The following is a 141,778-nucleotide window of genomic DNA, read 5'->3' as shown; positions in this document are numbered from 1 at the left end:
ATATAATAACAAACATTAGTAATTGTTAAATAATTAATTATAATTTTGAAAACATTATATAGAAATTCTTACCTTAAAGGCCCAAACAAAGCCTGACAAAGTGTATTTCGACCCATCGCCCCGCAAACTTTTGCGGTCATCAAAGGCAGACGACAACTTAGTCCAGGTAGCTTTCCATATATACGAACCCCACGGAAACAGATTCCATGCATTTAGGTCCTCTACCAATAATATTAGCTCATGAGGAATAGGTTGTCTGGCCTCTCTGCCTAAAAAGTCGGCATACAAAAGTAGTAGAAGGCATACTCGGACAACATCGACGTCATTCATCCGAGTAAAACCATCTTTCTTATTAAACAATTTCTTCATGTCGTCGACGTGTAAGTTCGGCTTCTCTATTGACTCATCAGGAAAAACCCTGGATAACCATGATGGGCGGGTGATATGACGAGTGTACCGGCCTACATCATCGTGTCCGAATCGTAGACCAGTGATTAAGCAGAACTCCTTCCGCCCAAAACAAGTATCCGCCGGTGGAAAATGAAACCATATCTCTTCCTCACCACGTTGTATACTGTCGGGTAGATCGCTAGTCATGGTCTGAAGCCACAAATGGGTCAAACTAGCATCTCCACCCGGATGCTGTACTCTCAGCCATGGCCCGAAGCAGGTTTCTTCAAACAATTTTCTCTGTGCAGGTGAAAGCTTCGAAGCAATTGTAGTGGCTAGGCTAACTTTATTCCTTAATGTCAATGAAGCCGAAAAAAATTTCTACAAAAAAACAATAAACATACCAAGTTAGATATACCAAAAACTACACTGTCAAGATATACCAAAAACAATAAACATAAATAGTAGTTATTCTTGAAACTAAAATTTGCAACACTGTTTTGTCTTTTGGTTGAAATGAAAATCGCAACGAGATAATGAGAATCGCAACGCGGAAATGACTATCGCAACGAGAGAATTGCAACGCGAAATGACTATCAGGACGAGAGAATCGCAACGCGAAATGAAAATCGCAATACGATTTTTGTTTCGCGTTGCGTTTTTTATTTCGCATTGCGATTCTCTCGTTGCGATAGTTATTTCCGCGTTGCGATTTTCATTCTCGAAACTATTCTTCTTCTGCATTACTTCAACCAAAAGACAAAACAAAGACAAATACTAACTTCACAGGCTAAACAGTTTAGCAGTATTGGCAGCAATCGAATGAATTTAATAAGAAATCTAAGTGAAATGGTTAATCTATTATTGAAATTACCAGTAAACTTATCATCAATCTCAATATTAAAAACCTAAAATAATGCAAAAATTTCAAAATAAAAATAAAAAACTAACCCTCGGAGGTTGATTTTCCATTTCTGAATGATTGTGAGGGATTTTTGACTGTGAATGGTTGTGAGAGATTTCGCCGGCGATGGGGACGGAAATCTTCGGAGATGGGGACGGATTTCGCCGTAGAGAGTGAGAGATGGAGATGGGACTGAGTATTGTGATTTAGGGTTTGAGGTTATGAGTTGCGATTACTGTGGACGGTTCAGTTTCCGATTTATTAAGAAGAAATTCGTGTTTGGAATTTGAAAAAAAAAATACGCGTTAGTACGAATGGCGCTATGTAAATCGCGTTGCGAAAGTCAGAATCGCGTTGCGAAAGTCAGTATCTCGTTGCGATTTTGTATTATCGCATTGCGATAGTAAGTATTGCATTGCGATAGTCAGTATCGCATTGCGATTTTTCCAATTCGCGTTGCGATTTACTTATTCGCATTGCGAATTGGGAAAATCGCAACGACACTGTAGACCATCGCAACGCGATTTCCAACTATCGCAACGCGAAATGCAACGCGAATTTGCGATAATGGAGATCGCGTTGCGAATTAGCGATCGCATTGCGATTTTGTTGGTCATTTTGGCAAATCCGGAAAAAGTTGGTTAAAATCGTATATTATAAGGCATTTTTTGTCACTGAGACGATTTTCTCTTATTTTAAACCTTTTTTGGAATTATGTATTCTCCAAACCCAATAATAAAATTATAATTAATATATCTATATAATTATGAATATAATCGAATTTATAATATATAAATAGATGAAGTGGTAATAGTAATAAATTTAGAATAAAGCTATTTTGTGTTGGTATGGAAAACCGAAAGAGATCAAACATAAAAGAACAAATAAATAAAATTGATTTGCATGCATGCGTATATATAAAAAGTTGGATTATCTGAGAAAAATAACTGTCAAAAGACAAATCAGTGTAAGGAGTTTCAGTTTTTTAAAAATAGTTTTGGCACTATTTGTCAACATGTTGTATATAAATGAATAATTCATTGACCAAATGTATTACTGCAACGAGTATTGGTATGAGATTTATAAATTTAAGTTTATAAAGTTAAGTTTGAATCTTATCATTATTAATTTTAGTGAGTAATCTGTAAATTTTTAGATAAATTCTAATTGAATCTTAAGTATCTCTATCCTCGGACTTTCTGGAAAAAAAAATATATCACTACTTTTGCAGTCTTTATTTGATTTGCATGAACAAGACTATTTTATGTACCCAAAAAAATTATATATATATATATATCTATACATTTGCGGTTGAGTGGAAAATTTTCAATTTAAAATACAAACCTAACCTCAATTATTTCAAAAAAATAACATGATTTTAATTTTGTTAACACGTGGAATTAGTATATCTATAGAAGATTATTTTTATCATTTATTTTCGAATAAACATTTTAAACTTCTTACGTATGTGAAAACCTCAAAACCTAATTTTATTTTTTAAGAGGGAGAAGGGTAATTATTTTTTTTAATTTTAATGTTATTATTAAATTGTCACAATAATTTTTTTATTTTATAAATTCTAAATTTTAAATTCTAAATCTAATCCTAGTCCTATGGGGAGAAGAATAAAAGACTTTAAGGGAAGAACGAGAAATACTCATAATAAGTCTAAAATCTATGACCTAAAAAAATATAAAAAAATAAAAATAAATAATTTGACAAACGGATTAAATGTCCTAACTCAACTGTCACAACATTTAATTATTAATGAATAAGTGATAATTGAATCTTAATCTCACAATTAAGTGACAAGATGAGTAACTACCACATAAAATCTCATTATTTATATACACATAATAAAGTTTATAATATTGTGATATATATATCAAAACTGCTCAATTATTAATAAAATTCATATATAAAGTGCATGTGCATGCACAGTGATAAGAGAAAGAAGAAAAATAAAAAAAAAGTCGAAGATTTGAAAAGAGACAAAAAGACAAGGGTTGAAGATACAGGTTGGGATTTCCAAGATTATATACTACCAATATTTTCCCACAAAATTACACTCTCGTCCTTTTCCCTTCAATTTCTTTTAATAAAAAACAATCACAATCTGACAATAATACAAGAAATTATAGCTTTAGCATTCGAATTCAAACTTCTATTCATATAAATATTGCTTTACCATTTGCAGCTTTTATTCAAACTTTTGAACCCTGGTTCTCTTCTCTCTCTGCTTCATTGCTTTAAACGAATTTCTGTATCATTTTGCTTTCTCCATTGCTTTGCTTTCAGTTTCAGAACTTAAAGCTTTCTCGGGTCTCTCATGGCTTAAGGTTCTTCATTTCCTTTTTAAGGTAAGCTAGCTTTCTTCTTCATTCTCTCTTTTGAAAAAAAGCAATAAAGTTTTGATTTTTGGATCCAGTTATGAACCATGCAATGGATAGTTCATTTTTATAATGTCCCTGAGATTTAAGACCCATCATTCCTTTCCATTTTGATTGTTTCCTTTGCTATGCTTACATGAAAATAGGTTGTAAAAACTGGGTTCAACTTCAACTTCAACTTGTAGCTCCATATATATATATATAAAGATCTGATCCAAAGAGTTGTTCTTTTAGCTAACAATTTATGGCTTCTGCTGTAAAATGCTTTGAAGTTTATTCCTTTTTTATGATTATTTTTATTAAGAAATGCAGTTTTCAAACTGGGTTTTTTTATATAAAATGTTTGAATTAATTCTTTGGAATTTGATCTGGTTTCAAATTCTTCTAATTTGCAGACTAAGAACCTTGTATGATTGTCTGCATAATAAGCCAAAAAAAATTTCAAGCCTAATACTTTGGAATATTTTATTTTGCATTTGCTTCACCTCACCACCACGCTCACGGTGGCGCGTGACATTTTGACTCAGGAATCCTTACATTAGACGAGGGCAACGCATGCATGCCTGGCTTCCCTTTAATCATACATCACCTTCCTCGAATTACAAAAATACCCTTGGAAATTTCATATTTTCTAATGTCTATTTATATTTTTCATGATTAAGAAATTGTCCATTGTGTAAAAATGGCTTTTGCACTGCCCCAGAAAAGGCATGGAAACCAGCAAAGAAATATATAAGGAATCAAAGGCATAGGGTATTGGGAAAGTGAACTATTTTTGGAACTTCTGTTTACATTTTTAGTGGATATGTTTCTTGTTTGATAGTGCTTTGATTATATGTGGTTTGTTTTGACTATCAGCAGGACTTTCTACTTTCATCTCTGTAAAAAAAATATCTGCAGAAGATTACAAACTCTGCTGGTTACAAGTTTTTTGAGTAATTAGTTCCTTTTCAATCACAAACTCTTCCAAGTTCGAGTGCCAAAAATGCCGAGATCAAGGTGAGAAATCTAATCTGCCATGAACGATGAATGTTGTTCTTGTTCATGCTTGTAAGTAGAATAATGTTGGTTTGTGTTGCATGTTTACCTGTTCTGATTTGTATGTAATTTCTTTTTATGAGGACTAGGAGCTCAGAGATGCCACAAAGGCAATCTCCTCAAGGCACGCATCAGGTTAGGTCGTCGAGTTCTGATTCTGACCCTCTGCATCATCGACTGATTACTGGTCGGAGTAGTCCCAAGGTTGGAGATCGTCGTTCCCCTAGAGGTGCTCCCCAGTCGGATCCATTGAACCAGAAGAAGTTTGGCACTCGCATTGCGGATTTGGAATCTCAACTGGGGCAGGCACAAGAAGAGCTGAAGAATCTGAAAGACCAGTTGGCTTCAGCTGAAGCTGCAAAGAAAGAAGCACAAGAAAAGCTGGAAAATAAAACCAAGAAGCCGAAAGCTCCACAACCTGTTGAACCTAATGAAAATATTTCTCCGAAAAAAGCTCGAAATTTGAAGAAATCCGACTGCAGCGTTAGAGATGAAGTTTCTGAAGACAATCAACGAGAAACTGATGTTTTTGAAGTCCCGGTGGAAAAGGCAGCGATTGAGCCTAAGGTGGAAGTTGAAGAAGTCGATCAAGCAGAAGAGAAAACCAAAGCAATAGAGATATCAACCGCATCACCAGCAGTATCCGAGCCGGAGAAACCATCTTTGTATGAATTGGCTTTGAAAAATGATGAGATAAATAATCTGAAATCCAAGCTAGAAGAGAAAGAAAGGGAGCTTAGTGTGTTTACTCAAGAAAACGAGGACCTGAAAAAGCAGCTCAATGAAGCGACCTTGAACATTTCGAGTGCTAAAGCCAAGGAGGAAGAAATTACTTTGAAGTTGAGCCAAGTAGGGGAGGAACTAGGAGCAAGTAAAACAGACGCAGCTCAATTGAAGGAAAAGCTCCAATCAGCTGAAGAGCAAAAGGAAGCATTGGAAGCCGAGATGAAGAAGCTAAGGGTACAGACTGAACAGTGGAGAAAAGCAGCGGATGCAGCAGCAGCTATTCTCTCTGGGGGCATGGAGATGAATGGGAGGATTTCGAACCGGTGTAGCTCAATGGACAAGCATTTCGGTGGCGTGTTCGTGACTCCAGCTGGTGGTGGTTTTGCAGGTTATGTCGGATCACCAGGCTTAGGCGACGATATGGATGACGGTTTTGGAAGTGGAAAGCGCAAAGGCTCTGGGATCAAAATGTTTGGCGACTTATGGAAAAAGAAGAGCCAGAAATAAAAGTCCGCAGTGCACCTCCTAAGTACTTTTGAGGATCATATGTTTTAACTGCAACTCATATTATCATTCTGAAATTGTTGCTTACCATTTCGGTTTTTGTCGGTCATGTGCTTCCCATTTCGGTTTTTGTCGGTCATGTGCTTCGAACGTCGCAGCAGGTCTGGCTGCCATATCTCATGCTCAGTATGTAGTATTGCTCCTGTGAAGTAATATAAAATCTAAAACTACCAAGGATGATCTTTAATATGTTGTTGTGTTATTAATTAGGTATGGGGACATATGGTATTTGAGGGACATTTATTCTAAATTTGGCCATGTTTCACTTATGTTGCAGAGTTTTTTCGTATATTTGTGATGATTGTAGGGTATCCGAATACGTGTCGGTACAGAAGTATATCATGAGAAATTGTAACTAAAGATTAAAATAAAGCAAATACAAGCATTAGATTGAAAACTTAAGATTAAAGCAGCAAAATAATACACAATTTCACATACTGCAATGTTGCAGCAAACCTAAGGCAATATGTCTAAAAACTTGTTGAGCAATGAACACAAACCATATCCTACACCAAATGACAACCACCTATAAGTGATTTAAATGGAGACCTGCTATAGGAATAGTAATTGTTATATAACGGTAAAGGTATCTTCCGAAACTATTATTGTATGACCACAACCGCAATAACCGTTGTATAACGGTAAGTAATAGCCATTATAGGTAAAGGTGTTGTCCGAAACTATTATTGTACGACCACAATACCCGGAATAACCGTTATATAATGCGTATGTTACATCCGCAATCGCTTTAAATATAAGACAACCAACGAAAAAAACGCTGCAACCTATGCATCTTGAGACTTGTAAAATTCCAACATCCATTTGGCGTGTTCCATTACCAACTCATTCCTGTCCAAAAACAGCTCCAACTCAGCAATCTGCAATTTCCTCCATTTCTCCTCCAAAGCTGCTCTCTTTTCTTCCCCAGCCATATCCAATCCTTGCTTCAAAACTTCATCTTCTAAGCTACCGACACCGGATTTCTTATCAAACAAGCTACCCGAAGTCTTAGACAACTTGATATTCACCTCCACTGGCTCCCCATCATCCACTTTCTCGTCAGCTGAAGCAACCGGTTCTGCTTTCAATGCATCCAATGCCTTGCCGTTCCCCTTTGGTTTTGCAGCTGAAGAATCGATTTTACTAATGATCCCTTCTTTACCCCAAATCCTTTTGGACAATTCAAAGCTTTGCTGTTCATGGGATTTAGAAAACGTCCGATCCTCACCGTCCTTACTCCTCCTAGCATTGTTCTCAAATTTCTTCCTCAACCTCCTAACCTTATACATCAACTGAGCTTTCGAAACATCAGTATGAATCGAATCCTTAACAAAATCATGAAAGGCATTCGTATCAGCAAAAGGGTCAACCCCTTTTTTGTCCAGGAAATCTAACAAACCTTTCAACACGGCAATTTCGTCTTCGTCGCTGAACAGTCGTTGGAAAAGCTGCTTCTTTTCATCTTCTCCGATCTTCTTCTCCTCCTCCTCCTCTTCCTCAACAACATCAGCAGAACCGGACCCTTCTTCGCCGGCTTTCTTCTTGGACCGTTTCAATTCCTTGGTTTGTTCTTTCTCGGACACGCTGGGACGTTTCGTTGAGGCAGCCTTAACAGGAGAAGACGAGGGTTTGGATCTGGGTTTTTTGGCCTTTGAGATTCCTTCCATGGGTTTTGTGGCATTTGGCTTGACACTGAGAGTAGAGTTTTTCTGGGATTGTGGGGTTTGGGTTGAAGTCTCCTCTGAGGAAGACGAAGAAGAAGATGAAGCAGTGGGTGGATCGTCAATGGGATCATTCGAGCTTTTTTTAGCCATTGAATTGAAAAAAGTAAGCAGTTTTTTTCAGAGCTGAAAAGTGAATGCATTAGCAGCCTGTATTACGTTAAGTACAAAACCAAGTCGTAGCCCACCGGCAGAGGCCCAACTGTGTTTTGGATTCTTAACTATTGGCGTCTCCTGCATCTCTTGATTGGATGATAAATTTATTACATAGAATGGTAAATATAGATGTAAATGAACCAAACTTAAACAAATAAGATAATATTCGTATTCGTTCGTTTATAAAATAAATAAATATATTTTATTAATATTAATTTATTTAACTTAATAAATGAATATAAACGAACATTGATCAATTCTTTGAATACTCTATTTATTTACACCCTAATGATAAAGGTTAAGTGAAGGAAGGCGTGCTTGGCCAATAAGGCTCTCTCATGTGTGTAATAATTTTATTTTATTTATTTTTTACTTTTTCGGTTATATTATCATTAAACTATAAATTTAGTTCATTTTCTTCGATTGTTTTAAGTTTTTTTAATTAATTATATTATCATTATATTATTTAGGACGGACCCAAATTTTAAAATTTTTTAAAAAAAAGTTAATGATAAAAAATGTATCTTTTTAATCGAATCACACCTTCCATCCTTTAAATTTTTGGTCAAATTTCTCACTAATTTATGTTCTATGTATATTTAATCCATATATTTTAACCTTTTAAATTTAACCATATATATTTTTTAATTTTAAATTTTTGATATAAAACGGTACAGGTATAACATGATTAAATTAAAATAACTTAAAATAATCACCTTGAAGAAAAGGAACTAAATTTTCAACTTACTAATAATACTATAAATATAACTACTTAAAAAAATTAATAATTATATTTGGACAATGACAAAAATGTAGCCATATTGTCTACATAACGTTTAAGTTAAAATTATAAATATAAAAAACTATAAGAACACAAATTATAATTAATCAAATTAAAATACATATATTACATATACAAAGCATAAAAAATAATAACATAATTCAATCAAAAATTGAAAATGAGAAAAACACAAAGGTTTGATAGAGGAAAAGTGTTGTTAATCAAGCACACCTTTTTCTACAGAAAAATTCTAAAAAAATTACATATATTTATGTTTAATATCAAAATGGCGTCGTATTGGTAATATTTTAAAAATGTTTATTTTTTATATTACAACTTATATTATATGTATCTCTTAAATTAAAAAGAATAATATATATATATATATATATCCCACACTCACTGCACACGGTTTCAGTACAATGAAATGATTGTTATTGAAAAAGAAATGTCTAAGATGATGGAATAGTCTATATCTAATTATTGAAAAAACTTTGGTAGCAAATTTGACCTAAACTCGCTGCACACGGTTTTCACCTGGGCCGCGTGTAACAATTCAAAGGCTGTGTTTTTCGTGTCAGAACTTAGTTATAAAGTTTAAAAAGATAACTTAAAATTAAAAAAAAAATAGAGATTTAAATTAAAATTTTTGAAAATTTTAAAAGGTTCAATTTACACTTTTTTTCAAAAAAAATTAAGATCTAACTAAAGTTATTGAAATTTTTAGAGGTTTAATGAGAATTTTTAAAAATTATGGGAGGAGTTTAATTTAAAATTAACTGATCTTTATTTTCATATGTAATGGGGTAAGAGAAGGTATGATAGTAAAGTGTCATCAACGCCAGGTTGAGAGTAGCTTCCGTAGGAGACCTCCGACCGTAAGACTCGATCCCACGATCCCAAGGTTAAGAACATTGTGTTCTACCAACTGAGCTGGACGGTTTAAATTTTGGAGCCAAATTAACTATTTTAAAAGTTTTAAAGGTTCAAATTATAATGTTTCAAATTTTGGGCATTGACATCCCTAGCCACCATTGTGTTCCGCCATTGAATGTTTTCGTATCTAGTGATGGATTGAGGGATGTTAAAGTAATCGTATTTTCTAAAAATTTATTTTTTTTATAAAATATAAATATTTTTTGCACTCCTAACACAGAATCATTGTATGGTATTTAGGATGGGAATGGCATTTGTACAATATGGAGGAGAAGGATGGTTACAGTGAGTAGAAACAAAGAAGAAAAGAAGTAGCAAAAGAGATGACACAATTGTTTCCTGCTATAGGAAATGTTTTGTACTATAATCCTATTTCTTATGAAGCAGCAGTCTTTTCAAAGTGGATGAGCCTGTTATCTGCCAACCTCGAGTTGTAAGCAGATTTCTTGTACTCAAACCATGTAAACTCTTTGTACAAGCTTTGCTGGTCACCTCTCATCAGAGATGGCAAAGGTGCTATCTTCTCACTCAATGGTGGTCCACCAAAATAAATCATTGAAAGCCTAGATTTCTCACTGTTGGTCACCACCCTGTGCTTTACACTTTTAAACCTCCCATTCGTCATCACCTGAAATCATCACCAACCCATTAGAGAAGAATTCATTTGATGGTCTCGATGTTATTCTTCTTGAAAGATTCGAGAGTACGTGCTTTATTAAATCAATGAAATAGAGACTTTTCAGGTAAGAAAAAATGCAGTCATGTTTTGCTTTTTTTACCTGTAAGGAGTCGCCAACATTGATGAAAAATGAGTTCTGGTCAGGTGGAACTGAAATCCAGGTTCCATCTCTAAGAGAGATTTGGAGACCAGAAGTGTTGTTGGATCTTAGCACTGAGATAATCTGTGGGTCAGTGTGTTCTCCAAATCCAATCACATCACCATTGCTATTACTGTCATTAGCATTCACAGGTTGAACATGTGGGCATGGTGGGTAATGGTTAACCCTGAAAATGGAGTCGCTCTCTTCATCCATTAACAGCTTACTCAACACATTTCTGGGTTGAATCTTCAACCCATCAGCCATTGTTTCAAGTATCTCACAAGCCATTTTCTTCACTGATTTCATGTAGTTACTCAAAGCCAATCTGAAAAGGAAAAAAAACAACAACACTCGAATTAAATACAATAACAAGAACAAAGAACTCCCATTTCGCAGTGTGTCTGATAAACTGACATACCTGAAACCTTGGAATCTATGGAGATTGGGGTCTTGACTGGTTGTCAAGAGAAGATACTCAACCCAACCAACATCTCCATGTTCACCGATCCTTCTGTTACCGTAACCATAAGGTTCAGGCTGTCCTGTTTTCTGTTTCTCACAAAGTGGTAAACCGAAGAACCTGGTGGCTTCAGATTCCAGCAGGGACATGGATTCCATTGGAACACCATGGTTGATAACCTTGAAGAATCCCAACTCCTCACAGGCTTTGATTATCTGGTGCTTTGAATCGGGCTTTGAGAGGTCTACAAGAGGGATTTGAGTGAACAATGTAGAGGTTGGCTTGTTGTTTCTGGTGTAAGAGAACTGTTCAATTGCTGGTTTTGACAACACCACCATTGTTTCTGTCAGTTGATGTTACTTTTTCTTCTTTTTTATTAAATTGGGTTTTTATGAAAATTAAGAAACAAAATGGAAATTATTGAAAATCTTTGTAATGGGATTTTCTTTTGAATGGATTTGAGTTTGATGAGAGGTTTGCAGGGAGGGGTACATGAACAAATGGCATTGGGGTTTGCTTGGATATTTATAGGAAAATAGGAAGTGGGGGGAATTTTCAAAATGCATATAAGAAACAAATATTTTATATATTAAATAAAAATACAAATATTTTATTAAAAAATAAAGATAATTATAGGTAAGATACATTGTCCTTTGACATTTATTTTTACTTCATAACATGCACAGGTCGGCCATAAGGAGCCTTCACACACAAACAGTGTAGTCAACACCTATGAGTCTAATTGCAGTGTGATTGTTATTTTTTCAAGTTAGAAAAAATATATATTAGAGGTTATCGTATTATGTCAAAATGAAACATTATTAAATTTTTAAATATTTTAAAATTATTGTTAAATTTATTGAATTATTATAAAATAAATTATGTGACTTTATAAATAGTTATAAATTTAAGGATCATTTTATAATAATTCAATAAGTTTAATGATCATTCTATAACTTTTGATAATTTTTAGTGATCATTTTATAATTATTTTAAAATTTTAATGATTATTTTATAATATTTAAAATTTGATTAATTAAAATATTATTTTAACATAATTTAATCACCTTAATAAATTCTAGATTTTAATATATTAGTATAGTAATAAGACCATTTATCTCCTCTGTTGTTTGTTATGGTCATGAATGTGTTATCCAATCTCCTTAATAAAACAGCTAACAGAGGAATTTTTAGCTTCCATCCTAAGTGCAAGAAAATAGGCCTCACTCACCTTACTTTTGTCGATGACCTCTTAATTTTCTGCAAAGGTAACCTTGATTCTGTCATGGGTGTTGTTTCTGTTCTGGACTATTTCTATGAGCTTTATGGGCTTAAACTTAATGCTCTAAAGTGTGAGATCTTCACGGCTGGCATCTTTGTTCCCTCTATTGAAAATCTCATTAATTCTTCTGGTTTTCAACATGGGCACCTGCCTGTTAGATACTTAGGTATCCCCTTGGTCACCAGGAAGCTCTCTATTAAAGACTGCCAGCCTCTTATCGACAAGATTCAAGGCAAACTTCACAAATGGTCTAGGATTAAACTAAGTTACGCGAGTAGGCTTGAACTTATTAAATCCGTCCTCTTCAGTGTTGCTAATTACTGGTGTAGACAACTTGTGTTGCCTCAATCCATTATCAACAAAATTGAGCAAGTGTGTTCTAGATTTTGGAAAGGGTCGGATATTCTAGCTACTGGTGCTCGGGTTAGTTGGGACACGATTTGTACTCCTAAGTCTAAAGGAGGTTTAGGCCTTAAAGACATTAAAACCTAGAATAGAGTGTGCTTGATCCTCCTTATCAAGAAAATCCTTGCCGGGGATGGCTCTCTATGGGTCGCATGGATACAATGTTATATTATAAAGCATTCAAACTTTTGGTTCATGGATGAACGTTCTTCTTGCAGCTGGAGTCTAAGGAAAATTTTGAAGCTTCAAAGTATCGCTTATCCTCTACTAATTACAGGAGTTACTAGTTCTAAGAATATTTGGGAGCAGGTTCGTAGGAAATAAAGCAGGGTTCACTACAGCAAAACAGAGTTTTAACGGCGTTTTTTTAGTCCTATAGCGGCATTTTTAAGCGCCGCTAAAAGTACTTGCGGCGATAGGAAAAACGCCGCAAGAAGCGCCGGTCATACCAGCGCCGCTAAAGTTAGCGACGTTTGAGAACAAAAAACGCCGCAATAGGTCAATATCTATTGCGGCGTTATTGAACAAACGCCACAAAAGGTCGAGATCTATAGCGGCGTTTGTTCAAAAAACGCAATAAAAAGTCAAGATCTATAGCGGCATTTTTGCAACAAACGTCGCAAAAGGTCAGATCTATAGCGGCGTTTTTGTATACAAACACCGCAAAATGTCAGATCTATAACGGTATTTTTGTATACGAACGCCGTAAAAGGTCAGATTTATAGCGGCGTTTTTGGATACAAACGCCACAAAAGGTCATATCTATAGCGGTATTTTGATAAAAACGCCGCTAATTTCAATTCTTTAGCTAAGATTAATTGATATTTTGCATATTTCATTTCTTTACTACATCACCTGAATTTAATATCATGTAACTTTATATAAATAACAACAACCATAAATTTTAGTAACAAAATAAATTAAAATTTATAAATATTAAAATTAAATGTAATGTAGTTTGACATTGTTCTCTAAAACAATAACATCACTTGTAAACCTTTAGATACTTCATAAACATTCTACATTTTCTTTACAGACTTGAGAGAAACAATTTTATTGAAGCTACTCAGACTTACACTCCTCCAATACGGGTCTGGAATAAGATCTCTCCAGTTTAAAAGCGTTCATTTGACAGTGTAAACCGGCCCACAGCTGGAACCTCCAGTGATGCTCGAGTATCTTTCGACAGTTTGGTTTTATAATCAATGGCAACGTAGCATAAATTCTATATTTATCAGCGTGAAGGTCTGGAGGCTCCAAAGGTCAACGAGGCATTGATTCAAAAAGGGAGCAAAAACACCAAAGTAAATTTATCAATTTTAAACACCTTTGACACTACTCAAACCATATAAAGGAAATAACATTAACCCCAAGTTGCAGAGGATTACAACATACCTCTTTCAGTGTCTGCACAGTGTACAACGATTCAAAGGTAATGTTGTTCTGCTGCAAGAATTCCCTGAGGTATCCTGTTAGTTTCAATGCTCCCAGTCCAATAATTTCAACACCCACCTTATGCATAACTTTCCCTTTTAAAACTATAAAACACATAGAGTAACCAATACAAATCATAAACCGTATCCTTTCATCTAAGGATACACAAATCATAAGCTTGTATCAAATTGAATAATCAACCCATTTGACTTGTCAAGAAGTATCCCGAAAAATGAAATTGGAAGTAAACTCCTCAAGAAGTATATTATTAGTAAATACAATTAAAAAACTACTACAAGTAAGAGAAAATAGCAGAGAAAGACGGGGAAGAAGTTAAAAACATTATCTTATGAACCTCAGTTTCAACCTAAGAACAAGAATAGTTAAGCAGCAAGTGAGGTACTTTTAATTACAAAAGACATAAATCAATCCTCACTGGAATGAAAAAAATATAGATGGAGGCAGATCATGCATTTAGATATGAAAAAAATAAAGGGTGGATTAGAGAGTTCATAGGGAAAACCCTAATAGTTTGAATCATTTCAAGATTGCTTCATGTGCCTTTTGATCCTATTCATGATCAGTAAAATAAACAAATGAATCAGGGAACATATATTTCCAGTTATAACTTTGTACTAAGAATTTTAGACGATAAAAAGAACTCAAAAAGTGAACTACTTACTCTTAGTAGTAAAGGAATGTGCCAAATATTTGGAACGTCATAGAGAGTGACAATATTTTCGGCCTAGAAAGAAGTCATATTTCTTAATAACAGTAGTTACTGATTTAGGATATGGAAGAGAAGCAAACAAATAGAATTCATGTTTCATTACCGGAACATGGCAAAACTGAGAGAACTTTAACTTGACATTATCATCAAGTGCCTATTGCAAAAAAGGGGCAAGTGAATGAATAAGAAATGTCAAATTAGCACTAGTAAATACAATTGAAAAAGATAAATAAGGGTAGAACCATTGTACTGCAACAAGCAAGAATATTTGGTCTCAAGCCAAGTCCTCTAAGTCCCCAAACACAGTGCTAACAATCATGTTCCCTTATTGCTTGATTCTTCTGAATTCCTTAAAACGAAGAATTATACCATTACTTGAAACCTATAAGGACTGTACATATACATAAAACAAAGAGATAACAAAGAAAATATATTATATCTAAGTTTGAGCTCCGCAGCTCCTAGAAAAGTATCAAATTATTAGAGTGAAGCTTTCAAAGAAAAACATAGACCAGAAAACTTTCGAGAGTTTGGTTATATTTTCTTCTTTTATTGCCAATGAAAGCTTGACCTCATTCTGTATAATACAAACAAAAATAAAAAATAAAAAGAATAATATATTCAAGGACTTACCTGCATTTGTTACTAGCATGTTTATTGGCCACGGGTTTAAAGTTTGAATTGATCGTCTTACTAGAACACTTCACCATGAAGTTGTTTTGCTATAAACAAAAAAAAATCTCTTTTAAGTATTTGCTTACCATGAACTCTTAAATTGGTAGTTTGAAATAAAAAATTATAAATAGAATGGGAGATTTATATTCTAGTCCAAATGAAGGTACATATACCCTAGTAAGGACTGTTAAAACGAACCAGAAAAACATTATATAAGCATGCCAGAGCTTGTCCCTACAAAAGAAAAGCAGCTTCATGGTTTCAAAACTTTATAAAACTCCGAGCTCAGAGAATTATGATGTACCACTCCAGTCACAATTGAATGATGAGTAAGCAAGAGAGAGTTCAACATGAATACACTTTATAAAATGATATTAAGGAACAGTTCCATATTAATTAGTTCTACACGAAGATTAAGACCCTTTAGTTAGATAGATCACTTGACAATTATGCGTCCAAACTTGAACCTAAATTGTAGGCACTTTACTTGTGATAAATCTAATTTTGAATAGAATTTCAGGAACTGAGCCTGCAAATGCACTACTTGTAAAGAATTAAAGAAATTGAAATATCAATTGCTTTAATGTTAAATTTGTGGACCTTGGATTTTAAAGTAATCATTACTTCAATAAACCCCAATTCTATAGACATCATAAAATTTTCAACGATAATTTTATTCACTCAGCTAAAATGTAAGAAAGCATCTCAATTTCACAGTTCACGACACCATCACCCAGTAACATATAAGTGATTTCTTAACTTTCCAATCATAGGCAAACGAAAACAAATTTAGCGAAAATTAGTTACGATAAGCATAATCCTGAGTAAACAAGTGTAGTAAATAGAGTCAGCGGATTAAACCTGAGTAAACTCATGTGGTATGTCTCTATGTCTTGTAAGTTTCTGGGTTACCGAAGTAGTCGGTGCAGAAGATGCAACACATCTACTCATACCATCAGTCCAACAGTTTCTCAAGCAATGATTGAATTTCAATTTCCATAGACTTCCATGATCTACTTGACCCGGCCGGTGGCGACCCAGTATCTACATAATCTAAATGTAAGTAAATATTATCACAAAGAATAAGAAAAAAGTGAAAGAGCACCAGATTCCTAAGGCTTTGGATTCATAAAACAGGAAAAAAATTCCCATTAAACAAATCTTATTTATTCAACTTTTAGAATATGTTCAGTTCTTCAACAAATTTGTTCATAATTTCAATAATCTACCAGGAAAAGCAACACACATTCCAGAAAATAACAATAAAAAAGAGGAAAATGAGCAACCCTCCTGGGTTGAACCTAGCACCGAGCTTAGCATAAGAAGATAGTTTAACATCAAGATCGCTTTCGATCTTTCGAGCTTCTTTCCCCAATTCCTCCCAACCCGATTCTTGTTGATTCAGGTTCAGATCCATCATTTGGATCTCGGTAGTTCAACCTCGGATTCTTTGCTCTTCAATTCCAGCGATGAGTTCTTCTAAAAATGTGGATAAGGGAATCAAAATCACAGATAACATAAAATGATAGTGAAATAGATGGGTTTGGGGTTTGGTAGTGAAGAAGATGGGTTTGGGTAAACGACGGGATTGAAAAATGCGTGAAAGGGAAAAATGAAAAAAGGTTAAAGCGACACTTAAAATTTGTACGAGTATATAGCGACGTTTGAATAAAAACGTCACTAAAGTACGAGTGTATAGCGGCATTTGTACTAAAACGCCACTAAAGTACGAGTCTTTAGCGACGTTTATATAAAAATGCCAGTAAAGTACGAGTCTTTAACGGCGTTTATATAAAAACGCCACTATAGTACAAGTGTATAACGGCGTTGTGTATAAAAACGCCACTAAAGTACAAGTCTATAGCGGCGTTTGTATAAAAACGCCGCTATCGATGAACCTATTGCGGCATTTTTATAAAAACGCTGCTAAAGTTACCATTTTGTGGTGTTTTCTATATAAACGCTACTATGTGTTTAAAATTAGTGACGTTTACTACCAAAACGCCGCTAAAAATACCGCTGTCGAACAATTTTGTTATAGTGGTTCATTGGCAGAAAATCACTTGGTTTCCCCTTCACATACCAAAGCACAGCCTCATCTCATGGATGGCTATTCTGGATCGTCTCCCCACCAAAGAAAGGCTGCTCAGGTTCGGCTTAATCACTAATGACCTGTGCATCTTTTACTCTGAAGGTAGTGAGACTAGAAACTATCTTTTTGCTGAATGCAAAGTTTCTTCTTCAATCTGGAATTACATTCTTCTGCTGTTAGGCATCAGTAAACCTCCATTCTCTTGGTCCAGTCTTATGGTTTGGGCGACAGCGACATGGAAGGGAAAATCTTTAATTACTGTCATTCTTAAACTGTCGTGGTATGCATTCATTTACACCATTTGGGAAGAAAGGAATCATAGGACTTTTAGAGGCATTAGCAGATCAGAGGATGATATAGTTCAATCTATTAAGCAAACTATAGGTCTTTATCTAAGCAATAGATCTATCAATATATTAGATAACAATAATTTATTTCTTTGTAATCAATGGGGTATAGCTTGATTTTGGTGTATAGGTTCCCCTTATTTTGTTCCTTTCATTGGATTGTTTTGTAGCAGGTTTCTGCTTTCTTGGATAATAAAACTTACTTATCCAAAAAAAAATTGATTGGTCTTGAATAATTATAATTATATTCAACTATTATATCATATGATCTTGATAATAATAATAAAATACATATGAATTTAAATTTGAGATCTATTAAGTGGATTTATTAGTATAAGAGAATATTTTTCTTTCTAAAAGGATTTGAGTTCGAGTAATTATGTATGTAATTGACAACACACATACCTTATAGACGTAGCTATTCGGACTCGAATCCTTTAGAGAGTAACATTTCCTTTTACCACATAAGTACTCAATGAATTTCATTCTTTGTATCGTAAATGCTTTTATTAGGAAAAAAATATTCACATCACACGTCCTCAATTATGACTCTCATTATAAATTAATCTTTGAATTTCTAAGCATTTTAATTTCATCTTAAACCTATGACTTTCATTTTAAATTATTTATCAAACTTTTAAACGTTCTAATTTCATCCATAAATTATAATCTTCATTCTAAATTAATTTTTAAAATTTTTCAACGTTTTCATTTCATCTCAAACTACCGGTATAAACTTTAATTAAACTGAATCAACTTCAATCAACTGATCTAAGCAATTGATTTGACGAGATTTTTTTTAATTTTATATATAGGCTAGCTAAACATGAATAGTGTTAGAACTTGATTTATGATCACATGGACACAGTTTGGACATGACACATTAATGTTTGATGTACAATTCTAATTCGTTTAATCAAGTACAAGTTATACTTTACAGGCCAATGTTTAATTAAATACTTTAACAATCAATTTTGGTATAGTCGTTTTATTTTTGCATGTCTTGAATAATGTTGATCATTGTTTTTGACAAATTAGGCAACACTAATGACAACTGAGCTTCTAATCGATCAAGGATTGTCCCTCAAAAAAGTTTTTTCAAAATAATATATTCTAATAACAGGAGATCATTATTTTATTATAATATATTTAATTATTTTAAATTATATATGCACAAACACATTAAGTGATTTTAGCGATTAAAATGAATATTACTATTTTTTGTTTTTTTATGAATAAAAGCGAAATGACTACCTAATTAATTCCACTAACAATCTCACTTTCTAATCCTAATATATCCTCATGTATAAGAGTTTGTACTGCTACCGGAGCCACTTGGAATGACCTTCCAGAGAAGTCGTCCTTTTGAACCAGTTTTGTTACTCCGTCGGCCAGTCGATTGACCTTTCGTCCCACCTGCTTAAATGAGATTTCCCATTCTTTGTTAATCCAGTCTTGAATATGCTGTAAAATCAGAGGGTTTGTTTGTCTTCATTTTCCTTGTAATAAAGCTATGAATGTTTCCATGCTGTCAAATTCGATAATAACCTTCCTTGCTCTATTTTTCCATGCATGCACTAACCCTGCTAGTACTCCCCATAGTTCCGCCAATATTTGTAAAGTGTGTATGTATTATCAATAACTAAGAAATATCTTAAATAAATATTATCTTATAATTAACTCAAATTATTCAGAAAAAAATATACCATATCAACTGTCTTGCCCATATAATTAATAAATTAAGTTTACAAGCTCAAAACATCGATACCTAACATATATTTCTTACTATAAAAGCTACATTTGTTAGGTACACGAGTACGCAAGGACGAAAATATGTTGGTAGTACGAGGGCCCTGGTACCTATAATTTTGTCTGTTCAACTGTATTTTATGATTTAATTGTTTTGAAACTAATTAAATTAAAATTTTATTTCAATTTTAATTACAAATATTACAAATTAATCATAAAATCAAAACTAAAATAACTTTACATTCTGCAGTCAGTTTCTAACATTGAATTATATATATATGCTTATACAGTATATATATATATATATATGTCTGAAATTAATAATATAAAAATTCACTGAAAAAAATAAGAAATAAATTTCAACCATTTATATATATATATATATATATATATATATATAAGGGAGTAATGTAATCTTTGACCAAACCGTGCCTGAACATTCAAAGATACCAAAAGGGGGAAAAAGTGAAGTGAAATAACATAGCATGTGTCATGTGTAATAAAATGAATACAACATTTATTTGCTACATTTATAGTCAAATGGATTATACCATTTCTTTTTGTCATATCAAAACAATGACAAAATGAAGGGGAAGAAAGAGTAAAACAAACGGAGGTTGACTATTGAGTCTAAGAATTAGTTTAACATTGAATTTAGAAAGTGTGGTGAAAAAATATTTTTGAAGAAATAATTTTAAAATGTATTTTTGAAAATTTTAGTTTAAAATTTGAGTATGTAATATTCTTATTATTAATATTTGCTTTTGAAAGTTATAAAAAATGTTTTTGAAAAGATAAATGATCAGTTTAGATATAAGTTGTAAATAAAAAAATATGCATTTAAATGATATTTAATTTTTATATTATTGTATATAAAGTATATCAATTTAAATTATAATGAAAATTTTTAAAATAATTTTATAATGATTATACGTGTTCTATAAAAATATTTTTATTTAAAAAATTCATATGATAAGATATAATTGTTTTTGAATATAAGTAGTTATTGAAAGACCACTAAGAATCACAAATCAAAGTCAAGCGTCCTAAGAAACTATCTACGAACGTAAAATCGTGTATTCAAATTTAACACGATAGTCTAGAGCAGGAAAAATCAGCATGATTAGAAATATGTATCATTTTGATCGGTTGTGACGTAGTCAAATTTAATCATAAGAAAACATAAAATAAAAAAAACAACATAAAAAGAAGACGAAAAACATGCCACAAAGACAGAGAAAAACGTGTGACAAATGTAGAGTTTCATATTAATAAACTAAAAAAAATAAAGAATAAAAGAACTGACAGTTTGTGATTAGCATCACAACGAGTGCCGACATCGGTTAAATAAAATTAAAGAAAGAAAAATTAATTTGATCTATAAAAAAATTACCCATACTCTAGAAAAAAAAATAAGTTAGTAACTTTCTATCTTTAATAAATTAAAAGAAATACGATAATTATAATTTTTAATTATAAAATATAAAATTTTTAAACTCACAAATAATTTACAAATCTTATAGTCATGTATTAATAAGAACATTATAAGTTTACTCACACAACATTTTCTGAAATTTATCTGCCAAATAAAATTTCCAATATATATGTATTTTATATATATTTCCTTTTGGGGAATTTCCAATGGAGAAGTGAATCTCCATTAGACAAAAAGGCCGCCTGCCATGCCAGCCTCCAATTGTATAGTTTTAACGCGTGGATCCCTGATAACGCGACGTTCTTTATTAGACTACGTGGCTTAATCTCATCCGTAGTTTTCGCTGTCGGCCACATTTGTTGTCGACATTTTTCCTTATTTAAAATTTTCAGTTTATTTATTTTTATATTCAATTTGCTAATTATAATTATCACTTATAATTCAAATATCTTTCTCACATTCACTGTATTACTTAAATATGCTAATTTTTGAAAAATATTTTAATTATTTTCATTTTAGTTCTAAAAAAACCATCAATAATTATCAACAATTTTATCTACCAATAATTTTAAATGTTACTGTTCAAATAATCATATATCCGTAAATATGTTTTGAGATAACAAATCCAAAATTGAAGGATAACAAATCCAAATTGAAAACTCTAATTTGAATATAAATTTATTTTATTACTAATAATAATAATTATATAATCATCAAGCATGTATCTGACTATTTTTGGTCATTAATTTTAATAAGAAACGTGATATCCATATATAAAATATCAAACATGCTTTTGAGATGTTGGTCTTCTCATCAATGATTATAAATACGTTTGGTTTACAAAATGTAAGATTATTAGTGGGAATAAAATATTATCTGGGAATATGATTACTAAGAATGTTGTATTTTATGTTTGGTTGGTTTAGCAGGAATGTAAGATTATCGTGTTTGGTTAAAAGAATAAAAGATTTATTAAATGTATATTTGACCAAATTGTTCTTATTATATATTTATTTTTTTAACAAGTTGAAAAATATTTATATATTTTTTTAAAAAAAATTAAATTCATAAAATTTATATAATTTTTTTACTAAATTTTAAAATATAAAAAGGTTTAATGAAATGGTAAAATTTTATTTTACCCATAAATTTTATATAAAATTTTAATTATAGAGTTTTTTGTAAATCTAAAATAGTTTAAGGATAAATTTGTAAATTAACCTTCGTAAATTTTTTATTATTCAACGAAAGAATAAGGATATTTTTGAAATAAATTTTTTTAAAAGCATTTTAGTCCAAAACGCCTGTAATCCAACAATACCTAAGGAAAGGGAGGTAATGACATTCCTAATAATATACCCAAAAAATCAACTATTGGTAATGTAAGATTACCGGGAATGACATTCCCGACCGACCAAACGGGGGAATGTGGATTTCATTCACATAGGAATCTCACATTCCCCCACCCAAACACACCCAAAGCGTCTAAAAAAGCACTAGTTCAAACTTTTTTTTAATTAACCACCGCTATTTAATTTATTGATATATTAATAAAAATAAGATACTACAAAGACAAGCACAATCTTCCCAACCTAATTTATTTCATTCGTAAATTTTACTTACGAAATTTAGTATATCATCCATCACATTAAATATTGTTAGTATTGTTTCAAACTTTATAATCACATTATGGAATTGAATGGAAATGGTCGGTTAAAATTTTGAATTAAAAGCACTTTTTCATTATTTGATCGAGAATCTTTGTACACAAAGTGATGTAAAGAAATCATTGTTTTGAAAATTAGATCGAATCGGTCGTTTCAACCGATTTAATCGAGAATCACTGTTTAGTCCGGTTCAATTTACACCGGTTGAATCGTCACTAGTAAACCGACCGAAACCGCTGAACCATTTAAACCGGACCGACTGAAAACCGGAAAAAATCGAAAAAAACCGTAAATTTTGTTTTTGTTTTTTTTTTTAAAAAAAATTAAACCAAACGACGTCGTTTGTTAAACTAGCCAATTCGAACTCGAGTATTGCTGAGCTCGACTCGAACAAAACTTTAAAAGTAAGCTCAACTCGACTCAAACTCACGAGCTAAAAATTATCAAGTTCATCTCGAACTCGAAAAGGCTTGAACTAAAAAAAATTTAGAAGCTCGATTGAAACATAAAATTCGAGCTTGATTAAAGTGAAAGAATAGTTCACTCAATGCTCACCAAAAGGCTTCATGATTTTGAATGTCAAATTATCTCTGTTATTTATAGAAGTTAGTTGGATTGTTCTTCTATGTTTCTTAGCCATGCGTAATTGTTTTGTTCTCATATTTTTACTCTTTAGACTTTTTGGATGCACTTATATGTTTCTTAGCAATGTGGTATTGTTTTTTTAAAAAAAATTAAACCAAACAATATCATTTTGTTATGATTTTTTTAGTCCCAAATTTATTTTTTAATTATAGTTATATAATTATATTTATTATTTAATATGTTTTACCTTAAATATTATGTTGTAGTTAATTTGAATCATTTTGTTTCACTTGATTTTATAGTTTTTAACTTATATATGTTATGCTTTGCTTTGAATATGACTTGTGATATAAAAAAATATTTTTTATTAAATATTTTTGATATTTTTATTTAATTTTTTAAATAATTATGACATCGTCCGATTCTTTCTACCGATCAGACCGATTCGACCGGTTAAATCAATATACCGATAGCATAGCCGATTTTGAAAACCATGAAAGGAATAATTATTTGGATATTAAAAAAACAAAAGCAATATTGTAGTTAAAAGGGGATATAATCAATGGACCCCATGTAACCCATGTAATTAATGATAAATAGAATAAATTGTTATGTGCAGTATAATTATTAACTACAACCACAATCATACTAGAAAACGACTATTCGATCACCTGTCAGATTTTTCTCAGCAAGGAAAAAAGTAAAAATCTCCTGTCATTGTTGATATTTTGAAGAATTTGATTTTTATTGATTGTGAGACTGAGGTTATGAAAATTATATGGTTAATTTTATCTTATACAAAATTGGGTAAATCACTCAAATGATTATTTACCTATGGTGTTTGTGTTGGTATAGTCATATAATTTTAATTTTAGCAATATGATCACATAAATTTTTAAGTGGCTTCAATCAAATCACATGTCATTAAAATTGAACGGAACAATTGATGTTACAGTTAATAAACTTGATATTATTATATATTTAATCATTTAACCTTTTAGGGTGTGTTTGGTTCACGGAATGTAAGATTACTAGTGAGAATATAAGACTACCAGAGAATAGAATTACTGAGAATTTTGTATTTTGTGTTTGGTTGGTTTAGTAGGAATGTAAGATTATCGTGTTTGGTTAAAGGAATAAAATATTATTGAAATATATATTTTACCAAATTGTCCTTATTATATATTTGTTTTTTAACAAGTTGAATTCTACTATAATTTTACTATAATTAATTTATATATTTTCTTTAAAAAATTAAATTCATAAAATTTATATAAATTTTGTAATTTAACATTCGTATAATTTTTATTATTCAATGACAGAAGAAGAATAATTTTGAAGAAAAAAATTTAAGGGTATTTTAGTTCAAAACGCCAGTAATCCAATAATATATAAGAGAATGTGTAATCACATTCCCGGTAATATACCACAAAAAATCTACTTTTTGTAATAAAAGATTATTGAAAATAAGATTACCGACCAACCAAACATGAGAATGAGGATTTCATTCTTGCGGTAATATTTTATTCCATGAATCAAACGACCTTTAGCGTTTACGATGAACCCGGATTCCATCACAGGTTTGTACGTGCTCCCCATCGTACCCCTCCCCAATGTCTCCGTCAATGCCTTCAACAGATTCATATGGCTGTCCCTTTTTCCCATATATATGGAGTAAGGGGGAGGCAAGATAATAGGCTACCCCCAACACCAGGTTGAGAGCAGCTTCCGTAAGAGACCTCCGAATTATGAAATGCCCTCCGTGGGACTCGATCCCACGACCTCAAGATTAAGAACCTTGTGTTCTACCAACTGAGCTGGATGGTCATTTGCTAATCGCCTGTGCCTAATAACACCAAACTCCTTAGACCCTCACTCTCCCAAAACCCCCTTGTTTCCCACTACTATTACTTCCCATGCCACCACTAAAAATATGTAATTATATTAAGTTTATTAATTGTCATGTCAGTTGTTTTATTATATTTTAACAATATGTGATTCGATTGAAATCATTTAAATAATTATTTGGTCATATTATCAAAATTGAGAGTATGATAGTCATAATGACATCAACCTCATAATTAAGTGATCATTTGAATAATTTATCTATGCAAGTTTTTGTCTTACATTGGATGACTTAGGTCCAAATTTATTTTCATTTAAGTCTGAATATATATATATATATATATATATATATATATATATATATATATATATATATATATAATTATCCAATACATAAATTGTGTAAGAAAACTCTTTTCAATGTTGATGTTTTAAAAAATGATCATTATTGATTATGAGATTAAGAATAAATGAATTTTGTGGTTAATTTTATCTTATATAAAGTTATATCAGAACGAATGAGTTATGTCTTTTTATTTATTTTTCTTGACAAAAGTTATGCCTAAATTTATCTTAGTTAGGCTGAATATATATATTATGATGCACAAATTGTTACTCGTGATAAAATTATCGGAATGGTAACATCTTCAGCCATGGGATAAATAACTGTTACCCATGATTTATCATAACCCTTGTTTTTTTTTTTTGGGGTAAACAAATGAAATCTCACCTAAGAAACATAATCAACAAACTAGACCTAATTCATCCTCATGGAGGAGTGCCTGTACTGCTAAAGGAGCCGATTAGTATGTTTTCCCCGCAAAATCATCTTTTTGGATGAGCTTTGACATAGTGTCCACTACCTATCATAACCCTTGTTTTTTACTTCTTCTCTTTTACTCTTTTTAATCTACTTTTTGTATTATTTTTGTTTTAATGACTATTCTCATTCTTCAATAAAAATAGCAGATTTTTTTAACCTTTATAGTACACTTTTTATGTTATTGTAATAATTTTTTTAGGATTATATTTGACATCATCCCTCTAATTAAAATTTATTTAGACATCTTGTTAATTTATTAATGTTTTAGACGCTCAAATTAATTCTCTTATATTGATATGCACTCATAATCAATAATTATCAAAGACATGTTACGATTGAGTTATAATAAAGTTAATTTGTCAAGTGACATTATTGTTATATGTATTTTTATGTTAGTGTCGATGATGTTTATTTTTCGTAATTGGTATTAATGTTTCTTTTTACGTATACTTTTTCTGAGTTATTAAGTTGAGTTTTAAATAATTTTCTTGTATGGTCATATTTTACTCTTTACTCTCTTTTTTTAATAGTCTGGAGTGATTACAAGATAATATCTGTTCAGAATTTCTTAACATATTGATAATGCATATACCCTCCGGACGTCATTACTCAAACTCATAATCTTTGGGAAGATCAACATTCCCTTTTACCTCTAGTTTGTGTACTATGATGATTTATAGGAAATGATAAGTTTTTGGATTTTTTTTTATTAATCCAGAGTGATTATAAAATAATATATGTTCTAAAGATTCTCAACTATTTGATAATGAAAACTCAAACACCTTTGAAGTTTATGGAGATGAGAAGTTAATATGATTAATATACCCAAATTTTAATCGAATCGTTTTAGAATCCTCTTTACTTAATAAAACTACATGTTACTATTTATTTGAAAATGTATATTTATGTATAAAGAAAATTAAAACACATAGTAAAAGTATTATAAATATGATATAAATATATGGAAATAAAAATCTATATAATTGCTTGCAGCATTACAACAAATTGCAAAGAAAAAATGCCCATCAATTGAAGGGATTCCTTTCTTCTATAGGTATTTGGTATATACCTTTCGTTTGGGATTGAATTTTATGAATTTGAAAAACCCGATATGGATCCAATTACTCCACGTAGAATTCCATGGTTTTTCATATAAAATACGATTAAAATTATTTTTTAAATTTTAATTTTTAAATCTCCAAATCTAGTGAAACTGACTGATAAATGTATTGTCAAAACACACGAAAGAACCCGTATAAGAAAAAAAGGGACACAAAATTGAGAGCTTTCTTCATCATTGGCCATTACTATGATCTTTCAATTCATTGGCCTTCAAATGAATGATACATAGTTTCTAACCATCCAATTAACCTATTGCCGACGTTTTTATTTTCTTATTATTTTTATTATTATAAGATAAAAGGATAATTTTTGTTCTTATAGTATATTCAATTTATTATTTTCGCTCATATCGTATTTTTACATCAATTTAGCCATCGAAGTTGTTTAGTTGTATCATTCTATATCATACCCCTAACTTAAAACCCTAAATTAAAGATTTTAAGCTAGAGTATATGATTTAAGGTTTAAGATTTAAGTTTTGGGTAATTTATAAAATGATGCATTTAAATAATTTTGAGGACTAAATCGATGTGAAAATACGATCGGAGTGAAAATGATAAATTAAATCTACTACAAGGACAAATGTAATCGTTAAGTCTTATTATAATTTCCCTTAGCCAGGGTTAAAAAGAGATTGAATGGGCATAATATGTAAAAGTGTAAAATAAAATTGTTGATGTTACCGATATTTTTCGAAGATTTAATGGTTGTACCTAAGGAGGAGTAGAGAGAGAGATGCATGGTGCCGGCCCTCGCAATAAAATGGGACACACAGAACAGCTCATCGACATGTATATGTTGCATGCATGATTGGGTTCTGATATTTGATGTGACCAATGAAGCAAGGGAAGTTCTCTCTATTTTCGGCCTCCCTGACCCCTACCTTGATAAAGAGGTAATGTTTGCCGAACCAAAAACATTTAAATGTAGGGGCCGGATCATATACAGAAATATATCCAAATTTTATATGTGAATTAAATTTTAATTTTTGCATGTCAACAAAGTTTCTCTACCCCTCCATGCCAATAAATGAATTTGTTCTAATATGATTTGAGATTCAAAAATCATTTTAAAATAAAACTCGTAAAATAAATTCATCATCCTCAAAATTTTATAAATTCACTACCTTAATTTAAAATTTTGTGTCTATTCATGAGGTGACCCCCTGGAATCTGGATTCCCATCGTGAATAGTGGACTTGTTAAAAAAGCTTGGCGGACTGGGTTTGCAATATATGAGTTATTTTCATGCCACGTTAGTGTACTTGACAATTTATAAGTTGAGAGATTCGGATAGTCTAGGCCATGCCTAAGGAGTTGTCATGGAAAGGTCATTCCCCACAGGGGACTTCATATATGATAATAGTATTAAAAAATATTTCTCAATCCAACACTTTTTTTATTTTATTTTTTAAAACAATATTTTTATATAATATATAAGGTAAAGGTGCATCCATTTAATAATTAGATCTAGATATTAACTTATTAAGAAAATAGAAAGATATGTCTTATGAAGAAGTCTTTATATTCTTTTGATAACAATCGTGATTCGAAACTCGATTTTATGATTAAAGGAGTTTGAGTTTTATGATTTATGGTTTTAACTTTATGTGTTTTTAGGATTTAGAGTATGTTAGTTTTAAATTTTATTTACATATAAATTAAATAAATATTAAAATATTAAATGAATGTCTTATATGAAGATATATATAAATTTATTTAATTTAAATAAAATTTGTGTTAAGAAATATTAAATATGAATGAATTATTTAAATATTACAATTTATGGTTGAGAGATGTTAATATAATTAGTACTATTCTAAAGCAGTGGTGAGAAATTGAGATGCCAAGTAGCCGATAACAAATTATTATTATTTTCAAAGTTAATTTAACATTTCATTTTCAAAAATCATTCAAGTAATAATTAATCTTTTGAAATGTGATATGAATCGGTAGTAACTTAATGTTCCATGGTTTTATCCATACCTTCTTATCTTCTCCAACACTTTTATTACGGAGGTGATGCCATATTATCATCATTCCCACGTGTTTTCACAATTAAAAGAAATATCCAATATTTATATACAGTTTTCCATTGACTTGATTACAATAGCTTGTCGATCTTATTATGCACTCACAAGAAAATAAAAGAATTAAATTCGAATGGAGTAAATATGAAGAATATTAATATAATGTTTTAGAAAATTTATAATAAAAATTGCTTCTTTCCATGATATTCACAAACTATTATAGTTAAATCTTGGCAAAAGAGTCATTGTTGTCTCCGTAGTAGACCCAATTTATCATTTCCGTCCCTATCGTATTTTCGCATCAATTTAGTCTTCAAAGTTATTCAATTGCATCATCTTACACCATAACCCTAAATCTTAATCCCATAACCTTTAAACCCTAAACAATAGCAAATATTTTAATCATTGACGTAATTGAGTAACTTCAAAGATTAAATTAATATGAAAATATGATAGAGACAAAAATAATAAATTAGGTTTTACGCAAAAACAAAAATTACCCTTCTACCTTAATTTTTCTCTCAATAAACTGTACAAATTGATTTACGACTGGAATATCAACTTCCCATTTATAACATTATAATCAAGCGTATGACAAGACAAGCTTTCCACTTTAAGCACCGCCCCACTTAATTAATTAGGATGATAAGTAAATCAACAGTTTGCTATATTCATTATCCCGGTAATAATTATATGTTCAAAGCTAACAAAGTTGAAATCCAACTAATTAAGCCTACCCCACATCATGATACATCCATCTATCTATATATCATCTTCACTCACAAGTTTAGACTAAGTTCAGTTCTTCAGAAAAATAATAAAAAAATCATTGTTCTAATTTGATTTGCAATAAAACAATGTAATATAATCATCCATTTATTGAATTTTACACAGATTGGGCTTCAATTGGAGCCGTCCCATTATAACAAAAATATAATTTTGGGGCATCTTTGCTGTCTTTGTGGGTTAGTGATAGACAAATGCCAGTGCCTATTATTACTGAACCTCTTTTGACATCCGCATTAAAGATGTACGTGTGGTTTTATATTAAAATATCAAATTTATAATATGTTAAGGAGTTAAAATATATCTAAAAATATATAAAATTTTAAAATTTTTAGACGGAGGACAGTTCTTACCTATTACTTTAATCTATCCCTGTCCAATACTTTAGGCGAATTAAGAGCTTTTGAGCCAAATACATCTGTCAAAAATGAATAATTACTAGTCCGGCAACCTAATCATAACAGAAGTTGAACGTTCATTAGTGATATTGTCATAAGTTTGCGATCATGTCGTAATGACACTGCAAGCTGCAACACCTTGGAAAAGGGCTTGAAGCCTTGAACCTTTCTGAAACGAGAAGGAACCAAGATCAGCGTAGTCCTTATTTTTCTGATTTAGTCAAAAAATTAACGTCAGAGATTAGAGGACAGTTTATCCATATTGAGTTCTTTTGTTTCCGCAAGGAGGGGAAGAAGAAAAAATAGAATGGAGGTGATGGTTCGAATTCTTTTCTCAATTTTAGTTGAGAGGATTCATAGTGAACTTTCGTGATAGTGTTATTATTTACAGGTTGATATGTCCTATAGATACAATTAAATGAAACTATATTTTAACTCTAAAAGATCATGTGAACTTGTCAGAGATGATATAAAATGATCGAAAGTTTTACTATCGAGGGGTTATGCGAAGACTAATCTTTTGGAGAAGATACGTACAATAGTCTGTCACTAGTAGAAATGATAGTGAGTCATATATTTATAATTTTTCAATTATCAAAACTTTTATCTATTTTTTATCCAGAAATGATCTTAATATTACTCTTTGAATTTGAATTAAATATTAATTATACGTGAAAACATCTGAATTCAAAATTTAAAATCATATATCAAATATCAAATATGTTAAAAGTTAGATGATCGATGTTAAAATACCCTTAAAAGTAAACTTATTCTCTATTTATTAGTATGTAGTTAAATTTATTTATTAAAATCCACAATCTACCTCCGTATAAGTAGTATATAATGAATATTCGAAAATATCTATATAAATAATTAATAAGTAATAATTTTAACATTTAAGTTCATAAAAAAGGAATCAAATATACACAAATATCAAAATCCACCCTCCAAATTATCATCTTTAGTGTTTATATTGCCATTCAAAACAATCCAAACGAGGAGCACGAACGCCCATAACCTCGTGCTCTTAAGATCATGCTCTTACTCATGAAGTAAACTTTCGATCTCGCCAGTTGATGCTAAGATAAAATTGAGCTCTAATGCCATGTTTATTACAAGAACAAGAATTCAAATACAAACAGAAATATAAAAAATACAGACACTAAAAATATCACAAGCCAATAGTACACAACAATATATCAGAAAAACCAGTTACCAATAAGTCGTGAACAACTAGCTAGTTGCTTCTTCGTCGACGTCTACCACCGTGTGTCGACCGTTTCAGCTTTCGGGGTTGAAGTCATTCGACCAACATCACCAGCCATTGAGGTTTCCCAGTTGAAAACAGCACATACCCCATAATCAGTCCAAAAATAACTCCACGTCCATACCCTAACCCTACAACTTTCCCCCAGAATTCCGACTATATGATACTGTTTTGTTGAGTTCTCTTACTATTAAAAGTTATAAAATGATCCTCTGACTATAGGGTTTTATTTTATTGAGTCTCTTAATTATTAAAAGTTACAAAATGGTCAACTTCCTATTTATTATGTCCCAAACTCGTTCATTAATAATTGAGTCTCCCAGTGTGTCTAAGCGTCATGTATTATCCATAATTCTACAAATATCAGCGAACATATATCAATACTCCTTGAGGACCTAAAAAGTCGTGAACCTTGCTCATTCTGAATCACTCAACTTTTCTTTGGTTGTTCTTTCTCTGTTAGTATTTATAGGAGTATTTTGGACTTGTGTAGTCTGCAGCGACCAAATTTTGATTGGAAGCAGGAGGTGACTTGAGCGTGTAAGTTTGTTCGAGGTAAATCGCTTCTTACCCTTGTTTTGAGGATTGCTCTGAGTTCTTTTATATACTCCGTTTGGGAGGCGAGGAATTATAGAATGTTTAAAGTAGTACAAGGGGTGATATTATTCTTGGGGTATCTAAGATACCATGCACAATAGAATTGTAGGTAAATGTATAGATAGGGCTGATACGGTTAACGAGAGATTATGTATAGATTGGGGTATTATTGGTTGAGTTGGAATTATTTTGTATGTTGTATCATTTTACTGTTTTCTTTGGAGATATAAAATAAAATTTATCCAAAAAAAATTATACAAATATATTTGTTAGAACATGATTATAATATAATAAAATTTACAAATACAATATGAATACGTTAATTATTTAATTTAAACTAATTATAGAGAGATATCATAGAGCCCGTATATAGATAAAAGAAAACAGTGATTGAGTGGCAAATCAAAAAATCTTACCTATCACTCACAAAATTCCCTACATGGAAATGGATGATTCCATTTGCCTGTGCTCTATGCCTCTGAGTGTTGAATTGCACATGATTTTACAATTATTTGTTTCTTTATTCTTATTTTTTTTTTCTAAAAAGAAAACCCATTTTAAAAATATATTGTTATGTTGTGCTATTCCCAACAATTATCCTCCACAATTGATCCCATTCCTACACGTGTCCGACAGTAAAATCATTGGGAATCACATCTACGTTTTGGAATTTGGGTCCACTCCCATGGTAAATACAAAATGTTAGAAACTGATTATTTTTATATATCTTGGTAATAATTTTTTATTTAATTAGTAAAATTGAATGATTAATATATTTTAACTTTTTAAATAATTTTTTTCTTGTTGAAACAGAAAATTATCAATATAACTGTTTTTCATTAGCGTAATTATTATTATTAATTATAAAATTATAAGCATCGAGAATTTGATTTTACGGAAAAATATTTTCATTTAAAAAACCAACAAGTGTCATGAGATTAAAATATTTAAATTATTATTTTTAATACATGAAATCATTTGAAATAAATATAAGTTATTTTTTTTATAAAACTATCATTATACAATTTATTAATAATTTAAAAACAATTAAAAAAATGAATTTCCCATACTTTAATTTAAAATTACTTAACTAGAAATAAAATAAAATAAAAAAGCAAAGCAAGTACATTAAACACCCAATTCCACAAATCCAACGGTGGATGACAAAATCACAGTAATATCGTCACCAGTCCCTATAAACAGTACAGGGAGTGGGCCCTATAGATGTCCAATTGACAGCGAATTGGCATGTGCCACGTGTATAAAGTTGTAAAAGTACAGTGCTTTGGGTCTGAAAAGAGCAGACAAATTTTTTTTTCCTCCAAAATCTTAAAAACTGGAAAAAAGAAAATAACGTGAATGCAAAAGAAAGTAACAGAGAGAAAATGTTGTCTTTAGACTTACCATCTGAGGAATCAAAGAATCTTTTTTCAAGGAAAGTAAAACAAAAACCCAAGTTTTGAAGAGAGAAGAAAGGAAAAAAAAACTGTTTATTGGGTGTTTTTTTGCTTTGGGATTTAGATTTGGTCTTCTACTTGCATGAAAGAGAGGTAAGAAAGATTCAAGCTTTACTCAACTCTGCCCATGGTTTCATTGAGTTGTACTTGCTTTACTGCTTATTTTAGCTTTTTGGGGTTTTGAATCTGAGATTGCTGAAATTCTGTGTTTCAATGAACTTGCTGTTTTGAAGAAAAAAAGTTGGTTTTTTTAGCAGAAGAATTATTTGTTAAGCTGTACTTATTCTACTAGCTTTGTCCTAGAAAATGCTGGATTTGCTTTGCGTTATTTTCCCCCATTTTGGGTATAAAAGTAGATAAGGACCTGCAAATAGAACCAGTTCCTAGAAATTGGTTAGTTTTGGTAATGCTAATTGGTCTTTTTCAAATGGGAAATATTTGAGTGACATTCTCTTGGATTTGTTCGTTTAAGTAATATTTACTCTTACGTGCCTGATTCAAGTAACTCTAGCTAAAATGCTGGTGCTTTGAATACAAGTATTTTGTTTTTCAATGACTTAGCTTGTTGTGCTTGAAACTATCGTTCTAATATTTGGTGCATTGTGGAAGTGAGATGCTTTATTTAGCTGTTTTTGTGAGCGGAAAACGGTTTCGGTCGATCCTAGTCCTTACAAGCTAGTAAAAAGATGGTTTCCCCTTCTTCCATGTTGCTCCATTTCCTTCGATTTTGTTGCTCTCTGTGGAAGCAAAGTATAGAGATTTGATCAGTTCATGTCATTTGTCTAGTGGAACTGCTTTTGTCATAATGAATCCTCCGTAAAAATCAGATATGATTGAGCTTTTTCCGAACTCAACCTAATTTAAGGTGTTTTGATTCTTCATTATATTAACAGATTGTCCTACAGTCAAAACAGTAGATATATAAGTTTAGAAATAAATAGAGAAATGAAACTATAAAGGAGAGAGATGGGAATGACTTATCTTCGTATATTTGTAGACTCAAACCAGCAAACTAAAGTTGACTGAAGCTTGCTTTAGTTGCTACATTTAGTACCTGGTAGTGGTGGAACAACTTTTCTGGACTTGTTAAATAGAAACCATTTTCCCATCGTCAAGTTGGGGTAAAGCTCCTCTGTGGCATAGAAGAGAAATCTGATTGTAATGGTTGTGCATCTTCATGTTTATTGGTAGCTAAAACTAGAAATCTTGTCACTTTTTTGCCTTTTTTTTATCTGAATGATGTATATATATTTTATCTGAATGATGTATATATATTTGGTTGCTTTAAGTTTTATCGTCTTTGATTTGGTAGGTATATGTATGAAGCGAGCAAAGTTTTGCCCCGACTTAAGTCATCCTTTAACAACCAAATTGTAGAAATCAGAGTATTTATCTGTATTTTCATATTATTTTCAATAGGAAGATTACATCTTTATATACAAATTATCTCTCTAAAGTAGGAAACACTTAAGAAAGGAAAAATACTAATCCTAGGATGTGATCCCTTAAAATAAGGGATTGTATAAATATATGTACAAAATCCCTTAACTAAAGGAATGATATCAAATCATAACAAATCTTATCTCTATAATTCCTACACTTCCCCTCAAGCTGAAGAATATACATTGTATAATCCCAGCTTGAATAGGAATTTATTGAAAACAGGCTTTGGCAAAGCCTTAGTAAGAATGTCTGCAACTTGTTCTTATGAAGGAATGTATGAAAGTGTGATTGTCTTTTTGTTAACTTGATCAGCTATAAAATGCCTATCAATCTCAACATGCTTTGTCCGATCATGTTGAACTGGGTTCTTGGCAATTTGAATAGCAGATTGATTATCACACAAGACTTCAAAGTGATCCTCTTGATTAGTGCCAAGTTCTTTCAGTAGTTTAAGTAGCCAAATTCCTTCGCATATTCCCAATGCTAGTGCACTGAATTCAGCTTCAGCACTACTTGAAACGACAAATTGTTTCTTACTTCTCCAAGTTGGAAGGTTACCCCAAACAAATGTGCAGTAGCTACTAGTGGATCTCCTTTCAGTAAGGTCTCCGGCCCAACTAGAGTCTGTAAAAATCTTATCAGTTCTGTCTTGTGCCTTTTTAAACATTAAGCCGTGTCCTGGAGTTTTCTTCAAGTACTTGAGAATTCTATTTACTGCTGCCATATGCTCTTCAGTAGGATTAGTCATGTGTTGACTTATCACATTTACGGGAAATGTTATATCTGGCCTTGTCAAGGATAAATAAATTAGTTTCCCAACTAATCTTTGAAATTTCTCTTTGTCTACTAAGGACCCATCTTCTTTGCTAAATTTCAAGCTTGCCTCTATTGGTGTATCAATCGGCTTACAACCAAGAAAATCAGTTTCTTTGAATAAATCAAGTACATGTTTTCTTTGGTTGATTACAAGTCCTTTTGACCTTGCCACCTCTATTCCTAGGAAATACCTTAGCTTTCCCAAGTCTTTGGCTTCGAATTCCTCATTTAACAACTTCTTCAAATTGCAAATCTCTTCTTCATCATCTCCGATAAGAACCACGTACACAATAAGGATAGCTTTCTTATTTGTAGAAGTTACCTTAATGAAAAGAGTATGATCGGCGAGAGACTGCTTGTAGCCGTTTTTCATAATGACTTTAGTGAACCTTTCGAACCAAGCTCTAGGTGATTGTTTTAATCCGTATAGAGACTTGTTGAGCTTGCACACCTTGTTACTTCCTTCAACAGACTTTAAGTCAGGTGGCAACTTCATATAGACTTATTCTTCTAGCTTGCCATTAATATAAGCATTTTTTACATCAAGTTGGTGTAATTTCCAATCGCAATTTATAACCAAACTCAGGAGTACTCGAACAGTATTCAGCTTCGCCACAGGTGCGAAAGTTTATGTGAAATCTATCCCATATGTTTGCGTAAAGCCTCTGGCCACTAGTCTAGCTTTGTATCGTTGAATACTACCATTGGAGTTATACTTTACAGCAAAGATCCATTTACAGCCAACATCCTTTTTTCCTTGAGGAAGGTCCGTAACGGTCCAAGTAGCATTTTTCTCTAGTGCACAATTTTCCTCTTCAACAGCCTTTCTCCATTTTGAATCCTTTAGAGCTTCAGCTATGCTTGTGGGAACCTGTTTTTTTTATCAAAGTTTGCTGTAAATGCTTGAAAAGACGGCATCAATGAATTATAACCAGCAAATTTTTCAATAGGATGTTTGGTGCACTGTCTAACCCCTTTTTTAATAGCAATAGGGAAGTCATCTAGAGTAGGGGAAGTGGACTTACTGATTTCTTCTTCTATTTTGGCAGCTGAACCCAAATTCAATTCTCGGCAAGCATCAGATTGCAAAACAACCTCAGGAATATGTTTTCTTTTCCTTGTATAGACACGAAGTTGTTTGATTGGTGATGTTTGTGGAAGATTTTGAATTGGAGTACGTGTGTTTTCAGGAAAGGTGTTTAAAGTAGGTGTGGGTGAAGTAGTGATAGGTACTACAGATGAATCAATGGGAGTAGTCACAGGTGACAAATCTGTAGGTAAAGACAAAATTGGTGGCAATTCTGAAGGTTGAGAATGAAGAGTAGGAGGAGATACTTGATGTGGCTGAAAATCCTTCCATGTCTCCCCCTGAATTTCAGCCTGAGTGAATTAGGGATCTTGCTCATAAAATGTTATATCCATAGTGGTAAAAAATCGTTTAGAAGGAGGATGATAGCATTTATAACCCTTCTTAAGTGAAGAATACCCAACCAGTACACACTTTAATGATTTAGGATCTAACTTGGACTTATTAGGAGTAATGTTTTGGATAAAAACAGTACAACCAAATATTTTAAGTGGAAGAATGGAGGAAATAGGCTTAAAATGGGGAAAGTATTGCAAAAATATAGATTGAGGTGTTTGAAATTGTAAAACCTTACTAGGCATTCGATTGATTAAATATGTGGCAGTTAATAAGGCTTCCCCCACAAATATTTTGGAACATTAGTGGTAAATAGAAGAGAACGAGTAACTTCAAGGAGGTGTCTATTTTTTCTTTCGACAATGCCGTTTTGTTGTGGGGTGTCAACACAAGAACTAATCTGAACTATGCCATTTTCCTTGAAAAACGCACTCAAAGACTTAGCAAAAAATTCACTGCCATTATCAGATTTAAAGAGCTGAATTTTAGACCCAAATTGAGTGAGAACCATGTTATAAAATTGGGTAAAAACACCAGCAGTTTCAGATTTATCTTTTAGCAAATAAGTTCAAGTTATCCTACTGTGATCATCAATGAAAGTGATAAACCACTTACAATTATCATCATTCTTCACCCGAGAAGGGCCCCAAATATCACTGTGGATCAAAGCAAAAGGGTGAGAAGGCTTATATGTAGAAGGAGAATAAGTTGATTTAATATGTTTGGCAAGAGAGCAAACTTTGCAAGAAAAAGAATTTGACCTTTTATGAATGAATAAAGCAGGAAAAACTTTTGCAAGATAGTGGAAACTAGGATGGCCTAAACGATAGTGCCATAGCATAACATTATCAATTTTTTCTAAAGCGGTGAAAGATTTCGAGATTTCGGTTTTAGTAGAGGCAAGAAGAATATAGAGACCATTATGCAAACTGGCCTTACCAATCATCTTCTTCGAGTTCAGTGCCTGCAAGTACAATCAATATCATTAAAAATTGCAGAGCAGTGCAAGTCGGTGGAAAGTTTACTAACGAAATCGAGATTGCAAGCCAGATTTGGTGCAAAGAGGACATTTTTAAGTACAATCTGGTCATTGAGAATAACAGTGCCATGTCCTATTTTGCACAAGGAACCATCAACCGTTTTGACAGCTTTACCAAAGTTTGGAAAAAAATTGCAAAACAAATCCTCATTACCAGTCATATGATTCGTAGCACCAGAATCGATGATCCAATTAGGGGTCGACTGGGAGGAGAAAAAAACTGTAGCATGAGGTTTACCTTCTGGTTCTTTCATGACCAGATTACCTTCTGATTGAGCAGCAGAACCAGAAAAATTTTCTGGATTCGAAGTGATCTCAGGAGTAGGAGAAGAAGTTGTGGACATCGTCTAGGCTGGAAAGAAACCGTAACCTAATCTGATACCATGTAGAAATCAGAATAATTCTCTGTATTTTCATATTATTTTCAATAGGACAGATTGTATCTTTATATACAAATTATATCTCTAAAGTAGGAAACACTTAAGAAAGGAAAAATACTAATCCTAGGATGTGATCCCTTAAAATAAGGGATTGTATAAATATATGTACAAAATCCCTTAACTAAAGGAATGATATCAAATCATAACTCTATATTTCCTACACAAATCTTTGACCCTAATCCCCTCTTTCCCAGTAATATATCTGGGTTTGATTGTGTTGTCAACAGGAGGATTCCAATGCCGACTGGGAATTATATTCCATGTTTCCCATCTCCATGTTTTTGTAGGATGAGTGCCTAGACTGAAATTGCATTGCTGATATGGTATCTAAGTTTATCCATAGACTTGATTTATTTTTTTCACTGCAACCCATATGAATGGTAGCATCTCCTTCATCTTGAAATAACTTGTGAAGGTTTGGCTGCACTATTTCTTGAATGTATGCAAAGTCGGGAAACAAATAATCCACTTTTGTGTTTTGATGCAACTTCTTGATGCAAATATACAAAGTAGAATGCCAAGCAACTCTCTTTATACTTGCGTGTATGTATGATAGTGCGGTTCTTTATGTAGCAATCTTATGTGTGACCTAACCTAATGAGTCAAAGAAATCTTGACAGTGTTAAGGGGAAGAGAATGATTTTCAATTCGTCATTTGTTACTGGTGTGGAAGTTGATTTCAATGGGCGTATGTAGCTTTTGAAGAATATATTCTGGATGGCAAATCTGAGATCAAATTGGTCATGAGAATGCTTGTTGGAACATGCTTGAGCCAAGAGAAGCTGATATACCCGCATTGTTTCTGGTCTTGGTGGTGCTTCCTCTGGTTGCTTATTTCTTGCTTGGGAAATGGAGTGAGGTTTCAAAGAAACGAGATAAGATTAGCGTACTTGCGTATCTTGCCGCTGAAGAAGCTCTTATAGCAGAAAGAATGGCTGCTGCCAGTGTTATTCCAGTTGCTCCTATTTCGAAGAAGGGATTGCATGTGTGTGCTAGGTGTTTTGGTCCAGCTACAACTCGCTGCTCGAGATGCAAGGCAGTCAGATATTGGTATATTCTATCCCTTAGCATCTGCAATGCATCTTTTATTGCTATACTTCATTGTTGTTGAATGATTTTATTGTTCGTGAAAGTAAAGTAAAATATTGAATCAAATGCTTGATAGCAGTATTCTCTTGTCTAGTATCACTCCGCAAACATAGATATGCCTCCCCTATATGGTTGCCTTTTTTAAATGAATTTTGGATTCATTTATATCCTGAAGTAAAGTCTTTATGTTCTTGGGAACTTTTTGTAAACTCTAGCAATGGGCTGATAAATTTATTATTGATTTTGGCTGTTGAAAATTTTCCTGAATTTTATTTTATTCTGCATGATATTTCTTACTTTAAAACTGTTGAATTTATGCAGTTCTGGGAAGTGCCAGATTATTCATTGGAGGCAAGTTCATAAGGAAGAATGCCTGCAGTTGGAGAGTGAAAGCTCAAGCTCAAGCTCATTTCCTAGTGTTGCCTCATTTGAAGAATCTGCGCTACTCAGTGACAACATGAATTCACAGTTCTCTGAGTACATTAATAAGCAGTTTGCCAAGGAAAATGCAGATAACATAAATCATTGTCCCATAACCACTGGTTTATTTGATAACGGGGATTGTTCTACTACCTACACCTCTCAAGTCTGTGCACCAGAGAAACGTACAGACAAAAGAATTTCTCGTCATTCCAATGGAGAAATACTAAGAAGAGAGGATGCAGATGTATTTGATTCTTGTGATGAGACCTCGAGGACTAGAGCAACTAGTTCGACACCAAATAATATTTCTTCAAAAGAAGCTCATAGAAGGCATAAGGTTCTTATCTTAACATTCTTTTTGGTAGAAGGTGTTAACTTTTATTTAATCACATGGTTTCTGATAATTGCATCAAACTATTGCTGCAGTCGAGAACTAGTGGCTTTGTTGTATCCGAAGATGGAATCTTAAAACAGCAAAATGCCAATGGCTCTAACATGCATATTCATGGACAAAATGCAAGTACTGACATGCAAGAGAGCCATAAACATCAAAGCCAACAAGGCAATATTCCCGAATCCAGAAGCAGTTATGAAATTTCTGGCCCACCATATTCTGTAAAAGGTGGGACAAGCGCACATGAAGCTGAAAATGCCTTTGTCTGGAGTTCAGAGAATATAGTCAACGGGGAAAATGCTTTCAGTGGTAAATCAGTAGAATTAGATTGTTCTGGGGTTGCATTAGCAAAAGAATGCACGAAAGTTAGAAGTTCATTGCAGTCTGTAGGACCCAAAATATCTAAGTCACCTAAATCAACAGTGAAAGTGTCTGGGGAACGATTGCACCATGAAATGGAGAGAAAAGGACAAATTCCTGATCAATTAAGTAGGTTTTCAATATTTCTTTCTTAATATTTTAGCCATGCTATTTTTTTGTACAATTTTCATGCAGAAGTTCTGGAATGACAGGTAACATTCTGGCACCAGGAATCAATGGAGCTGCCAGCATAGGAGTTATGGGGATGATGAGTTTACGGAAGTCATCTAAGCTTGCCAGGCAGGATTTTGCTGCATGCTATGGTGATAGACATAAGAAGATAAAGGTCAGTTCCTTTACATTTATCTATGATTATTATCTGTTCCACTCTTCTGTTGTTGAGTTAAATTATTTCACGGGGCTCTTGAATTGTGAATGAAAAACTCTTGACCATGATCTATTATCCTATTGTCTCAGATGCTGTTTCCTTACGAAGAATTTGTAAATTTCTTCCAGTGTGAAGTCTTCGACTTATCGCCAAGGGGCCTTCTAAATTGTGGAAACAGGTCACTTTTGTTACTTTTATTGTCCTACCTTCCACTATATTTGGAGTATGGTAGTAGTATATGTTCCTACTTCCTACATCAGACCGATCTGTAATAAAAAAGCAGTGTGTTAAACATCAGATCTGAACAATTTAAACATACTGCCTTTTTGGATTTTCCAGGGGATGACTTGTTTGTATGCATATAAAAGAAAGTTTTAGGAGCTCATGTTTTATGAACTCATTAAGGTTTTCATTTTGCAGCTGCTATGCTAATGCTGTTATGCAGTGTTTAACCTTCACGAAGCCTCTCAGCATCTATTTGCTTCATGGATATCATTCAAGAACCTGTACTTGCTTTTATTTGGTTTACTTGTTTTTTTTTTGGTACATAAAAATATTGACATTGTTCAATCACATGCATAGCTCACTTTGTTTAACATTATATAGGTTACGGGAAAGATTGGTGTCTTATGTGTGAGCTTGAGCAACATGTTATGCTGTTAAGAGATGGTGGAGGCCCCTTGTCACTTAGTAGGATCCTTTTGCACATCCGAAGTACTAATGGGCAGATGGGTGATGGAAGTCAGGAAGATGCACACGAGTTCTTGAGGTCTATAGAATTCACTTGCCGACATCCCCTGTCTCCCTTCTTTTTCCCTTTTTTATGTGTCTGGATTTGTTAGTTTTCGATTTAAATTTGATGATTTTACTTGATGTAAGAATGAAAATTTCATCACCTTGCCTCTCTAAAAGTTCCTATTGTTGTCTGTTTCAGACTCTTGGTTGCTTCAATGCAATCTATATGCTTGGAGAGGCTAGGCGGGGAACAAAAGGTCGACCCCAGGCTGCAGGAAACGACATTTATACAGCATACTTTTGGAGGGCGTCTTAGGTCAAAGGTGTTTAGAACTATTTTACTTAGTTTTACTTTTATCTCGTGATTTACTTTTGTGGTGCTTCATTTTACCTTTCCTTGATTCATATATGTTTATGTACTTTATTTGTTGCCTAAATTGAATATCCATGTAACCAGGTGAAGTGTCTAAGATGTTCTCACGAGTCAGAAAGATATGAAAGCATTATGGACCTTACTTTGGAGATATACGGTTGGGTTGAGTCACTGGAAGATGCATTAACTCAGTTTACAACACCTGAAGATTTGGATGGAGAGAACATGTACAGATGTGGAAGGTACGAAACCATTGTTTCATTGTGTTACCATATTATCATTTTATTAGAATTATTAATTAATTTGCTTAAACTTGTTTAATTTATTGGCTCTGCGAATATTTTTGTTAAAAGGTGTGCTAGTTATGCTCGAGCTAGGAAGCAATTGCGCATACACGAGGCTCCTAACATTCTGACAATTGTCTTAAAGAGGTTTCAGGTATTACGCAACTCTACATAATGTCCTCTGTTAATGTCATGTAATAAATGCAAGTGTATCTCAGAACTTGCTGTTTTGGTTTTTAGACAACTAGATCCGAGTTTTCTGTTGGTTTGAGTATGTTGATTTTTTATTTGTTAACTACTTTATGTGATTACTTCTTGACGTGGCTGTTAATCAGGAGGGAAAATATGGGAAAATAAACAAGTGTATTACTTTTCCTGACATGCTGGATATGGTTCCTTTCATGACTGGAACGAGTGACATCCCTCCACTTTACACGCTTTATGCTGTCGTGGTGCATTTGGATACACTCAATGCATCTTTTTCTGGACACTATGTGTCATACGTAAAAGATTTGCGAGGCAGCTGGTTCAGGATAGATGATACTGAGGTAAAGCTACACTCCCCTTTGTTCACTGGATGGCTATTGGTTATATGCATGACCATAGTGGTTTTACTTGTCTAAAGCTCACTGGTTGAATATCTCTTTGAAAAACAGCTGCTCAATTAAAATATTTTTGCAATGGAATTGAAACACGGGTTTGGTGTATCCCCTTTCAGGTACATCCAGTCTCAATGAGCCAAGTGATGTCTGAGGATGCATACATCTTATTTTACATGAGGTAGGCACCTATTATTTCTGAGCGTACTTCGGAAATACCTTCTTCCTTTCCCGATTTTCTCCCTTCCCTTTATTCCTTTTATTGATTTTCTAATCCAATGTAATCAGTTGGTTTGTTGAAATACTAAGATTTGTTATCAGTTTTCTTTTATATGATAATTCTTTATGCTTCCTTGTTGTATGAATGTTACTTCTGGTTTCAATATCAAAGTTCTCTTCTAGCTCTGAAAGTATGTAAATCTTCCAAGGTCATACCCTCGCCCTCAAAGAGCAATCGCTGAAAAGATCAAGCAAGCTCCTGCTAGGCTCATCGCTTCGAAAATGGAGAAGCCGTCACGGTCATCACAAAGCAAATCGAGCAGCCACTCTGTTGGCCACAAGCTTTACCCAGATTCCAGGCCTGAAATCGCTTCAGGCTGTATCAACCGCAACTCTAATGGCATTCTCAGGCAGAATGCAAATAGTAACATTCATCGAGTGGTAGAGATGTATGCTGAGCGAACCAATTTGAAGTTCTCTGATGCTACGTCTAGCGATTGGTCCCTTTTCACAAGCTCAGACGAGGCTTCTTTTACGACAGATAGTGCTCGAGACTCTTTCAGTACTGCTGACCATACCGATGCAAGCAATGGAGATCCATTCTCAATCTTCAATAACTTGTACACTCCAGACTCATCCTCTTGCGACACAGTTTCGTGCAGAATGTTTTCAACTAGTAGACCCCATACGAGGTATGTCATAGAGGAGAAGGGCTATGTTCTGGATTCCTACTCGGCCCAACTAATGAACCGAGATCAAGAGAACTTCAAACAGGTATGTGATTCTTTGACAGATTTTTCTTTAGATACTGACCATGATATGTTTGTAAAACATGGGAGTAACCCGGAAAGTACTTTTGATAGAACTTATGCCCATTGTGAATGGTAGTTCATGGAATATCCAAGTGATTAAAATAGTGACTTAGCCAAGTTAAAGGTGTCGCCTCAATTTTTGTTTTTCAATGGCTTTGTTGATTGAGGCATGTAGATCATATGAAAGAAACCCAAATGAAAGTATTATTTCATATTTTCTGAAATTGTGTTTTTTGAAGATTGTATATAGTACAGGCATTTCTCTTGGGTTCTTTTAGGCAATGTTCAATTTTGGGAACATTCTAATCTCAGTCTGCAGGCACTCAAGGGACAGCCCTTACATATAAATGTATATACGTACACATATATTTCAAGGTTTTGGTTTACTGCAACTGACAAAGGTTTTCTCAAACCACATCAGATGAAGATTATGCAGATGCAATAACCCTTCATTTTTCATTTACTTGTTCCATTGGACTCGACTGTATTAGACATGACATAAGCGACGGCACACAGCACTGCCTGAAATGAAAAAGATAACATAAATGATAGGCCCGAGCTTGAAGTTTTGGGAAGTGATCATCATAACCAGGAGAAAGACTGAATGATCAAAAACCATTTGTTTTTACATGCTACATGGTAGATACCAATCCTCATTCTCTCATACAAACTTCAGAGACTTATGACATGCGTAGTATTTTTCAGTACTATAACCTATAGGTCTAGGAAGCTAGCTTAGTTGAACTTAAACTGGCAAGAACTCATCTTCCAGATCAAACAACATCCAAATCTCATTCACCCTGCCACTAAATTCAAAAGGAGAGTTATACTGAGCAACCGTATAGACCGAAGTGCCATTATTTTTCCGAGTCCTCTCGATTGCACCGGACCAGACAGTGCCTTCAAGACTGGCTTGCAAAGCAGCAGCTTCCTCTGCAATGTTATAGTCGGTGACAAATCCACCGAATTGCCTTATTGCTACATATGTAGATTTCCATCTTTGGAGATGGAGGCCTTCAGCTGGTGGTGGATTCGCCTGGTTCACCTTTGGGACGTAAAAGCTGACGGTAAATGACGACTCGCAGAAGGGTCCATCGCTTGGTAAAACTTCAGTTATCACTGGAGCTGTCATTTCTATCTGTTGCTTGTATTTGTTCTTCCCTTGAATGTAATCAAATAGCCTATAAGCAAAGTACGAACCATAAACTTCCGTTAATTTATACTTTGCTAGCTTAAGAGAAACCTTTAATTTGTTATACCGAAGACAAGACTCCATAGTTAATTAACTGAGAGACGATAGTAAAACTTACTGAAGGAAGCCAGTCCTGGTGGCATCAACAAGAGAAATATCTTGAATGGGGGACGTTTACATCCACACACTGGAATTGTACCTGCGAATCTCATAGCCATTGCCTTGTTGAATCACATCGAAACTTGGGCACTCGATACGATTACATGTTGGTGGAAATATCCCAACTTTGTTCTTGCTGGTTTCTGGTAAGAAACCAATGTTTGAGAGTAGACTCAAGAGAAGTGATAGCTTGAATGGGATGAAAGCAGCCATCAATGGAGTTTCTTTTCAAGTGAATTTGAGTTAAAAATTTATGAGTTCCAAGGAGGGAAGTGGGATCTTTTTATTGTTGTTGTCTTCGTTTAGAATTGTTCTGAAGAATCAGTGTTTCTTGGCCAGACGTTTACAAGGACTACTACGGCGATAAAGGTGGAAATTTTGAAGCCAGCTACCATCCACAGAAATTTAATCTACAAGTGGATAATTTAAATTTGATTTATTTGTTCATAAATAAATGTTTTTCTAGGAAAATAAAATATATTAATACTTTTTAACAAAAAAATAGGTTTTTATTCAATAAAAATAATATCAATCAAATTAGTATTTAATTTGTAGTGTGGATACTAACGTATTTAAATTATAATTAAATCAAAAAGATTCTTCTAGTCCCTAATAAGGGATGCCTTAACCTATTTCATCCACTCCAAAACCAAATGTTTGAAAGTTCAATTCCTTTTCACTCTCTCTATAATATGATAATTTGATTTTAATTTTTTATTTAAAATCAACTTATAATTTCAAATGTAAAGTAAGGGATTTTTTAGAGGAATAATAAATGCAAGAAAAATAATAAGGAAAATTAATACGGGAATAAACTATTGCAGTCCTGGACGATTATTATAGTGGAGTACAAATTCATCGTTTCAACACGACGAGTTTTAATAAAAAAATATTATTTGAAGGAACTCATCATTCCAACAAGATGAGTTTCAATGAAAATTCATCTTGTTGGAACGAAAAATTCGATTAAATAATAATTTTTATTAATACTCTTCATGCTCGCCTTCACTATAGCAATTGTCTTAAATTCAAAATTTTCCCTAATAATTGTATTACCCTCTTTTTTGGATGAACTATGTATTTAGTACTTAAACCATCAGTTTTAGTCCGTTTTAATACCTTAACTTTTAATTTTTTTCAAAACCATACCTAACATTTGATTTTTATTTCATTTTATTACCCGTCGTTATAAACTTAACGGATGGGCTGATGTTATATAGCTCCGGTGGATGGACGACCAATATGAACGGTGAACCACGAGAGAATGATGAGTTGATCAACATAGTCCAGTTTCAAACCCATCTGATGGTGGGCCATGAAGATCGGAGGATAAAGAAATCGAAGAGTCTATCGTCGATTTGGGGAGATTAAAGCACTTCTTTGTGAAACGGAGGCTGGAATCCCATTCTAGGGATTGAAAAGGTGCAAGATGAAAAAGTTTGGGCTTCATTGGCCGACGACTGTAGATGCAGCGGTCAGTGAGCTCGTCCGTTAAGATTTTAACGACGTGTTATTAAAATAAAACAAAAACTAAACCTTAGTTACAATCTTGAAAAAAAATTAATTACTAAAACAGATCAAAACTGATGATTTAACCGTAGTTTACTTTTTTTTATCCGACGTGAATTATTTGGCCAAAAAAGCCTCAAAGACAATGTCATATTTCCCTTTTTCCCTTGTGCTCATCAACAACACAATTGGATTCAAAAGCTCTCACGAGGCCCAGTACAATATTTTTATAGCTCACATACTGATAACTGATCAGTTCCATCTGGACTAAACCAATAACAGCCCACCAATAAACTTGTAACCAATCACCAACAGATTCCTAACTAGAATCCAGCGGCTCAACAATGCACAGCCTTGTGGTCGGATTAGATCGTCCGCTAGCCATTGACTACAAAAATAAAAGTCCACCAGCGGCCATTAAATAACCACCTCAGAGTTTGGTTTCGGCAATCAAATGAATGAGATGCATTCACTAAAGTTGATAATTCTGCTGAATTTGGTCATTTTATGTACTCAAATCCAAGGGAGAAAGGCATGTTATGAAGAAGAGAGGAAAGGGTTGCTAGAATTGAAGTTAAAACTAGTTAATGGTCCAGAGCATGCTCTGCTTCCTTCATGGGTTGATGACCCAAACAATGATTGCTGTGGTTGGGAGAGAGTTACCTGCAACTCCACCACCGGACGTGTTGTTCTACTCTCACTCTTTAATATGCCAGATTATCATGTTCTAAATACTTTTTTTCAGTGTTTTGATGCTGCAGATTCTTCATCATATTTGAACATCACCTTATTCGAGTCTTTTAAAGACTTAAAAGCTCTCAATTTGTCCTACAATTGTATGAAATGGGTAGAGAACCAAGGTATGTATGAACCAGTGTTTACGTTACATATATGACTTTATAAAGATATTGAGTGAGTGATTTTGAGATATATTGAGTTTTGATATAAATATTAGGTTTTGGATATATTGTATATCATATAATTTATAACTTTCGCGATCTCTATATTTATAATGTCTTTTCATCCGTGAAAGTATGCAAGACTGAATCACGTAAAACCAAGTCTCTTGCAACGTATATTATATTACATTGATATTGTTTTAATTATTTTTCCGATCAAAATTTCCTAACACTCTATTTAAATTTTGGTGTCATTACGATCTTGTTTAATTGGTCAAAAGGTTTGTTGAGGCTAGAACAGCTGGAGACGTTGGATCTTTCTTTTAACAGATTAACAAGTAGCCATCTGTACTCGTTGAGGGGACTCAAATCTCTTAAAAACTTGATTCTTCGTCGGAATTCCTTAAACGGATCCTTCCCTGCCCAAGGTATATATGTAGAATTTACAATTTCGGTGTTCTTTCTTTTCCGATCGTTTTACATTCGCTGCTTTCATCATAACAATCTCTATGTCCGATCATGCAGAACTATCTGTTTTTAAATACTTGGAGACCCTGGATTTAAGTTGGAATGCACTAAGTGACTCTCCAACAAAGTTGGGTATGGGGCAAACGTTGAGCTTTCCATTAATTACCCAATGATTCGATAGTATCTGTTTGATACATGTGATGATTGACAATGGTTGCTTTGTAATAATTATCCAGATTCTGCGATTTTTTTCAAAGCTGAGGAATGTAATTCTGCGTCACAACTCCTTCCGCAGTGTGGATATTATGAGGTTTCTGTGCTCACTTCCGTCACTAAAGTCTCTTGACCTTTCCTTCAATGGAATGAGAGGCACTTTGTCGAATAAAGGTACACAAAAATGGATTTTTTTTATTATTCTTCTCATACTTGGAAATAATCAAGACCTAAATCTCGAATTGTTTGCATGTCTTGGTTTACGTTGATATTGCTTTTGTTGTTTTTCCGCTTATAAATTTCTAACAAGCCTTCTGTCAGCAAACGTACAATCTTTTATATAATGAGTGGACAGTATTTTCTTTCTTTAGGTTTCCCTTTCTGTTACCTCTTCAAACATGACTTATCTTTGTTTCGTTGTTAGATTTGATAGCTTGTGGAAGATTGGAGGAATTAGATTTAAGCCATAATCAATTGGAAGGGAGTATTCCTCAGAATTTTGGGAAGCTATCCTCTCTTAAAGAGCTATATTTGGCATATAATCAATTCAACAGCACTTTGCCGATCCCAGGTAAGAGCAAAACTAAAATGTAAGATCTATTCTTTTTCTTTTATATGATTGTAAACAATTTTGATTTCTCCTCTTGCCAATGCCAGGCTTGTGTAAATTGAGGAGACTTCAAGTGTTAGATATTCACGATAATAGTTTTGAAGGAGCCCTTCCTCCTTGTATAAGCAACTTCACATCTCTTGCGGTTTTTGATCTGCATGATAACCTATTCAGCGGCACCTTTACTCCAAATTTAATAAGAAGCCACAAGTTTCTTCAGTTCATCGACATTAGCAATAACTATTTTGAAGGTTCGTTCTCTCTTGGCTTGATATTCAATCACTCGAAGCTTGAGGTAGTCGTACTCGAGAGCCGAGAAGACAAACTACAGATTGATAATGATGACCGAGCCGGCGTTCCTTTGTTTCAACTAAAGGCATTGCGAATTTCTCATTGTAACATGAAGAATACTCCTCGGTTTTTGCTAAACCAGCATCGCCTAACTAGGGTTGATATCTCACACAATAAGTTGACCGGAGCCTTCCCTTCTTGGTTGCTTGAAAACAACACTGATCTAACGTTTCTCAACCTTAGGAATAATTCCTTTTCTGGGGAACTTGATCTTCCTACGCAGTATCCCAGGAGTAGTATGGGTCATTTGGATGTATCATACAATCATATGGAAGGGCATCTTCCAAAGGATCTTGGACTGATACTTCCAAATTTACATTGCCTTAATTTATCCTATAACTTCATCGAAGGCGAGCTCCCGTCCTCAATCGGTGCCATGAGGAAGTTGTTGTTGTTGGTTTTATCATTCAATAATTTATCAGGGGAAGTTCCGAAAGAATTGGCGGAAAATTGCAGTCTCTTACTTGGTTTGATGTTAAACGATAACAATTTTCATGGTGCATTTTTTTCCAATCACTTCAACTTGAGGAACATTCAAGTATTGAAACTGGGGAACAATGAGTTCACTGGAAGTCTGATAACCAAAAAGGAATTCTATGGTCGCATGGAAATTTTCGATGTTAGCAACAACAACATGGATGGTAAGATCCCTAATGCAATAGCTGCTGAGGTTATTTTACTGCAGAACAATTCTTTTGAAGGCCAAATTCCATGTGGAGGATTTTCTGGTGCAGATGTCATTGACATTTCTCATAACTTTCTTTCGGGACCGATACCTTCTTGTTTATCACCTGAGGCTCTGTCGAGTGTATCGTTGTTGAACCTACGAGATAATAGATTGTCTGGAAACATTCCTGCCCAAATTGGAATGCTTCCTTGCCTAAGAATTCTTTTGTTAGGAAATAATCGTTTCAATGGCTCGATTCCAGAACAGTTGTGTCAATTAAGAAACATAAGCATAATGGATCTATCGAACAACTCCTTTACGGGGTCAATACCAAGTTGCTTGATTAATGTGGCCTTTGGAACTTATCCCCATGATTTCTTCGTACAATCAACGTTTTCTTATTGGTTTAGCCAGGAAGAATTTGTTCCCTATATTGCAGACTTTAATCAAGATATCTATGATGCTAGCAGTTTCTGGAATAGTGTTCAGTTAGAAGATGAGTATGTGTATAAGATAGACTTTGTCACTAAAAATAATCTCCTTTCTTACAAAGGAGACATTCTCAAATGCATGTCTGGATTAGATTTGTCATGTAACAATCTGACAGGCCTCATCCCTCAGAGTCTTGGGAAGCTGACATCCCTTCATGCACTAAACTTGTCCCACAATCATCTGACAGGGATTATCCCCGTTTCATTGTCGAATCTATCTCAAGTTGAGAGTCTGGATTTTTCTTACAACAATTTAAGTGGAAAAATCCCGTCAGAGTTGGTCCATCTTAATTTTTTGGCAGTCTTCAGTGTTGCACACAACAATTTATCAGGAAGAGTTCCAGACAAAGGACAATTCGCAACATTCGGCTTCAACAGCTATGAAGGAAATCCGTTGCTTTCTGGGCTACCATCAGAGAAAAACGGCACCGGAGTCGTGGAGACGCCGTTTCCATTGGATGAAACTGAAGGAAAATGGTATGCAGTTGATCCTACTTCTTTCTTTGCAAGTTTTGTTGCAACATATTGTGTCTTCTTGTTGACTTTGGCGGCAGTTCTCTACATCAACACTTACTGGCGAAGGAGGTGGTCTCATTTCATTGAGAAATTTATTTACAGCTTCTGTTTCTTTGTTGTTGATCCTCTTCGCAAGTTGACTACCAATTTCAAGCATCATTTTTTCAGATGATGGACAAGTATGAAGTTTGGATTTATGCTTATTTTGATTTCATATGCAATTATTCTATTATATCTTAAAATCAGTCATTGTTCCAAGTCCCCACTTCACTGAAGATTCATCAATTAAAAAAACACGAGTGGTTGCAGAAACTTGTCAATGAATCTTGTCAATGGTGGGTGCATAGTATTGGCTGCCATTGCTGATTCCTGTCTTATATGTCTTTGGTCATAACCCACAATGGCTAGATCTTGCTTATCAAGAAAATCTCCATTTCTTGAACAAGATAACCCTTTCTATTATATTCTCTTATCTTTTCACTATTTGATTAATTGTATGTTTCCACTTGGTTTAAGTTAATGATATTCTAGTGGCAATGGTGCTTAAAATGTCCATTTCATATAAGATATTGTCAGGTCCCTCTATGGTTGAGTCAGATACAACCAATGCTGTGAATATTGCCTGCCTGTAAAGTAGTTTGTTGAAAGACAAAGTGGGTGATTTCCCCTATTATTTAGCTTTGGTTGAGCACATGTGCGCATGTTCCATGGGGTCTCACAAGTACAATGACTAGTGCTATAAAAAGGGTTAGCTTCCATTGATGGAGTCATTCCAAACATTTTTTTCAACTCTAAGCTATCTTAGCATCTTTCATTCTTTTGTCATTCTACTCCGAGTCATGGCTCTCACGTTGAAGGAGAAACCTGAGATGATCGATGGAAGAACCCGAAACCCCGGAAATCGATGCTGATCTTCTAATGTCATTGTTAGAGGAATCACAGTGTGAGGAGTACTGCAACGAGGAGGAAGTAAATAGTTTGATGGAATCTCTAGAAGCCGAGATTTGAATGGCGAGTGCCGGTCCGTGCGGTGTCGAAGGAGATATGAGGAGCGACTATGGCTTCGAATGGAGTGAAATGGAAATGGTGCCTTCGTCGCCAAGCGATGACATGAATTGGTATGTTGAAGAGATGGCGATGGATGGTTACTTGGTTCAATTTGGGACTGATTTGCCTTTGAATTGTTATGAAATTCAATCGGAAAATGGCATTGCTTCTTTGTGGCAAGAGACATATGGTACAGCTATATACAATTAGATTTTTTTGGGTTGCCCTCTCGCTTCCCAAGGCTTTGCTTTGATTAATCCAGATCGACCCGGGTCGCACACTTAACTTTAGTGGTGAGTCTCCCATCGAGAATTTTCTACATACACAAAAACATAAGCACTCGACTCGAAACCTACTTAAGGTTATATACAATAAGATTGGACATATGTATAAAATCTTTTTATTCTAAATTAACAAAAAGTATACATTTAAGGTTAAGTCTAAAAGCCTTTTACCATTGATGAAAACTAATTTCTTTGAGTTTATATGCTTCCAATATTTGTCAGTTAACACAATGGTAAAAGTTTCAAATTATTGAACAAAATTTTACAGAAAAAAAATTAGGATAACTGAATTTTAATTACCGAATTTTTTGTGTCCACAATAGTTTCTGAATTTGATAAAAATTTTCAATTTGGTTTTGGTTAAAGACAAAAACATGATTAAAAAAATTGAATGATGAAATTTATAATTGATTTTATCAGTTTGATTTCGAATTTAAAAAAAAATTATATCCGATAGAAATAACTAACAAAATGATCTTACAATCGAAGAAATCGAAGTGATTTGAAATAAAAATTGGCAATTTCAAATTTTCAAAAAGATATTATTAAAACAAACAATAATAAATTTCGAATATAAATCGTAAAAGAACAATAGTTTTTATTGTTACCGAATTTTGTTCATCTATGGGGTCACTTTAAAATTTCATATAAACGTGTCAAATCATATTTAAGATTATTCATAGATTATGATAAATTTGATCACGAAGTTTCTCTGACTGTATTTATCTTTAAATTAATAAATGAAGTTAGATTTAAAAATATATGTGTCATTGATAATTAATAACATAAAAATAAGAAAAACGATATTAAAAATGTATATAAAATGCATTCTGGATTTGTATATCTTCATCTTACAACATAAAAGTTGTACCAACACATGAATCTTGAACTAAACAGCAATTATCAATAATGTGATGATTTAAGTAATATAAAATCAAACGACACTCCAAATTTAGTGACTTACCCTACATTAGATCGTAATCCAAATCGATTAAGATTAATATTAATTTAACTAATGAAGTAGCTGAATTGATTTCTTATCTTATCTGAAACCTTCATGTAAAGGAAGAATCAGAGCACATGGGTCATTGGCACTGAACCTAGAAGAGTGGTTCAACTTCATTTTTATTTGTGGTGGCAACACGTGTTGGTTGAATCCATTTCTTCCTCATCACCCAACACGACCATGTGACAAAAACTCACTTGTTTTCATGCACTGTTCAAGGGTCTACGAACTTGGCAATGAATCTTGTCAATGGTGGGTTATGGTGTACAATGTCTGCTACAATATTTTAAGATACGTTTATGTTTAAATAATACAGCAATCTCTATTCACCTCTCCTGTCATTATTGGGTTGATTGTATGTTTCATGTGCTTTGTGTTCTAAAATATTGCATCAAACATTTATATAAGCAGTAAATTACAAGTTTCATCACTCAACTTTCTTATCATTCATGTATCGTTAAAGTTTGAAAATTTTCAGTCTACTCATTGAAGTTTCGATTTTATTCTTATTTTCATAACTCCACCGTTAAATACTTAATGATATTATGACTAAACAATTTTCTTTTAAAACTTATGAAATTGTCCTAAAACTTTCTTTATTTTTATGTTAAAAAAACTCACACTTTCAAATTCCCTTTGATTTATAAATGATGAAGCATTTTCTTCCAAATCCTAATAGTGGGGAGGTGAAGGAGGAAGCAAAGTGTCTATCTTGATTCCACGTTGATTGGATGGTGGCTATTATCAATAAGAGTGGTTTATGAGTTTAGGGTTGAGTTTTAAAGTGATTTAGGTAAAATATAAACTTGTAGATTGGTAAGAGACAATGAGACGAGTTCGTTGACATCTTGAGTGGTCGTTGAAGACACCAAAGAATGATAATTGCAGTGCCGACGTGACACGCGAATGAAACTATAAAACTTTTATCTTTGAAAGAAGAAGATAAAATAAAAAGGAAAGAAAAAAGAGAAAATAACGTGGATAACAAATAATTCTATGATTCCTTGCCAATAAAAAGTAGTTTATATCAACATACGTAGTTGTCATGTCACCCTTTTATTCAAGTGATCAAAATAGAAGTAAATCGAAAGTTTGATGAGTGAATTGAGAATAACTTTAGTAACTAAAATAGGAGTGACAATAAACTTAGATGAGATTTGTGGTTTACGCTTATTGAATTATGTCAAATGCAGTTGTTGTTGCATGACAAAGTGGGTGACTTTTCTATTCCTAACTGAAGTGGAATCCTTCACTTAAGATATACTTAAATTCATGTGGTGGCAATTAATTAGGCCAACTTTGATTTGTCACAATTTCTAAAATAATATCACCATGTTCTTTGGTTGTCTTGTTCCATCTTTGTCTTGGACAACCATTCATTTTTTAATAATTATTATTTTTATTCCGGTGGGATCTCAACAAGTAACAACAATCACCTGCCCTATAAAAGGGTTATAGCTTCCGCTGATTGAACCATTCCAAGTCTAGCTTATCTTAGGGTTTTTTGTTTTTGTCGTTCTACACCAAAAACAAAGGAGAAGATATGGCTCTCTTGCTGAAGGAGAAACCAGGATTGATGGACGGAAATAATGTGATGGACGACGTCCCCGAAATCGATGCTGATCTTCTAGTCTCGTTATTAGAGGAATCACAGTACGAGGAGTATTGCAACGAGGAGCAGGTAAACAGCTTGATGGAATCTCTAGAAGCAGGGATTCGAATGGCAAACCATGGTTCATGCAGTTCCGAAGGAGACATTGAACTCAACGGCAGCTCCGAATGGGCTGAAATGGAAACGGTGCCGTCGTCGCCGAGTGATGACATGAACTGGTGTGTGGAGGATCACTTTGAGGAGATATCAATGGTTGAGTTGGTTCAATTTGGAAATGACTTTGCTTTGAATTGTTATGAATTTCCATTAGAAAATGGCCATGCTTCTCTGTGGCAAGAGACATATGATACATCCATATACAACTAGAATATTTGTATTTGATTTTTTTTTTTTCATTAGAAAATGTATAAATCTAATTTAATTTTTTCACAGTAAAGTCTTCTTCTGAAGATGTATATGGCAACATATAAAGCTACATAGTAACAGCATGTGAAGATGTACTTGACTCATTATTAGAGCTCCCACAGCCATTAGCCTCCATTGATGTTTCAAGAGGAAGTTGATAAAATAGCTTAGGAGGCATTTCAAGAAGTTCAACATCACTTTCAAGCATCTTCAACACTTTATTCATCGAAGGCCGATCGACAGGCTTCGATTGTATACACCAAAAGGCTGTTATGATCATCTTCCTCGCCATTACTTTTTCATCATCGGAAACATCTCCAAGTTCCATGTCCTCTCCTTGATCCAGTCGGTCATAGATCCATGATGGAAAATATATCTAACTGGTCTGGTCTGCAAATGCATTCACATTCTTTCTCCTCCCCACCATTTCCATCAGTAACATTCCAAAACTATAAACATCAGCTTTATATGAGATGCCTCCAAGATTTTTGTAAACCAATTCAGGAGCAATATATCCTATTGTTCCTCGTGCTGCAGTAAGCGAGACGATGCTGTCGTTTACTGAGTACAATTTAGCAAGACCAAAATCCGAAACTTTTGGATTAAAATTCTCATCTAGAAGAATATTGTGTGGCTTGATATCAAAATGTAGAATTTGCATGTCACATCCCTGATGCAAGTAGTCGATTCCTCTAGCCACTCCAAGCACAATATCAAACATCTTTTTCCACCCCAAAGTGTTCTTATTTTCATCTGCGAATATGAGTTTATCCAAAGATCCATTCGACATGAAATCATAAACAAGAGCTTGCTTTGATCCCTCCACACAGAATCCGATAAGTTTTGCCACATTAGCATGATGAATTCTCCCGATGGAAGCAACTTCGTTTATGAAATCTTGGCCGTTACCCTTTTTGTTTCCCAGCAATTTCACTGCCACATGATGTCCACTACGAAGCTTTCCTTTAAACACCGAGCCGTAGCCCCCTTCACCTAATTTTTCTTTAAAACTCCATGTCATTTTTCTGATTTCTTTGAAAGAATACCTGATAGGCACTAGATTGTTTTGTCTTTGAAGGAACTCTTCGATCGTATGATCCATAGAAAGATGTCTCCTTCTCCATTTATACATAACAAGTGCAAGCAAACAAAGTATCCCAACAAAAGGCCTCAATAAGATAACTCCAACTATGAAGAAGAACAAATTGCAGCACATTAGTACTTGTGAAGTTAATGAAACATATAAGATAAACCACAAGCATACCTGTTGCTTCAATAATGTGATCATAAGCAGCTGTTGAAATACAAAGACAAAAGGACATGTATAAATCTCAATATTATCAGAGAACAGAAGGGCAAAGTATCAGTAAAAATAATGCAAATAAACTCTGCAGAACATACCTTTATACATCTCAGTATTAGCATCAAGGAATCGATAAGGCCCATGGAAAATGAAATGTTCGAAGCTATTCTGATATCTTCTCAAGACTTGTTTCACTCTATCCAATCTGCAATGAGTACCAAACAAGCAGACTGACAACAGGTTTAATGCAAAAACTTGATAATTTTTTTTAAAAAAAACTTACACATCTTGAAACGAAACTTTGTTGCTGCAGTAGTCCCTGTTGAGGTACTCCAATGATAACAAAAACACCCTCTGATAGCTTCTTGTAGATACTGAACGTAGACATGCCTGATATATTATAAACCATGATTGGAACCTTAGCTTCCACGATGCAGAATTGACTGAAATCAGATTTCAAGGTTCCCTCATCTAAAAAGTAGAAGTAGGTAGTTGGAAGGGTAGAGGTATTGGTATCAACGGTACAATGAGAGGCGTCGATATAGAGAGACGATTCCATTGGTTTCGTGCAGTTTACAACATACATAATGCTAGCCTCTGTCTCTTCAGGACGATGATCATCATAATAACTAGAATAGTATTCACGAGAACGATAATAATGGGAAATTAAAGAATAATTATATATGGTATACGGATATCCACATGGAGTAGGATATATGGAACTGAGAGGAAGGGAGTTACAATCATCCATGTCCAGGCTGGCATCGACCACGAGAATAGTATAATTTTCATAAAAGATTTCTTCAACATTGAATTTCCCTTGTGGCAAAACCAAAGCGGTGCGGCTATTGTTCTCACACTCGAGTTCTAGCGAACAGTAGCCACACTGGTGAGGTTGGGTTTTCAGTCGGAATGGATAACTGATATTCAAATTTCCTCAGAAAACAGAGCCGCAGTTCTGGTATCGATGCCATGCGAGGCAAACAACTGGGAATAAAAGTAGAAATAAAGCATAAGCCGCCATGAGGTGACCTAAACATAGGAGTTTTGCTTCTAATCGTTCCATGATAAAACCAGCCAAATATATAAGAAGCTTTAGTGGGGTGAAAGTGAAAATTTCCAACTTGTAAGTTACACCAAGTTCAAAGTGAAAATGTCTTAAATTGATAAATTATAGATATAAAAATAATAACATGTTGGCAGGTTGCACTCCAAGTTGTTATGTCTGATGACTGAGACTGTTAGTATTTAAGTAATGAAAGTCTTCTTTCCTTCAAAAAAATAAAAATAAATATCTGCAGGCCATAGCTCCATCAATAATATATAGAAAGAAGAGAACTTCACGGTTCTTAATTTTCGGTTCCGATTACTTGGTCAAGTTTGTCTCCATCATATAGATAAATTAACAAACCTGTTTTACCACGTCAACAATCTTGTGAATTATATTCTTTGCTCGTTGAAGGACGGTCAGCATCGTGTGAGGGACAGAGAGGAACCGAGAGGGAGGGAGCAATTATCTGGAGTAGTCAAGCTTGGATCGACGAATCGTATCGACTATCGAGTGATCGGAATGCGAGATGTGTTGGACATAGAATTTGCCTTGTTCGATGACTAAGACAGTCCGGTTGATATCATTATCGAAATTGAATTCGTATAGATTGTTATCGTTTTCTGAGATAGATTTATTGGACCTTACAATTGTGATATTATTTGAATATGTCATGTCCAATTAATTCATATGGATTCATTTTCATATAATGTTTTGGGCCTGGATGACATCTGCATTCAGTTATGAAGTATTGCACTCTAATGTTCTTGTTCCCTTTAAATTTATATGAATTTGGATTAATTTATATTATATAAAATTTAAAAGAAAAATATACTTTTTACAATCATCTTAAACTATTTACATAGTATAATTATATATTAAATATACTTATTCTCAATATCTCGAATCCAAAACCTTGATTAAATTGAAATAAAATTTTTAGCACCCATTGAGTGGTCTCAGTAGTTAAAGAGAGAGTTGTTCTCCATTAAAGTCTTAGGTTCAAGCAGATACATCTACATGATACATATGTCGACCCTTTTCTTTCACAGGCATACAATTTACATTTCAACAATATTAGCTATAACTAATGTAGGGTAGGTATGCAACTAACCTATCAAATAGCTGGTTTTTGTATTCCAATCTCGAATTAAAAATATGGATGCAATATGATATAATTTGCATGCATCATACCACTTTTTACATGGCAATTTTATTAGTGGTTACTGGTTAGGCATGCTCTTTGGCGGCTCAAGCTTGGTGGGGTTAGGTTTTAAAATTACTTGAAAAGAGGGGAAAACAGGGATGGTGTGCTCCAACAACATTTACAAACACTATGTTCCTGGCATGTATAACAACTACCTAAAAGGAATGTTGAAAATGGTATCATTTGATATAATCATATATTATTATATATCTGAGTTTATCACTTTTATGTTTAGTATGATTTTTTTATTTGATTTGATGCTTATATTTACCAATATTACACGTTTGGTAGTTGAATTTTTTGCTTTTATAAATGTGGTATCCATATTTTTCTTTTAATCGTTTTCCTACTTATATTTGTTAGACAGTTCCTAGCATGTATAACAACCACCAATATTACACGATTTTTGTACTACCGGATTTAGGAATGACATGTGGTTTCATACGATGAAGTGTGAAGGTCAATGACGGATCTATAAATATTTTTCAGGATGAGGTACATATGTATTGATAAAAAAAAAAATTTGTATGGCATAGATACAAATAAAATTTTAGGGTGAACACTCTCAACAAAATGAACATCTAATATAAAAAAATTGTATTTTAAGATGGACATGTGTCTACTTTGAAATACAAATACATCTGCCACTTGTGATTGTAAATGAGACAATCGACTAGTGAGAGTATGATGATAAGAAGTTACCCGTGATAGTTGATTCGATCGTGACATTAGGAATTTAAGTGATTTGAGTAATTTAAAGATTTTAGAGGGTTTTTTTTTAGTAAACTAATGATTTTTGTTGTTTAAATAAAATTAAAAGAATTTAAAAAATACATTGTGAAACACTAATTGAATAATAGATTTTTTTAATGATCATCAACAATCAAATACTTTAAATAGTAATTTTAAAACATTAAACACACACTAATAAAAATACTTAAAATTAATCGGAGATATAATTTAGATATTTTTAAAATAAGTCTTATTTTTTATTTATTTCATTTTCTCCATTCAATTCGTTTTGTACTGTTTGATTTGGTTTATTTGTCGGTAGTACGTATTACGTAACCCTTATTCATGCGAAATTGTCTTTTTTTTAAATAAAAAAATCAGCAATAGGGTAAAATGTCAATTTTCAAACAATATATAACTGCGGCGTCGGCAAACGAGTGAAGAATCCTCTACGGTAAGGAACACAATGCTATCCTAGTTTTTCCAATACTTTTGTCACACACAAGCATCCCATCTGATCAATGTTTTAAAGTTTTTCATTCTTTTAATGTATGCCCGAAGCTCTCTTTTCTTGAATATTTTATATTTCATCAGCAAACACGGCATAGAAGGCACATGATCCCTATGCATGATTAAGGAATAATAATGATTTGAATTATAATTTTTTCAAATTAAATATATCAAAATTAATTAATATCTTATGTTATGTAGACGAGACTTGCACAAAATTTATTTTCGATAAAACAAAATATGAAATTTGATCAGTAAATTCTTTTATAATGATGATGGCTCTATGATCAACACACGAATTAAAGAGCATTATAAATATCGTCAATTAAGACTGAAAAATGAGATAAACTACTCATAACGTATTGACCTTCTTTCTTTTCTTTATGATCATTTTTTCTCCCTCGTTCACACGTCAACTAACAATAATTTTCTCATTGATTATGACATTGATTATGACTCTCCTCTTATTATAAGGAAAGGAAATAACCATTAACAATAATCATGCGTCGTTGTCGGTGCATTTCCGATCACCGGCAAGAAAACTACCAAATTGAAATACTTGAGAACCAATGTAAGCCGAGCAAAGTAACCATCTCTAATAGAATTTCTTAACAGTTTATTCACGGGACCTTAACGACTTCACGGGACCTTAACGACCAGTGTAACCGTGCAGCTTTACAGCATGGGAAGCTGCCTGAATCCTACCTGAAGCTATGATATATTTTTTATTATTATTCTAATCATGATTTATTACAACGTTTAAACTTAATTAATTTATAAATTTTGAATAAAAAAGTAAACGCGAAAGAAGTGATTTGCACGTTTCCACATGATCCCTATAAACACTTGGACAAAAGAAAAATGCAAGAATGTCAACTTTCTCAACGCGACCGCCATCCCATGTGGCATGTGAGAACAAAATTGAACAAATTATCGTAATTTGTCAAATTATTACGACTTTACTATAGTATCAGAAAAAATTATAAAAATGTATTATAGGACCAATCTCTCAATGAATTTAATCTAAGGATGAAATCTAATTTAATCTGAAGAAATAATATCGATATTTAAAGAAAATTAGGATTGAATCTAATAAGACCTTTTGAAAAAAATTTGTATAATTTTAAATTTTATTCGATTTAATCTTGATATTTATAATATAATTGATAAAAATATATGTACAAAGTTGGCGTCTAATAATATATTAGAATTATTATATAGATTAGGATATACTCTGATTTTATGTTATTTGAATATATTAATATTTTATTCAATTTTTTTAAATTTATATTAAATTTAAGGGTAAACAACACCCGATATCATCGAATTTTAGACGTTGTATCGTTTATACTATTGAACTTTGATTTTCGTTTTAATTATATCACTGGACCGTTAAATCATTTATAGTTATATCAAAACGACATCGTTTTCGCGAGATATCTACGATGACAATCACATATGTTGCTGTCAGCCACATGTTGTTAATGATTGTTCAATGATATAATTGAAATAAAAATCAAAATTAAGTGCTATAATTGGTAAAATAAAAAATTTAATGGTATAAACGATACAATATTTAAAATTTAGTGATATCTAATGTAGTTTATCCTATAATTAATTAAGTTTAGGGTAAAGTATAGTAATGGTCACTGAACATTTTTGAAGCTTGCATTTAGGTCCCCCAACTTTTAAAACTTGCAATACAGTCCCTCAACATTTATTCCGTTTGTAATATGGTCCCCAACTTAAACCAATGTTAGAAAATTAGGGTAAATTATATAAACGGTCATTGAACTTTTCAAACACTTGAATTTAGGTCTCTCAACTTTTAAAACTTGCAAAACAGTCCTCAATTTCATTATAAACCTCAATTTCCAAAGTAATTCAATTTCATTCTAAACCATTGATTCTACTAAATCATAAATGATCACTGTATGAGCAAATTCAGGTGAATCATAAATGATCGCACTGTAAAGCACTGAAGGGTTAGGTACTCAAATCTGATAAAAAAATAGCATGCAAGAACATAGTGGTACTTAAATCATAATGCTCTAAATGAGTGTTCCGAATTTCATATAGTCAAAAGTTGAAGAAATGAGCAGAGTTTATGGGAAGTTGAAATACCGAATATAGTGCTTCCATTTTGCTATTCGGGATGTTTAATCAGTGCATATTGTTATTCAAAATTGATATAGATAGTTAAACAAACCTCAAATTTATATTGAAATAAATATTTTCAAATAGTAAATTCATGTTCAAAATTTCAAAACACCTTAATTCCATTCTAAACCCTAAATTCAAAAAATATTTCAATTACATTCTAAACCTTAAATTGAAGTATTTTAGAATTTGGGGTTTAAAATTAAATTGAATTATTTTGAAATTTAGGGTTTAGAATGAAATTGAATTACTTTAGAAATTAGGGTTTAGAATGAAATTGAATTACTTTGGAAATTGGGGTTTAAAATGAAATTGAGGACTGTTTTAAAAGTTGGGAGACTTAAATTCAAGTGCCTGAAAAGTTCAATGACCGTTTATATAATTTACCCTAATTTTCTAACAATGGTTTAAGTTGAGGGACCATATTGTAAACGGAATAAATGTTGGGGGACTGTATTGCAAGTTTTAAAAGTTGGGGGACCTAAATGCAAGCTTTAGAAATGTTTAGTGACCATTACTATACTTTACCCTTAAGTTTAATATTAAAAAATAGTAAATTATATTTAAATTCAAATTGAATTATTGTCAAGTTTTATTTCATTTTATCGACGGACAAAAAATCCACCCTATTGCCATCACTAATTCAATCCAACCGTCCATTTAAAGGTGATCATCGCGCATTCAATCAGAATTCCAACATAATTAAAAGAGCCGACCGCCGTTTCACCGACTTTTTTGTCCCCCGAGAGCTAGAATTCTATGCAACTGATCGTACTATATCAACAAATCAGTGACACAAAATATCCTGATTATCCGCCACGTGGGTACCACGTGGATACTAGGTTAGTTATTTTGCCCCATATTTACTAAAATGGTCTACGGAGGGTATTTCATAATTCGGAGGTCTTCTACGGAAGTTGTTCTCAACCTGGTGTTGGAGACAACCTACTATCTTACCTCCCCTTACCCCATTATATATGGGAACAAGGGACAACCATTTACTAAAATGATAATTTTACCCCTATTCTATATTTTGAAATATGTTGACCAAAATGTATTATTTTAAGTAAAAATAAAAACTCATAACATTAAATAAAATAATCACTTTGTCCCTTGTTCTTTTTTCTAAGAGTATTTGAACTCTTGATGTTTCATTTTAGATTAAAAAACTCATATTTTAAAGTATTAATCTTATTTTAAAAAACTCATAACATTAGATAAAATAATCATTTTAATAATTCCGGAAACAAGAAACTTATCCAACATATATATATATATATATATATATATATATATATATATATATAAAACATCGGAACGCGTAGCAAGCACGTGATGGAAACGTGGCATATAACCAAAGCTGCCAGTCAAATGACGAGAAAACATGGCGAAGGAGATACAAGGGTAATCCACGTGGATAAAGATCTTACCAAAAGTGAAGTAATTATCGTTAGTTATATAAATCCGTGTAATATTAGTTTAATCAATTGAGTAAATTTGACTATAAATCAAAATTATCCAAATAAAAGTATACCATTTGAATTCACAGGAAAGTATTCATGTTAGGCATAATTAAAGCTTAGAGCATGAAATTATTACTAATCAAAGATCTAAAGACACATGATCTCACCAATTAAGTAAATAATTCTGCTAATCTATTTTATTATTATTTCTAATATAATTAAGCTAAGAAAAACTCATGAAAAAAAGATTGATGCCCTCGTCGTCGATGGAACAAAAATTGATGTTGTCGTTGGTTAAATAAAATTTAAAAAAAAAATTAAAAGCGACACAAAAATATCGAGATAAAATTTATGATTATAATATAATATTTATACGATTTTTTTTTAATCATTAATAATAAATACATCTTATAATTATAATTAATCGAATATAAAATAAAAAAAATAGTATAACTTTGAATGCTATAAAAAATCCAATTAAAAACATATGAAATAAGAAAATTTCCGAGTTGATCTCTCAAACTAATTATCCAATAAAATATCCAGAAAGAACACTTTCGCATTTCCCAATCAAAACTTGTTTGCTTCAACTATACGATAGTGTTTCCCTGAAGAGGAAACCAATCAAAGTAACCATTTTTAATCTGTAAATAGTTACGTACTATAATAAGTCCATTTCTTCAAAAGAAAAAAAAAATCAACTCTGATCATTGTATAAGATGGGAGTAGCTTAGAGTAAATACAACCGTCTTTCCATTTGGATTACGCATTCATTTCAGACAAAGCACACACACCCTTTGAAATCCAAGTCTTTGATTCAGATTCCTTTGTTCTTTCTTTGTTTTTCCAAATAAATTCTCCGTGAAAGTTCTGTTCTTTGTTTTTGATTTCATCAATGATAGTGATTTGGGGTATGGAAAGAAAAAAGAGTGAAAATTTGTGATTTTTGTTGAAGTGGGGTTTTCTTTCTCTGTTCTTTGAAATGGATTTAATGGAGATTTCAATAATGCTTCACGTTGGATTAGTTTTGCTGCTGCTTTGGATGCTTTCTCACTACAATCTTTGCCATCCACTTGCTTATTTTGTGTCTCTCATTTACCTCTATTTGGTAATTCATATCTACTTCTGGGAAAAAATGAATCTTTTGATTATTTTGGAACTTGGCTTGTACTTTTTTTTTGTTACAAAAATTCCTTTTATTTATATGTTCATTTCTTTGTTGATCAAAGGTTCATGAAAGCTATGTGACGAGATTGAGGAAGAAATTGGAGTTCGAGGAAAAAAGGCAAAATTTTAGGAGAAGGGTGATTCTCAATTTCATTTTTCCTTGTTCTTTTTGCTGTACTTTTTAAGTTTTTGAAAATATTGATTTATTCTGATTGTAATTATATTATTTATCAGTCATTTTGGATGTATTTTTCCTTCTGGGTAATTCTGACTACTGTAGCAGATATTCTTTTGTTTTTCTTTAATGGAGGTTTTTCTTTCTTTGGTTGGCTGGAATGGTTACTTTTCTTGGTCAATTTTAGTCTTTTGGGTGTTGAGAAAATGTTTAGAATCAGCCTCTTTATGAACACCCCCCCCCCTTTATTGAAAGAGGAAGAAGCATCAACTTTCCAACTTTAAGTCTTATTCTCCTTGTGATGTATTCATAGGTGGATTCAAGCTTTAGATTCATGTTTTTGGTCTTGTAAAGTTTGTCCCTTTAATGCTTTGTTGGCCTTTTATTTATCTCCAGGTACTTTCGGATTCCGAATCTGTTCGGTGGCTAAACCATGCTGTTGAAAAGATATGGCCTATTTGTATAGAGCAGATTACATCACAGAAGATTCTGCTTCCTATCATACCTTGGTTCTTGGACAAGTACAAACCTTGGACTGCTGTAAGAATTTTGCTTTCTTGGTACATTCTATTTTGTTGACTAAAGATTGCGATTTAGTAAAATGTTCGATTTAGGGAAAGAATTATGAACAAGTTGCTCTTCATTTGTGGTTTCAATTTCTGAATCATGTGATTCTTATGGCATGAACAAAAACGTCTAGCAGTCTAATTGAAGAATAACAATCTCGATACTTGCATTTGCTTTTGTGAAGTTACTTCCAATGACCAGCAGATGATTATATTCTTATCGACTTTGTGAATATTTCGTTATGATACTGCTGTACATGCAGGAAAAAGCTGCGGTTCAGCACTTATATTTGGGAAGAAATCCACCTTTGTTCACGGAGATGAGAGTTCTTCGTGACTGCTCCGATGATGACCACTTGGTACATGTTCTCCCAACTCTTCCCAGACATATAATCAGAGAGGCAATTATTTCTCATTTCAATTTTGGAGGTAATAGAAGTTTCATTTTCTCATTGCAGGTACTGGAGCTGGGAATGAATTTTATCACAGCTGATGACATGAGTGCAATTCTTGCTGTGAAACTCAGGAAAAGATTGGGCGGGATGTCGGCAAAGTTGCATGTAACAGGCATGCATGTTGAAGGAAAGGTACCGGAAAAAAATGTTATTTTTGCTATAGTATTAGCTATGTTGCATGTGAAAAGAGTTTGTGGTCTCTCCTAAACAGTAGTACTGCCGAGGAATGTGCATCATGTGACATATCCAGACCCATGCAAATACTTAATTTCTATTGACTTAGCATAATTAATTGGCATTTACTCCATCTTTTAGGTTTTGATTGGGGTGAAATTTATCCGGAAGTGGCCTTTCCTTGGTCGTCTGAGAGTATGCTTTGCTGAGCCTCCATATTTCCAGATGACTGTGAAACCTATCTTACCTCATGGACTTGATGTTACTGAACTTCCAGGGATTGCTGGATGGCTTGTAATAACTCTTTTTCCTTGATAAATCTTCAACTTCTTATTTAACATCTCTTCCTTTCTCCTAATCGTATTGTGCATCCTCGTTTTAGGATAAACTTCTCTCAACAGCATTTGAGCAGACGCTTGTTGAGGTTAGTTTTTTTCTTAACTCCATTGCCTACCATGTTCTATATTATATTCTGCAAATTCATATCGCAATTTTAGGATGTACTTACAGGTTTAAGTTATCACCAATTTTCTCTCCCGATCGAACTTTAGCTCTAAATATTTGTTTCTTTTGCAGCCTAATATGCTGGTGGTTGATGTCGAGAAGTTTGCTTCTCCCAGTTCAGGTAATTTGGTCATTAATTTGCGTTGTTTCATTGTTCTTATATTTTACTTATAGCTCATTCTGAGGTCATTACTTAATACAGGTTAACTATTTTGACGAGTTAATATTTTTATTATCATTTCTAATTTTCTCATTCACCTTATCGTTCAATGTATACCCAGAAAACTGGTTTTCTGTCGATGAGAAGCAACCTATTGCTCATGCTAAGGTTGAAGTTATTGAAGCATCTGATATGAAACCTTCAGATTTAAATGGTTAGTTTCAGATCACTTTACTTTATATTTCTATCATATAATATCTGATTTTATGATTGTTGATTGAATATAAATTTCCAGGATTGGCTGATCCATATGTGAAGGGGACACTTGGCCCTTATAGATTCAGGACTAAGACGCACAAGAAAACTTTGTCTCCGAAATGGCACGAGGAATTTATTATCCCTATATGCTCTTGGGAGACACCTAATGTAATGGTTATAGAAGTTCGGGACAAAGACCATTTGTTTGATGACACCCTCGGGTTTGTCTCTAAATCTCTAAAATAACCATATTGTGCAGTATGTTTAAATCGTCGAGCGAAATTTCTTTTTTGTACTCCTTTTATATTTTTTTGAGGTCCATCTGTCCTTGCAGTTTTGTGAGCTATGTTAACAACCCTTTATAGTTACCTATTAGTTTATCTTCAAACTAGCATCTGTTTAGCTTTTGCGGTCGTGATATTTGATGGCGCAAGTTGTTGCTTTTGAGATTTTATCCTTTAGCGTTTCATCGTTACTTGTGATTTTAATCGTACTTATGTGGATTATCCACATTATCCTTATAACTTGTTTATCAGTCTAATGGCATACTGGTTTTTCTGTGTTTACAGTAATTGCTCGGTAAATGTTACCGAACTTAGGGGTGGCCAGAGACATGACATGTGGTTGCCTCTTCGAAATATTATAATGGGAAGACTGCATCTTGCAATAACCGTGGTTGAAGATAATGCTAAGGTAACCTATTATATAGTCCGCTGGTGGATAAGTATGAGCTAAAATCTGCAGAGAAACTAAGACTGAATCTGTGGACAGGTTACACCTGGAAGTGATGACGCAGTTCACGCTGAAACATTAAACAAGGAAGATATACAAGTCGCCTTTGCAACTAAAGATGCTGATAACCGTTCATTCTCACCTACGTCTTCGCTTAAGTCTCCAACCCTGCTGGACCATTTAGAACCGATAGATGTTGAAGGACAAGAAGAAACTGGGATATGGGTTCATCACCCTGGAAGTGAAGTGTCACAAACTTGGGAACCTAGGAAAGGGAAGGGTAGAAGCCTTGAGACACAGATTCATAGAGTGCCTAACAGTTCTTTTGGCAGCACCATTTCAGCAGCATCTGGATCCATTAAAAGTGATGACAGCAGTTCCGAAGAAAATCCTAATTCGAAAAATCGAGTCAACATGGTTAAGAAGGGTTTACGAAAGATTGGTTCTGTATTTCAGAGGAGTCCCAAAAGTGAGGGTTACTCAGGCAACCTTGGAGAGGTGGTTCCTTCTTCCCATGAAAACCTCAGAGCAGTTAATGACAAGGATGTTTTGGTGAAGTTTGTAGTTGACGACAATCTCTCAGCTGATAAGGACTCAAATGATGGAAGCTCAAGTCCCGGGGGAAGCAGTGCAGAAAGCCCTAGAAAAATGAAAGATATGGCGAAGAGTATTCTAAAACATGCTGGGAATTCTGCTCGTAGCATAAAACATGTTCTTTCTCGTAAAGGGTCGAAAAAATGTCGCAATCTATCAGCTGTGGAAGAACAAGAGTTCCCAATAGAATCCGACTCCAATGTCGATGATGATTCTTCGTCATCCCCCGGAGTCAAGAGAATGCCGGTTCTTTCCAATCGCATATCCAACTCCAGAAGCAACGACGATGCAAAAGATGCTCAGGAGCATGTCATTCTAGCAGATTCAAACAACCAGTTGAACCCTGAAACAAATGCCGAGGGACAAGTGGAACAATCGAGTGTTGAAGGCCATAATAGAGTAGATGACGATAAAGTCAACAGTCCTGTTAAGCCCGGTAATGGAAGAGATGAGCCACCCCAAAAACCGAATCCTTCTGAGGGGAACTTGGAATGTGAGAAAAAAGTAGGAAGACAATCCTCAAACTGATACTAAAGTTTAGGTTCCACTGAGGAATATGAATACATTGGTATGTTCTATTCCCAGCTACTATTTCATCCAAGGTAAAGACTTGCCAAGTTTTGAAGAACAGTGCCATGGTACAGCACTATAGAGTTTTAGGATATGAATACATATAGATCTTTTCCTTGTAAATCTCCATGTTTGATTTCACATTTCTGTTATACAAATCAGTGTAAACTATCAAAATGAAAACAGTTTGTACATGATGAGCAACACTAAGAGCCATTTGCCTTGAACCTTTGAGCACCTTGTTTTCTTAGTTGGATACATATGACTGATAATTTATCAAAATTTCTAGACTTGGCCTAATATGCAATATAAAATATTATTTTAATGAGTCCACCGTTTCTCCAGCAAACAGCAAAAGAGCAAAATTGTGAAAATGAAGTTTAACGAATGGAGGATAACAGTATAAAAATCCTTGCTTTGCTTTCCAATGCAGACAACCACTTGAATATAACATTAAAAAACACTTGAAGATGTCCAACTGATAAAGCATTTGATTACACTTTGATCTAATCGTTTCCCAATCTCATTTTTTATTTTAAAAGAAACCCATCACCCTCATAAACCGGAATTGACAATGCTGAACTTTGGTTTCATAAGATCATCAACTATTCGATTCTCTCCTTTTATTATTAATCATTCTTCTCCTCCATCTTGTTTCAGTTTCTCTCCTAAGAAAACCATCAGTTTTGCAGTACGATCACAAATGGGGTCTTTTACAACTTTATCTCAATCATCTGCAAGGCTTTTGTTTCGTCAGCTGTTCGAGAAAGATTCCTCTACTTACACTTACCTCCTTGCTGATTTCTCTCACCCTGATAAACCAGCACTTGTAAGTGTTTTTCCCAGAAAATAAACTCTGGGTTTTTATTAGTATTTGATGTGATGATATGCTATGCAGTTGATTGACCCTGTAGACAAGACTGTTGATAGAGATTTAAGTTTGGTTAGAGAATTGGGGCTGAAGCTTATATATGCCATGAACACTCATGTTCATGCTGATCATATCACTGGAACTGGCCTCATCAAGGTTTCCCGTCTCACTACTAGAGAAATAAATTCTATTATCAGTTATTCCATTATTGTTGCTCAGATTGTTTCCTATTTCAGATTCTAAATATTCTGGATTTTTTTTTTTTTTGCTATTTGTTTGATTCTTTTAGGGCAAGGTGCCTGGTGTCAAATCTGTTATTTCAAAAGCGAGTGGTTCCAAGGCTGATGTTTTTGTTGAGCCTGGTGATAAAATCTCTTTTGGCAATCTATTTCTTGAGGTAGGCCTGTGTGTTCAAACATGCTTGTTCTGTCAGTTATATTGTATAGGTTTTTTGAATAGTCCTGGAGAATATAGCTTTGATGTTTGGGTGGTTTGCATATTGCTGGTATGTTATGAATTCTTTTCTTTAAAATGGTACCGCTAAACTCGACTAAGTTGAAATATTTGTTCACCCGACTTACTTAGGATGGTCTGATCTGTTATAAACATCATATGCGTAACTCTTATAGATTGGGAAACATATGAGCCAACTGAATCAGATAATCCGTTAGCAAGAGAATCATGATTTTTTATGAGCTTGAATCATTTGTATAGTAAGTGCAGCTTGTATGTTTACTTAATGACATCAATAATTGCAGGTTCGTGCTACTCCCGGTCATACCGCGGGTTGTGTTACCTATGTCACGGGAGATGGACCTGATCAACCTCACCCAAGGATGGCTTTCACAGGAGATGCCCTGTTGATAAGGGGGTGTGGGAGGACAGATTTTCAGGTATAATGTCTCGAAGATGTTATCGTGCCTAGATGCAGTAGGACTGATGTATAGACATCCAATAGGGATCCTGCTCCCGGTTATCCATTTGTCTAGTCTTCTACATATCCATGCTTGCCTTGTTAGTGTGGCTGCACATACATGGTAGTGGCGATTTTTATCGTTCGCAAGCTTCATGGTAACTACTCGGTAATGGAATCATTGTTCCAAGGTTCAGTAGGCATTGACTGGTACAAATTAACTCTTTCTGCAGGGTGGAAGTTCAGAGCAACTCTACAAGTCGGTGCATTCACAGGTAAGGACATGGGATTTCTTATGGACCTTTCCCTTGAGTTCTCAAAATTTTCATGGAATCGTCGAAATCCGAATATAAAATATCGACATATTTGTTTCATGGTCCCAGATTTTCACATTGCCCAATGAGTCATTGCTATATCCAGCCCATGACTACAAAGGATTCACGGTAAGATTATAACTTAATTCTTCTCATTTCATAGACATATATAAATGATTATTGATTATATGAAACTCGTTGATTATAGGTAACCACCGTGGGAGAGGAGATGCTATATAATCCGCGCTTGACGAAGGATAAGGTATTCTTTCTAGCACAATCCATCGTCCCTTTTCTTGTTCGTTTTTATGAATTTGATGATGTTATTTGTTGAATACCCTTTTGCAGGAAACTTTCAGAAGCATCATGCAAAGTAAGTCGATGCTCAATCAATCCAGTCTGTAGGCGGTTTCGGATCACCGATTCTAATGTCTCTGTTTTCCTGTTGGTGCAACAGATCTTAACTTGGCATACCCTAAGATGATTGATGTTGCAGTGCCAGCAAATATGGTCTGTGGGTTGCAAGATTTGGAACCTAAAGCCAACTAAGGCTTTGCTGGAACATCCATAGGTGCACAGATTTTATTTGGAGAATGATTCTGGATACTGATATCAGTGGATATGCTAAATAAATGGCTAGACATGCCTATTTGATTGCAGAGAATCCCATGTATAAACATTATATAATGTTGTGAGCATGCAATATTGTCATCATTCCTACTGCATTTAAACTCGTCTTCTTAATTGTAAACCTGATAGGGATATTGGTAGGATTATTATTAATTGAAAAAAATCCTTAAAAATTTATAAATTTGAATTATAAAAAATTATAAATAAGGTATAATCGAGTTGAGCTAAGTTTGAGTAAAATACTCGCGATACTCATGATAATTATTAAGATGTCTAAATTCAAATCGAACCGAATAAATATTATTTTTAAATTGAACCGAATGAACTGAATCGAATAACTTGGTCTTACCAACAAAGATAATCTCATCCTTAATTACCATGTATTAAAATGTTAAACATGTCAATGTGCTAGGAATTAGGATAGGCACCAGGCTGCTTACTAAACCCGATCCTAACGCTCAAAGACCAATTTTTTTCCCTCTCTGGTTGATCGATTGATCGCCATTCACCATAACCAGATCCCATTTCCCAATCTAAACTTTCCCAAAGAAAAAAATAATCAGATAAATAGAAATGAATGATGAAGGGAGAAACAGAGGTTCAAGTGGAGATCAGCAGCAGCAAAACCAATATGGAACATTCCAAGGAGTCGCTAACTACCCTCCTCCACGTCCTCCACGGCCGCACCAGCCGCAGCAGCAACGTGGGTCAATGGGGTTGCCTCAGCCTTCTCCACCTCCCTCTTTCTCTACTCCTCAATATCAGCACCAAGGCTATCAGACCGCGCCGGGTATTCTACAATTTTTTTTTTCTTTTTTGAAAAAAAAAACTTTCTTTATGATTATTTAATCTCAATGAAGAATGTTGAGATTTGGGTTTTTGTTGGAAGGAAGGATACTGATGTTCTTTAAGATGAACGATCCAAGTTTTAGATGAAAATGTGCTTAAATATTAGGAATTCTATAGAAGAAGAAGAGAAATAAGTGCATGGATACATTAGCAATATTATTCCGATTTGGTTCTCTGATGAATGGAGTTTTTGTTTTAAGGGTGACCTGAATAGGGGTAGGATGATTTAAAGCTTTTGCTATTATAATATATTTATAAACAACAATTAATTTCTGATCATTGAAAACTTGGTTCTATCGACTGTCCTATGCAATGAAAAGCTTAGGTTGCTAAAATTCGTGGGAAGAGCTAGAATGATTTGCTTCATGGATATGTACAACTAGAATCTGTATAAGATTTCCCCATTGTGTGATTCAAGTTTGGTTTCTTGTATATAATTGTGTTGACAACAATTTTACATTATCTAAAATGATTGTTCTTCTGATTCAACAAAGCCTGTATTTTGTTGTAAAAAACTTCTTATTTTACCTGTGGATACCTCCATGATATCTTTGCTGTCAGGGTATACTGTTGCTGATGGAAGACCTGTAAGAGATGAGCTACCGTGCTGTGGCCTTGGCGTCGGATGGTTCTTGTAAGTTTACGACGTTTTCTTTGTTTGGAATGATTTTTTATTAGGAATCTGTGAGGTTAGTTAGTTTTGGTTTTACTTTATAGCACTGGATTTTGGAGGCTAGGAAGAAACTTATTAGTAGGATAATTATATCATAATCAGATTGTTGAGCTGGATGTTTGCCAATACAAAGATAAACTATACCACATTGGCATTCATACTTGAAATGACTGGAATTTAGTGCCAATCTGCTTAGCAGCCTCATGTAATACACTTGTGAAATGTTCATCTCAATTTAAGCTCCCATTTCCATGACAGTTGATAAGTACAGGTTGCTTCTACAAGTTTGCATGATGTTTATTGTTATATTGGTCATGATCTTCGGTATTCGTAGCTCCCATTTACATCTTTTATGAATAAAAATCTTTCTTATTTAATAAGAAAAGTATGCTGCTTTGAAGGTTTGTCATTGGTTTCTTCCTTGGGGCCGTTCCCTGGTATGCCGGAGTCGTTATTTTAGCCTTTTCAAGGATAGACTACCGAGAGAAACCCGGATATATCGCTTGCTCAATCGGCGTAAGTATCTTTATATACCGGTATCTTTGTTTATTTTCCTGTTTTATGGAAGCCACCCTGCTTTCAATCGGTTATCGATGTTTTTCGACTCTTCATTTTCCTTAAAGTATTCGTGTCCTACGAGGTACAGACCTACAAGGACCCTTGAAATCCGCAGAAAAAATTAACTTACTCGTATCAGACATATATTACTCTTATGGGACATATATCCACATCTGATATTAAAATCCGAACTCAACAAACCATGTTGGTTGGTTTTTGCAGGCCTTTCTTGCGACAATTGCACTCCTTGTTGGTCTAATAACGGAAGCTGAATGATGGTAAAGCAGAGTTTTTATCCCGATTGAGAGATGTATAGTTTTCAAAATAATGTGCAAGTCCTATTATTTTATCTCCAGTGAGTTGTCTTTTCTGCTAATTTACAACAAACAATTGGTTTCAAGCTTAATAATAATAATAAGATTTAACTTCAATTTCTTATTATATGTTGCATTCTGCGTGAATTCTGAACCTTGATGTGCCATAAAGAGTGGGGATTGATCAACCACCAAAGATGGTTCTGTCAGGGATTGGTTGATTTTTTTTTAAAATTTTAATTATCCTTTAATTTGATTAGAAAGAGATTGATTAATTGTATCAATTATCTAATTGAAATTAACAATAAATATTATATATTGTGTATCTTTTTTCATATTAGGCTTGGCTTTTGTTCCAATTTACAACAATGCACGTTTGTTAGTCGAAATTTTAATTGTATCAATTACTATTGTAATGTAATGGTTGCAATTAGTTACAAAACCTTTTTTTTAGAAAAGGGTGAAATATGCAAACAATCCTATTTGTTTAGTGTCTGTTTAACTTTGGTCACTACTTAAAAAATTAAGAATAAATAATCTCTAACTTTATCAATCCGTCTTATTTAAGTCCCTACACTGTCATAATTGAATGACAAAAATCAAAAGAGAGCTAATAGTTGGGTGATTAAAATTAAACGGATCGATAACGTTAGAGACTAAAATCAAATAAACCGATAACATTAAGAACCATGTACCCTTAGTGACCAAAATCAATCAAACCAAAAACAAAAAAAGACCATTCACATAATTTACCAAAAAATGAGTTACTGGTTTGAATTAAGGATTAAATTTGGAATTTTCATTAATCTAAAAAAACGATAATTTTTTTGAAGTATATATAAAATTTATCTGATTAATCAATCTCAATTGATCTTCTAATCTTTTCTCCTGTTAAATTTATGGAACTAACTAAAGTTTACGTGATAAAAATGGGCACTATTTAATTATAAACAATCTTGAGAAGTTATTTTTTTATTAAATAATTTAAAAATAATATACTTGGGTAAATTAGCCGGTAAAATTATCATTTGATAATAGTTTAGAATATGGAGAAGATGATTATTGAAAAGAATCAACGGTGGATATGAAACACAACTGCCCACCTTCCCCAAATCAATTTTGCAGGAAAATCTTTCGAACAGAGTGCACTGGAAAATTTGCACATCGTCGATACACACTATCCCTGCTCCGATCGAAACCCATCTCTAACAATGGATTGCAATATTAAGATAAAATGATTAACAATAATTTGGAAGATTTAGGGCAGTTTCTCCGAATTTAAACATGAGAAAATCAGAAAAGAAAACATGGAAATTCTTGAGGCTGCCCCATAAAAAAACTTAATCTAGGCCGGGTGAAATTGAGTAATCGCATTTATTTTTCAATCAGCAACAACTCATTTGGAACGGCCAATTCTTCAAAAGCCAAAAATAAAACCACGGAATGCAAACCTTTCTGAGAAACTTGCAAGAATAGAAGAAAATTACTTGCGAAAACGGAAAGGAATTATTTTAGGGTTTCGTATCTGCCGGCAACGGAACAAGAGCGACACTGCTTATTGTAAACTTCGCTCTGTTCTTTCAAAGGCAATTTGAAAACCCTAGATCCGCCTTCTTTCTTATTTATAGGTTGATTATTTCTCTCCTTTCTCCTTTTTGCCCCTTGAACTTTTCCTTTTCATTTTTCCCCAAAGGATGAATTCCACTTAACGTCCCTCAACTATGATAGTAATTATATATTTATATATAAACTTCAAAACATCATAATCAAGTCCCCAAGACATCTATATTGTATCAATCACATCCTTTTATCAGTCTAGAAATCAATTTAGATATTAAATTCCAACTTAGATCTAATATGAAATATATTTGAAATATGAAAATCAGAATTTAAATATGTGTTTCAATTTTGCATGAGATTCATAACATCTTTACTAGTAATAATGTTTAAAGTTTTTTATACAAATCTTTAAAAAATATTATGATTAATTGTCTTTATAATATTGAATTTCTTAAAAAATGATTAGAATTTTAGTGTTTATGTTCAGTAATTGTTGTTAGTGTGAATTTTGTTTGAATTGTGTTTGGCATATTATATTTTCATAACATACTAAAGGTTAGAAATCGAATTCATTGAGTGGACTCAGTGGTTAAAAGAAGTGTTGTTATCTATTAAGGTCATGAATTTGAGCAGTTGTGTCTGTAAGGTGTGTGTTGTCAATGATTAAAAAAATCATGAATAGATATTACTTTGTAACCACTCCACAATAATAAAAAACTTTTAATTTTACAAATAAATTCAAAATCAATTTGTACTTTATATATAAATTTAAACACACGTAGAACTGCTCGAACCACACCATGTCCACTCATAAGCTCAGCTAGTCATAAATGCAGTTAGCATAACCTGCACAAAACACAACACAACATAAATTTTAGCACATCAAGGGAAAGAGGAAAAGCAATGGCAACGTTTCTCTCTAGATCCATCATTTAGAATTGGTGATGTTCTGAATAGAAAGGTGATGATCTTAAGCAATTTAATTTTTCTAAAATGGACCAAGAGTCGTAATTGATGATTTAGAGAACGTTATGATTCTTCCCTCAATTTAAAAAGGATGAATCGTCAAAGACCATTATCTTCCTACTTAGATCGTCAACCAAAAGCATTGGATTTCAAGTATGTGACTTACTTGGATTACTGGTGACAATAAGACCCGAGCCTCTAAAATCACACTCACACTCGGTTCTTCCCTTGGCCTGGTAGTAAAGATTCATGGCAATGGAAGCATGGTTCATCAGATTATCAGGGCTGAAACAAGGACAATCCTTTTGCATTACACGGCAATCCACTTGAGAACATGCAAAATTAATGTTTGCCAGTAGAGTTGCTTGGTCCGATGATGGCTTAGCCACACACCAACTTTTCTGCAATTTTTTTAACCCATTTCAACAATCAGTAACAATAACATTTTCACCTCAGTTTCTGAGTTTACAAGGTCTAAAAACTTGGTTGACGTGTAATTTACCTGCCCATTTACCATCATCAAAGTTCCACCTACACAAGAACATTAGAAACCAAGAAAGCTTAATGAACTAGCAACAACAGTCAGCAGCAATTAATATGATTGAAAATCCAACAGTCTGAAACCTTGGAGAATATTAGTACAGTAACTAAATAAACTACCTGGAATGAAGCAAAAGAGCAGGTAAAGGAGAGAGAGAACAGCAGATACTTTAGCCATTGGAACTTGACAGGCTGTACTTGAAAATATGAAAGGTCGATTGTTAACTGGAATCGAAATGATGGTGGTTTTGATCGAGTTAAAAGCAGGGGGAAGCTGAGGGTTTTAAAGGGTGAGTGATTGAAAAATGTCAAGCTAACGGCTAGTCGGCGCGTTTAATGAAGAGCCGTTGGGGGTTCTTTTAATTATTGTACTTTTGAATTATTCAAATAGTTTGATATGAACCTACACTCAAATTAAATTTGTGCAACTCTATATCACATTATATAAACGAAAGATTAATGTTTTCAACCTCAACAACAGGTGATATAAGAGGGTGTGTGTAAGCACATACAGTGTAAATTTTTTTAGAGATGAAAATTCATAAACCCACGTAATAAATATATATTTAAAAAATAATAAATATTTATTGAATTAAAAAATGTTGTTTAAAAAATTATCTTCAACTGAAATAAAACACTTTATAATTTTATTGAAATCATTAACTCAAAGAAGATGAATAATTCAAAGCATATTAACATCAAAGAGGAAAAAATACATAATTTTTTTTTGTTTTTAAAATAAAAATGACAAAAGAAAATGGATGTTAATTGTTTTTAATAAATAATGTTTAATTGGTTTTCAAATTCTAAATTAATATACATATTTTTTTAGGCAACCAATTTTTTTATTTAAGAGAGATATTATATTTCTAATACAAATATCGAGATTCGAATCTAAACTAGATGAAATAATATGAGTATCTTTGATTATTCGATCAATTAATAGATCTCTGAAAAAATGTTTTCAAAAAATCTATAACAGATATCCGAAGGCTCAATCGCGACAACGGAAGGGAAAAAGAGTGCTCAAAATTTTATTAACCATGACCAGCCAGTCAAGAAATAAAAAAAATTAACATTATAATTTTATATTTTGTACTCTAAAAAAGAGTGTTAGAAGTATCTCGGATGATTCATATTATTGGTACAAAAAAACACAAGTGAAACTAAATTGGCTACGCTCGGTGGGATTTGGACCCATGCACTAAGATGTTAATCAACAACCGTCTACTTTCACCTCTTCCTCTTTCACGATCAGTCAACAGGGGAAAGAAATGATAAAAAATGATGAGTAATCTAAGAACAACATTAAAAATCGGTTACAGATTTCTCAGACATTGATCTGCTCCAACATTTTGACAACCTCAGCCATGTTGGTCTCTTGGGGGGATCAGTTTGCAGGCACATCAATGCTATATTGAATGTAACGTTAATCTCATCACCAGGACAACAACCTAGGTTACTGTCGACCACATATTCTTGCTTCCTTTCTTCAACAACTCCCTTTACCTGTTGCAATATTTGCACAATGATCGACACTCTGAATGAAATCAAAGAAACCGGACCAGAGAGATTCGGTGAAATCGATGATCGATCCGGTTTTTTTTATGTTGATCCTTGAACTAAAAGTTGATGAAACTAGAAAAAGTTACCCATGTTACAAGCTTTGTTCCTTCCTCAAGAAATGCTTCATCCATTGGTTTCTTTCCGGTTAAAAGTTCAAGCAAAACAACTCCAAAACTATAAACATCACCCTTTGCCGTTGCTCTTCCCGTATCGAAATATTCTGCAGAAAAAGAGAGGCAGTTTTAGTATAATCATCAAGCAATCAAATAGATAAGATGAGAAGAATGTCTGCAAATGTTGTTTTTGTCATGAACCTGGGGCTAAATATCCAAAGGTTCCGGCAACAAATGTTGAAACATGAGTCTTGTCTGGTTCCATCAATGTGGCTAGCCCGAAATCGGAGACTCGAGCCTCCATGTTCTGGTCCAGTAATATGTTGCTCGACTTTATATCCATATGGATTATATGAGGGATACAATCATGGTGAAGATATCCTATTCCTCTTGCAGCACCTAATGCTATTTTAGACCTCGTTGGCCAATCCAAAATCTTATTGTCCATTGATTTACCTGCATCACGGTTTAATCCAACATTTTCATCAAATTAAACCCCATAAAAAGTGAAGAAATAATGTGTGCATACCATGAAGAACAGAATACAAACTTCCATTAGGCATCAGCTCATAGATAAGAAGATTGTAGTGAGGATTGGTGTAATATCCGTGGAGAGTAACGATGTTGCGGTGCTTGATATCGGCCATGGCTTCCAATTCTCTCTCGAATCCTGTATCTCTATCTGTAGTTCCTCTGTTAAGCCTTTTGACAGCGAAGGCCAAGGTTTCGTTTATCATTAACCTGTAAACGGTTCCGTACCCACCGGCGCCGATGATGTCGTTGTTGGTTAATTTCAATGTGCTCTTTAAGAACACATCAAATGTTAGTGACTGCAACAATGGGGATCTGAATATCACCATCTTCCCACCTGAGAAGCCTTGCTCATAAATGGCGTTCTTTCTTTTCCATCGCTTGTAAAGTAGGATCATAAGAACGATCTTCGATATGATGAAGCCTGTGCAGGATATGGTGATGTAAAAGGCTATTCCCAGATCATTTGTCATTTTTATCTCTGCAACAACTTGAAAATTGGAAGTTAAAATCACCATTGATATCAACTAAGGTGCATGAAGAAGCAAACACATCAAAAAAGTGAAGATAAAAATGGCAAACTAAAATGAGTTTATGGCTATAAATTTCTGTTAAACTCTGCAATTTCATCCTTACCAACAACATCTCCCTATAGTTAAGAGCTAGCTGGGTAGCTACTTACACAGTAACTGTCAATCATTGTTATAAGTCAACATATTGGAACATGGCAGAGTGAAAAATATACGGAAAATGTGAAGTAATTGAAACTTGCCAGTTGCCACAACTTGTAATGGAGCATCAGTTACCGACACACGAAAAGTAAAAATGGGGTTTGATTTGTGTATTCAACACTTTCCTGTGTTTTTCTTTGACATTTAAGTTTGTTGCATGCCAAACACCATCACTTTCTGGTGGAGTAAAAGGCTAATTTTCTCAAGAATTTGGAATGGCCATGTCATATGTGGCAGTCATTGACATGACAACACGTGTCCGAAATCTTGCATGATTCATGTGTGGAGACAGATTTTAGGCTTCTTTTGTTTTAGTCATCACTCGTCATTGAGCTTCTTCTCCAAGGCATCATCATCATCCCTCTGTACAAAATTCTAACCAATCACTGGAAAAAGCAGCAAATGTAAAACTGGGTTTAGCCAAACTGGGAAGAGAAGCTAAGATCAAAGAAAAGGGTTTGAAAAAGGCAGAAGGAATGATCATGTGAAAGTGTGTGCTGTCACCATGGATTTTGCACCACGTGTCCTTCACTATTTATGTGGGGGAGTTGGGAATTTCCATTTTAAGCCAATAGGATGTATTTTCCATCTGTTCTTGATGAAAGAAAGTAAATGCATTGCTGTCAAGGCAAAGGGTTATGTGCTTTTTGCTGCTCAACTTTTGATCCATGAAAGCCTGCTTTTTCTCAGTCAATTTCACATTGTAGGTTTGGCTAGGACTGCAAAAGGTCAAATGTTTGTATTTTCATAGAGACAATTGCATAAACATTTTATATCAATCCTCAATACTCCATTTTAATTTAATTGTTTTATATTAATTTTAAAATTATTAGAATCATTTTATTTTAATCAGTTTATTAAAATATCATTAAATCAACTTGTTTTTAAAAGGTTTAATACACTTTTAAGTACTTAAACTATACCTCAAATTGATTTTTGGTACCTAAAGAATTTTTCGTTAAAAATAAGTGTATAACATTTCTAACGTTATACTTTTAGGTGTCTGAACCGTAATGACCGTTAAATTTAAACGTTATCTGAATGTCATGTATATAAAATTTCATAAAAAATATTTTTTTAAAAATTAATATTATAATTTAAAAAACCCAAAATTTATTGTTTTCACCGTTGATCGATCACCGTCAGTCTGTGGCCTTCACTATTGACATCATCCGAATCTTCTCGTCGTCACGACCAAAATCCAGTCCCCCACCCATTGAGAAACTGTGTCGATCGTCGTGAAAAACACTGTGAAGGGTCGTCGGATTTCTAAGTTCTCCTTCGTTGTTTTCCGACGATTTTGACGACTACAACTAGCCGTACATGACCGCCACCATTGAGTTCCTCGCATTGCTCTGAACAAAATCTAGCCGATGGTGACCCTTTATTATCGTGGGAAGTGGGGAGATGGAAGGAAAAGGGATGACGAGGAGGGTTTTTTAAAAATAATATTTTATTATTAAAAAAATATAACGGTAGACACCCTAAAGTGTAACGGAGAAAACGTTAGACACCTATTTTTAAAGAAAAAATCTTTAGACACCAAAAATTAATTTAAGGTATAATTTAGATACTTAAAAGTGTATTAAGTCTTTTTAAAAGTCTCAAGAATTAAACCTATAATCTAAAAATTTAATCTATTTTTAATATTCTAGAAATCAAACATATAACTTTTTAAAACTAATTTAATTTATTTTTAAAGATCTTAGAATTTTTGTTATCACATATTCAATTTTAGAACCTTTATAATATGAGAACATCATGTACAATAATATCTTTTTATAACTATTCATTTGTATTTATATAGCTATTTCAAAATCTAAATTTATTCTCAAGTGTTTTATTATTCCAATATGTGTTGGATAATATCTGAGTAAAACACTCAAATATCGTTTAACTTTGATTTGTATTCTGATTTTATCATTAAATTTTAAAACTCATCATTTTTATCATTAAATATTAATTTTGAATTTAATTAAAATACTAAACCATTAAATCATTAATAGTATAATGATAAGACAATTTAATACTGGCATGTGTTGATGTAGAAACTAAAAAAATAACTTTTCATTTATTCTCATATTTTTTATCAAGTATATTTTTAATTGTTGTCGGAAATTACAATTCTTTAAGTTTTTTACAGTCATTTTAGATATCGATGAACTCGTCTTATCGTCCCTTAACATTTTATTTGTGTTGATTTTCTCAAAATATCTTTAAAACTTACGAAATTAAACATGAAAAATCTGCAATTTTTGGATTTTCTCATATTTGAGGGGTTTATTCGAAAATCGAATGGTGAGGAACATTATTATAAGAAGACGGACAACATACTTCGAAACTAGTATCACCAAACGATCGTCAAAAAATATCTGAGCATTAAAACATCAAACTTTTAAGTTATTTTTGTCGAATTTGAGTGAGTTTTGTGAAAAATCGGTTCGAGAAAAAAAATGAATGAAATATGAATATTTTGGTATTAATTTTGTGACGGACGGTGATTAATTGACTGCAACAGTCGAAAGAATTGACGATAAATTTAGTGACAAAATTGTTATGAAAACTAAAGTTTATTGAGAAAAACCGACAATCTCGTCATATAATTCAACTGTACAATACTTATATTAAATCCAAAATTAAACGAAAAGAAATCAAAATGCAAAGTTTTGAAATTGCCATAACTTTACAACAATGTATACCTTGAGCAAGGCAAAAATCAGTGCTGATCCTATTCCCAAGTTGCCTTTGGAATGATGCTTTGACGATCAGCAATAACTTCAGGCATATGGGATATCTTCAACCACTCTGGTCCCTGATTCATTATGAGTTGAGCTAGTAGCGATATATGACACCTTCGAATATATAGCTTCCAAACCGAAAGAAGCACATCTTTTTCCGGCAGAGATTCGATTTCAGGGCAATCGAGCAGCCACAATTCTCGAAGAGAGTCCACATTTCGAAACCCCGTCGTGGATAAGCTTCTCAGGTTTTCGAAATTGATAATGGTGATACCAGTGAGAGTGGGAGGCAGCACACAACCTTCTGGTGGAAATGTCACCACATGTGAACATTCCTGGCCATCGATGAAGAGTTCTTTAAGAGAAGTGAGTTTATGCAGTCCCCATTTAAGCAGTGAGTGACAAAGTTTAGGCACTGTGATCGAAATCGATGTTAGAGATGTAGGAAGACCTTCTTCTGGAAATGGCAAGTCAGGTGAGCAATCATACAGTGACAGTTTCTTCAGAGAAGTGAGTTTATGCACGTTGGGAAGGTCTGCCAAACTTTGACAGCCACTAATCCAAAGGGATTCGAGCTTTCGGGTCGGTAAACCACTCGCTGTCAAAGAAACCAGATTTTGACACAGCAAAATATTGATCTTCTCAACATGGTTGAGCTTGTTTAACCCTTGAGGTAAAGATTTAAAGTTCCCACACCTACAGATTTCAAGAAGTTCAAGAGAAGATGTTTCGTGGATTGCTTGCACAATAGATTCCAGTCCAAGGCAATCCTTAACCAATAGCTGTTTAAGCCCCGAGGGTAACTCGCCACTTGATGATAAGGAAGTAAGCCTCGAACAATTTGCAACCATGAGAATTTGGAGCCTAATGGGCAATGATAAAGATACTAAAAGTGGACAGACCATGATTTCCAAGTGTTCAAGAGAACATGTATTACTGATGGTGGTATTTTCTCCTTGATCCACTAAACACTGCAAATTTGTGCAACCTATAATCACTAACCTCTTTAGAGCCGGGGGTAAGTTGTTCATTGAAATCAAAACCAAGGACCGGCACCCTTTGATTTGCATCTCGGTTAGAAATGTGAGGAAATGCAGGTCTTGTGGCAGCCTATGGAGCTTTTCGAAGTTTGCTATTGTCAAGGACTCAATATTGCTAGCCTTCTCAAGTTGCAACTGCCGTTCTTCAAACTCGATCTCCGTAAAACTCGACATTTCCAGACTACGGAGAGACCTCAAGTCCCGGACTGATGCGAACTGCTCCCATGGCAAGGACACCAAATTGTTACAGCTACTAATACTCAGATGCTCCAGGTTGCTTAGGCCTGACACCAGCTTCTCAGTTAGGGGAGAAAGCTTGGAAATATTCGAAAGAGAAACTTTTCTCAATGGGGGGAAGTCTGCAACATCGCTAAGCACCAACTCCTTACAGCCATCTATTTCTATGTCATACAGCAGAGGGAGGTTTGAAACCGAAACGACCAATTGTTTACATTGGCGAATTACAAGTATCTCTAATGAACAGAGAGAGTTCGGAAACCTTCCCGATAATTGAGGACAGTTTACGATACAAAACTCGCACAGGTGGGGAAACTTTGCAACTTGCTTATCAACTTCATCAAAGTCCCATTCCTTCCAGTTCAACATATCCTTAAAGCATAACGTCTCCAATGATGCGAATGTGTTCGGTTGGTTCTCACCGAAGAACTCAATACCAACCTTAGTCACCTCATGCATTCCCCTGATACAAAGATCTTTCAGCAGCGGCAGGTTTCCAACTGATGGCAGGGATTCGCAATTTCTGCAGTTGTTGAGGTCCAAAGACCACAAGTTTTTAAATGAAGAATCTGCAATCCAACTCGGAAACTTCGTACCACCATAATTCTCTACGACGATCACTTTAAGATCTCTGTGAGGTTCAAGCATTTTCAACAACTCTTCTTCAACTGTTTTATCTCTTTTACCATTGTCAAAATTGGTGCTCCACATCAGCCGTAACACATCAAGGCCGGGTTTGTCAATTAACTTAGCTTCCAAGGCATCTTGAGTTTCAACAATGTTCTCCAACCCCGAAAGACAAAGATCACCCTTAAGATGTAAATTCCTCAATTCTCGTATTCGACGTCCATCACCAGCTCCCAGAATAAAATCCGACAGCCGCCGAAGATCGGTCAGTTTACAAATTAGTAAGGGCATTGATTTCATCTTTACACCACTGATATCAAGATGATTCAAGTTTACTAGGAGGTCTATTTCCTTGGGTAACCACTCTAACCGGCTCTCCTTTAATAGTAAGGTTTCCAAATTATAAAGGGTGCATACTGAAGCAGGCAAACTTTTGATTAAAGTGTGAGAGAAATTTAGGTAGCGTAACTGTACCAAATTTTCGAATACATCCGGTAACACTGTGATGCAATACCCTTTCAAAGAAAGCACCCTTAAGCATCGAAGTTTTGGCAACAAATCGACAAGGACAGTGTTGGTTATGCAGCAAGTCTCATCTCTTGGCAGCATAAATGGTAGAAAGGTTCGCAAGCGTTTCATGTGATCAAACGCTGCAAATTTGTCCACTCCATCGTACGAGCCACAAACATAAGATGAATGCCGAGTGTCGTTTGGTATTTTCGGCTGTTTATCCTCCTCCAATTTCAAGCATATTTCTCCTGAAACCAACTGAGCTAGATCGTTGATTAGATCATGCATTACAAACCGGTATTTATCCTGAACTGAAGTCTGAAAAAATGACCTCGATACTAGATCTCGAAAGTATCTGCTACCAAGATCTTCAATGTGAGTTTTCGAGTTGGTTTGTTGCAGGAAACCTTCTGCTTTCCATAACAAGATTATCTCCTCCTCTTCGAATTCATAGTCTTTAGGAACTAAAGAGCAGTATGCAAAGCATCGCTTCAAATATGATGGAAGATAATGATAGCTTAACAACAGAGCCGGAATAACACTGCATCGCTCTTCCGGTAAATCCCATATCTCACTCTCTGATACATCTTTCCATACTCCATACTCCACACGAGTGCCTAGTAAGCTACCGATGACTTTAGCTGCCAAAGGTAAACCATTGCACTTATTCACTATGTTTTTCCCAACCTTCTCCAATTCTTGATGCCCACTAAAATCACTAGCTTTCAATGCATGATGAGTAAACACGGAGAGACAATCTCCATATGATAAATTCTGCAATAAGTAAGCTTTAGCATTTCCAACAACCGGAGAAACATCGCAACTCCTTGATATCAAAATAACTTTTGTTCCAACACCGAATGGCTTTAACAAGACAACCAAATCATCGTAATTCTCGTTCCGAACATTATCCAACACAAGTAAAAAGTGTTTTCCGAACAACTTACCCTTCAAAATGGCTTGAAGATTATCTAGAGTGGGAACTATACAAGACAGATTAAAAATCGACTGCAAAATGTTCTTCGTAGCCAAGGTGACATCGAAATCCTTCGTAACACGTATCCAGAACCTGTGATTGAAAGACTTCTTTACGTTATCATCAGAATAAACAAGTCGAGCAAGAGTTGTCTTGCCAATGCCACCAAACCCAAATATGTGAATCATCAGAGCTTCATTCTCATTCCTATGATTCCCCAATAGCAATTCAAGTATTTCCGCCTTCTCCTTCTCCCTACCAAAAACATGAGTTTTTTCACCCACCAAAGACGTTAATTGCAGGCTTGATTTCACTCTATTAGAAATTGCAGTTTCATCAATCTCTCTCAAACCCAATCTAGCTTTCGCTCTTGCCAAACCATTAAGTTCATCACTGATCTCTTCTAACTTGGAAATCATCTTCTTATTAAACGTGAAAGCTCTTGAATTAATGAAACTATTAAACCAAGAAGCAATGGGTTTTTGAGCCTTACTCGAGTTGGCTTCATCTTCATGCGACTTTCGATGTAAAGCCTCGACTGCAAATTCATCCAAAGCATCGCCCACATCGTAACCCAAGTTTTGGAGCTTCGTCAACCAAATCTCCACATTGGGATCTTTCATTTGCTTCTCCTCTGCATCATTAAGCACTGCTTGAATACTTGGCAATATCTTTTGCCACTCCTTGAGTTGCCTGATGACCTGCTTTTCGGTGACGAAGTTGAGGATCTGATCGTAAGAAGCCAGTTTAGCAAAAAACTCCAGGAAGACTGAAACTGCAGTTTCTCCACCAGCAATGGACATGGTTGAATGTGAGAAACAAAAGAGTAGAGAGAAGAAAGTCAATAATGGTTATGGTTTCTCCACCTGCAAATGATCCGTGAAAGCTTAAGTGCAGCTTATTGTTGAGTATCAAATTTTCAAATCTAACTTAATTATGAAGTATTGATTAGGAACGTTGAATTTCTAAATGATTCCATGTGATTGCTGGAGGTCAACGATTATGGTTAAATATAATATATTTCTTTGAGAAAAAAAAGAATATTTCAAGATCAAATTTTTTTACATGGATTAAATTGATCTATTTTATAATAAAAGAGACTAATCTGAACCAATCTCTGTAATTGATGAACTAAATCGATACAATCCTTATAATAAAAAGGATCTAACAAATACTTTGAGTAGCATGGTTAGTTAAAAATATAGTCCCCATTCCTTGCCACCGAAGCCACCAACTCTCCTTTTACATTAGACAATCTATATAATCTAGGAAACACTGCTCTTAATGGTTTAACGCCACACCAGCAGTTCTCCCAAAAAAGAACCGAATTCCCATCTCCAATCTGCCACCTAAAAGCTTCAAAATTCATCCAGCTATCAACTTCGCTCTTACTCCAATTATTGATTATCCCTCTCCAAACAAGCGACATTTCCTTCCGCATTCCAAGACTTCCTCAGTTCCTCTTTGCTTGGAGATACATGAGCTCCATTACATCAGGTCCGCTACTTATGCTGGGAAGTGCACATGGTATAGTCTGATATATTATTAATTAATTATGAAATTATTGTGATGAGAGAGAGATATAGTTAATAAATAATACGATATGTTAATGTTTTGTATTATTATTTTTTAATTTGCAATAAAATGCGTTCATACTTTACTTGTTTATACCATGCCAAGTCAAACTAATTATTTGTAGTTTTAGAATGTTATTATTCACAAATTTAATATATTATTATCGTTGAAATTTATTTTAAATGTTATATTGATTACTTAAAATTATTAAAATCTTTAGGATGATAGGTCGAACAATAAGTTTTGATAAGTATATATAAACAATGTTATTAAAACCTATATATTATTAAAGGCAAAAGGGTAATTTTTGTTCATGTAATAGACCCAATTTATCATTTTTGGCTCAGTTATATTTTCGCATCAATTTAACCCTCGAAGTTGCTCAATTGCATAATTCTATACCCTACCCCTCACTTAAAACCTTAAATTAAGGGTTTTAAATTAGAGGTTAAGGTTTAGGCTTTAGATGTTATATGTTATGATTTAGGGTTTAGAGTTGTCAATTTAAGGTTTTAAGTTAGGGGTAACATATAGAATGATACAATTAAACGACTTTGAAGGCTAAGTTGATGCGAAAATACGATAAGAGCGAAAATGATAAATTAGATCTACTGCAGGAGTAGAGATGACCCTTAAGCCATTATTAAACGTCTATAAGATACAAAGGAATCTGTTTTCATTTATATTATTAAAACTTACCTCGACTCATTGCTTCAATATTTTGGTTTCTGATATAGAGTTGGAGCATTTTGTTTGAAGCGAAGCGAGTTTACATCTTAATCTTAAGTGGTAAGTTTAACCTTTTCATCATAGTTTTCTCTTTCTTTTTTGGTTGGCGATAAGTGTATACTGCCTAGGCTAAGCGTTAAATCATTTCAGATTAAAAGCAATGGCCGAAGGATTCTTTCTATCTGTTGCTTCTAATTCCGTGGGATCACTGATGGTGGACCATCTGGTAAGGCCAATAGTACAGACAAAGAAAAAATTCAAATCAAAATTGCAGATGTCGTACACTTAAAGTTTGAGAAAAAGACTGAAGAAGAAAAGCAGCAGAGTTGTGGAGTAGAATACAAGACGGAAAATTCCTCATAATCCCTTGATGATTTGTGGAACGACGATACCGACTTGAAAAAGATTGGCATTCCGTTGGATGAAAATGGAAAAGGTTGCACACTCATTTTGACTACACGTCGCAGGACAGTATGCGAATCTATAAAATGTCAAGTTACTATTCTAATTGATGTTTTGGATGATGATGAAGCATGGACTCTGTTCAGAATGAGAGCTGAGCTTGATGAAACAGCTTCAAGGGATACCGAAGAAAGTTGCAGAAGAATGTAAGGGTCTACCTATTGCAATCGTACCGCTAGCAAGTGTTCAAAAAGGTACTAAGACTCGTAAAGAATGAGAATTATGCTAAAGGCGTCCGAAGAAAAGAGTATAATCCCACCGTTATGGACTATGACATATCATCAACCTTAATTGTTGTTTAATTAGTGGTCTAATTTTTCAAATCAAGTTCAAATTATTATGTTTTATTAGTTTAGGGTGATTCTAAGATAATATATGTTCAGAATCTTTATTAATTATTAAAAATACATACACTTTACGACACAGTTGTTTAAACTTAAAATCTCTAATAATAACGATATTACTCTTAATTATTGAAGTAATTTAATGAATTTTATTATTTTTTAATTTAAGATGATGATAAAGTTTTAGCATTCACCGACTAATGAAAAAAAATTATATTCTCTTTTTAAAGTTCCGAACTGGAAAAAGGAAAACGGTAGGAAAACATATTTGATAGAGTATTTAATATCAGTGGATATAAAGAGTTCCTTCCACGTAAAATACATTTAAAATAAGGAAAAGAACCAAAAAAAAATCACCAAAAAGGCACACTTTTATATTTTATTTCGTTCACTGCCAATCTTCATTGTTTTTTTCTCTTCATAATCTAGCTTTCCTTGAGATCCAAGAGAAACTCATTAGAGTTCTCTTTTAACTTTATCTAACATATCTTGTAGATTTTTAAAAGACCCAGAATTTTGGAACTTCTAAAGTTTTCATTCGAGGAAGAAGACAAAAGCCAAATAAGGCTTAGCCTTGAGTGGAAGGCAGTAACAAGTAGGTCTAGGTGGGTGGCGAATGAGGCTGATTTTCTCTTTCTAGTCTGCTTTTGTTTGGCTGCCTTGAAAATACTTTTTTTTTTCTGGGTATTTTCTGTTTACTGAGGGGGAACTATTGAAGGAAGAATAGAACTTCTTGGTATTTCATTTATTGAAGAAAAGATACAGCAAAATCGGTTGAAGAAGGGTAGTTTCTTTCTTCTTTTTGTATACAATTTATCAGTTTGTTTTCTTTAACTTCAAAGTTTTAGGAATTATAAGATATTGATGTGTTTTCTTGTCTTAATAATACCTGTTGTGTAAGGAACTAACTTTAAGTGGCGGCTTTTAATCTGTTGTGTTAATTCAATCATGATAGTGATTAGTATTGTAAATGTTTCTTGAAGAATGAAGATTATTCTCTTTTCACTGTTTGTGATTCCTGTACATATGTTTTCACTTGTTCTCCTATAGCATGATAAAGATGGATTGTAATATTTTTTTGGATTCATTTGATCTTGCTTTATTTACTAAAGTTGGCATTGATTTCCTTTTTAGTTATGCTGGAGAACATTCCAAAAACCAAATCGATTTGAATAGATTCTATGTTTGATTTTTTACTAATAGAAACTGTCAAGCTAAGTGCAACATTTAGAACCTGATTGTGTTCCCCCAAAAGACCGTCTTAAACACAGTTCATTTGTTTCAAGTTCCGAATGAGATCATGCTCATCTTTTCAGGTCAAACTTGATTTTTAACTTAAGTTTGCTTAAACCTAGAGGTTTTGGGTGGGGGGCATGTGCATTATTGTTTGTTGTTATTCAACCATACATGTTTCTGATTTTTTTTTTCTCTTCATTTTTCAGGATCTAAAAGAGATAGAGTTTTTCACTGAATATGGGGATGCAAGCAGGTATAAGATTCTTGAAGTTATTGGAAAGGGAAGCTATGGAGTTGTTTGTGCAGCGCTTGACACGCATACTGGGGACAAAGTAGCTATAAAGAAAATACAGGATGTATTTGAGCATGCATCTGATGCTATAAGGATTTTACGAGAAGTCTCAGACTTCTTAGACATCCTGATATAGTAGAAATTAAGCGAATAATGTTGCCACCGTCAAAGAGGGAGTTCAAAGACATACTTGTTGTTCTTGAGCTCATGGAGTCTGATCTTCACCAAGTCATAAAAGCTAATGATGATTTAACGCATGAACACCCAGTTTTTCCTTTACCAAATGCTACGTGCGATGAAATACATGCATACAAGTAAAATATTGACTTTCTTATGTGTTTATAGTGTCCTGATGCATTGGTCATTGGTTTTTGGGTTGTTAGCCATATATTATCTAGCTTTTTGTACCATTCTTGATGAGAGGTGGAAGCTCCTCTCTCTAATTAATTTTTTTTCTTCTTTGCCTCAATTTTTGTTACCTACAAATTGTTTCCTTACATGCTTTGATAGATGAGAAATCGGTTTTGATAGGGAGCTTAATGTAATTGCAAATTTATACTGATTGCTACAATTTGGTTGCAGCTAATGTGTACCACCATGACCTTAAACTGAAGAATATATTGGCAAATGCAAATTGCAAACTTAAAATTTGTGACTTTGGGCTAGCAAGAGTTGCATTCGGTGATGCCCCGACCACAGTCTTTTGGACAATATGTAATTTCTTACACTTCAATTTTTTCCAACTTAAAGAAGAGGTAATATGCATATTTATATTTTATTTTCTGATGTTCCTTGCAGGACTACGTTGCTACACGATGGTACAGGGCTCCTGAGCTTTGCGGGTCTTTTTCTTCTAATGTATGGGTTTTGTCATTGACTCATTTATGGCCTTTAGTTATTCTCTTCCAATGTGAAGGGCAACATGGTGAAGCATGATATATGGTAGTATCACGGCCTAAAAGCTTGGCATAGAATTGTTATTTGCCTATCTGGTACTCTCAGTCAAGGTTGAGAACCGTGTAGGTATCCTAGTTCACTTATGAGTTCAGTATGCTCATTGAGTTTGTCTTGTTTGAGATATATCATGCATGGCAAATTGTAACATTTTCATTACATGAGTAATACTCGAATGCTTTTTACCAAGCAGTAATGCCTAGATTAAAATAATTGCTGTTCAGGGAAGACTTTGAACCCTCCTGGAAGTTGAAATATCTGTCGTTCAGGTAATTGTGTCGGGTTTTGTCTGTTTCTCTTTAGTGCTTTACTTGGGGTGTGACTTCAATTCTATGTATATATTAAGGGTCTAATTTTTGTTGGCAACTGCCGTGCAGTATACACCTGCTATTGATATTTGGAGCATCGGCTGCATCTTTGCTGAGGTATTGGCAGGGAAGCCCCTATTTCCTGGAAAAAGTGTTGTTCATCAATTAGAATTGATCACCGATCATTTGGGGACACCTTCAGCAGAAACCTTTTCTGGAGTACGGCATCTTATTCCTTTTGTGTGTGTGTGTTGTTTTCTCGGGGGACTACTTTACTATTCTTTTCTGTTATTTGCTACGGCGAATTGATGATATTTGTTTTACATAATTACAGGTTCGAAATGACAAAGCAAGAAAATACTTGATGGAAATGCAGAAGAAACAGCCTGTTCCATTTTCAAAGAAGTTCCCTAATGCAGATCCCTTAGCAGTGCGGCTATTGCAGAGGCTGTTAGCATTTGATCCCAAGGACTGACCAACTGCTGAGCAGGTGTGTTTTCTTATCTTTTGTGTCGGAATGAATGGAGCTTTCTCATGCATGTCTATATCGTGTCTAAAAGTTTCATCCTCTTTTAGATTCATCATACTGAAACCTTCTCGCATTAATGTAACAGGCTTTAGCTGACCCTTACTTCAAAGGCTTGGCTAAAATCGAGAGGGAACCTTCTTGCCAGCCAATCTCAAAGGTAGAGTTTGAGTTTAAGAGGCGAAGGTTGCAAAGGAGGACATTAGGGAATTGCTCTACAGGGAGATACTGGAATATCATCCTCAGCTGCTCAAAGACTATATAAATGGAAAAAAGACCCAATTTTCTCTATCCAAGGTTTGAATACTCCCTAATTACCTAATGTTCCTACAATAGATTTTAATACGTCATAGCTTGTATTTAATCAACGTGATTATATTGTGGTTTATCTAATTGCAGTGCCCTTGGTCAATTCAGAAATAGTTTGCATATCTCGAGGAAAACGGTGGTAGAAGTGCCCCGGTTTTCCCTTTGGAGAGGAAGCATGCCTCCCTTCCAAGGTATTACACATTTCAAACAACCCGGTTTCCAACGCATGAATATAGTCTGTTAGATATGTTAATTATGATATTTCTTAAGCTGTTTTGAGATGGGGGCAAGGGAAATCATGGACTCATTTATGTTTCTCATTTTTCATGAATTTCCCACCAGTTTAATGACAACATACTGCCTTTTCTCGCCCTCTCGAGATGAAAATTTATAACTTGTACTCTGTTTTATTGCAAGTCTACAGTTCATTGGAATACCGTCCTTCCAAATACACATTCAACTTCAGTTTCGTGCGAGAATCAATTGGTTAAAGACGAGGCTTCCAAAAAGGAAACAGATACCATTGCTGGTAATCCAAAGACCGCACGGTCACTGCGTAGGGTGCCACTGCCAACAGGTAGGACTGATTCTGTTCTGCGTCTACCTAAGGTTTCTTCTGGTTAAGCAACCATTTTTCATACTAAAAACTACCGAACCTTAGGTTGCAGCTTGGTCTGTGGATTCCTATTGTCTTGTATTCTTGATTTCTCTTGAATTTTGGTGCTGATCCGGTTGTAACAATGAGGGGAGATTGTCTGCGGAGGAAGGACTGCATTTCGGTGAAGGATCTTGGCATCAAAACCATCTTTAGCGTTTTAACCATTCTCGTATGGTATGACAGATTCGACAATTCAACCTGGTTTTGCTGTACAAAGCCAAAGGAGAACAAAATTCCAGCATCAGCTAATTGGTGCAGCAATTAGTCCTACCTAAGGTTTTGCTGTACAAAGCCAAAGGAGAACAAAATCCCAGTTTGGTGCAGCTGGTGCTGCTGCGGTGGCCGTAGCCGCCCGTCCTCAGGAATGTATGGACAGTTCAACATGTATCGTCTCAAAACTGATATTTGCACCTCAGATTGAGGGGTAGTTAGGGGGCTTATTCTGTGGAAGGGATGAGACTATGCTCCTCTGGTGTTTGCACTTTTCCCCACCATCTTCTAATTGATGCACTTTTGTATTTATTGGTTGTATCATTGAATTCTATAAAATCAAATAAATTGCTTCAAATTATTAGGCTACTCCAGCACAACTTAGCACTCACACCCAGATTTTGCTTTATTGGATAAAATGTTCCATATCATAAATGTAAATTTTATTGGTAATGGATAAAAATAATAGATAATATAAATTAATACATTCATAAACAAAATAAAATATATAATTATAATCTGTCCTTTATCTTATTTCTATTACACCAAAAATTGTGTTATACAAGAACCTTTTGGGTAGGAAATAAATAGAAGTTTTAGTTCAATACTTTTCTTTAAAATATGAACCAAAAACTTTAAAACCCTTCAAATTTGGGCTTTGAGACCATCTCAAACCATGTACTCCGAAATCCAATCCCATCCGGCAGCTTATCTTTCTCTTCCAAATCCCACATTTTATCTCTGTTATTCTATCTGGTTCGTGACTCAGGGAAAGACATAGCCACCAAGGTCAGTCTTTCTTTTTTAATTTTTCTTTTCATATTCAAAGATTTGGTATTGTTAATTACATAAAAATTATAAGCTTTTTTAATTTTAATAATGGAAACAGACCACTGTTTATGGCTTCAAGGACTTTCCTTTGCTTCAATCATGGAAAATTCTTCATACCCTTTGCTGCAACCAAGGTTATCCCATTTTCTAAAAGACCCATTAAAAATTTCAATTTTTCTTCCGTAAGCTGCAGCCTTAACACTCCTCAGCCAACTGTTGAACCGAAATCTCAAACGGATAGCACCCCGAATGTTGTTAAAATACTTAAAGAAAGAGGATTGCTTGAATCCATAACCAATGAAAATCTGAGGTTGGTTTGTTCAGACCAAACTGCTGGTCCTCTCAAAGTTTACTGTGGTTTTGACCCAACTGCTGAGAGCTTGCATTTGGGAAATCTTTTGGGTCTCATTGTACTTTCTTGGTTCCAAAGATGTGGTCACAAAGCTGTTGCCTTGATTGGTGGAGCTACTGGTAGAATTGGTGACCCTTCTGGTAAAAGCCAAGAAAGACCTGAACTTGATTTGAATGCACTGGAAAAAAACATTGTTGGGATCATGGAGATTATAAATAAGATTCTTAGTAAAAATGCAGATTTGGGTTCTGAAAAAAACTCAAACTTTGTTATTTTAAACAATTATGATTGGTGGAAAGAGGTTAGGCTGCTCGATTTCCTTAAACAAGTTGGTCGATATGCTAGGGTGGGGAGTATGATGAGTAAGGAGAGTGTTAAGAAGAGGTTGGAATCCGAACAAGGGATGAGCTATACCGAGTTTACTTATCAGTTGTTGCAAGGTTATGATTTTCTATACCTTTTTAAGAATGAAGGTGTGAATGTACAGATTGGTGGGAGTGATCAGTGGGGTAATATTACTGCTGGGACTGAGTTGATAAGGAAGATTTTACAAGCTGAAGGAGCTTATGGCTTGACATTTCCTCTTTTATTGAAGAGTGATGGTACCAAGTTTGGAAAATCAGAAGATGGTGCGATTTGGCTTTCGCCTTCTATGTTGTCTCCATATAAGTTTTACCAGTATTTCTTCTCTGTTCCGGATGCAGATGTGGTGAGGTTTCTCAGAATTCTTACATTCTTGGCTATGGAAGAGATAAATGAGCTGGAAAGTGCAATGACAAAACCTGGTTATGTTCCCAATACCGCCCAGCAGAGGCTTGCTGAAGAAATCACTCGTTTTGTTCATGGTGAAGATGGTTTAAGTGAGGCTCTTAAGGCAACTGAAGCATTGAGACCCGGATCAGAGACAAAATTGGATTGGAAAACCATTGAAGGGATTGCTGAGGATGTTCCATCTTGCTCCTTACCTTACTCCAAAGTGTTGAATCTTCCAATCGTTGATCTTTCTGTTTCGTCTGGTTTATTTGAGAGCAAATCAGCTGCTCGTCGTCTATTGAAGCAAGGTGGTGTCTACTTGAACAACAAAAGAGTGGGTAATGAAAGTAAAAGAATAGAGGCCGAAGACATTGTAGGTGGCAAAGTGCTTCTTCTATCTGCTGGCAAGAAGAACAAGGTGGTTGTTAGAATCTCTTGATTGCTTGTAGGAGTGCCTGCTTATTTATTAGAAACTGTTTCGGATTTAATGGTATATGAGCAAAAGAAAGTAATGTTTTCTTGTTAATTGTCATAGTTGCAAAAGTTCCTACTGTTATTATTATTAGTTGTTTATATTGTTTCTCTTCTTTGTCTTGTTTGCAAAGCCATATCCTTTGAATTATATGGATGAACAAGGCATAAATATCTTAACTGCGTTCATATTTTGATTTTCCGAAGAAAGATGGACCAATTTAAAGTTTTGGGGATAAATTTGAAATACTCAAAAATCTAGAGACCAATTTAATATAAGAGTCATAATTTGAAGATGTATAATACAATTAACTATTTACTTGTAAAGATATAAAAAGATTACATGGTCTTTATGTATTTATGAAAGAGGAGTTGGTTCAAGTGATAAGTAGTTTAATATTGTTTAAACAGGTTTTGAGTTCGAGTTCTTGTTTTTGTAGAAATTTTTTGTCGGGAGACACATTCACCACAAGCAGATATGTAACCCGGATCGATCCAGATTAATTAAGACGAAGTGTTTCGATATGAGAATGAATATCTTTATTCAAGTACAAGTGAACAACATATATTTTTGCAAGTTTATCCAAGTATGCTTGCTTTGGGTTTCTATAAAACACACTAGTACGTGCATACATATGCAGTTTATTCTAAAGATTAGAGACTTGATCCATAACTACTGGAGAATCGGCTGATTTAATCCTCAATCCAGTTGAATTTTATAGGTATCGACATAAGCTTTCCCCTGAAGCCTACGAGAGAACAAGCCTTTGTAGAATTCTTGAACTTTCACCCTCTTAAACTTAGCCGGCGTTTGTTCCGAGATCAAGCTCGGTGCAGGGCCTAATTCGCCGTCCAACCCCAGCCCAAAGAACATCGCGAACGAGAGTCGTTCCTTTACCGGGTGCACCGTCCCACAATGCTCAATGCTTCGATACTGTCCGTTCGATATGATCTCTAAAATGTCACCAACGGATAATGAAAGCATTGGGGAGGGGTTGAACTTGAACCCACTTCCCATCTTTCCTTATCTCGAGACCATCAACGTCGTTGAGCTGAAGCAAAATGGTGATGAGAGTGGCGTCCGAGTGAGGAGTGAGTTCCATGACCTGGTCAGACAGCTCACATGGTGGGTAACAGTTGATCCTAATCGTTTGCCTTCCCTCTCCGACGAACTCCGTCATTTCCTCGGGTTTCATGTGCAAGGCTTCTGCTATCTTTTCTAACATACCTGTTGATAGATTGTTTAACTCGGACGTGTAACACTCCATCAATTCACTACATCAAAAACATTAAAATAGCAAAATAGTTTTAGTGTTAAGACCAACTAGCCAAACTGTTTCACAAAACCATGTGTATATTAATGGGTATTTCACCTGGACCCAATAGGTTTTAATCTGATCCAATTTGATCAGGTTATTTTCTTTATTTTGAAAGTTCGAATTTGATTAAATTTTCTCATCCTAAACTAAAATTCGACTTGATCCAACCTATTCTTAAAAACAAATTAAACTGACATAACACTTAATTATCTCTTATATATTTAAAGATAATTACAATAATACATCTTTCTATTTTATTTTATTTTTCAATTACATCTTTATCTTACCTACTAAAAAGAAATTATATATATATATATATATATATATATATATATATATATATATATATATATTGAGTGTGGGTTTTGATCTAAAAAATCAGGTTGGTCTCATATCGGGTGAGATTACTAATGGTTGATTTCAGGAATAGATTGGAGTCGGATTAAGTGTCAAAAACTTGATCCAACCTAATAGGATCATGTCTAGTTGTGTTGTGTTTGAGTTATAATGTTGGGAGTGTACCTCAAAGGAGAAGGGAGGCTGGGGATCAAGCGAGGGTTTCGAAGACGGAGAGGATAAGTGACCATGAAGAAGAGGTCACCCCAATCAAGCTTCTGATCATCGGACACAACGAAAGCTTGTCCGAATCCCTCAGCGTTTCCAGGTGACTGCCACCATTTCTTCTTCTCCTCCATAGGAAGCTTGAAGAAGGCATCGATTTCCGCCTTGAGATTCTCCAACAAAGCCGAGTCCACTCCATGGTTAACCAGCTGCACACCAATTTATTCAACAAAATCAAAACTGACAAACACAAAAACATTAATGGAATCCATGCACAAGGCCAGAATCGAGGCAAGAAACCTGGAAGAATCCCCATTCTTTACAAGCGAAATCAAGCTTTTCTACTTCGGGATTGTTTGGTCCAACAGAAACCAGTTTCTGCATGTCGATGACTGGGATTTCCGGAATGTGATCACCATTGGGAACCACGGCTTTTTCGATGTCGGATCGAAGGTATTTACTGGGGATGGAGGTCGAGGATTCTTTAGCCAGCTCTAAAACACTTGGAAGTTGGAACAAGCAAAGAACTCACCTCAACCGATGCTTTCGATGCCATATCTTTATTTTCCTCTAAAACCAAAGCGATCAAACTGTTTTTTTTTTAATGCAGGTAATTCGCAAGTAGCAAAAGTTGTGATTTCAGTTCGTTTTGTTTGTGGGATATATATATATATATATATATATATATATATATATATATATATATATATATATATATATATATATATATATATATATATATATAGAGAGAGAGAGAGAGAGAGAGAGAGAGAGAGAGAGAGAGAAAATTTTCCACTTGCTTTTACGTAATCCTGCTGAATGTTCATTGGTCGATTGAATTGTAAAAAAGACTGGGAAACAACATTTTTTCCCCTTCAATTCAAACCGAATTGCATAAGAAAACTCCACCAGGGTTGCAGGTTGCAAGTAGCTTATGATGTTATTATAATTCATATTCTAAATTAATTTCTAAACTTTAAAATATTAATATCATATTCATCAAAGAATCATTTTTCGAACCAACAACCAAATAATCTAGTAGGATGAGGTACTAGATTCTTTAAGTAAGATAAGGGTTTGAACCTTAGCGTTTGCTAATGAAGTAAACTGGGTTGAGAAGTTAGTCCTTGTCTCCGGAATATCTGATCTAGATTAATTGATTAATAGATCAAATACCGGCGATTAATTAAAAAAACTATTTTTCGGGAGTTAAAATTCCAAATTTCTTGTAGAAAATTTGAAAGTCAGACGAACTAATTAAGAAAGTGTACAGAAATTGGAAGTCAAATCCCATTAGTGAAATATGTAGATAAGTTAAACAATCAAAGAAACTATTTATGGGGCAGTGCATAAGTATCTAGAATTCATTGACTAAAACAAACAATTATTATTATTATTATTATTATTATTATTATTATTAAAGTATAAAACAAAGAAACAATTACTAATAAATAAATAAAAGTGTCAGGTGACCAATCAAAGGACAAAATAAGAAAATAAACAACTTTAGGATTAAATTTGCATTTAGCCCTTCAATAAATAAATAACTTTTAGAGATAATTTGTTTATTAATTGTTGGATATATGAACTGCAAAACTATACCGTTAGCATTGACTGGAAATATAAACAGTAATTAAAATGAACAAATTCGTAAACCGTGTCGTGGCAAAAACCACTGCCTTATAAACGAATTCACTCCGATGTGTGTAATCGCTGCAGTAGGCGGACCGTCTCCCGAGGTTAACACGGTCGCTCCGAATTCCGTACACCCGAAACCGGAGTGGACTGCTAGTGGTATTGCTCTTCTGATTGGAAAGCACTCAGAGGGAACTCACAGAGAGAACTGTAAAAAACACTTTTGTAAGTGAATTGTGAATGTTTGAAAGTGAGTTGAGAAACTGAATATAGCCCTCTATTTATATGCTAGAAATATGGTTAAAATCATCCATGAAATTTCAGGATTAAATCTCTTATTTTGTAACAGCTGAAACGTTTAGATGAACCTGACTCAAAAATAGTCCAGGTTCATTGCATCATTATTCAGCTGTTATGACTCCCGAAATTATATCATGTAACTCATGGAATTAAATCAAATAACTCATGATATTAACAGCTTGTCTCCTTTGTACAAAGCTGGAAATCAGTCCAGATACATCTTAACGTTTTTGATTTAATTTAGGAAAAGCTGTTTAATTTCTGATAACTCTCATAAACCAGCTGTTATCATTTGAAATTAAACAGTCCTCAGCAGCCTATAAATATCAGTTGAAATCTTTCACATTTTTCTATTTGTATTTGCGCGGACGTGTCAAAGACACGTATTACCACGACCACGACCATGAGCCGAGCCGAGACGAACAGCGGCGGCGGTGCGCGAGAGTCCTCCTTATTCTATAGCACTTAACAAGGAAGTAAGAAAGTCAAACCTTAAATATCATTCACAATAGTATTTCTAATACTGCATTACCAACATCAATGTTTGAACGATGAATATGTATAGACCATTGTATTTAAAAATAAGTGATTAACTATATTCAGTTCTATCTGAAAATTTACGAGACCAAGTTTCTTGACTTTGATTTCTTGTATATGTATATAAATGAAATATATATAAGACGATAGGGTGCATAACATATTTAGGGATGGTTATTTATTTGAATCAGGTGGATTTTGATTCAAATCAATTTTATAAGATTAGATTTCTTTTAATTTTGGTTCGGACCGAGTCGGATGAGTTTTGTTTTTTGTGTGTGAAAAAAAATGAAGTTGGGTCGAATTCGGATTTAAAGTAGAAAATCCTCGACTTGAGATGATAATATACTTATCCCTTATATATTTATGGATAATTGTAATAATAACATAGATCTATTTTTTCAAATAGATCTATGTTTTATTGAATAAAATAATTTTTTTTACATATATTTATGTCGGTAAATGTGAGTTTTGACCTTAAAGATCAAGTCAAATTTTGAATAGATTAAAACCTACCTAAATTCGGATTAGATTAAATGACAAATAAAGAGATATAATATTCACATCGAAATGTTAAATGTCTCGGGTTCGAACATTAAGAATGTTAGAGGTGTGAGCGTTAAATGTCAAATGGTTGAAAATTATTTTTAAACATATATTATCTTGTACTTATTCAGATTAATAAAAAGAATAATATCGAGTTAAGATCCATAAAACTCGACCCGACCACAATTATCCTAAACACAACCGCATCTTTAATTATTTATATTGGTTAAGACTTTTTCATATTTCCATTTTTTTTATTTTCTTTTTTGAAAATTTCAAACATGCATGGAAATTGAAGATCATATAAAACCAAGTCAACTGCTCAAGAAATCTTTACATATACCATTACTATCAATGATGTCATTAAGTAAAGAAAATTAATTCATTTTTAAAAATAGACTAATTTTATCGCTTCATCTGTTATAAGTATTTAAGATTGATAATCGAATAAATTAAATTACCCAATAGTTTTATTTTGTTTTAAAATATGGTTTATAAAATAATATATTACATAATATGCAACAACTAGTTCACGATACAAATATATAGTGCAAGCTTGAATTTAATTCGATAGTTAAGCGACAGCTTATTTTTATAGTTAAGATTTATTTGAATTAAAATATATACAAATTTATTAAAAATGTTTGAAATTTGAGGATTGCTTGTTATTTAATAAAGATGCTTTATATATTTAGTTTTTATATAGAACATTTTTTTTCTTTGTAAATATTCGGTATGGAGTTTTATTTATAGATTATTTAAAAAAATTATTTAAACATGAATCCAATGATCTCGATGGTAAATGAATTGTTATTATTCCTTAAAGTCTCGGGCTCGAACATCAGTAATGTCAGGGGTACGAGCCATCAATGTTAAATGGTTCGAGAGTTATTTTTAAATAAATTATCTTGTACTTACCCCATATAAATCAAAAAAATATATTTAATATATTTTATAATTATTAATATTTAATTTATTGATAACCTAATCAAAATAAAATATTATATATAACTATTAGGGAAATAATTGCTGTTTTTATTAAATAATATTTTAACTATGAATCATTGACCATTAATTCAGGCCATCAGTATGATTCCTTGAACTAAGAAATATTTTATACCTAATTTGCTTCGACAATCTTCTTGACAGTCAAATTATTATTTTTATAATTCATAATCTTGTTGAACAAGCAAAACCTCTTATAAAATAGAGTAAAGTACACAAATGATCTCTCGACTATAGAATATTGTTTTGTTAAGTTCTTACATTATTAAGAGTTACAAAATAGTCATTCAACTATAGCATATTATTTTGTTGGGTCACTCGACTATTAAAGGTTACAGAATGATCACCCAACTACTCGTATTTAAACTCATCATTTTCCGTTAAAAAATTGATGATCGTTTGAGAATTAAGATAAATGTTAACATGTTGACTAAAATATGATAAAATTAAATTTTAATTATGTTTACTGGTACTACCATTTCTTTTAGGCACTGGCTTGATGGCATAATGTTTCAAGCACTGACTTGACGACATAATGTAAATGGAGAGTCGATCCACAAAATACAACTTAAACAATTTTGAGATCAGATTTTATTATATACAATCAACATGTTAACGTCCAACTCATGTAACCGCTTTTTAACAAAAAAAAGGACGAGTTTGGGACATATTAATAATTGAGTATCATTTTATAACTTTTAATAGTTAAGAGACTCAACAAAATAACCCTATAATCGAGTGATCATTTTATAACTTTTAATAATAAGGGGACTCAGCAAATCATCACCCTATAGTTGGGGGACTCAACAAAGATGCAAGTAGCTCATTTGTTATAAGTCAATAATGTTAATAATCAAATCATTAATTTTAAAACATCAATGAGAAAAAAAATTTACTCAAACATTAATGACCATCTATGTAATTTACCTTTATATTATTTAAATAATTAAACCGTCTAATTAAAAGTTTAAAAAAATTGATGGTCGAACTAAAATTTTCACAATTAAGTGATCATCCATATAATTTACATTTTGATCACTCGAGCATTAAACCCCCTTAACGGTATTAATAACAAGCTATCTAATCGATATATAGAGAGAGAGAATCCATTTACGCAATGTAATTTTTTTTTAAGTTTTTCACAGATTTAGGATCATTAGACGAGAGAAAATATATATATGTTATTAACTCTTTTTTTGTCCGTGAATATTTTTTCATTACCTATTTTTTATTTCAATCATCTATTTTCACTCATCTAACGGTTCTAAATTTATATAGAACTAAGAAAATTTCTTTTAACATATGCTCTTAAAGTTGACAACTCATGATCAATAAAATATTATTGAAGAATCCCTTTTAGAAGTGGGGGGTTTTCACCTAATTCAATTGATATTATCATGCATTATCTTTCCATATCATCCATCTATGCATAAATATTTCACATATGTATAAGGGGTGAGCAACACCAGGTATCCGCTTATTTTTTTGGAAACCAAAACATGAACTTGTTGCACCGATTCCTAAAAAATGAGAATCGAAACTTATTCAATCGATTCCTAAAAATTGGGACCTAGAACCAAAAACTATAGGTACCGATATCGGTTCCAGGTACCCTATTATTTTGATAGTTTTCTCAGTCAACCTATTAATTGATACACATTAAATGAGATGGTATGCCACATCCACGTTAAAATTGACCCTTTTATTACCTGTTAATTTATTAAACTAAAATGCTACTACTTATCACTAGTAGAACTCTTTTTTATATAAAATTTATCCAAAATTTTGGGAATCGGAACCAATGTCAACAGGGTCCTTATTTTGCTACCCAGAACCGAAACCGAAATCGAAACCTGGGATCGATTCCGATTCCAAAACAAGGTTTCCCGTTCTTTTGCTCACCCCTAATATGTACTAATATTTCACATATATACTATTATTAATTTCAACCATTTACTTTCATTCATCAAACGATCCTAAATTTCTGTAAAATTAATAGTTAAATCTCTTTATCAGATGCTCTTAAAGTTGACCACTCATGATAAGTAAGATATTATTGAAGAATCTCTTTTAGATGGGGGGTTTTCACCTAATTCAACTGGCATTATCATGCATTATCTTTCCATATCATCCATTATCTTTCCATATCATCCATCCACACATAAATATTTCACATATGTACCAATACTGATGTAAAACTTTAACATATATAATTATCACTCCTGCTTCTGCTTTGGTACATTGCTTCTCCAAATTCCGGCCAACATACTACCTAAAACCGAGTGGCTTACACTGGATACTGCACATGGTACTGCCGTCAGTGGATTATGAAAGTGCTGAGCAGCAAGAACAAGTCCGAGAAGCGTGTTCTGAAACATCAATCAGTTGAACAAAGGAGAAGCTTAATGAAAATATCAATTTTCTTCGAGATCGGACTGCTCGAAACAGTTTGCATACCTGCATGCCAACCTCGATCGAGATGGTTCGTGATGATGTTTCATCAACATGAAGTGCTCTTGAAAGGATGTAGCCAAAGAAAAATCCAAATGCATGAAGAAGGGCTGAAGCTAGTACAACTTGTAGACCAGATGCAAGAATTGTGGATGCACTCTGGGAAACAGCATTTCCGACCAGAATACCGACGGTTCCGACTGCAATGGTTGGCATCAAAGGAGAAACAAGTTTAACCAGGTCACTGAAATACTGATTTAGGAATGCACCAGCCAATACAGGAAGAAGCACAACCTGTGGAAATAGCATGGCTAAGTACTAACCACTACTAGAACTCAACTATATTTGGAAAAATAAGTTACGCAACAAAAGGATTCACCTGCAGTGTTGAGTTTCGCAGTCCAACTGCATCCACTGCAATATACTGCCCCGCCAGCTTGGCTGTGAGAAAGGGGGTCATAATCTGCAAAATAAATATATCCAACAGATGGTACTATGAATTCTCCCCTCCAGAAATGCAAGTTCAACTCTACTCAAATGGATTTCAGTGTTTGCTTATCATATAATATCCGAGAAGGTTCTTAGAAGAATGGTTTCCCGAGTTCTTAAACAGGCCAATGCAAAATAGACCTCAATCTAAGAGTATCTGAAATTGCATTCGCATTATGAATTTTTTTAAAATCTGACCCAAATGCTCCTTTTTTTTCGGCATCAAATATTTACTCGTAATTCAGCACTCCCCCATGTAGGATGGTCATCAATCACAAGATTTCCCTCACAAATGGATACTACAGTTAAGATCGTCAATATGAGGAGGCATATTGAAAAATATTTTTAAAACACCAGTTAATAAGAAAGACAGGATGAAGCAACAGTTCTGGTATACAAACCACAGCTGATAGAGTGCTTGCAGCAGTCATCAGCACAGAGAGTGCAACATTTCCTCTGGAAAATAGCAAGATCATCAGATCTTCAGGAAAAGGAATCAAGTATTAAAGAAAAAAGCATGATACAGATAGAAAAATCCGCATACCTGGCAAGATACGTGACAATGTTACTTGCTGTACCTGAAATGAAAAATTGAAGCACTATCAAGAGATAGACAAGGATTGAGAAGTAAAGTTTTAAACATACCGGCAAAAAGTGACTATAAGCTTACCACCAGGACAGCAACCCACCAATATTAAACCCGCTGCATAGTGAGATGGCAGATTTAGGAGCTTGCTCACAAAAAACCCAGATAAGGGCATCACCTGCAACAACTCACCCATTGTTTTCCAGTTAACAAGTACTTATCAAAATGATGAGTGCATATAAACATGCATATACATCGTAAAATCTTTCTCGCACGGGTTTAGCTCCTCTCCAATACTTTTCCATCTATTAATATCCAATACCTATTTAGTCACCATTCACAACTTGATTTTCAAATTTAATGTACATTTGATGTATGGGTCCTTCACATCGATGCAATGTTGCATGATATGATGCCATTGAGTTGAAAATTTCATGAGAGGAGCTGGACACAATGCTCCAATCAACAATATATGGTCAAAATCCAAATAGTCAAAATAATTAGTATCAAATAGTTCAGTTCAAAGGATTAAGATGATATCGTGAGTGAGTCGAAGAGAAGTTACTCAAGAAATCAAAACTCCAAGCATCAAAGAGTTCAAGTTGTACTTCTAAGAACAGAAAAAAAGGTACAAGATAACAGGCAAGAGTAGTGTGCTAAGGCAGCAGCAAACCAAGACAAGGAATTCATTAAAATAAGAACACATGCCACTGCCTTTGTCTGTCAGCAAATTAACTCAAACTGTAAAACAGAAGAAAGTTAAAGAACTTGCTTGATACTTATTGCTATATACTAAGCCTTGTACAGACCCAAAGTTATTACCAGATCTGGATTTAAATGCTTGATTCAGATTTGGTAAGTTTACATTGTTACAAGTATATATAACTCAACTAAGAAAAATTATAAACCCACAAACTGTTACTCTAAATATCATCTCAGTTCAATATAAAAAATCATGAAAAGGAAAAAGAAAACAAACCGTATATTGGAGAACAAAACCAAGGATCAACTCTCTGGGCATAGCAAAAGCCCCTCGAAGATCATCAAGGGTAAGAGTCATACCCATACCAAGCATAGTAAGAGTAAGACCATAAATGCTCCACTTGGGCGTCATCCAATTGAAAGAACTTGGTTTGAACAACCCAATCAGACAGCCCAAAGAAACCCATAGCGGGAATGCAGTGGAAATCACTTCACCAGCCCACTCAACCCATTCTCTGAAACTTTTCTTGTTGTTAGCACCGTAACTATCTGATGAAATGCCGCAATGAACTCTAAAACGATCAGAAGTCAACAAACTGATGGTTCTACTACTGGGCTGCTTCTGGGATTGGGATCTTAGTGTTAAGCTAAAAGATGGTGAGGTGGAAGGCTTGGGATATGAAGCGAAGAGATTTGGGTACGGTAAAGAAAGGATATTGGTTTTGTGTTGTGATCTGATGCTTGTTGTTGCACAAGGGCTTGGAAGTGACTGCATTTCTGATTTCTCACTGTCGTTTTTCCTTTTGCTTTCTTTTCAAATGATCTTTCGTGATTCTTGTTGATGGTGCTTGGTGAGTGGACAGTGAATGATGAGAGTTGGAAATGGACAGGAGCAATGGTTACAATATAAAAATAGGGTAAAGTATATAAATGGTCACTAAACTTTTTAGATACTTGCATTTAAGTCTCCTAACTTTTAAAACTTGCAATACAGTTACCAAATATTTAGTTCGTTTGCAATATGATCCTGACGTAACGGCCATTTCACTGCCATTAGGGTAAATTATATAAATGGTCACTAAACTTTTCAGGTGCTTACATTTAGGTCCCTCTAACTTTTAAAACTTGCAACATAATCACCAATTACATTCTAAACCTCAAATTCAAAAAATAATTCAATTACATGCCCAAACCCAAATTCAAAATCCATTCTCAAAATCTATCAAAACAAACTGAACTTGAAGCATCAACCCTAAACTCTCAAAACATAACCCTAAATGCTAAATTTACCCACCAATTAACCCAACATAATCAACAACATTTTAGTTCATTTTGGGTCCATAACAATAAGTGATTATTTTGGGTTTAAGATTTAAAAGTTAGATTTAACCAACTATAAGTGAACAATACTCAATTCGATTCGAAAAAATTATTTTTTGACTTGAATTGATTCAAAAAATTTGATACAAATGGACTTTGAGCTGTAATTTCATAAACTCAACTAAAAAAATTTCAAGTTAAAATCGAGTTGTAAAATACAACTCGAATATCTCAAAATTTTTAGTAATTAGTGGATTAATTTTTAAGTTTGAGTCAAGTCCCTTGACTCTGTATGATATATGTATATCACATATGGAAAAATTATGAAGAAATATATGTATTGCATATGGTTAAAAAAACTATTTAAATTAGATTCAAATAATATTATAGTATTATAAATATTTATAATTAAAATTAAACATAAACTCAAAAATTAATTCAATTCGACTTGATTTAAATTTTATAAACTCAAATCGAAAAAATTTCAAGTCAACTATTTTATAAATTGAACTGAATTATAATCAAATAATATTATAATATGATAAATATTTATAATTAAATTTAAACAGAAACTTGAAAATTCAATTCAATTCGACTTGATTTAAATTTTATAAAACTAAAATCGAAAAAATTTTGAGTCGTCTATTTTATAAATTGAATTGAGCATTTAGGTCCAACATAACCCTAAACCCAACATAATCACTTATTGTTCACTTATAGCTAGTTAAACTTTTTTGAAACAATTATGTTTTGAGGGTTTAGGGTTGTTGCTTCAAGTTCAGTTTGTTATGATAAATTTTGAGAATAGAATATGAATTTAGGGTTGGCCATGTAATTGAAATATTTTGGAATTTGAGGGTTAGAATGTAATTGAAGCATTTTGAAATTGGGGTTTAGAATGTAATTGATGACTATGTTGCAAGTTTTAAAAGTTGGGGGACTTAAATGCAAGTGCCTAAAAAGTTCAGTGACCATTTATATAATTTAGTATAACAACATTGAAACGGCCGTTACATCAGGGACCTTATTGCAAACGAACTAAATGTTTGGTGATTGTATTGTAAGTTTTTAAAGTTGGGGGACCTAAATGCAAGCATCTGAAAAGTTCAATAACCATTTATATACTTTACCCTAAAAAATATTATAACATACATTAAACAATAAATACCTTAAAAAAACACTAACAATAGTGGATTAATTTCCCCAGATCTAAGCCCGTCATTAGCCATATAACCATACTGTATACAAGGTTAACTAATACACTGCACTGCACTGCACTGCACTAACATCAGCTAGAAACATTAGAAATTATTGTCAAAGGCTTCTGCTTTGGCGCACCATGTCTCCAAATTCCGGCCAATACACTTCCGAAACTTAAGTGGCAAATGCTGAACACAGCACATGGTACTGCATTCGATGGATTTTGAAAATGCTGAGTTGCAAGAACACCTACTAGAACCGAGTTCTGAAACCTCGATGAGTTGAATAAATGATTAAGCTTCACAAATAAACAATGTAATAGCAATCTTTAATGGAAGAGACCCATTAGAAAACAGAAGAAAAAGCAAGCTAGAAAGTGTGGCTAAATTTTATCAATATGTTGCTAAATCAAGTCAGACACAGGCAAGGAGTGGCTCTTCAGGAAATAAACAGCAGAAGTCCAACTGAGCAACCCATATTTGATAAGAAGTGGAAGAGGAAGAAGACAGAACAGCAGCAGCATATGTGCTAGTATCACAGGAATATATGATGATTCATATTCTTCACATACTGAATGATGAAACTTAAATCATAAAAATATCTATGAAAAGAAAAGTATAAAACTGGAATACATTATCATAAATCAACTCAGAAAATATTTGCACAAGATAATATCAAGTAGACAGATCATATAATGGTACAATTCCAAAACACCCATCATATTGTATAGGTCATGTAAAAGCCTAGAGAACTAATAAGTTGCCCAGAAATACCAGATGAATCATCTTAGATGATTTGAGAAATCAAACTAGCGATGTCCTTGAGCTCTCTGCATGTCACATGCACCCCAGAAACCAGAAGCAGGTCCATACTGAGGATAAACATCAACACTACTCTGAATCTGAAATGGAAGGAGAAAAACTAAATAAACAATCATTGTTTAAGAAAATATTCAATATATGCACAATTTGCAAATGTAGCTCACATGCAATGCACATACATACTTAAGCATGAATGGATGCATGATTTTATTTTGGGTGAACCTATAAAATTTTAGAGGGAAGCGAACCTATAAAATTTTAGAGGGAACGAAAAACAATTATCGATAGAAAATACACAAAAAATATCTAAAATATAAAATAATTTAAAATTTTTAGGACTGCCCACCCGCCCCAGACCATCCCTGTACTTAAACACTCACAAGACAGAAACTGCTGAAAATGCACATAATACAGCATAACTTACAGGATTCATGCCATAGCTGACAGGATAACTGTGGCAGAATATCCCGCTTCAGGGTTTCCATAACTTGCATTATAACCACCTACTGCTGAATTTTTTGGACAAAAGAAAATATGATTCATAAACAGGGGACAACCACTGTTAGTATGCTACATGGCCAAAAATCAGTAATTAGGGATGGATGCAAAATTTAATATTAGAAATGTGACCTTATAAAATTTTAAGTGATAAAATTTATAAAAATTTTGAAGATAAAAATATATTATTTTAATAAAAATATCTAAAATATATAAAAATTTAAAATTGATAAGAGAGCGACCGCCCCCACCCTCTCCTTCCATCGCTGTCTGTAACACATGTACATTAAAAAAATAATTGTTGCATACACCAGTTCCAACAACAACTGTATTATCCACGTCAGCTTTTTTCTAAATGCTTTCCACATCAGAATTTTTTTAACAATTGTTTTAGCCACATGTAACATAACTGTCGAATCACCCTGTGCTAACAACCACGTAAGTATGACACATAGGTTTAACGGTCCAACTATTAAGCCAAAAGATTTGATCGAGTGTAGAAAAATCGAAGATATTTAATTAATTGTTTAAGGGTTTTTTAAAATATATTTTTCTTAAAATTTATGAATTTCACATTTAATTAACAAGAATGGTGTTATCATACATCTCAATTAATATAATATAAGTAAATTAAATTGGTTTAACGTTTCAACTACGATACTCAACTGATCAAAATCAGATAACTTCGTTTAAGTACGTAACTTACTTGATCAAATAAAGAAAACGTTACTAAAAATATTTTAGCTACTAATTAAAAAATAAAAACATTCTATTCTATGATTAAAGAAAGAAAAGTCAGATGGGTGATTAAATCGACGATACTATTAATTATCACATTAATAATTCAGTCGATTGAATTATTGGTTTAATATTATTAATTTTTTTTAAAATCATAAAAAAATACCCAATTCAATCGAACTTTTAATTGATTGTTATATTTTAGTTCTTGATTTTTCAGTGATTCGCAATAATTTACTTTATCTATAATTTTATTTGAAAAATTAAATTGATTAAACCATCGATTTTTAATTTAATTGCTCAAATCTAATACAATTTTGACAGGGGTCTAATTTCATATCTAAGCTTATTACACTCAGCACGAACCAATTAACTTCAATGATTAATGAATTCGTTATTCTTCCTATAGGTCACGGATTTGAACACCAACAAGAATATGAACATTCATTGTTAACTGATTGAGAGTATTTGAATAAATATTGACTTGTATTTACCTCATATGTATAAAAAAAAAAGCTTATTACACTATAATGTAAAAGTTATTATCTAAAGTTTTTATGTATAAATAATTTATTTATAATAAATTAATCCAAATTATTCAAAACAATTTGAAAAACTTCTTCAAAACAGTCAAGAAATTAAGAATTACAATTAAAATAAATATTAGTTTCAAGTAGCAAGTTTACCAAAATCCAATTAAAGAAATAAATCTTCCTAAACATGAAAAAAAAATCTAAATTTATTTGGGAAAAGGGAAATTCTTTGTCCATATTTTTTTTTGATGAAATAAAGAGGGGAGCTAACACTCAATGTTATTCTATCAAATTACAAGCACATGAGTCCTGTTGTAACAAGCTAAGTACTTCCAAAGGTGGAGAGTAGAAAACCGTATGATCCGAGCCTCCTGCTATGGCTAAATTGGCTAGTTTTATCGGCCACCTTGTTCACATCCCGATTTATATGCCTCAAAGTAACCGTCCATTCCTGCTTTAATAACTCATTAACCCGGTCGAGCAAAGTAAAAATTGATCCTTTATTAGTCTTTCCTTTAAGCATCCGAATGACCTCCAAGTTGTCCGCTTCAACCATAATTTGTCTTTCGCCAAGATTCCACGCATGCGAGAGACCTTCATGTATTCCCCATAACTCCGCTTCAACGATAGAGCATATACCTAGTACTTTAGAGAAACCAAGAATCCATCCACCGTTCGAAGATCGAATAACGCCCCCACACGTAGCAAATACATTTCCTAGTTTACGGGAGCCATCAGTATTTACCTTGCACCAATTAGTAGGAGGGGGAGTCCAATGATTAGGCACACTAATCCTTTGAAACGAATACGGATTCGTTTGCAAATTTGTTTCAATTGCTCGCTTAGCCTCAAAACAAAGACGCCTACCTTGTGCTAATATCGACTCATGTTCGATGTAATCCGGATCGAAAATTCTCCTATTACGGTTCTTCCAAATCAACCAAAGTATCGAACTGAAAAGTAAGTCCCAGTCACAGTCATCCCGTGCATAGATTCCCGGATTAGCAATATTAATCTGCAACCAATCTCGTATATCCCTGGACAGAAACTCATCTAATTTTTCAGCTTTAATTAACGTTATCCAAACAGTCAAGGCCGCATGGCATGTTCGAAATAAATGATCTATAGTCTCCCCCTGCTGTCCCGCATACTCCACAGCAGTTGCTTGATGTTAAGTGTCGTCTGACTCGTTCCGTATTGGTTAATAAACGTTTATTAGCTACTAACCACAAAAAGACTTTAATCCGTTGCAGCCCTCTATATTTCGAGATCACCTTCCAAACTTTATGTGGACTAGTATCCGGAGTTACATGTTTCCTTTCATACGCTGATTTAACCGAAAAGCAGCGATCAACGGTCCATTTCCAGCCTAACGCATCGTTCCTATTGTCTTGTCGTGGTGGCATTGTTGATGCAAGCCGCTGTTGAATACTGTCTGGTGCTAAATTAGATATCAACTCCCATCGCCATTGACCATTAGTATCAACCATAGAGGCCACCGTCCTCCTTGGTAGTGCGAATCTCTCCACTTGATTATCTACAAGCATATGTAAAGGCCCCACATCACTAAGCCAAGGATCCCCCAAAAGTCCACCCTACACCCGTTACCAATATTCCAAACCAAACTCTGTCGCACCTCGCTCCACACGTGAGAGATTCCTTTCCAAACATGAGAGCTTCTCTTGCTGTCAATTGAATCAGGTAAATCATTCCTCCACCTATACTTGAATCGTAATACTTTAATCCATAGATGGCCGGAGTTTGTTGCCAATTTAAAAGCTAATTTCATAAGAAAAACATCATTTTGATCGATTAGCTTTTTCATGCCAAGCCCACCATTGCTTATCGGTTTACAAACATTCTCCCAATTAACAAGAGATATGCCGTTTCTCGCCTCAGTCCGACCCCAGATAAAACCTCAGATTATTCGTTCTAAGTCATCACAAATCCCTTTCGGAAGCTTCATAGATTGCATTAAATAGAAATGAATAGTCGATAATACTGCTTTAGCCAAAGTAATCCTCCCGGCCAAAGATAAAGATTTCGCCTTCCATCCTGTGAGTTTATCTCGGACTCTCGAAATTATGTGACTAAACGAAGATCTCGTAACCCGAGAGCAGGTACTAGATACTTACCCAAGTTTTGAACTTCCTGGAATCCAAATAATGAGCTAATTGAACTCTTCAAACCCGAATCCACATTCTTAGAATAAAAAATAGTTGTTTTTTGCATGTTTATTTTCTGACATGAGAACCTGCAGAAAAGATCCATAATGCTCCTTTACAGACATTGCTCAAGAGCCTCAGCAAACACATCACGCGAAAAATAGATGAAATATCAGGCCACTACGGCACAGTCGGATAGGTTTCCACTGTCCATTCCTGACAGCTATAGAGATTGCATGAGCCAACCTCTCCATGCACATAACGAACAAATAAGGCGATAAAGGATCACCATGTCGTAACCCCCTGGTTGGCTTAAAGGATTCAGACATAGCACCATTCCAAAGTACTTGCGTCGAGACTGAAGAAACACATCTCATGATAAGTCTCCTAAGATTCTGGAATATGCAACTCTCTTAACGTGTCCTCAACAAATAACCACTCAAGGCGGTCATAGGCTTTCTCAAGATCGATCTTGATAGCCATAAAACCAACCTTATCTTTCTTCAATCGCATGGAGTGAATTACCTCTTGCGCTATAATAACATTATCCATGATCGAACGTTCAGGAACAAAGCTTGTTTGGTTTTCCGATATCCAAAATTTCATAAAAGATTTCAGCCTATTCACAATTATCTTTGTAACAAGTTTGTATAACACAGAGCCAAGCTAATAGGTCGATATTGACTGAAGGATTCGGGAACTTTAACTCCCGGAGCTTTTAACAGACTCATACTAAATAAGACTTCACGGATCTCTTCATTAAGTAGCGGTCGTATGAGTCCATTTAATTCGGAATTAGAAAGAACAGGAAAACATCCCTGAAGCGGATATCCATAATCAACTTCATTACTACTAGTGAATAAATCCTTAGAAATTCACTGCCATCGAGCAAAGAGTGGCCTGCTCCGATACCCAGTTACCATTCATGTCCTTAAGCGCCCCCACGTGATTACGCCTACGTCTCATCATCGTACAAGCGTGGAAATATTTAGTGTTTTTGTCACCATGAAGAACCCATTGAGTTCTCGATTTTTGCAGCCACAAACTCTCCTCTTGTTGAAGGACTTGTTCTAGTTCATACTCCAGCACGTGTTGCAAGTCCACCAAACGTTGCGAATATCGAGTAATAAGCGCTCTATCAATACCCCGTAATCGAGCCAATAGTTCACGTTTTTTCCTCCCTATGTGCCCAAACACATTCAAATTCCATTCACTAGCTTTACTTTGGAAGGAATTGACGTTAGTTAGCGCATCCAAATCATTCCTCCAAACTTCCGACAAAAAATCCTTGAATTGAGGGTGATCCTACCAAGCCGCAATAAAGCGAAATGGCCGAGTCGACTGAAAACTCATGTTACTCTGAGGTTTTAGCACAAGAGGGCAATGGTCCGAACCCACTCTACCAAGATGTATCACCATCGTATCAGGAAAAATATTAGCCCAACAACTATTCATAAGGCAACGATCTAGACGTTTAAATAAATTACCTCTTCTCCACGTAAACTGTAGCCCTCGGTAATCCACCTCAAATAATTCCATTTTAAAAACAAAATCAACGAACAATTGGCTCACCCCTGAACCACGACTTGAACCACCTTCCCTCTCGTCTAGCCGTAGAATGGAGTTGAAGTCACCCCCCAGCAACCACGCTTCATTTTCACCTGGCATAAGTTCCGTGAGGTGCTTCCAAATAAGTTTTCGTTTCTCTACTTGTGGGCTAGCGTAAATAGCAGTAAAATACAACCATCTATTTTCATTATCTGACCAGCATCTGCCATGAATAAATTGGTTTGAAATGGTCAAAATCTCCACGTCTAACCCGTCTTTCCAAAGAATCCAAATACCACCACTAAACCCATGAGCTTCAACTCTAAAAGAATTCTGAAATCCCAATCTCTGGATGACTTTATCAGCATTAATACCACTAATCCGAGTTTCCAACAACGCTACTAGATCAGGTCGACTCTCCCGACAGTGTTCCCGTAGATGACGTCTGAATTTAGGGCTTCCGACGCCCTGACAATTCCAAAAAAGAAAATTAACCATAAAGATATCTAAGTGAGAGAACCCCAATTATTGAGGGAGGTTCGGATTGACATTCTCCCTCTCTAGAGAAATATCTTCTTCAGGTATTGTACTCAGAGTCTCCTTTGCATGCGAGAGTGTTTCCTCATGTTCGTTTTCACGTTGAACTGACGAGCCCTCATCATGCAGCGTAACCTTGTCATGTTTTGTATTAACCTTAGCATTCTTCAGCCAATCCGTAAGCACTGCCGGGGAGAAACTAAAATCTTTGTTCTTCCTCACTTTAAGTCCTTTATTACCTTCCCCCACTTCTCTTCGACTACCATTTCCCCGATTATTCCTCTTATTGATATTGTTCCTGCTATCATCCGAGATTGAAACCACTGAATGACTCCCATCAGCTGTAACATATCGACTTTTCGTTACCTGCGGAATCGCGCCTTCCTCCATTGCTATCACACTTATCTGATTAAGAGCCCGACTATCCCCAACATCCTCTTTCCTGTTTGTATTTGTTCGCCTGCCAGAACTAGCCTCCAATGGTACACTATCCGTAACAACTTTCCCTTTCGCCTGATTCTCCATTCGAGAAGCGTAAACCTCACCATTCCTCTTGTTATGTTCTTCCGCTGGTGCATCCGAAACTACTGCAGTGACCTCTTCCTGACCATTATTTATCTCATTTAAAATAGCAAACCGAGATCCTCTAGCTTCAACATTACTTCCTTTGGTGTTTTGCTCCACAACTTTCTTTGGTCTCCTTTTACGTGTTTCAGCAATCATCCAAGGTCCAAACCCAGTGTCTTCGCTTCCTAACGAGTTATTTGGTACCACACTAGGCTCGCCTGCTAAACCTTCATGTCTTGTGCTCCCTTCCACAGAACCACAGTTTTCCTTCGAATGCCCATACACTCCACATTGAAAACAAATTTGCTGTAAACCTTCATACTCAATTTTTTGACAGAATCCATCAATCTTAAGGCATGGAATTAGTGGTTTATTTAAATTCACCAATACCGCCAAGCGAGCAAAACGAGACGAAATTCGTGCTATAGTCAATTTTCACAACCTGACCAATAACCATAGCAATCCGACGAAATATCGCTTTGGAATAATATCTATAGGGAAGACCTGGTAATCTCACCCATACAATAACTTGCGATGGATGCTTTTCCAATGTGGAAAATGTACGACTCCATGGTTGAACCGTCAGATAGCTCCCGAATATTGTCCATGGTCCTTCCATCAAGACACATATCTCTTCTTCCCTCTCAAACTTCACTAGGAAATAGTCATTTTCTAGATCAATAAGTTGATACTGACCTTGTAGTTTCCATAGAACGCCAATACGATTCAACAATGTTTTATAACCAATGGCACGTCCGAGAAGCCGAACTATCACCGAACGTCGCATGCTATAGTCAATTCTATCGTGAACTTGGTCTGCAAAGTGGATCACCGGATACGGACCATTGTTGTCTACAATACATTCACCATCTAGGATCTCCACTTCGTCCATAGCTTTGAGCGAAACCACATCTACCATCGTCTTCGAGTTGCCCATTACCGCGCTAGCATATGAATGCTTTCCCTGATTCCCTGCTATCTTATCATTGAAATATGTATTCGACTGTGCCTCCAAATCAGCATGGTCTTCCTCCATACGGTCAACTTCTTCCTTATTACGAACTTTCTTCGTCGCGCGTTGATCTTCATCCATGAAGGGAGATCCCGGCCTTTCCAACTGAGGAGATACCAATACTTCAGGTCCAATGAAATTACCATCAGCGTTCCCATCGTTTTGAGAAATTGCCATAGCCACAGAGCTATGCGGCGGCTGAATGCCGTTGTTTCGTGGGGTCGTGAGATCGAGTCCCACGGAGGGCAATTTTATAATTCGGAGGTTTCTTACGGAAGCTGTTCTCAACCTGGCGTTGGGGGCAGCCTACTATCTTACCTCCCTCTTACCCCATTACATATGAGAATAAGGGTCAGCTAATTCTTTGTCCATATTCATGTAAAATAAACAAATTCAAGCATTATTTAATTTCAAGAATTAATTACTGATTAAGTCAACAATTAACTTCATCAACATCGTATTGTCCAGCTCTCAAAATCTTAACTTTTTTTCATTCCACAACTAACCCTTACACTTTGTTGTCCACACAAGAAACATGACGACAGTTAATGTATTAACTCACAAGGGTACTTTTGGCATGTACAATAAATTTTCATGGCTTGCCTTTTAACTGTTATTTAGAGCTATATATAGCTATACGTATGCGCGGAGTCTGCAATTTCCCTCTTCTTCAAAGCTGTTCCTATTCTCCTCTGAAATCCCGCTCTAGATTTCTGCACGTCTTTCTCCCTCTGGAGTTCGATTGATTTCTCTTGATATTGTAAGTCAAACTCCTCTCTCTTGTTTTTTCACTGTGATTTGGTGGAAGATCGAATGTGATGAATGACTGTTTGTGTTTCTTTTGAGAAATTTAATGTTTTTTTATCGATCCAGGCCATTTTAGGATTTGGGAATCTCTTAATTTTCTTAGATCTGTTCTGAAATGTTTGAAAATTCCATGTCTTTGTTTGCTCTTTTAGCTGTTACTTTGGCTGCATTTTATTTGTTTCTTAATTGGATCCGGATCTCTTTCTGCTAATATATGAATGAAATGGGATTTAAAAGATCTGTTTTTTTTTTACATTTGATCTGGAAATCGAGGTGGATCTTGTTGCTGAAGTAATGAACTTACGGATCATTTCCTTCTTTGATTGTTTAGCTACGAGTGCAAACATTGACTCGAGGATCAAAATGTGAAATGGAAGCTTTAGATAGTTTGTTGTTCAAGTTTAATTTGATGAAACAAAGCTAATAAAAAGAAGAAAGATAACGTGATTTGGTTGCATTGGATGGCCTGATCCACCTATTTTGCTGTCAGATCTGGTGGAATATTCTGTAAAGATGGAGTTTTGCTAACTCATCCTGGTGGTGATTTACTTTTTTCTTTTCTTTATTTGCTTTTGTATTTTTACTTGATTATACTAGGTTTGGTCCCCGATTCTATTTTTACATTTTGATGTATTTGTTTATGCAAGTTGGTGCTGATTTTTTATTTGATTTTCCCATCCTTCTGAAGTTAGCTTGTCCTTTCTTATTTTTGCAGAATTGGTTCCGCTATGGCCAATTATACCCCTAAGAACATCCTAATAACCGGGGCTGCTGGGTTTATTGCCTCGCATGTCGCTAATCGGCTCATACGAAGCTACCCTGACTACAAGATTGTTGTGCTTGACAAGCTTGATTACTGCTCGAACCTGAAAAACCTCCTTCCCTCGAAGACGTCTCCAAACTTTAAGTTTGTGAAGGGGGATATTGGCAGTGCTGACCTTGTCAACTACCTCCTTATCACCGAGTCTATTGACACGATTATGCACTTTGCAGCCCAAACTCATGTTGATAAACTCATTTGGGAACAGCTTTGAGTTTACCAAGAATAATATCTACGGAACTCATGTCCTGCTTGAAGCTTGCAAAGTCACTGGCCAAATCAGGAGGTTCATCCATGTCAGCACAGATGAGGTTTATGGGGAGACAGAAGAGGATGCTGTTGTAGGAAACCATGAGGCTTCCCAACTTCTGCCTACAAACCCATATTCTGCAACAAAAGCTGGTGCTGAAATGCTTGTCATGGCATATGGTAGGTCGTACGGATTGCCCGTGATTACAACCCGTGGAAACAATGTTTATGGTCCCAACCAGTTCCCTGAAAAGTTAATCCCAAAGTTTATCCTCTTAGCAATGAGGGGGAAGACTCTCCCAATTCACGGGGATGGTTCTAATGTGAGGAGTTACTTATACTGTGAGGATGTGGCTGAAGCATTTGAAGTTATTCTTCACAGGGGTGAAGTTGGCCATGTTTATAATATTGGAACAAAGAAGGAGAGGAGAGTGATTGATGTAGCCAAAGATATATGCAAACTTTTTTCGATGGATCCAGAGACTAGCATCAAGTTTGTTGAAAACAGACCATTCAACGACCAGAGGTATTTTCTTGATGATCAGAAACTGAAGAACTTGGGTTGGTCTGAGCGAACTCTATGGGAAGATGGCTTGAAGAAGACCATAGAATGGTATACTCAGAATCCAGATTGGTGGGGCGATGTGTCCGGTGCACTTCTCCCACACCCAAGAATGCTGATGATGCCTGGTGGGAGACGCTTTGATTGTGAAGAGGAAAAAGATTCATCATATGTAACTGGTTCTAATCAGACCCAGATGGTGGTTCCAACCTTCAAAACTAGTAGCCTGCCCCAAAAACCAGCCTTGAAGTTCTTGATCTATGGCCGGACTGGCTGGATTGGAGGACTTCTTGGTCTGTTATGCGAGAAACAAGGTATTCCCTTTGAATATGGAAGAGGGCGCTTGGAAGATTGTTCATCACTTATGGCAGATATCCAGATTATAAAGCCAACCCATGTTTTTAATGCTGCCGGTGTGACCGGTAGGCCCAATGTTGACTGGTGTGAATCTCACAAAACCGAAACAATCCGCACCAATGTGGCTGGAACCTTGACCTTGGCAGATGTTTGCAGAGAACATGGACTTTTGATGATGAATTTTGCTACCGGGTGTATATTCGAGTATGATGCAGGACATCCCGAGGGCTCTGGCATTGGGTATAAAGAGGAAGACAAACCCAATTTCACTGGTTCTTTCTACTCAAAGACCAAGGCTATGGTAACCACGTTGTCTATCTTTTAATCTGTTTCATTTTGTCTGTCGGTTTGTGTCTTAAGATCTCATAAATATCCTACATTTTTTTCTAGGTCGAAGAGCTGTTGAAAGAATATGACAATGTCTGTACCCTTAGAGTTCGAATGCCGATCTCATCCGACCTAAACAACCCTCGCAACTTTATCACCAAGATTTCACGCTACAACAAGGTGGTCAACATTCCCAACAGCATGACAGTCTTGGATGAACTTCTGCCCATTTCCATCGAGATGGCTAAAAGGAACTTGAAGGGTATCTGGAACTTCACAAACCCCGGGGTCGTGAGCCACAACGAGATCCTGGAGATGTACAAGGCTTACATTGACCCCAAGTTTCAGTGGGTGAACTTCACATTGGAAGAACAAGCCAAGGTGATAGTTGCCCCTCGAAGCAACAATGAGATTGACGCATCTAAGCTGAAGAAAGAGTTCCCTGATCTGCTCTCTATCAAGGAATCACTGATTAAGTATGTCTTTGAACCCAACAAGAGAACCTGAGCCTATTGAAAGCAGGTTTCGGGTTTAGTGTCGAGTATTGTCCTCTGCTTGCTGCTGCATTTAGTTATTTCCAGGAATATCTTTTCAGTTTCATTCATTTGTTAAAGTTGTCTTCTACCACATTAAATTCTACTACAAACTATAAGCTATTAATATTTAGATAATTTCATTATTCATCCTTACTATACCTGTATCACAGCAGCTGTATCCTATTTTGCTTAGAATTCCATTATTTTAAAGAAACCTTCTATAGTACTACAATTTGTCATCCTGAGGGCTTACAAGTGTATTATTTTGGAATTACATTAGTTGAATACTTTGACTTTCAACTTGTTCTAGTCTTCGATGGAGGAAGTTATTAGTGGTGAACAAAACTCAATCCAACTCGAAAAATTGATCCTTTCAACTCGATTCGAAAAAAAATTCGACTCGAATTGATTTTGAGTTGTAATTTCATAAACTCAACTCGAAAAAATTTCAAATTCGAGTTGAGTTATAAAATACAACTCAAAATTTTTAAAAAATAGTGAATTGATTTTCAAGTTTAGTTGAATTTCTCGATTATGTATGATATATATATATATATATATATATATATATATATATATATATATCACATATGAAAAAAAGTATGAAGAAATAGGTGTATTGTATATAATTATGGAAAATCATTTAAATTGGAATCAAATAGTATAATATTTACAATTAAATTTGAATAAAAACTCGAACAATTCGACTTGATTTGACTCATTTCTAATTTTATAAACTCAATTTGAAAAATTTTCAATGCAAGTTTAAGTTATAAAATACGACTCGTCAACTCGAATAACTTGAAATTTTTTTACTCGACTTGATCGGACGCTCAACCCTAAAACTTGCATCCATCTCTCTCGTTCAAATGAGTGAATGATTTATGAATTCGTCTTTAAATTGCCTTCTGTGCTATTATTACAAAATGATGGATAAAAAGGAATATAATCGGTTGGCTCATTGTGAGCGTCCTTGGTTGTTTCCAGGCTTTCAAAGCTTCAAAAGTGCCCATATTTGACTCCTATCATGTTCTTTTAGACATTATCACTCGATGATATTTTTTTTTTGAAATAAGGTATTTTGTATTGAAATGTTACAAAATACACTACCTCAAGGACCTCACTAAAAAACCTCCCTAAAACTTATATGGAGAAAAAAGAGTAATCCTTAAGGTAGATAAAATCAAAGAACATCTTTAATAAAGTTGATCATACAAAACAACCACCATCCCTAACTCCAGAAGACATGGAGAAACAAAGATATGGACCATTCAATTTAACCAGACACTCCACAGCGAAGCATCGATCTAAACCAAGGACATCAATCTTCGAGCAAAAGACACCTTAGGCTCGAAACAGAATCATGGACAGCAGAAAGCTGCATTTGCCACAACCATTAAACACGTGCTCCAACCTTGAACTTAGAACACATATATAAAACACCTTTGCCCTTCACCTCTACTGAATATAAATTGCAACGCTTTGAGAACTAAAAGGATAAAAATGGCCTAGCAAAACTCTAGCAACCAGAAAATTCATATGCAAAAACTATTAAACTCCTCGCAGACAACTGGTACGAACAACAGCATTACAATTTCCCAGAACCTTCAGAAGCTCAATCAATGACAACTCAAAATAGTGAACCGTAAATGCTAGACTTTGATTGCATCAGAAGAACTAGACAAGAACAAAAAATCTTGGAATTATAGGAATCAAACATCCTTAAAGAGCAGCTGAAACCCAACTTCCGACATAATAAGGAGAAACTTTATAGAATAATCAAATACACTATCATCAATTTCCAATCAATAAAGAATCCGAAGTACGTACGAAATCTTGAATACTGTGAATTAGCGATGGCCAAAGTGAATTAGCCCACATACCTATCAGAACCATAGCGGAATGAAAAATCTGATCGACCGAAAACGACTTGCCTTGAAATCTGATCTTATTTCGCCACAACCATATATTCCAGATAATACCGAAAAAATCGATGATCCATAAAGCCCGAAATTTCTTTTTGAAGTTCTGAGAATACCATACCTGCAGCAAATCTTTAACATTCGAAGGAAACATCATACTAATGTTCCACACAAAGCACCAGCGTTGCCAAATCTGCCATACGAACTCGCAATTCAGCAGTAAATGATTAATAGATTCTGGAAACTTAGTGCAGAACGGACAACACAAATGATCCGAAACGTGAACTCCTCGCTTAATTAACTCAGAAATTACCGGCAATCTTTGATGCACTGCTTTCCAAACAAAACTAGACACTTTTGGTGGAACGAATTTACACCAAACAAATTTCCAGATGGGGTCTTCCAGTTTACCTGCAGTAGACACACTAAGACAAAATGATTTGGGAGTGTACATACCATCAACGGAGCCAATCCATTTCAATTTATCCACAACAGGAGCTGAGCTCACAGCTCTGTTTAAAACTTCCAAAAACTGCGACCAACGATCAGTTTCCCAATCAAAATAGACCTCTCCTAAGCTCAATCTTCCAAACCTATACCCCATTAATCCAATTCCCAAACTCAGATATGTTCCCAGATTTTCTTTGCGCAAGACCAAAGATTCTAGGAAAGGATACTTTAAGGGAAAGCATTTCAGACCAATGATCATTCCAAAAATCTATTTTATCACCATTACCAATAACGCAAATAAAATCCTTTCTCACATTTCCTTCAAATGAAGCAGCCTGATTAATAATATTACACCATACCCAAGAAGCATTACGCAAGTTAGTCTCTTTTGGAACAAGAGAATCAGAACCGTAATTGTACTTATCTACAATTATTTTTTTCCAAAGACTGTCACTCTCCTGACTAAAACGCCAAATCCATTTGTTGAGTAACGCTCTATTCCTCGTTTTGACGTCATAGATACCTAAACCCAAATGTGATCTCGGCCCACATATTGTTTGCCATTTTAACCAGTGAATTCCTCTATCCGAATTTCCTTTCCAGACAAACGAAGCTATGCATTTATCAATAGAAGCTGCGACAGACTTAGGAATAGGAAATAATGACATATAATAGACAGGTAAATTAGATAACACAGATCTGACTAGAGTGATTCTGCCCGCAAAAGATAGAAACTTGCTTTTCCAACTCTGTAGGCGCAGTTGAACCTTATCCAACACTGGTTGCCATAGAGTCTTCGAGTTCTTTTTATGTCCCAACGGAAGACCCAAGTATGTCGTAGGAAGAGAATCCCATCCACAATTCAACAAATTCGCCCAGCTACTTATCCTATTTTCATTGACATTGATCCCGAAAATCTTTGATTTCTTCATATTTAATTTCAATCCTGCAGCCAACTCAAAAATTTTTAAAACACGATTGAAATTCAATAAACTCACAACATTTGCTGCCGAAAAGATCAATAAGTCATCAGCAAATTGAATGTGTGATAAGTTTGTCTCCGGACCCAACACCAACACCTTCACACAACCCATTTGCAGACGCTTTCAATAACATGTCACTTAGTGCCTCCCCAACAACGTTAAAGAGCATTGGCGAAAGGGGACAACCCTGCCTTAGACCTCTTTTGATTGAAAAACTACTAGACGGACATCCATTAACTAATACTGCAATGGATGGGGTCGAAATGCATAAATATACCCATTTTCTCCATCTTTTTCCGAAGCCCATCTTCTTAAGAATAAAGTTAAAAAAATTCCAGTCAACAGTATCATAGGCTTTGCTAAAATCAGCCTTAAAAATCACAGCTTCTTTCTTCTTCTTGAACATGTCATCGATAACTTCATTAGCAATTAGTATACAATCCGCGATCTGCTTTCCCGAGATAAAAGCAAACTGATATTCCCCTATAACTTCATTAAGACAACTAGCCATTCTCTTTGCCAAAACCCGAGACACTATTTTATACAAACTTCCCACCAGAGAAATCGGTCTGAAATCCTCTAGATGAACCGCCTCATTAACCTTCGGGATTAGAGCGATATACGATTTGTTAAAAGACTGGTCCTCAATTCTACCCCAATAAAACTCAGTCATAAACAACATAACATCTTCCTTGATAACATTCCAATTTTTTTTAAAAAAAATCCAAGTTGAAGCCGTCTGGACCCGGCGCTCTCGAACCATCAGACGAATTAATAACAGACCACACCTCTACCTCTGAAAACGGACTTTCCAACAACCGTCTCGAACCAGCACACAATCTCTTAACTGGAATGTCCCAATTTTTAACTGGAATAGTCTTAACTTCATTGAAGGAAACCCGAAAGTAAGAAACAAAGGCGTTCTGAATCCTAGCTTGCTGTTTTAAAACCAAATTCTGCATCTTCAATTTAGAAATCTGATTTCTTTTAGCTCTTGATGAAGCAGTTAAATGAAAGAATTTCGTATTCCTATCCCCTTCCTTAAACCACCTAAGTCTAGATTTTTGAAGCCACTCACGTTCTTCTCTCCGCAACAGAGACCACAAACGAGCCTTCATTACCACAAGATCAGACTGGGCAGTGGAAGAATTCTGATTCGAAATACATCTTGTTTCTAACTCTTCAATTAGCTTCCCAATCTTATCCACAGAATCAGAACTCCTCTCACGTAAAAATCTTGCTCTTTCTTTAGTGACAGCCTTTGTAAGCAAGAATGATTGCGATATGTTATTGCCTCTATTCGATTCCCACACAAACTTAATTTTGTCCACAAGAATTGAGTCTTTAGCCCAATGATTAAACCATTTGAAGGGCCTAACAATTTTTCTATGTTTCCTTTCTTTTAAGACTACCGGATTATGATCCGATACACTTCTTGGAAGAGAAAGCTGCACCAAATCAGGATATAAGCAGGCAATTTCAGGAGAAATAAGTATCATGTCTAATCTACTACAATCACAGACGACCCACCCCTAAACCAAGTGAAAATACTGCCCAGTGTTGGGACTTCGAACAAATCCCACCTAGAAATGAACTCTTCAAACAATCTCCTTGCAGCAGGAAAATCAGAAGCCCCTATTCTTTCAAAAACATACCTTACAACATTGAAATCCCCCCACCACAACTGGACACTTGAAACTTGAGATAACATTACTTAATTGCTCGAAAAAATCGCACCTTTCACTATGAAGATTTGGCCCATAGACGTTATAATACCATCTCTAAATTGTTCAACATCAGTCTGCCTTTAAGAGCAATTCGCCTAGAAACAACATTGTTATTCATAAAAAATACTACTGTCCCATAAGTAATGAGGCCTCCCGAGGCTCCTCCGTAGGCGCAAATATCAGACCCCTTTCAAATCTGCCCTTTAAAACGTTCAACAGAAACAGTGGATGACCACCTCTTTCGAAGCAAGAATACAACACCCAGAGCCTCTCCAACTGAAGTAGCCTCCGCTTCATTTTGTAAACCCTCCGAACCAGCACTGATCTCCCTTGCCGAATTAGTTTGATTAACTGTAACCCTTTTTTGCAATTTGTAACAATTTTTCTTCTAGTAAACTCTTCTTTCTTTCTTTTAGAGCTGAACTTGTAGAGCGATTATTAATTTCAACCCCGTTCATTCCTTTATCAGCGCTAGGAATAATGTTATTTTGAGAATTAGATCGGTCCTGGACACGCTTCGAGGATGAATGAACCGATAATCCCCTGGGAGAATATTGAGTAGGGCCCTCTCCCTCTATCCTAAAGGAAGATACCTCATCAATGGGGATGTCTAGCCTAGAACTGTTAGAAACAGATTGGGTCCCCAAACATGCCCCACCATCTCTATTTAGTTCCATATACCCGACACTATCGTCCGCAAACAGATCCTTAGGCCCAATATTTTCAAAAATCGGCACCTCATGCAAGGCCTCATTCACAATAACCCTCATTTCCACCTCAGCCTCCCCATGTCCCCTACTAACTTCCATCAGTCCGTTGACATTTTCACTCCTCTGGCAGTGCGAAGCATGCGGAGCAGCCGAATTAAATGCGTCCTCAGAACCTGACCCGTAAACATGGACATCTTCTATCAATTTCTCCTTACTCGCTACCCCAGCATCGGGCACCACTGACCACCACCAGGCATCAATCCATCTATGAACATTCGACTCTCTTCCTGAGCTTCTGTTGTAATTTTAATGGAATATAATCTTCCATTACAGACAATGGAAACTTTTTCTGGGATTTCCGAAGCACACTGAACTTCCAACAAAATCTTAGCTACATCAAACCTTGACCTATTACAAGTATCTTCATCAACCAACAACACTTTACCCCACAAACTTCCCAAATTCATGAAGAAACTTTCACTCCACACTAATAATGGAACGTCCGACAGAAGAATCCAAGTTTTAACTCTAAGTTTGTTCTCATAACCCTCCAACAATTCCAGCTCGTCAAACCATAGAGAAACCCAATGCTCCTATTTTGCCACACACCCTGTCGAGCAGATTCATATTTGAATTGTAAAACCACTAGTAATTCATGCCAGATACTTACCTTCACATCTAATCCATCCGCACAGAAAGCAGTTTGAACTATATCTTCATTATACATATTTTTTATTTTTCCGACCAAACAAGATTGTCTCCACGCGACCTCCTTCTCTGCAATACGAATGATCTTGTTTTCCTCTCCGTTTTGAGAAGTTTTCCTCACAGCTTTATCATCCTCAAACATCACATGAATCACATTATCCTTACCTGATAATATAGAACACTGAGAAAAATCGACATGTTCCTTAACTCCTCCTTCAACAAACTAATCCCCTCTGACTACTTCCTTGAAAGACCTGGAATCCCTTATCGAGGGTAACCAAACTTTGTTGATATTTCTGTCATCAACAGACCTCTGAAACTTTGGATCTCCCTTGTTGTCGTGAAAAACTCTAATCTTAAAGCCATCGATAATCCTCCCATCAGCTCTACGGACCGCTAAGTCTGCTTCAGATTTCCTTCTGAACCTAACAAAAGCAAAAGTTGAGCTGGCTGCTACTCGATGATATTTTGGACCACTATATTGATGATGTTTCATTTTCTCTTTCATTGATTTTCTATTTATTTCTACAGACGTTGCCAAGGAACAAAAAGGGAAATAAAGATTTGATTTTTAAATTGAATAAATAATTTAAACTTACAACGATTTAAAATTAAATATTCTATACATAAGTGAAATTAGGGCATTGTCTCTTCAAAGAACTAAAAGTTGTATCATATATAAAACAACCATTAATCTATCAAAAATTGAAGTTGCGATTTGGAAAATTCAATTTTTCAACATTCACATGGATGCAAGGTTACTCAAGTATACGTGGGAAGAAGAGCTTCCAAAGTGTAGATAACAAATCTCCTGCTATTGATAAGATACATATAATCTCAAACAGAGAATCTACATTCGAACTTTGAAAATGACATTATTGAAAAGGCCAATCATAAATGCTGAGCATAAACAGTAAAATGAACATAGAAAATAAAGGGGAAAAATCAAATATCTTGAAGAACTTCATGGTTGCTTTGCCTAACTTCATTTGCACTCAACTATAGTAGAAGGAACCCTCAAGATTCACAAGTTCTTTGAGGCAAACAATAATGAAAATTTAAAATTAAAAGAAATCAAAGTTGTGCAAATATAAACATCCTTTTTTAGGGAAAAAACCCAAGACGATGTCACAACATGTTATACACTATATGCCTCTATAAATCTGCTAAAGATCCAATCATTCATTGGCTGTAGTTAAATCCCCATGCAAATCCATTTGAACCATTTCCCCATAGGCAGATTTGCATAATTATTCACACTAGGCATCAGAATCACTAACGGTTCTCAATTCCATCAAAGAATTATATTTGTACTCAAATGGCAAAGTCTTCTAGCGTGATATCAGTTCTACTTACGTTTCGAACAGTTTTCAGCTCGCGTTACTGCATCTGTAAGAACATCAATTGTCCAATTCTTCAAGTCCTCCTACATACAAACAAAAATCAGCAAGATTTGAAAACCATCAAGGTCAAGGGTCTTTCTTTAGCATATTATTAGCTGATACGAAAATCATCTAAATGCATTCGATGCATGCATAAAAAGGTACAGCCGCCATCAATAAGAAAAAAGAACAGATACATATATTCATCCATCAAATAAAATTGTACTCAGATATGTGGCTTACCATATGCAATGTTTCTCCGGTTCTTATTTTTGCATTTGGACGAGCAAGCTTGGATTCAAAAGGAGTTCTTGGTCTGACTTCTCTAATTTCTTCCCACTCCTCATGAGTAAGCATCCTGACCGTGCCTTGACCAGAAGGAGCATTCTTTATCTTTCGCTCGATCATTTCCTGGGACTTCGATTCATCATGCTGCCAATGCACAAAATATCAATATAAAAATCTCCGCATTCATTAATAAATACTAAACAAGTGCAGTCCATGAGACATGCAACTGTCAGAAGACAATTCATAAAGCCTCAAAATAGGAAATTTAAGGTATGGTGATGAGTGATTTGAGAAGGTTCATATACTGTTTCATCTAGGCAAGAAGAGTACGTGACTGACAAAATAACATAAATAAATAAATCAGCTCATTCTACAACTAGTGTCTTGTTTCTAGTCCAAATTTTCTTTCTTTTCCCAATACCCTGTATTAAGTCATTGTGCAGAATGAAACAGTGGGTTATCCAGAGTGATAACATAAACAATAAGGATTTCTATAAACTGTTTGAACTATCAACCAATAAGAATAAACTTCCAGAAGAAATGCTTTTAGCAATGATTATTCTACACTCTATATTTCATTATCCATAGATGACAATATAACATATTGAGCTTTGCACAATCAAGGCAGCCTGGAAAAGCATGTAGTTTCTCAAACTGACCAGCTAGAAGCAATCATCAAACTATGTAAATGAAGAGCATTCCCAGTAAAAACACAGATTGAAAGAACAAACCATCATGAGCAGTTTCGCAAACAGTGCAATTCCAGCAACAGCAAGAACCATCGGCAGCGTTGCTGTATCTAGAAAGGATCTCGATTCGGGAACCTCCACAAACAACTGATCCTTCTTGAGATTCCTTCTTTTCCTCGTCTTCTGAATTTCAGCAATCTTTATCTTCAAAGTTTCGGAAGGACCATCGCGAGATAACGAATGCAATAATCTCCTAAACAAGGGTGAGTTTTGACTAACTTTATTCATGTTACCTGGAAAATGATATAATCTACTTACCTAACAATTTTTATGAATTAAAACAAAAAACACTCCAAAAGCTCAACCCACAGATAAAGAGCAAATGAAAATAGAATAACAGAATCTCTCAACACATTGCCTAGGAAAATTAACCTTCTGTCAGTAAAAACCACCTCCAATTAAAAAGCAAGAAAATTTAAAATTTCTCAATTGTAATTAAATTAAATAATCCTTACCAAGTTACCAACGTAGAATTACAATCTCTCCTAATGTTTCCTAAAGGGTACAATTTTTATTTCATTAATTCCTTCCAACAGGTGTAGTACGGGAAAGGAACCTACCAAGCGTATAAACTGATCGTGAAGTTATAAAATCAAATTGCCCCAAACTTTTAGGAGCAAATAAAATGGCGTTCAGTCGAGAATCAATAGAGAAGAATGGAAATTTGAGTAAAGGTTGATAGTTTCCACTCTTTGGAAGCAATATAGAAAAAAACACAGTAATACAAGGTTTAGCTAATGAACTGAGAAGTTAAATTTCAATGCATTTGCTAAAAGAAGGAGATTACCTGCAGGCTGCAGCAACTGGGGATCGTCGCAAGGTGAGGCTTGGATTTTTCTTCGTTGAAGGCTCGAGAGATTTTTGAGACAACTGAGAAAATGAAACGAGGAGGATTAGTAGCCATGAGGCCCAACAACATTGGGTATAGATTTTTTTATTTCAATTATTTATTATTATTATTATTTTAATTTAACTTATTAATAAATAAATAAATAAAAGATATATTTCATATGAGAATTTTTAAGAGTTAATATTTGATACATTATCAGTACAATATTTTATATAAACAGTTTCTAAATATAATTATATGTCAAAATTCTAAACTCTAAATTTTAAAATTACAAATTTTAGGATAAATTAATCCAACCACCCAACTATTGCATATTTTCACTTTAACCCAACTTACACATTTTTACTTTAGCCTCTCTTTTTTTAAATTGCATATTTTCACTTTAACCTCTCTTTTTTAAATTTTTATCAATCAAGTCACCAAACTATTAAATGCATTCAAATAAACCAATTAATAAATATAATATAAATATTTGATAATCAATATTTATATATTTTATCAATTTAGTCTTAATTTAATTTATGTATGACACGTTTCACCCTTGAAGGGGGCTGAATTCTCAAATAATGCAACTGGAAAAAAAATTATTCGAATAGGGCACTCTCGAAATTATTTCGTGAAATAGAGTGAATGCTACAGTAAATCTGAAGAGACTTACTGGGAGAGACGCATGGAGTGCAATGCGTCTCCCATATTTTTTCACTATGTAAATGTACAAAGGGTAAATTACACAATTAATCATTCATATTTTATGTTAGTCGTGTAAATATATAAACTTTATATCTACTAAATATTCAATTTAAATTGGTATTACGAATATTTTGACATTAATTTAATTATAAAACTATTTTTTATTAAAAATTCACGAGATATTATCATAATAATACTATTTTGGACAACAATTTCAATTAGAAATTATGTAAGCACGATGTTGGTTTCTTTAGTACACAAATTCAATGCTTGGACTCCAAAAAAAATTACCCTTTGTACATTTATGAAAAAGTGAAAAAATTACCCTTTAGTACACAAGTTGAGTGATTAAATTGAAAAAAAAATTAAAAGTATAATAAGTGAATTTAGAGAGAGAGTAAAGTTGAATGATTAATTATGTAATTTACCCTTTGAAAATATGGGAGACGCAGAGAGTGCAATGCGTCTCCCATATTTTTTTAGGCTAAATTGCATAATTAATCATTCAACTTTACTCTCTTTCCAAATTCACTTACTATACTTTTAATTTTTTCAATTTAATCACTCAACTTTTGTTTTACTCATATTTTGACCACTCATCGACCATTGTTCAAGTTGTTATATGGAAGCCAATTTGATCCATCAGCTCTAGCATTGAATTTGTATACTAAAGAAACCAACATCGTGCTTACATAATTTTTAATTGAAATTGTTGTCCAAAACAGTGCAGTTATATTTAATTAATTTGGAGAGAGAATAAAGTTAATGATTAATTGTGTAATTTACCCTTTGTACATTTACATAAGAATGAAATTGGTGAAAAAAAATATGGGAGAGGCATTGCACTAAAAATATGGGAGAGGCATTGCACTCTCATATTTATGTATAAGTCGCTTAGACTCAAATGCGTCTTCGAATTTACTAACATTCACTCTATTTCACGAAATAATTTCAAGAGTGACCTATTCAAAAAAAAAAATACAACAACATTATTTGAGAACACCAGCCTGAATAGCATCAAATAACAAATAACAAAGAAGAGCAGCTGTTGGGGATCGAACTCACGATCCAAGAGGATGGGATATGCGTTCCTTTACCATCAAGACAAACTATAACAGGCAAAACTTTTCAACATAGTTTAGATATTATAGTATAATTTATGGCAGAAAAAAGGTAATTTGATGCGGTTGAGAGGACTTGAACCTGGATCATTGTCTGTTTAAGTTGGTAAACGTACACTGGTATATATATTTTATACTTTAATTAATACCAGAAAAAATAAGGAAAGAAAAATGGTTATGGCAAGATTCGAACCTAGGCTAAATATAAAACTTTACAGCACAAAATTACTCAAGCAAATTTATATTTGGTTAATTTTTGGATAGAATATATATATATATATTTAAACACTAATTTATAAAAGATTAAAAAGAAAGTTAAATTTAAGTTTTGTATATATATATATATATATATATAGTTTACTCTGAATTTTAAACTCTACATTCTAAAATAAGTAATCCTTAATTCCTAAATCTTATATTCTTCTATATAAACATAAACTCTTGATATCACATTATCTCATATCATTTACTAACATTTTTTAAAAGAAATTATTAATTTTATTCAAAATAAGAAATTATTAATTTTATTCAAAATAAGAAATATCTCAAATTACAATAAAGATTTACAATCATAATAATAAATTAAGCATATATTTAAGACAATTTCCTATAATTATTGAAACAAAACTAGCAATTTAATATCACATGAGGATCATACAAGGAAAATTAAAATCTAACAGAGAAAACTCGAACGAATATAGATACAAACATATCTGATCGCATGGACAAACAAACCACAAAAGGTGATCAAGCTACTAAAAAATCACCGACAAATCGCAAAACGTATAACGGGTATCCAAATCCAATTTGAGGGTCCAAAGCAGGGAATATCAATAATATAACAGATAAGAGCCAAAATTTTATGGACTAAAATAAAATAAAGGAAAATAAAAAGCACAAATTTAAAGGTGCATAAAAATTAAATAGTAGAAATAAAAAGAGTAATAAAAATAAAATTCGTTAGTGTTAATTTTAATATTTAACTTGGACTGTAAATAATGTGAGTCATACCCCGGGGTGGGTCATCGCAAAGTCGTACCAATAATTCGAACATAAAAGTAAAAATTAGTGGTTAGTAGTTATAAGTTAGAAAAGTTAGTTGTTAGAAATTAGTAAAGTTTGGATCATAATAAGAAAAAGCCAAAATCAAAATCAAAATCAAAACAAATTAAAACAAAATAGAGCATATTGACCAAATATAAAATGAAGACAGAAGTAGGGGGACTATTTCATGATTTTCCCTATATTAGTGACTAGAATGCAAAAGGGAGCTAAATCTATAGGAACCTTAGCGTGAATAACCCACAGGCTTTATTATATAGCTTAGATATTTTCTATTTTGGGTAAAAAATAAAAAAAAACCTAAAAAACAACCCTTGGTTATTTTTTTCTCTCCAAGGCACTATCCCCAGCCTCCCTAAAAACCCCACGCCGGCGCCACTCGTGACACCAGTACCAACCGGCGGCCGAGTTTGATGGTCTCTTCCCCTACGTACGTCGACCGTGGCAAGGACAACCGAAGAGGCCACTCAACCGAGCCCAACCCCCATTGGTTTCGCCTCTCACCTCAAGAATTTAAACATCTCCTACTATAATGACATTTCTGCAAGAGTTAAGTGTAAGAAAATGGAATTAGAAAAGCAACAACTTCTCTCTTTGAAAGAAGAAGACACTCTTGACAAGGAACTTTAGATACAACAAGAATTACTTAATCTTGAAGAAGTCGAATTAATGTTTTTGAAACAAAAGGCCAAGATGCAATGGATTAAAGATGAAGATAAATGCTCTAAATTCTTCCATTCTGTTATTGCTGTAAAAAATAAGAAGGATACAATTCAAATGCTCACTGATGACCAGGGAACCAGACTTGATTCCTTTGATGCTATGACCTCTGAAGTAATTGATTTCTTTTACAATCTGATTGGGAAAGTTGATCCTAAGGTTAAAGGTGGTAATCTGCAATTCTTGAAAGAGCTTCTGAACTACTCCATTTCCTCAGAATATGCTTCTGCTCTGATCAAGGATATAACCATAGAAGAGATTAAAGAAACCATTTTTGACCACCCTGGTCCTGATGGATACTCTCCTCACTTTTTCAAATACTCTTGGTCCATTATTGATGAATATGTTGTGGCAACAGTTAAACATTTTTTCTAGCAATCCTCCATGCTCACTGCCTTCAATGCAACAACTCTTGTTTTGATACCTAAAATTCCCAATCCCAGCAAAGTCAAAGACTTCAGGCCAATACCTTGATGTTCTATTATATACAAGACTCTCACAAAGATTTTAGTCAAGAGACTAACTTGTCTTCTTCTTGATATTGTCTCCCTAAACCAAACAACTTTTATAAAAGGAAGAAGCATTGTTGAAAACACCATCCTTGCTCAAGAATTGGTCAAAGGTTATGGCATGAAAAACATCTCACCAAGATGTTCCTTGAAGATTGATCTTCAAAAGGCTTTCGATACTCTGCACTGGGGCTTTATTTCAACTGTCCTAAGAGCTTTAAACCTCCCTCAGCAATTTATTATTTGGATTGAAGCCTGCTTCACTGATGCCAGGTTTTCCATTTCATTCAATGGAAGTTTGATATGGTACTTCAAGGGAGCTAGAGGTATAAGGCAAGGTGTCCCTCTCTCTCCACTCCTCTTTGTTATTTCAATGAATGTCCTCTCAAGATTACTGAATTTTGTTGCTGCTAAAAAAAAGACTAGCTTCCATCCGAAATGCAAATGAATTGGTCTCACACATTTATCCTTTGCTGATGACTTGGTAATTTTTTGTAAAGGAAATGTGGATTCTGTTATAGGTGTAATCTCTGTTCTTGAACATTTTTATGAAATATCTGGCTTAAATCTCAATGCATCAAAGTGTGTATTCTTTAGTGCTGGAATTTCACCCAGAAATATTGATCTTATCAAACAAGCTATTGGTTTTCATCCTGGTTCTCTGCCTGTTAGATATCTTTGAGTCCCATTAACATCAAGAAAGCTCTCGGTAAAGGACTGTGAACCTCTTATTGATAGCATCAGTTCAAAGCTCTCTCTCTGGTCTACTAAACATCTCAGCTACGCAGGAAGATTGGAGCTTATCAGAGCAGTGTTGTTCAACATTGTTAATTATTGGTGCATGCAATTACTGCTACCACATTCTGTAATCAGCAAGATTGAACAGATGTGTTGTCGATTCTTTTGGAAAGGCTTAGATAAAATAGCTATCGGGGTGAGAGTTAGCTGGAACAGTATCTGCCAACTGAAATCTGAGGGTGGTCTTGGCCTGAAATATTTAAAATAGTGGAATAGAGCATGTATGATCAAACTCATAAAGAATATCCTTGCAAGTGAGGGTTCTTTATGGGTTGTTTGGATAAATGCTTATGTTCTTAAGGACAACAAGGACTTATGGCAAATGGAAACATGTCCTAATCTGAGTTGGAGCTTCAACAAATTACTTAAGCTTCGAACAATCTTTCAGATTGGAGCTCTTTTGATAAGGCAAATTTGGAAATAGATTAGAACGAAGGGGGATAAAGTTCCTTGGCACTCTTTAATTTGGTTCCCACAGAACATCCCTAAGCACAGCCTGATAGCATGGATGGATGTGATCGATAGGCTTCAATGCATGGGCATTGTATCTAACGGAAGTTGTGTTTTATGTAATCTTACATTAGAAAATCGAAATCATATGTTCTTTGATTGTCAGATTGTTTCTCATTTACTAGAGCAAATTTTACTTCTCAATGGGATAAACAAGACTGTTTTATCTTGGGAGGACATGATAACTTGGGAAAGCAACTCTTGGAAAGGTAAATCTTTACTAACCATTATCCTCAAACTTGCTTGGAGCGCCACCATCTATGATTTGTGGGAGGAACGCAACCGAAGAATTTTCAAAGGATGTTCTCGAAACACTGAAGAAATACTTAGCAGCATCAAAGAATATGTAGGAATTAAACTAAGGGGGGGAAATATTAATAGACTCGATTATGTAAACTCCAATCTTTGTATTGCTTGGGGTATTGATTAAAACCGATCGTTCATTTTATAATTAGTCTGTATATTCTTCTGTTTTCTGGGATCGATGATTTTTTTTAGCAAAACATTAATTCTTGGATAATAAAATTGAATTATCCAAAAAAAAATTGGGGCCCAATTCTTTTTCATGGGTGTTTTTATACCCCTGTATTACAAAAGAAAAATAAAATTACAAGTCTTGTTTTTTTCTGCTTGCATGTTGATTTGGTGTTACTGTGGGGCTTGCTGGCGTGAAAGGGGACTACTGCCGTGGAGTCTTCGGGGACAACCGGAGAGGCCATTCACGTGACTGTTGGGATCTTTGCTGTTGGCGGCGGCAACTGATCTTTGCTGAGGGTTTCTTCATTAAATTTGGGCCATTTTAGTTTAGGGTTTGTAATTTGGAGTGTGGGAATTATTTTGGGTTATGAGAATATGATGTAATTAGGGTTGGGCTATTGTTTTAAGAAAAATATAAATGGGTATTTGATGAAGGTTTTGAATTTCAAAATGGATTTGGATATTTAGTGTCCCAAAAAAAGTTTTAATTTGAGACCTTAAATTCTGAGGATAGATATGTATGATTGTAACCCATTTAGGCAAAAAATCCGAAGCCCATCGTTTATTGCCAGCTTTTCCCCATCGAATGCAAACGATCTATTATCACTTGTATTAATTTGTCGTTGATGCAGACAACTTCAAATTGGTCGCCCTCCAATCCAATTTGAGGTGTTCGGGCAAAATTAGGTTATTACACGTGAAAAGGATGAGAGGGCAGCTATATTTCCAGCAGAAAAATCATGGACTAATATTATAATCGATTGCATACACAGCAAGGCCAATATAATTAACCCAATAATTATGCAAACTTGACAGTTACTTTACTTATTTAAACAAGTTGAAACCACAGTTCCCTCAAAGTGTGTCTTCAACAGCTTTATACTGTCTGGGTTTACTGCACCCACAAATTCAACTCCTTGAATGCGACTGTCGGGGCTTTATTTTCTTCAATATTTCTCCACTTTGAACAATCGGAAGTGGAAACCAAATGAAAGAAAAACAGCACTTGTGATTGTGAAGTAAACACAGAGACGAGACAAGTTGAATATGGAAGCAGAATGTGTACTGAAACTCAACCTTTAAAATTACAAACCAGAGTCAGAGAGGGAGTAGGTAAGTAGTGTTATGAGGTTCTAAAATATTTACTCAACCACCTATGATTTGTAATGGTATAGAATTTGGTACATTTTAATTTCATTATTTTATTTTATTAGTGTTTTTTTTCTTGCTCGTAACGTGTTTAGTCGTTGTTTAATATTGCAGGGCAGTTGGATGCTTATATTTTCTATAATTTTAATAATAATAATAATAATCAATCATTTTCTTTAAGTGGTATTTGGTAAATAACTTTTTGAAGAAATTTTAGTTTATTTGAGCATAAATAATTCATTGGTAGTCAAACTCTCCATGTTTAGTATTTGGTAAACACCTTTTTGAAATAGTTTATTTTTCAAAAAATAAGCTGAAAATGAAAATGTTGAAAAATCCAACGGTTTAGGAGAGCTGATTGCAAAATAAGATGTTAAATGATATATTTGACCTTATTATTTTTATAATTACATCCTTGCCATAAAACCTCATTATTTCTTAAATATATTTTTAGTTGTAGATTCTCAAATATATTTCAGTTAAGAAAATATAGAAAAACATGAAAGTAAAAAGTAAATGTAGTGTTGATATTTTATACAAGGTTAATAGTATGTATCAACATCACAAGGTTAATATTTGTAAATATTAAATTTTCAAAAATATATTGAAAATTTTCAAAAATATTCACTAATTTTCTTAAGGAATTTGTAATTCCTGGTCAAAAGCATTTTATCCGAATAATTTCGCCTCAATAAAGACTAAAGTATTATAAAACATATATGTACTTAACAAATAAATATATCATACCCTTATTTGTTATTTTACACATATCAACTATCCCTATCAGCTCAATTTTATCAAACACTTCTATATAAACAGTTAATCAAATCAACTAATCAAATCAGTTAGATCAAACCAACTACTGAAATCAACTATCAGCCATCAATAGTTTGTCAAACACCCCTGAATCTTTGTAATATATATTCAGTTGAATCCCCGTGGCTACGACATTTAATTATAGTAATTAAGTATGGGTTTTAATTAGGTGCGAATTATAACTTTTTTTATGGATCATTTTCTTGGTCATTGTTTATTATTTTCTTGACCCCATATTCATTTAATTATATGTAAAGTCTTCCTCTATTCCCAAACTTCAGTCCCAATTATCCTTTCTCCTATTTTCAATATTTTTCATGACTGTTTTGTAGAAAATATAAAGGTGAACTACTCAAATAATCATTAAATTATGGGGTTTAGACGATGTGACGAAATAGAGAGATTCAAGTGGCTGTTAGAGTTTCGAGTGTAGATGAACAACGACGACGAGGGTGTAAAAGAGTTTGGACAAGGGACATGTGGCGACGAATGGCGACGACAACATCAAGGATGATGGTTAAGGCTAGAAAAGAATTTTTTTGAGAGAAAAAGAGATTTTGGGTGTTTTGTTTGAAGGGAGTAAAAAAATAACTTTTGAAAGTACATGGATTAAATTAAAAATTAATATTTTTAATATGTCACATCATCGAACTAACGGAAGTTAAAGGTTCAGTGACCAAAATGTAATGAACCGGTAACGTAAGTGTTCAAAATATTATTTTTTTTAAAACTAACGATCAAAATAAGATAGACTAAAATAAAATAGGACCTGTTTAATTAACCCTAAATTAAATACTCAATTTCAAAATTAAGTAAATTGAACTAGTTCCCCCCCCTTAATTTCGTCCTTAGGACATGATCATATTAAAATATATGAATTAATTTTGAGGAAGAAGAGAAAAAATAAATGCTTAGCTGGTGAAGAGAAAGAAGTCTAAAAAGAATGGTTAATATAAGACGGGAAAACTACCGCCTTAGATGGTGGTTTTTCGATCCTAGATTTCATAGGTCGCTTTGCTTTAATCCATTGAGTTTGAATCCGACTTCCATTTTGTCGGAACATGCTCCGAAGTTCACGAATAAGAGATTAAAAGTGAGTAAATAAAACTGTTTCAGCCAAGACTCACGTGTTTTGAGACATTTTCCAGTGAAGCAACCATCAGATTCGGATTCAAAGTGTCAAAGTGAGTCTTTCAATATAATTTTGGATAAAATGGTTACCGGTTCTAAAAGCCATCAATGGTCAACAATGACGAGAAGGGACGATGGTGATGCTATAGATGGTGGAGAAGTGAAAATATTATTTTATTATTAATTTTATATTATTCTTATATTTTAATAATAATAAAAAACCACCTCATAGAATAATAAAAAAAATTAAAAGTAGAATAAGTGAAATATGAGAGAGAGTAAAGTTCAGTGAGGAATGATGTAGTTTATCCATATAAGACAAGTGAATAATTGGAGGTTTAAGTTCTTTACAGGTTGTTCAATGCTTTTATTCTACCTGTATCATTTATCGCATACTGTGCTTTTCCTTTTTCTTTTTTTTTTTCTTTTTTTACTTTCAAGTTTTACGTGACCATATATTACTTGGACTTGAGTGAGTGTGAGACATGAGCATGTGTCCAACATGGTTATGTTCATATTTGGAGAATACTTGTGTTCAAATATGCACTAAAACACATTGGACTCGGTACTTCAAAAAGAATGAAGTTGGTAGGAGCAACATCATCAATGTGACCATTTTACAACCCAAACTGTTGAATTGCTTCCTTCTTATGGTTTTGATCATCTTGGGTTTGGCTAAGATCATTAGTCCACTTAACAACCATTACCACTGTTACATATAAACATTCTCAACTGCTCATTCTCTCCCTTACGATCTATTGTTGCTTTGTTATTGAATCGTAGGTTGGAGAAGAGCAATTAGAAATTGAGTTAGATTCAGATGATGGCCCTCCCGAGCTTCTTCTCGCTCATGGAGGCCCTAAAGCTAAGATTTCAGATTTCTCATGGAACAAAATTGAGCCGTGGCTGATTTCGAATGTAGAAATGATAATCCGTATATTTATTGTGTGTAGAGTTATTCGTATCACATTCATATTATTATTTGTTTTTATCATATTATGTGTTTGTCTTCATGGCTAAGGCTCTAAATGAGAGACGAGACATATTACGAGTTACTCGAGATCGACTCGGTCAAAGCTCGGTCAATACTCGAATCGAATGTATTCGACTTGAACTCGACTCGAATTCTTAACGGGCCGAAGCGAGCTACTTGATATTTGACTCGGAAAGCTCGGAAGCTACTCGAAAAAAAATAATATATTGAAATTTTTGAGTTTTTTTAAAATCATACCTAAAGTTTAGTTTTTGTTTCATTTTAGTACCTCGACATTAAGTTTTGGAAAAAATGAAAGTCTAGATACCAAAACATGTTTATTACCTAAATCATACTTAAGTTTTGAAAAAAATTAAAAATTTAGGTACTAAAACATATTAA

At 34.2% G+C, this 141,778-nt stretch overlaps 14 protein-coding genes, 1 long non-coding RNA gene, 1 other non-coding gene and 5 pseudogenes across 23 annotated transcripts; 9 read left to right on the top strand and 12 right to left on the bottom strand.

Annotated features, from left to right (window-relative positions):
• The first annotated feature begins 4,381 nt into the window (after positions 1-4,381).
• Positions 4,382-6,279, top strand: LOC120160145 (interactor of constitutive active ROPs 4-like). 3 transcript variants are annotated; one of them, XM_039170582.1, is made up of 3 exons: positions 4,383-4,683; positions 4,806-5,957; positions 6,010-6,279. In XM_039170582.1, exons 1-2 carry the CDS (start codon positions 4,670-4,672, stop codon positions 5,953-5,955), a joined length of 1,164 nt encoding a protein of 387 aa, XP_039026513.1. In that variant the 5' UTR covers positions 4,383-4,669; the 3' UTR covers positions 5,956-5,957; positions 6,010-6,279. The 3 variants fall into 3 exon arrangements, with proteins under 3 accessions (XP_039026512.1, XP_039026513.1, XP_039026514.1); XM_039170581.1 differs by having other exon boundaries at positions 4,382-4,683; positions 4,806-6,279; XM_039170583.1 differs by having other exon boundaries at positions 4,812-6,279.
• Positions 6,280-6,475: 196 nt separating this feature from the next.
• Positions 6,476-7,888, bottom strand: LOC120160427 (GLABROUS1 enhancer-binding protein-like). 3 transcript variants are annotated; one of them, XM_039170843.1, is made up of 2 exons: positions 6,798-7,888; positions 6,476-6,511 (listed from the first exon to the last, which is right to left on the bottom strand). In XM_039170843.1, the coding sequence occupies exon 1, from the start codon at positions 7,824-7,826 to the stop codon at positions 6,798-6,800; it is 1,029 nt and encodes a 342-aa protein (XP_039026774.1). In that variant the 5' UTR covers positions 7,827-7,888; the 3' UTR covers positions 6,476-6,511. The 3 variants fall into 3 exon arrangements, with proteins under 3 accessions (XP_039026774.1, XP_039026775.1, XP_039026776.1); XM_039170844.1 differs by lacking the exon at positions 6,476-6,511 and having other exon boundaries at positions 6,532-7,609; positions 7,775-7,854; XM_039170845.1 differs by lacking the exon at positions 6,476-6,511 and having other exon boundaries at positions 6,532-7,613; positions 7,779-7,852.
• Positions 7,889-9,967: 2,079 nt separating this feature from the next.
• LOC120160369 (gibberellin 2-beta-dioxygenase 1-like) lies at positions 9,968-11,357 on the bottom strand. Its single transcript, XM_039170793.1, has 3 exons — positions 10,846-11,357; positions 10,386-10,752; positions 9,968-10,234 (listed from the first exon to the last, which is right to left on the bottom strand). Exons 1-3 carry the CDS (start codon positions 11,223-11,225, stop codon positions 9,983-9,985), a joined length of 999 nt encoding a protein of 332 aa, XP_039026724.1. The 5' UTR covers positions 11,226-11,357; the 3' UTR covers positions 9,968-9,982.
• Positions 11,358-14,548: 3,191 nt separating this feature from the next.
• LOC120160371 lies at positions 14,549-14,926 on the bottom strand. Its single transcript, XR_005519433.1, has 3 exons — positions 14,842-14,926; positions 14,691-14,753; positions 14,549-14,578 (listed from the first exon to the last, which is right to left on the bottom strand). It is a non-coding gene; the product is annotated as an uncharacterized LOC120160371 (long non-coding RNA).
• Positions 14,927-33,465: 18,539 nt separating this feature from the next.
• LOC120160680 (ubiquitin carboxyl-terminal hydrolase 15-like) lies at positions 33,466-44,673 on the top strand. Its single transcript, XM_039171034.1, has 14 exons — positions 33,466-33,705; positions 39,394-39,823; positions 40,184-40,622; positions 40,712-41,168; positions 41,252-41,385; positions 41,517-41,605; positions 41,848-41,933; positions 42,034-42,196; positions 42,362-42,485; positions 42,620-42,777; positions 42,889-42,973; positions 43,155-43,367; positions 43,538-43,599; positions 43,847-44,673. The coding sequence occupies exons 2-14, from the start codon at positions 39,537-39,539 to the stop codon at positions 44,523-44,525; spliced, it is 2,976 nt and encodes a 991-aa protein (XP_039026965.1). The 5' UTR covers positions 33,466-33,705; positions 39,394-39,536; the 3' UTR covers positions 44,526-44,673.
• Positions 44,674-45,188: 515 nt separating this feature from the next.
• On the bottom strand, positions 45,189-46,098 carry LOC120160681 (annotated as a pseudogene).
• Positions 46,099-47,680: 1,582 nt separating this feature from the next.
• On the top strand, positions 47,681-51,711 carry LOC120160118 (receptor-like protein 15). Of its 2 annotated transcripts, none has more exons than XM_039170557.1 (5): positions 47,681-48,169; positions 48,490-48,545; positions 48,970-49,063; positions 49,314-49,460; positions 49,547-51,711. In XM_039170557.1, the coding sequence occupies exons 1-5, from the start codon at positions 47,764-47,766 to the stop codon at positions 51,694-51,696; spliced, it is 2,853 nt and encodes a 950-aa protein (XP_039026488.1). In that variant the 5' UTR covers positions 47,681-47,763; the 3' UTR covers positions 51,697-51,711. The 2 variants fall into 2 exon arrangements, with proteins under 2 accessions (XP_039026488.1, XP_039026489.1); XM_039170558.1 differs by lacking the exon at positions 47,681-48,169 and adding an exon at positions 48,734-48,808 and having other exon boundaries at positions 48,544-48,636; positions 48,913-49,063.
• A 4,045-nt stretch (positions 51,712-55,756) lies between these two features.
• Positions 55,757-57,166, bottom strand: LOC120160315 (rust resistance kinase Lr10-like). The gene is made up of 2 exons (XM_039170738.1): positions 57,143-57,166; positions 55,757-57,066 (listed from the first exon to the last, which is right to left on the bottom strand). Exon 2 carries the CDS (start codon positions 57,008-57,010, stop codon positions 56,255-56,257), a length of 756 nt encoding a protein of 251 aa, XP_039026669.1. The 5' UTR covers positions 57,011-57,066; positions 57,143-57,166; the 3' UTR covers positions 55,757-56,254.
• Positions 57,167-64,991: 7,825 nt separating this feature from the next.
• On the top strand, positions 64,992-69,693 carry LOC120160420 (C2 domain-containing protein At1g53590-like). The gene is made up of 12 exons (XM_039170837.1): positions 64,992-65,409; positions 65,531-65,605; positions 66,040-66,183; positions 66,473-66,568; positions 66,668-66,796; positions 66,980-67,132; positions 67,221-67,262; positions 67,415-67,463; positions 67,624-67,716; positions 67,798-67,981; positions 68,330-68,453; positions 68,532-69,693. Exons 1-12 carry the CDS (start codon positions 65,284-65,286, stop codon positions 69,612-69,614), a joined length of 2,298 nt encoding a protein of 765 aa, XP_039026768.1. The 5' UTR covers positions 64,992-65,283; the 3' UTR covers positions 69,615-69,693.
• Positions 69,694-70,239: 546 nt separating this feature from the next.
• On the top strand, positions 70,240-72,434 carry LOC120160424 (persulfide dioxygenase ETHE1 homolog, mitochondrial-like). Its single transcript, XM_039170840.1, has 9 exons — positions 70,240-70,485; positions 70,555-70,683; positions 70,817-70,924; positions 71,286-71,420; positions 71,674-71,715; positions 71,824-71,883; positions 71,963-72,016; positions 72,103-72,127; positions 72,212-72,434. The coding sequence occupies exons 1-9, from the start codon at positions 70,360-70,362 to the stop codon at positions 72,301-72,303; spliced, it is 771 nt and encodes a 256-aa protein (XP_039026771.1). The 5' UTR covers positions 70,240-70,359; the 3' UTR covers positions 72,304-72,434.
• A 279-nt stretch (positions 72,435-72,713) lies between these two features.
• LOC120160425 (60S ribosomal protein L18a-like protein) lies at positions 72,714-74,749 on the top strand. Its single transcript, XM_039170841.1, has 4 exons — positions 72,714-73,174; positions 73,795-73,867; positions 74,308-74,422; positions 74,687-74,749. Exons 1-4 carry the CDS (start codon positions 72,958-72,960, stop codon positions 74,738-74,740), a joined length of 459 nt encoding a protein of 152 aa, XP_039026772.1. The 5' UTR covers positions 72,714-72,957; the 3' UTR covers positions 74,741-74,749.
• A 1,071-nt stretch (positions 74,750-75,820) lies between these two features.
• On the bottom strand, positions 75,821-75,968 carry LOC120160772. Its single transcript, XR_005519452.1, has one exon. It is a non-coding gene; the product is annotated as a small nucleolar RNA snoR135 (small nucleolar RNA).
• A 1,057-nt stretch (positions 75,969-77,025) lies between these two features.
• On the bottom strand, positions 77,026-78,179 carry LOC120160426 (glucan endo-1,3-beta-glucosidase-like). The gene is made up of 4 exons (XM_039170842.1): positions 77,965-78,179; positions 77,807-77,835; positions 77,471-77,705; positions 77,026-77,184 (listed from the first exon to the last, which is right to left on the bottom strand). The coding sequence occupies exons 1-4, from the start codon at positions 78,020-78,022 to the stop codon at positions 77,159-77,161; spliced, it is 348 nt and encodes a 115-aa protein (XP_039026773.1). The 5' UTR covers positions 78,023-78,179; the 3' UTR covers positions 77,026-77,158.
• A 980-nt stretch (positions 78,180-79,159) lies between these two features.
• LOC120160423 lies at positions 79,160-80,527 on the bottom strand (annotated as a pseudogene).
• Positions 80,528-83,513: 2,986 nt separating this feature from the next.
• Positions 83,514-87,716, bottom strand: LOC120160583 (putative disease resistance RPP13-like protein 1). Its single transcript, XM_039170967.1, has one exon. The coding sequence runs from the start codon at positions 87,714-87,716 to the stop codon at positions 83,514-83,516; it is 4,203 nt and encodes a 1,400-aa protein (XP_039026898.1).
• A 3,665-nt stretch (positions 87,717-91,381) lies between these two features.
• LOC120160582 lies at positions 91,382-94,272 on the top strand (annotated as a pseudogene).
• Positions 94,273-95,190: 918 nt separating this feature from the next.
• Positions 95,191-97,039, top strand: LOC120160422 (tyrosine--tRNA ligase, chloroplastic/mitochondrial-like). Its single transcript, XM_039170839.1, has 2 exons — positions 95,191-95,305; positions 95,406-97,039. Exon 2 carries the CDS (start codon positions 95,416-95,418, stop codon positions 96,889-96,891), a length of 1,476 nt encoding a protein of 491 aa, XP_039026770.1. The 5' UTR covers positions 95,191-95,305; positions 95,406-95,415; the 3' UTR covers positions 96,892-97,039.
• Positions 97,040-97,530: 491 nt separating this feature from the next.
• LOC120160581 lies at positions 97,531-99,630 on the bottom strand (annotated as a pseudogene).
• Positions 99,631-104,945: 5,315 nt separating this feature from the next.
• On the bottom strand, positions 104,946-107,906 carry LOC120160337 (probable sodium/metabolite cotransporter BASS1, chloroplastic). The gene is made up of 7 exons (XM_039170761.1): positions 107,332-107,906; positions 106,437-106,530; positions 106,311-106,344; positions 106,168-106,222; positions 105,657-105,740; positions 105,284-105,571; positions 104,946-105,195 (listed from the first exon to the last, which is right to left on the bottom strand). Exons 1-7 carry the CDS (start codon positions 107,827-107,829, stop codon positions 105,043-105,045), a joined length of 1,206 nt encoding a protein of 401 aa, XP_039026692.1. The 5' UTR covers positions 107,830-107,906; the 3' UTR covers positions 104,946-105,042.
• Positions 107,907-118,653: 10,747 nt separating this feature from the next.
• On the top strand, positions 118,654-121,628 carry LOC120160336 (annotated as a pseudogene).
• A 7,603-nt stretch (positions 121,629-129,231) lies between these two features.
• On the bottom strand, positions 129,232-131,466 carry LOC120160338. 3 transcript variants are annotated; one of them, XM_039170764.1, is made up of 4 exons: positions 131,358-131,466; positions 130,553-130,803; positions 129,777-129,965; positions 129,232-129,577 (listed from the first exon to the last, which is right to left on the bottom strand). In XM_039170764.1, exons 2-4 carry the CDS (start codon positions 130,796-130,798, stop codon positions 129,500-129,502), a joined length of 513 nt encoding a protein of 170 aa, XP_039026695.1. In that variant the 5' UTR covers positions 130,799-130,803; positions 131,358-131,466; the 3' UTR covers positions 129,232-129,499. The 3 variants fall into 3 exon arrangements, with proteins under 3 accessions (XP_039026695.1, XP_039026694.1, XP_039026693.1); XM_039170763.1 differs by having other exon boundaries at positions 130,553-130,806; positions 131,368-131,466; XM_039170762.1 differs by lacking the exon at positions 131,358-131,466 and adding an exon at positions 130,922-130,940.
• Between the last annotated feature and the right edge of the window lie 10,312 nt (positions 131,467-141,778).

The sequence above is a fragment of the Hibiscus syriacus genome, unplaced genomic scaffold (assembly GCF_006381635.1).
Source record: "Hibiscus syriacus cultivar Baekdansim isolate YM2019G1 unplaced genomic scaffold, ASM638163v2 tig00111392_pilon, whole genome shotgun sequence".
Lineage (NCBI taxonomy): Eukaryota > Viridiplantae > Streptophyta > Magnoliopsida > Malvales > Malvaceae > Hibiscus > Hibiscus syriacus.
The sequence above is the reverse complement of the archived record's forward strand: the minus strand, read 5'-3'. Positions and strand labels throughout refer to the sequence as shown.

What these genes read in the sequence shown, in the direction of transcription:
- LOC120160422 (XM_039170839.1), top strand. Translation starts at nt 95,416, where the DNA reads ATGGCTTCAAGGACTTTCCTTTGCTTCAATCATGGAAAATTCTTCATA.
- LOC120160425 (XM_039170841.1), top strand. Translation starts at nt 72,958, where the DNA reads ATGAATGATGAAGGGAGAAACAGAGGTTCAAGTGGAGATCAGCAGCAG. An exon ending in AGGCTATCAGACCGCGCCGG is followed by an intron (nt 73,175 to 73,794) that starts GTATTCTACAAT and finishes CTTTGCTGTCAG; the next exon opens with GGTATACTGTTGCTGATGGA. An exon ending in ATATCGCTTGCTCAATCGGC is followed by an intron (nt 74,423 to 74,686) that starts GTAAGTATCTTT and finishes TGGTTTTTGCAG; the next exon opens with GCCTTTCTTGCGACAATTGC.
- LOC120160369 (XM_039170793.1), bottom strand. Translation starts at nt 11,225, where the DNA reads ATGGTGGTGTTGTCAAAACCAGCAATTGAACAGTTCTCTTACACCAGA. An exon ending in CATAGATTCCAAGGTTTCAG is followed by an intron (nt 10,753 to 10,845) that starts GTATGTCAGTTT and finishes TTTCCTTTTCAG; the next exon opens with ATTGGCTTTGAGTAACTACA. An exon ending in ATGTTGGCGACTCCTTACAG is followed by an intron (nt 10,235 to 10,385) that starts GTAAAAAAAGCA and finishes TGATGATTTCAG; the next exon opens with GTGATGACGAATGGGAGGTT.
- LOC120160583 (XM_039170967.1), bottom strand. Translation starts at nt 87,716, where the DNA reads ATGTCCATTGCTGGTGGAGAAACTGCAGTTTCAGTCTTCCTGGAGTTT.
- LOC120160118 (XM_039170557.1), top strand. Translation starts at nt 47,764, where the DNA reads ATGAATGAGATGCATTCACTAAAGTTGATAATTCTGCTGAATTTGGTC. An exon ending in GAAATGGGTAGAGAACCAAG is followed by an intron (nt 48,170 to 48,489) that starts GTATGTATGAAC and finishes ATTGGTCAAAAG; the next exon opens with GTTTGTTGAGGCTAGAACAG. An exon ending in AGGCACTTTGTCGAATAAAG is followed by an intron (nt 49,064 to 49,313) that starts GTACACAAAAAT and finishes TTTCGTTGTTAG; the next exon opens with ATTTGATAGCTTGTGGAAGA.
- LOC120160424 (XM_039170840.1), top strand. Translation starts at nt 70,360, where the DNA reads ATGGGGTCTTTTACAACTTTATCTCAATCATCTGCAAGGCTTTTGTTT. An exon ending in TTGGCAATCTATTTCTTGAG is followed by an intron (nt 70,925 to 71,285) that starts GTAGGCCTGTGT and finishes CAATAATTGCAG; the next exon opens with GTTCGTGCTACTCCCGGTCA. An exon ending in ACAAGTCGGTGCATTCACAG is followed by an intron (nt 71,716 to 71,823) that starts GTAAGGACATGG and finishes TCATGGTCCCAG; the next exon opens with ATTTTCACATTGCCCAATGA.
- LOC120160315 (XM_039170738.1), bottom strand. Translation starts at nt 57,010, where the DNA reads ATGTATAAATGGAGAAGGAGACATCTTTCTATGGATCATACGATCGAA.
- LOC120160337 (XM_039170761.1), bottom strand. Translation starts at nt 107,829, where the DNA reads ATGCAGTCACTTCCAAGCCCTTGTGCAACAACAAGCATCAGATCACAA. An exon ending in CAAGCACTCTATCAGCTGTG is followed by an intron (nt 105,741 to 106,167) that starts GTTTGTATACCA and finishes TTTATTTTGCAG; the next exon opens with ATTATGACCCCCTTTCTCAC. An exon ending in CGATCGAGGTTGGCATGCAG is followed by an intron (nt 105,196 to 105,283) that starts GTATGCAAACTG and finishes TTGATGTTTCAG; the next exon opens with AACACGCTTCTCGGACTTGT.
- LOC120160427 (XM_039170843.1), bottom strand. Translation starts at nt 7,826, where the DNA reads ATGGCTAAAAAAAGCTCGAATGATCCCATTGACGATCCACCCACTGCT.
- LOC120160680 (XM_039171034.1), top strand. Translation starts at nt 39,537, where the DNA reads ATGCTTGAGCCAAGAGAAGCTGATATACCCGCATTGTTTCTGGTCTTG. An exon ending in TGGATATCATTCAAGAACCT is followed by an intron (nt 41,934 to 42,033) that starts GTACTTGCTTTT and finishes AACATTATATAG; the next exon opens with GTTACGGGAAAGATTGGTGT. An exon ending in TTGTCTTAAAGAGGTTTCAG is followed by an intron (nt 42,974 to 43,154) that starts GTATTACGCAAC and finishes GCTGTTAATCAG; the next exon opens with GAGGGAAAATATGGGAAAAT.
- LOC120160420 (XM_039170837.1), top strand. Translation starts at nt 65,284, where the DNA reads ATGGATTTAATGGAGATTTCAATAATGCTTCACGTTGGATTAGTTTTG. An exon ending in GTTTGCTTCTCCCAGTTCAG is followed by an intron (nt 67,464 to 67,623) that starts GTAATTTGGTCA and finishes ATGTATACCCAG; the next exon opens with AAAACTGGTTTTCTGTCGAT. An exon ending in TGGTTGAAGATAATGCTAAG is followed by an intron (nt 68,454 to 68,531) that starts GTAACCTATTAT and finishes ATCTGTGGACAG; the next exon opens with GTTACACCTGGAAGTGATGA.
- LOC120160426 (XM_039170842.1), bottom strand. Translation starts at nt 78,022, where the DNA reads ATGGCTAAAGTATCTGCTGTTCTCTCTCTCCTTTACCTGCTCTTTTGC. An exon ending in GCTCTTTTGCTTCATTCCAG is followed by an intron (nt 77,836 to 77,964) that starts GTAGTTTATTTA and finishes GTTCTTGTGTAG; the next exon opens with GTGGAACTTTGATGATGGTA. An exon ending in TGATGATGGTAAATGGGCAG is followed by an intron (nt 77,706 to 77,806) that starts GTAAATTACACG and finishes AAAAAATTGCAG; the next exon opens with AAAAGTTGGTGTGTGGCTAA.
- LOC120160338 (XM_039170762.1), bottom strand. An exon ending in TTGCGAAACTGCTCATGATG is followed by an intron (nt 129,966 to 130,552) that starts GTTTGTTCTTTC and finishes GTGCATTGGCAG; the next exon opens with CATGATGAATCGAAGTCCCA. An exon ending in CCGGAGAAACATTGCATATG is followed by an intron (nt 129,578 to 129,776) that starts GTAAGCCACATA and finishes GTTTGTATGTAG; the next exon opens with GAGGACTTGAAGAATTGGAC.